This window comes from Schistocerca americana, chromosome 6 (genome assembly GCF_021461395.2).
Source record: "Schistocerca americana isolate TAMUIC-IGC-003095 chromosome 6, iqSchAmer2.1, whole genome shotgun sequence".
Classification (NCBI taxonomy): Eukaryota; Metazoa; Arthropoda; class Insecta; order Orthoptera; family Acrididae; genus Schistocerca; species Schistocerca americana.
The window spans coordinates 151,844,628-151,988,806 of record NC_060124.1 but is presented as its reverse complement, the minus strand read 5'-3'; the positions used below and the strand labels follow the sequence as shown (position 1 = coordinate 151,988,806).

The 144,179-nt window shown below is 43.1% G+C and overlaps 1 protein-coding gene across 4 annotated transcripts; it reads left to right on the top strand.

The window, feature by feature from the left end:
* Positions 1-87,343: 87,343 nt before the first annotated feature.
* On the top strand, positions 87,344-140,625 carry LOC124619378 (dynein regulatory complex subunit 6-like). 4 transcript variants are annotated; one of them, XM_047145708.1, is made up of 3 exons: positions 87,344-87,412; positions 138,430-138,605; positions 138,764-140,625. In XM_047145708.1, the coding sequence occupies exon 3, from the start codon at positions 138,785-138,787 to the stop codon at positions 140,093-140,095; it is 1,311 nt and encodes a 436-aa protein (XP_047001664.1). In that variant the 5' UTR covers positions 87,344-87,412; positions 138,430-138,605; positions 138,764-138,784; the 3' UTR covers positions 140,096-140,625. The 4 variants fall into 4 exon arrangements, with proteins under 4 accessions (XP_047001664.1, XP_047001662.1, XP_047001665.1 ...); XM_047145706.1 differs by lacking the exon at positions 87,344-87,412 and adding an exon at positions 87,425-87,630; XM_047145709.1 differs by lacking the exon at positions 87,344-87,412 and adding an exon at positions 87,669-87,823.
* Positions 140,626-144,179: the final 3,554 nt, after the last annotated feature.

The window sequence follows — 144,179 nt, the reverse complement described above, 5'->3', positions numbered from 1 at the left end:
AAGGTTCGCCGATGACATTGTAATTCTGTCAGAGACAGCAAAGGAATTGGAAGAGCAGTTGAACGGAATGGACAGTGTCTTGAAAGGAGGATGTAAGATGAACATCAACAAAAGCAAAACGAGGATAATGGAATGTAGTCGAATTAAGTCGGGTGATGCTGAGGGAATTAGATTACGAAATGAGACTCTTAAAGTAGTAAAGGAGCTTTGCTATTTGGGGAGCAAAATAACTGATGATGGTTGAAGTAGGAGTGAATCAGGAAGTCGTTTCTGAAAGTATTTGTAGCCGGCCTTAGTGGCCGAGCGGTTCTAGGCGCTACAGTCTGGAACCGCGCGACCGTTACGGTCGTAGGTTCGAATCCTGTCTCGGGCATGGGTGTGTGTGATGTCCTTAGGTTAGTTAGGTTTAAGTAGTTCTAAGTTCTAGGGGGCTGATGACCATAGAAGTTAAGTCCCATAGTGCTCAGAGCCATTTGAAAGTATTTGTATGGGCGCTACGACATTTATGTGAAAATCGTGACTGTCCTGGCAAAACCAAGACATCCTGTCAGCTTACATAAGCAGTGATGTACCATTAGTTTTCACATTATACACGGTGTCCCAGAACGAATGGTCAGTATTCAGGGACATCACAGGAACGACAATTTTTCTATATTCGTCACCGTTTTGGAATTGCATATGTAACACCAAAACGGGGAATTTCTCTTTCCTTTGAATGCCAGTCTCAATTAACGCTTTGCTCACGTTACTCATTTCATTCTCTTCATCTAATTCCTTCAATAATTACATTAATACGTGTCATTGTCCTTAGTTTGGCATGGTCCTTTTGGAGCAATGCTCAAAATATCTCCCTCTCGCCCAAATATAGGCTTCAGCACGCCACCTGATCTCTCGCTGCAAATTACCAGATCCCTGATGACCTATCACCACTGCCGCCTTGTGAATCTTTACAACGAGCTCTTCTTTGCTCGTTATCTACGATCTGCACACCCTCTACTATAAAGAAGTCCTGTGGTGTCAGATCGGGAGACCATTCTGGCGCCCCACCCAACCCACGTAGCTGGAAAATGGTCGTCCAACCACTGTCGTACTCGTAGTCTTGTCTGTGGGGGCGTGTCATCCAGTATTGTCGAAAAAACCCACCTTCTAAGAAAAGCAGGTAATCAGCAGCCCCCATTCTGTCCTCCAGTATAAATGGACCAAACAGTGTACCACCGAAGATACCTGCCCATACGTTAACACTGAATCTCGTTTCGAATAACGCGGAAAGAATTACACGATAATTCTCGGCAGCATAGATGTGCAAGTTGGGTCTGTCCACAACATCATCTCTTGTAAACTCTGACTCGTCAGCTCATAAGACGTGGTTTACGAAATCTGGTTGGTCGTTAATCATCTGTAATAACCACTGATAGTATGCGAGATGATTTCCATGATCTTGTGGCTTTAATTCTTGCACAGGGTTCAGAAGGTGCGGAAGAAGACCGTGCCAATGAAGTACTCGCCAGAGAGATGTGTGAAGGAGTCCAACACATCGCCCAAGACTCCTTGTACTGATAGATGGACGTGCTTGTAAAATATCAAGAATCTCTTCTTCGCGATCTAGAGCATATTCTGGTTTACCAACATAATGCGTAGTGCGTAGCCTTCCTGTATCCCCCATGCGCTGCCGAAGTGCTGGAAATACCCGGCTCCTAGGATGGCGTCGTCGTGGAAACGTCTCTCGGTATTCTCTTTCAGCTGTGACCGCATTACCATTATAGAAACCGTAAACAAAGTGTTGTTCCGGTATTTTTCGTTAGTAAACATTGTGAATGTTCATACACGAACTTCACTTTTGCCACTGATCGTTTCAGCCGGCCGGCTGGAGTGGCCATGCGGTTCTAGGCGCTACAGTCTGGAGCCGAGCGACTGCTACGGTCGCAGGTTCGAATCCTGCCTCGCGCATGGATGTGTGTGATGTCCTTAGGTTAGTTAGGTTTAATTAGTTCTAAGTTCTAGGCGACTGATGACCTCAGAAGTTAAGTCGCATAGTGCTCAGAGCCATTTGAACCATTTTTTTCGTTTCAGCCGTCTCGTTCAAAAGCGCAGGAGACTCAACGAAAAAACACAATATCAGTAACACTGAATGGTGTTCTTAGCTACAGAACCGTACACAAATGACAGCTAAAGAAATTCATACAATGGCTGGCAACGTCTGACGCTCACTATGACGTACAAAAAAGCGGATGATGCTGTTATATACCTTTTCTATTTGGCCAATATCTTTTTTCAGTGTTGAATTGCTGGCATGAAAGATCTATACAGAATCGACTCTTGGTACAGTGATTGGTAGCTGAATATCAGACGAATGTAACGTTCTGCGCATACATTGATTACACGATTTCAGAACAATAACTGGCTGCAGCAGTATCCATTACACATATGGAAGTAAGGGTACGGAGCGATTTAAACTGGAAGGAACGAAGGAAAATAAGGGTTGGAAATCCCATCGACGTCGAGGTCGCTAGAGGCGCAGCACTAGCTCGGAGTGTTTCAAGGATGGAGAAGAAGAAAATCGAGCGTGCCCTTTCAAACGAGCCATTGCGACATTTGCCTGGAGCGATTTGGGTAAATCTGGATGGTGGGACGCGGATTTGAACTGTCGTTCCCACGAATGCGAGTCCATTGGGCTATATACTGCGCGACGTTGCTAGGCTTTGAAAGTGGAACGGCCGTATAAAACTAATCGCAGGTAAGGCGAATGCCAGACTGAGAGTCATTGGAAGAATCCCTAAGAAGTGCAGACCCCTCTCGAAAGAAGTAGCTTACACAAGCCTAGAATGACCAATACTTGAATACTGCTAATCAGTCCGGGATCTGTGTTAAATAGGATTGATAGAGTACGCAGAGGTCCAAAGAAGAGCAGTGCGTTCCGTCACAGGTTCAATAAGTAAGCATCAAAGCGTCACGAAGATGATCATCAGACTCTAGTGGCAGGCTCTACAAGACATGCATTACGTCGTGCTTGATAGGTAAAATCCTGAGAGCGAATTCCTAGAGGAGGGATATTGCTGCCTCCTAGGGACAGGGTGATTCGTTGATGAGGTTAAAACTTTCAGGAGTGGTGGAGAAGTGTAAATGTATTAATTTCATGTAAGGGACCCTGGTCCGGCAATGACAGAGTCGAAAGTTATAGTCGAAAATCGTTTTGATACCTCTGACAGTGGATACATTATACCGGTACCGTTGTTGCAAAGACTGTAGAGAAGGCAGCTTTCAGAGCTGGCAGTATGAACCAAAAGAAGGAAAAAAAGGCCAATGAACAAGGGCTCTAAAGTGCTTACGAGCTACGCGCAATTGTTCATCTTTTGTAGTGTGAAAAACATCTCTTCTACTAAACTAGTGCTCATAGCTCTTAAAATGCGCATTTTAGAGCCCCTGGTTACTACACATTCTTGTCTTGTTTTGGTCCATACTGCCACCTCTGAAAGTTTCCTAACTTGCAGTCTTAGCAATAACAGTACCCAATATCAGAGCTATCAAAATGGATTTCGCTTATAAATTTCGACTCGATGGTTTCCGGATCAGTGTCCCTTATCTCAAATTGACACATTTACCCTTCTCCACATCCCGTAGGTAAAAAGACAAGGGCTAGTAGAAATCCTTGGGTAACAGAAGAGATACTGAATTTAATTGATGAAAGGAGAAAATACAAAAATCCAGTAAGAGAAGCAGGCAAAAAGGAATACAAACGTCTCAAAAATGAAATTGACAGGAAGTGCAAAATGGCTAAGCAGGGATGGCTAGATGGCAAATGTAACGATGTAGAGGTTTATCTCACTAGGGGTAAGATAGATACTGCCTACAGGAAAATTAAAGAGACCTTTGGAGAAAAGAGAACAACTTGCATGAATATCAAGAGCTCAGATGCAAACCCAATTCTAAGCAAAGAAGGGAAAGCAGAAAGGTGGAAGGAGTATATAGAGGGTCTATACAGGGAGTAGACAACATTCCATTAGAACTACTGACAGCCTTGGGAGAGCCAGGCCTAACAAAACTCTACCATCTGGTGAGCAAGATGTATGAGACAGGCGAAATTCCCTCAGACTTCAAGAAGAATATAGTAATTCCAATCCCAAAGAAAGCGGGTGTTGACAGATGTGAAAATTACCGAAATATCAGTTTAATATGTCACAACTGCAAAATACTAAGGCGAATTCTTTATAGACGAATGGAAAAACTGATAGGAGCCGACCTCGGGGAAGATCAGTTTGGGTTCCGTAGAAATATGGGAACACGTGAGGCAATACTAACCCTACGACTTATCTCAGAAGAAAGATTAAGGAAAGGCAAACCTACGCTTCTAGCATTTGTAGACTTAGAGAAAACTTTTGACAATGTTGACTGGAATACTCTCTTTCAAATTCTGAAGGTGGCAGGGGTAAAATACAGGGAGCGAAAGGCTATTTACAATTTGTACAGAAACCAGATGGCAGTTATAAGAGTCGAGGGACATGAAAGGGAAGCAGTGGTTGGGAAGGGAGTGAGACAGTGTTGTAGCCTCTCCCCGATGCTATTCAATCTGTATATTGAGCAAGCAGTAAAGGAAACAAAAGAAAAGTTCGGAGAAGGTATTAAAATCCATGGAGAAGAAATAAAAACTTTGAGGTTCACCGATGACATTGTAATTCTGTCAGAGACAGCAAAGGACTTGGAAGAGCAGTTGAACGGAATGGACAGTGTCTTGAAAGGAGGGTATAAGATGAACATCAACAAAAGCAAAACGAGGATAATGGAATGTAGTCGAATTAAGTCGGGTGATGATGAGGGAATTAGATTAGGAAATGAGACACTTAAAGTAGTATAGGAGTTTTACTATTTGGGGAGGAAAATACTGATGATGGTCGAAGTAGAGAGGATATAAAATGTAGACTGGCAATGGCAAGGAAAGCGTTTCTGAAGAAGAGAAATTGTTAACATCGAGTATTAATTTAAGTGTCAGGAAGTCGTTTCTGAAAGTATTTTTATGGAGTTTAACCATGTATGGAAGTGAAACGTGGACGATAAATAGTTTAGACAAGAAGAGAATAGAAGCTTTCGAAATGTGGTGCTACAGAAGAATGCTGAAGATTAGATGGTTAGATCACATAACTAATGAGGAGGTATTGAATAGAATTGGGGAGAAGAGGAGTTTGTGGCACAACTTGACTAGAAGAAAGGATCGGTTGGTAGGACATGTTCTGAAGCATCAAGGGATCACCAATTTGGTAGTGGAGGGCAGCGTGGAGGGTAAATATCGTAGAGGGAGACCAAGAGATGAATACACTAAGCAGATTCAGAAGGATGTAGGCTGCAGTAGGTACTGGGAGATGAAGAAGCTTGTACAGGATAGAGTAGCATGGACACCTGCATCAAACCAGCCTCAGGACTGAAGACCACAACAACAACAACAACATTCCCGATAGTCTGTAACATAATCATGGAATCACTCTGTATGCTTCGCGAGAAGACCATCAAGATAAAATCAGAAGGCTCGAGCTGGCACAGGGGCGTACCAGCAGTTGTTCTCGCAGCGGACCGTCCGCGACGGACACAGGAAAGGGAGGAACTGAAAATGGGGCGCAAATTGCCCTCCGTTACTTGCCATAAGGTGGTTTCTGCAGTACAGAAGTAGGCGTGGAAACGTTACGCTAGCATTCTGTAAGTACTGACAAGAGATGATTTAAGAGTTCTGCTCAAGAAACACATGGTGGCACAGTATTTTATTCGTCCTCAGCAACTGTAGTCGTATATAATGAAATAGTAAGCAACTAGTTGCATAAATGAAATTTAATTTCCTTACCGGTTTCGGGCACTGAGTGCCCTTCTTTGGAAGATTCTACCTCTCCCATTACTTGCGAGTATCAACGATAGAGCTATATGCATCTTATTGCTGACACTCTCAAATAATCTTCTGAACATTCTGAAGAAAGGCACTAAGTGCCCGAAACGGGTAAAGAAATTAAATTTCTTTTTTGTAACTGGTTGCTTATTATTTCATTACACAGTGTGTTTTCGTAACAAGACATGGAGAATGTTCCACTGAACAATTTGAGGTAGGGAACCTGGGCCGGAGAAGCCAGCTTAAGGGGGGTAGGACGTCAAACGGGCCGACAGGGAGCAGGAGAAGCACCACAGGACATTTTAATTTCCACTGTCTATACTTTTACAAGTAAATTCATAAAACTTTGTCAGCATGACCAGGAAAGATTCAGGATTCACACCCGTAGCAGCGAAAGTTCAAAAACATAACAAAATAATTTTTTTACATGTGAAATTTCATCATTTTTTCACTTACTATTGGCTTCATTTTTTGCTATAGGTACACTTTTCTTCACAAGTAAGAGAGATTCTTTGATGAATTTTGCACAGCATACAAACCATACTTACAGGTGTCTGAAACTCTAGAATCTATTTAATTTATGTAAAAATCAATAAGCTGTTACGTTTTAAACTTTGTGTTTAGGAAAAAATCAAATTTTGTAGTTAATTATCTCAATTTTTACCACAGTTTTTAATAGATTTGGAAAATTATAGAGTTTCATACACCTGTAAGTATGGTTTGTATGCTGTGCAAAATTCATCAAAGAGTCTCTCTTACTTGTGAGGAAAAATGTACCTATAGCAACAAATGCAGTCAACAGTAAGCGAAAAAATTATGAAATTTCACATGTAAAAAAATTTATTTTGTTATGTTTTTTAACTTCCACTGCTATGAGTGTGAATCCCGAATCCTTCCTGGTCATGCTGACAAAGTTTAATGAATTTCTTTGTAAAAGTATAGACAGTGGAAATTAAAATGTCCTCTGGTGCCTCTCCTGCTCCAAGTCGGCTGTTTGACGTCCCACCCCCCCTTAAGGAAATATGGAAGTAAATTTGTCTACCGCTTTGTCTAGTATTACTGTTTTCCAGCTTATTTACAATTAACATGCGAGCAGTTTTATAGGGACTGTGTTGTTAATTTACATGTAAAGTCTTTATTTCCTGCAAGGAAACGGGGAGAACGAGCCTGATTACTAGGAAGTCTTACCTGTACTGGAGGTTCGTGCAAAGAGTTCTACCTGAGTTGGAGAACGTACCCTTGGCTGTTTGTGAGAAGATGTGGATATAGTTTGACGGTGCACCGCCTCCCTTCAGTGTGGATATCCGCAACCATCTCAATAATTCCGAGTCGCTGGATTGGAGGGTGAGGTCCTATTCCATGGGCTGCAAGGTCACCTGCCTTGAATCCCCGAGATTATTTCCTATGGTGGTATCTAAAGTTAATTTGTGTATGAGACCCCAGTGGACACGGAGATGTCAATACAATCTGAAAGGAACATATACTACAATGAAGAGCCGTCCATGGAGATTTGTTCTAACTCAGCACATGCTCAATATGTCCACCATTTCGTTTCCTAGCTTCCTTCAAACGAACACTGAAGTTAGTGATTACCCTACGGCACATGTCTTCCGTAATTTCATTGCAAGCTTGAAGAATAAGTCTTCTGAGCTCCATTAAATCGCGTGGACGTTTCGAGAAAAATTTTTTCCTTTAGGTATCCCCAAAGAAAAAAGTCACATGGATTGAGGTCTGGACTATTGGGGAGCCAATTTTGTCCGTCATTGAAGCGACCTGGAAACCTGAGTGAAATGATCCGCATGTCGAAATGCTCGTGTAAAAACTCCAACACAGTGTTTGCGGTATGTTGCCTTGCTCCATCTTGCATGAACCACTGCGTGTTGAAGGGCAAGGCAGTAGCAAGAAGCTGTGGAATGAAGCTATTGCGAAGCATGCTCAAATAACGTTCGCTGCTCGCAGTTTCTTCAAAGAAAAAGGGTCCAATAAGTCCGCGACCGGAATTTGTTGCCCACGCTGTAATCCTCGGAGCGTAATGTTGTTGTTCATTAAGCACTTGTGGGTTTTCAGTGGCCCAAAAGCGTACATTTTGTTTGTTAACCACACCGTCTAAATGAAAATGCGCCTCGTCTGAAAACCAAACGTTGTTGAGAGTTTCTTCCCTATCCTCCGCCCACTGAGCAAACAGTAGCCTCTGCTGCTTGTGTTCTTCAGTGAGCTTCTGTGCACAGGTCATCTTGTATGGGTACATATGGAGGTCACTCTTAAGAATGCGTTGAACGGAGCGTCTGGATATTCCCAGTTGCACTGCTGCCTTTCTACACGATTTCCCGGGACTTCTCCGTACAGCAACTCGTACCGCTTCAATATTCTCCGGCGAACAAACAGGCTTAGGCCGAGGTTGCTTCGCTTCCAATATCGTTCCTTCCTGTACAATTTTATCGTACAATCTGTGGACGGTCTTCTAGCAAGAGACCCATCGTGTGTTAAACTGTTGTCAAAAACGCCTCTGAGTCACAAGGCTTTTAGTTTCATGAAAAGTAGCACAATTGCCGATCGTTGCTGTGTCGTCAGTCTTCCATTGTCAGCCATTGCTGCTTACTAGTCTCCTAGCGGCAGTATCGTCAATTACACTTCATTTCGTAACTCATTTCTTTTTCCAAGCTCTGCTGGTACTGCTGTAGAGATCCCAGCGGGATATCTAATGTGCGTCGCAAATTGCGAAAGAAACAATTGGTAACACATTTCGTGCGCCACCCTGTAGGTGCCAGAATTGTAGCTGCCCGTGATGTGATTCTAAACACATCAGGGATGCAGAATGAGATTTTCACTCTGCAGCGGAGTGTGCGCTGATATGAAACTTCCTGGCAGATTAAAACTGTGTGCCCGACCGAGTCTCGAACTCGGGACCTTTGCCTTTCGCGGGCAAGTGCTCTACCAACTGAGCTACCGAAGCACGACTCACGCCCGGTACTCACAGCTTTACTTCTGCCAGTACCTCGTCTCCTACCTTCCAAACTTTACAGAAGCTCTCCTGCGAACCTTGCAGAACTAGCACTCTGGAAACATCCCCCAGGCTGTGGCTAAGCCATGTCTCCGCAATATCCTTTCTTTCAGGAGTGCTAGTTCTGCAAGGTTCGCAGGAGAGCTTCTGTAAAGTTTGGAAGGTAGGAGACGAGGCACTGGCAGAAGTAAAGCTGTGAGTAGCGGGCGTGAGTCGTGCTTCGGTAGCTCAGTTGGTAGAGCACTTGCCCGCGAAAGGCAAAGGTCCCGAGTTCGAGTCTCGGTCGGGCACACAGTTTTAATCTGCCAGGAAGTTTCACATCAGGGATGTTTTTCAGGGTGCGTCAGAATCTTGTTCGCCGATTTCATGCTTGCATTGAGGTTGATGGTCGTCAAAATGTGATGACATTTTGTAAAGTATAGTATAAATGGTACATTCATTATGTCAGTGATGGTACTTGCAGTTAACTGTAACTAATGTAAATAAAAAAGTACAGAGTAATGTGATTTTATTCCTATTATCTCTTTAAGCTGGCTTCTCCGACTTCAGGATCTGTACCTCAAATTCTTCAATGGAGCATCCTCAATGTTGTGTTAAATTTCTGCACGCTCTTACGGAAACACCCTGTGTGCCTGGCGTTACGTCTTTAATTGTAAAGTCGGGCCAACCAACCACATTTTTTTACCATTATGTGACTTGAGGAAGCTTAGACTGTGTAATACAACTCTAACTGATGGAGTATACCATACATTCACTTTAAATCGGTTGGTCAGCCGAAATTGAGCAGTATGAGTGCAAAGGGATATTTTGATGTAATCAGTGCGGCAGGATGTTATCACAGAGAAAATAAAAAGCAATCAACGTCAAGCAATGAAGGAAGTTATCAACATACTTACACTTCAGACAACAAAATTACTCGGAAATGACAACATTTCCGTCATCGACTGTAATTATCGTTTATTCTCTACTATTGAACATTTCCGGCTATTACGACATTGTCAAGCGGTAGCTGCAGGCAACAAACTGTAGTTACATGCGACGTTGACAAAAAAATTTACGCATGACTACTTGTCAGAAGTTTCACTGCCATATGCTAGTGACTGGCCAGCTTTAGTTGCATCAGCAGGTGAATTCAAAATGGAAGAAAATGGTACAGCTGACGGGGAAAGGAACAAAAATTCAATGAAAAGTGTTGGACGTGTCGCATAGCAACACAAACAGAAATACTATGTATTGTAAACGTACATTATCTCATCAAAAGTATTAGGACACTTGGATGAGAACATTCATATGATGTGTGTACGCTCTTAGCCTTTATGGTAACTTGAACTCTGCTGGGGACACTCTCAATGAAGTGTCTGAAGGTCTATGGAGAAATGGCAGCACCTACCGGAGAACATACTAATAGAGCACTATGGGGCCTGGAGCGATGTCGATGTTCTAATTCATCCCTGAAGAGTTCCATTGGGTTCAGTTTGGGATTCTGGGAAGGCCAGTCCATTTAGGGACTGTTACTGTCTACAGAGCATTGCCTCACAGATGCTACTTTCTGACAGACTGCTTTGTCGTGTTGATCCAATCATCGTCTCCGAATTGTTCCTCTACCGCAGGCAGTACACAGTGCTGCAACATATGTTCATTTCCTTCCGCATTTAGCGTTTTCTCAAATGCAATAAAGCCAGCCGCTGTGGCCGAGCGGTTCTAGGTTCTTCAGTCCGGAACCGTGAGACTGCTACGGTCGCAGATTCGAATCCTGCCTCGGGCATGGATGTGTATGACGTCCTTAGATTAGTTAGGTTTAAGTAGTTCTAAGTCTAGGGGACTGATGACCTCAGATTTTAAGTCCCATAGTGCTTAGAGCCATCTGAACCAATTAAATCAAATACAATAAGAGGACAACACTTGAACTACGAAAAACACTGCCACATCATAAAAGCATCATCTCTGTAATTCGCTGTTCCACATCTACATCTACGCTGATAGCCTGCAAATCAGACTTGAGTGCCTGGCAGAGGGTTGATTGAATCACCTCGACAATAATTCTCACTTATTCCACTCCTGAACAGCGCACGGAAAAAACGACCACCTATATATTTCCACGTGAGCTCTGATTTCCCTTAGTTTATTACGACGATCGTTTCTTGCTGTGTAGGCCGGCGTCAACAAAATATTTTCACATTCGGAGGAGAAAGTTGATGATTTAAATTAAGTGATAAGATCCCTCCGCAACGAAAAACGCCTTTGTTTTAATGAGGCCCACCCCAAATCCTGTATCATGTCAGTGACCTTCTCTCCCCTGTTTCTCGATAATACAAAACGTGCTGCGTTTCTTTGAAATTTCTCGATGTGTTCCGTTAATACTTTCTGGTAAGGATACCCCATGTGCAGCAGTACTCCAAAAGAGAAAGGACGAGCGTAGTGTAGGCAGTCTCTTTAGAAGATCTGTTACATTTTCTAAGTGTCCTGACAATAAAACGCAGTCTTTGGTTTGCCTTCCCCGCAACATTTTCTATGTGTTCTTGTCGCGAATGATAAAAAACAGGGTTAAAAATCAAGTAAGATGTAGGCTTGAAAATTCTTGCTACCAGCGAGGCGGACGTGACCGGACGTAGCTTATGTGTAATGTCTACTCTGCTAACAAGAGCGGACTATGCCGCATCATGAGGCACGAGAGCCGTTACAAGCCGCAACCCTTGGATACAGCGAACATAGCGGAGTACGGCCTGTTCGTCACGTAGGCATCACGTGCTGCCGTGTGACACACAGGAAATGCTCGAGAGTATTGGAAATTTCTAGAACAAGTGGTGCCGTGTGCACTACCGCCTACAAAAAGGCTAGCCGCCATAGTGTTGTGAGAGTGATGGCAGTGATGGAGCAGATGGTTAGTCGGTCAGATATGGTTTATCTGGAGTTATGATGCTGCGAGATTGTAGTGCAGTGCTGCATAACCACGAGGGAACTTAGGCTCATATCCATGTAGTCAACCTTAGTCTGGTGCACCCGCTTCTGCTATATTGTGATTTAGACTGAGGGAGCTATGAGAAGTTACACTAAGAAGGCAGTTAGTACACTTTGTATATAGAACTGTTTATAAAACGGATGTGCCAGGGGCGCTTCCAGCGTACATATCCTCGTGCAATGATTTATGATTGCATCCAGTGTACCCTGAGACCCCAGCCGAGTTCCGTCTTCTAACTCACCCTACAGCTCTCTTTGCAGCGGAGCAAGTGCACAGAAGGCAGCCCACGACTACGAGACCTCCTACCAAGTAAGTTCTTTGATTTTTTCACCAACTGTGACATAATCGCATATACAAACAGTGATCCAATACTGTAAAATGCTTTTTTATTTCAGTCTCTGATTACAATATGAATTCTTTAGACGATGACCGGTTTCAGTCTGTATTGACCATCCTCAGATCTGTTTTGAAGACGCCATTATGGCCGTATCACTTTAGGTTCAAATGGTTCAAATGGCTCTGAGCACTATGGGACTTAACATCTGAGGTCATCAGAACTACTTAAACCTAACTAACCTAAGGACATCACACACATCCATGCCCGAGGCAGGATTCGAACCTGCGACCGTAGCAGTCGCGCCGTTCCGGACTGAAGTGCCTAGAACCGCTCATCACTTTAGGACATGGTGTAAAAACGATCTGAGGATGGTCACTACAGACTGAAACCGGTCATCGTCTAAAGAATTCATATAGTGATCAGAGACTGAAATAAAAAAGCATTTTAAGTTCTTTGACGCGCATTCTTGCAGTCCCTCTCAGGACTTGTCAATTTAAGTTGTTCGTGATTGTAATTCCTAGGTATGTAGTTGAACTTACGGCCTTTAGATTCGACTGATTTATCGTGTAACCAAAGTTTCACGAATTATTTTTAGCACTCATGTGAATGACCTCATTCTTTCCATTATTTAGGGTTCAATTGCCACTCAGATATCTTTTCTAAATCGTTTTGGAATTTGTTTTGATTTTCAGATGAGTTTACTAAACGATAAACGACAGCGTCATCTGCAAACAACCTAAGACCGCTGCTTTTAGACTGTCTCCTAAATCGTTTATATAGATAAGAAACGGCAGAGGGCCTATAACACTACCTTGGTGAACACCAGAAATCATTTCTGTTTTACTCGCTGGCTTTCCGTCAATTACTACGGACTTTGACCTCTCTGACAAGAAATCACGAATCCAGTCACATAAATGGGACGATACTCCATGTGTGGTACAGTGTGAAAAGCCTTCTTGGATATCTAGAAATACGGAATCAATTTGAAATCCGTTGTTGCCACTACATATGATGGCAGATAACATTCTCGAGACGTAAGCCAAACTCAAACCACTCCATCTGATAGCCACAGAGTGCAGCGCGGTTCATCAATCCAAATCACTCTTTCCAATCATCCTCCGTCCAGTGGCTTCTCTCTTTACAGCACCTCAAGCGTCGCTTGGCACTGACTAAATGTTAGTCTTATGAGGAGCTGCTCGATCACTGGACGCCATTGTTTGTAACCCCATTGCGCTGGCTTAGGTGCTAGTACCAGTTTGGGAGTCACGAGGGATTCCTTCCGCGGACTTCATGTGATTTTTTACAGCCACCCTCCGCTATGCTCGACAGTCCCCGTGTGTTAGTAGATGAGGTCTGCCTGCTCTTGGTTTATCTCTGGTTGTTCCTCCACGTTTCCTCTTCACAACCATATCTCCAACAGACGACTTGGGCACGTTCAGAAGGGTTGAAATGTCCCTGTTGGATCTGTTACTCAGGTGACACCCAGCGACTTGGCCACAGTCGAAGTCAAAGAGCTCTCCTGAACACCCCATTCTGCTGTCAGTGCTTCTCCGTTGATAACACAATACTCCCCACGCCCTTAATTCTGGCGGGTCCTCCTCTCGTGACATGTAGTGGTCAATTCTCCATTACATAGGGGTGTCCGTATACTTTTGATTAAATAGCGTACCTGCTCGAAAGCGAAGTGGGGACTGCACGTGTTAACACTGGTGTAGCGAAATCTGACGTCAGCTAAAGCTGTTATGATTTATTGACATAGAAATAGATTATTCAATAGCATTGCAGACTACAGCCTCGCGGATAGCCGTGCACGTTAACGCGCTGCTTCCGGGACGGGGAGGTGTTCCAGCCCCGGATCGAAACCGCCCGGAACCTGTTACAACTGAATTTTATACCCGAAAGTGACGTAAATTACGAACGATTTTTTCGATGGTAAATATTTTTGAGACTTTTAGCTTTAAAATTGGAGGGAGACTGTAAAATAACTAAACTCGCTGCAACAATGATTGTGAATTTAGTGTTCCAAACTGATGCGGAATATCCTGTTTCATTTTGACGTTTCCATACCTATTTTCAAATGCCTAGCTTACGACTTCAAGCGAAATATTTCTACACATTTCGAGAAACGCAGAATGAGAATTTTACAGCACTCCGTCTTCAGGCCATGAGTGGCCTACCGGGACCATCCGACCGCCGTGTCATCCTCAATGGAGGAGGCGGATAGGAGGGGCTTGGGGTCAGCACACCGCTCTCCCGGTCGTTATGATGGTATTCTTGACCGAAGCCGCTACTATTCGGTCGAGTAGCTCCTCAATTGGCATCACGAGGGTGAGTGCACCCCGAAAAATGGCAACAGCGCATGGCGACCTGGATGGTCACCCATCAAAGTGCCGACCACGCCCGACAACGCTTAACTTCGGTGATCTCACGGGAACCGGTGTATCCACTACGGCAAAGCCGTAGCCAGAATTTTACAGGATTTTAGCATATTGTTCCCATCGAATTTCTACAGGGTAATACGCTTATGATGGCTCCTCACTTTACATATCCTGAAGTAAAACCGTTTGTCTCTGGTTGCATTTGAAACTTCATAATATTTCTAACTGCGTTTCAAAGAAAGTATATTTATGGTAAGTTCGTTATGTAAGCGACAGATGTTAATAGCAGTCGTTGTGTATCCTGATTCATTCGACATTGTTTGCTATTGCTGTGAAAGAACTATGCTTCTGCTTCCCAGGAGGAATGGACAATATTCAGCGATGTAACAGAAACATTCATCAGAAGCAAAAAAAAAAGTCATATGAACATATGCCCTACTCTGAATGGTTTCCGAGATATAACACATTTTTAACGAGTGGAAGTGGTCCCAAAAATGAATCCTGTGGGATTCCCTTTGTGATTTCTCCCCAGTATAGTTGAGTACCCACCAACACCGCCAGACATTACACCATCAGATTTTTGTTTATGTGCTTGGAAAAAGCGTGAGGTGGCCAAACGAAACGTGAATACCCGAGATGAACTGTTTGGTCGCAGTATGGATGCTCCTTCACTCACTATGAGTGGTGCAGAGGTACTCAGCAAGCAACACCAAACGTTGTTCCAAGAGTGGACAAATGCGTTCAAGTCGTCGGTGGGATATTCTAATATTTATTGTGAACTGTACAACAGCTGTGATTATGCTTAAAGGGGAACGTGTTAATGCGCATTTTTCAATAAACTGGTATTTTGTAAAACGCATGTTGTAATTTTTATTAACCATTGTACGTCTGTACATGTGTAAAACCCGACAATGTATGGAATAATACAGAAAAAAATAATAATGTATGAGGGCTCTTCAATAGAGAATGATCATAATTTTTTTATGTTCATAATTTCTCATGCTAAAATTTAATCTTATGATATTCTGTTAGGTTAATGTGCAACAAATACGCCGTATCAGTTTCGTTGTTGGGACTCCTGATTCCCGTCTGTGAGAGGCAGGCAAGATCAGACACGTTCAGTATCGCCTACCACTGCAATGGAGGTAACACGTGAGGAACAATATGCGGCTTTGAAATTCTGCTTCCGTCTCAACAAATCTTCAGCTGAGGCATATACAATGTTACAGGAGGCCTATGGAGAGTCTGTTCTTCCCTACAGCACAGCTCGTAGGTGGTTTAAAATGTTTAAAGAGGGAAGAGAATCAATTACAAAGGAAGGCGGCCCCGGTGCTCCAGTTACAGCTCTTACGGAAGAAAACATCAACACTGCTGCTGTCATTGGGAGAGACGATGGACGAATTACCTTAATATAACTTTCTGAAATATTGAACATTTCATTGTGTGCCAGCCACAAGATGGTGACAGAAAAATTACACGTGTTTGTGCGCGATGGGTTCCAAGGCTGTTGATTTCCGAACAAAAAGGATATTCGTGTGGAGGTCTGCATGCAGTTGAAGCTGATGTTAGAGCAAGATCCAGAGTTTCTTTCAAATGCAATCACTGCTGATGAAACTTGGCTACATAATTTTTATCCTGAGAGCAAACAGCAAAGCTCAGTGTGGATATCTTCTTCATCACTAAAAGCAAAAGTGGTTGCTTCTGCTAGAAAGTTATGGTCATCTCATTCTTTGATATTCATGGAATGGTTTATCAGCATTGCATCTGCACACACATCAGTAACTGGACAATACAGGGATGTCCTGAAAACGTTGCAAGTCCATATCAGGCGCAAAAGACCACATTTCCGTACGATAATGCGCGGCCGCATATTGCCAATGTTGTTGTTGAAAATCTTGCAAAAACGTGAAGTGCATCCCTCATTCTCCCTATAGTCCGGATTTAGCCCCATGTGACTTTTTTCTGTTCCCTAACATGAAGAAACGCCCTCGTGGGAGGCATCATCAGAAGCAGTGGTGAAGGCTGCGGAGGCGATTTTGAAGAACCTCTAAAACAATGGTTTCCAGCAGGTATTTGAAGACTGGCAGAAACGCTGGGACAAGTGTATCGCATTCAGGAGACTACTTTGAGAAGGATCATTAAAATTATGGGGATGAGTAAAGGTATGTTGTCAAAGAAAATTATGATCATTCTTTATTGAACAGCCCTCGAACGTTAAATGTGTACCATCTCGAAAACCATTCGGAATAGGGCATGTGTCCACATACAGTATTTTGCTTCGAATGATCATTCTTTTTATATCCCTGAATATTGACCATTTCCTCCTGGAACACCCTGTATTTTTATCTCATTACAACATATCATTTGTTATCCTTCTTACATGGGCCAGCAATTTTGTTTTTAATTTTGCGTCATCTTTACTTCAGACTGAATTTCGTCTCTTGTTTACCTAAATATGCTGCCTAAAGCGAAATAAGGAGTTTTACTTTTTAACAATCTGTCGTGTGTTTAAGAAACTATACTGAGCCTCATCGCAACTGTTACAACCAGCATTGTGTGGAAGTCAGGGATCTCTCTGTGTCGGAATGATCTATGTTTACACTATCTGATAAAAAGTAACCAGAAACAACAATGTAATGCGGAATTGGTCATTAGAGGTGACGAAAGATGCACCTGGAAGCGGGAAACATTGTGTAGTCGCTAGGGAAGAAGGAACAGCAGGATGGGTCGGTCACGTGACTTCAGTGACTTCCGAATGTCGACTGATCATTGGATGTCGCCTGCGTAGCAGATCCATCAGGGACATTAGAAACCTTCTCAAGCTGCCCGAACAGACTGAAGGGCAAACGGGAAGGAAGAACCACAACTAAACCAAGACCTGGAAAACTACATGAACTACCGAGACAGGGATCGTCCAGCATACTGGAGGTTGGCTGCAAAAAATTGCATTTCATCAGCAGAAGGAACTACTCACGAGTTCCAAAGTTTTGCCAGGGGTTCAGCTATCACAGCACTAACTGTGGGTAGGGAAACTGAAACTAATGGAGTACTATGATCGAGCAGCTCTTCATAAGACTAATATTTCGGCAGTCAGCGCTAAACGAGACTTGAGCTGGTGGAAATTGGATCCACCGGACAGTGGATGATGGAAGCGAGTGATTTGGAATGATGAATCGCGGTATACTCTGTGGCTATCAGATGGCATGGTTTGGGTTTGGCTCGTGTCTAGAGAATGTTACGTGCCATCATGTGTAATGCCAACAGTAAAGTGCGAAAGAGGTGGTGTCACGGTACGGAGGTGTTTTTCGGGGTTAATGTGTGGTCCCCTTACTGGGCTTGAGAAAACGCTAAATGCGGTGGGTTACGAGCACATTTTACAGCATTGTATACTGTGTCCAGTAGAGAAACAGCTCCGAGACCATGATTCTATCAGCGTAAAAATGCACCCTGTCATAAAGCAACATCTGTGAGGCAATGCTTTGTGGACATTAACATTCCTGAAATGGACTGTCTTGCCTAGAGTCCAAATGTGAACCCAATAGAACACCTCTGGTATGATTTAAAACATCATCTTCGCTCCAGACTGCAGCGTCCAACATCAATACCTTCTCTGGTTTCGGCTCTTGAGGATGAATGGGCTGCCATTCCACAACAGACACTCAGAGATATCACTGAAAGTGTCCGCAAGAGAGTGCAAGCCATCATAAAGGCGAAGGGTGGACTCAGCCCATATTAATGTCTACTGATAGGTGTCCGGATACCTTTGATCTGATAGTGTATCATTTGTAATTGCGCCGAAAAGACTGTACTGTAACTATTCAACAGCTGAACAGGAGGTGCAACTGTAACCATTTATGTTAGGATAAATGTGATTGTGTTGCATGATGAGTAACCTCTCGAATGAAAAGTTCTGCATTCGATAAGGAACCGTCGTGTATGAGACTAACCACACTACTAACTTGACGGTAACACCATACGGAGGTAACACCCACACTCAGATACGTTACTATTCTTTCACTGTGTTTTCTCATAACGTACGACTAGCTTGCACGTACCAAATGCTTTACCAGTTTTCTCTCTGAGAAGATTGTATCTCAAATACTATTTTGTTTTTTGAATATTTGCGACTTCAGAGGTACCAGCTTTTTATTACTACTAGTTTACTGCAGTGCTCAGTTCTAGCAATCTGTTTGAAGTGTGAGGGTCTCCCCTGGCCAGTTGCACTTTGACGTGCTAGACGCAACATATTCGAGTGCAAATAAATGGGTACAGAAGTTATTGCCGACCGTGGTGGCCTCGCGGTTCTGGGCGCTGCAGTCCGGAACCGCGCGACTGCTTCGGTCGCAGGTTCGAATCCTGCCTCGGGCATGGATGTGTGTGGTGTCCTTAGGTTAGTTAGGTTTAAGTAGTTCTAAGTTCTAGGGGACTGATGACCTCAGATGTTAAGTCCTATAGTGCTCAGAGCCATTTGAACCATTTGAACAGAAGTTATTTCTGTTTCAGACTGGAATGTGTACCGCAGAGACAGGCTGGACAGTGAAGGGGGAGGCGTGTTTATAGCGATAAGAAGTGCAATAGTATCGAAGGAAACTGACGGAGATCCGAAATGTGAAATAATTTGGGTGAAGGTCACGGTTAAAGCAGGCTCAGACATGGTAACTGGATGTCTCTATAGATCCCCTGGCTCAGCAGCTGTTGTGGCTGAGTACCTGAAGGATAATTTAGAAAATATTTCGAGTAGATTTCCCCACCATGTTATAGTTCTGGGTGGCGATTTTAATTTGCCGGATATAGACTGGGAGACTCAAACGTTCATAACGGGTGGCAGGAACAAAGAATCCAGTGAAATTTTTTAAAGTGCTTTATCTGAAAACTACCTTGAGCAGTTAAACAGAGAACCGACTCATGGCGATAACATGTTAGACCTTCTGGTGACAAACAGACCCGAACTATTTGAAACAGTTAACGCAGAACAGGGAATCAGCGATCATAAAGCGGTTACTGCATCGATGATTTCAGCCGTAAATAGAAATATTAAAAAAGGTAGGAAGATTTTTCTGTTTAGCAAAAGTGACAAAAAGCAGATTACAGAGTACCTGACGGCTTAACACAAAAGTTTTGTCTCAAGTACAGATAGTGTTGAGGATCAGTGGACATTGTTCAAAACCATCGTACAATATGTGTTAGATGAGTGTGCGCCAAGCAAGATCGTAAGAGATGGAAAAGAGCCACCGTGGTACAACAACCGAGTTAGAAAACTGCTGCTGAAGCAAAGGGAACTTCACAGCAAACATAAACATAGCCAAAGCCTTGCAGACAAACAAAAACTACGCGAAGCGAAATGTAGTGTGAGGAGGGCTATGCGAGAGGCGTTCAATGAATTCGAAAGTAAAGTTCTATGTACTGACTTGGCAGAAAATCCTAAGAAATTTTGGTCTTATGTCAAAGCGGTAGGTGGAACAAAACAAAATGTCCAGACACTCTGTGACCAAAATGGTACTGAAACAGAGGATGACAGACTAAAGGCCGAAATACTAAATGTCTTTTTCCAAAGCTGTTTCACAGAGGAAGACTGCACTGTAGTTCCTTCTCTAGATTGTCGTACAGATGACAAAATGGTAGATATCGAAATAGACGACAGAGGGATAGAGATACAATTAAAATCGCTCAAAAGAGGAAAGGCCGCTGGACCTGATGGGATACCAGTTTGATTTTACACAGAGTACGCGAAGGAACTTGCCCTCCTTCTTGCAGCGGTGTACCGCAGGTCTCTAGAAGAGCGTAGCGTTCCAAAGGATTGGAAAAGGGCACAGGTCATCCCCGTTTTCAAGAAGGGACGTCGAACAGATGTGCAGAACTATAGACCTATATCTCTAACGACGATCAGTTGTAGAATTTTGGAACACGTGTTATGTTCGAATATAATGACTTTTCTGGAGACTAGAAATCTGCTCTGTAGGAATCAGCATGGGTTTCGAAAAAGACGATCGTGTGAAACCCAGCTCGCGTTATTCGTCCACGAGACTCAGAGGGCCATAGACACGGGTTCACGGGTAGATGCCGTGTTTCTTGACTTCCGCAAGGCGTTTGATACAGTTCCCCACAGTCGTTTAATGAAGAAAGTAAGAGCATATGGACTATCAGACCAATTGTGTGATTGGATTGAAGAGTTCCTAGATAACAGAACGCAGCATGTCATTCTCAATGGAGAGAAGTCTTCCGAAGTAAGAGTGATTTCAGGTGTGCCAGAGGGGAGTGTCATAGGACCGTTGCTATTCACAATATACATAAATGACCTTGTGGATGACATCGGAAGTTCACTGAGGCTTTTTGCAGATGATGCTGTGGTGTATCGAGAGGTTGTAACAATGGAAAATTGTGCTGAAATGCAGGAGGATCTGCAGCGAATTGACGCATGGTGCAGGGATTGGCAATTCAATCTCAATGTAGACAAGTGTAATGTGCTGCGAATACATAGAAAGAAAGATCCCTTATCATTTAGCTACAAAATACCAGGTCAGCAACTGGAAGCAGTTAATTCCATAAATTATCTGGGAGTACTCACTAGGAGTGATTTAAAATGGAATGATCATATAAAGCTGATCGTCGGTAAAGCAGATGCCAGACTGAGATTCATTGGAATAATCCTAAGGAAATGCAATCCGAAAACAAAGGAAGTAGGTTACAGTATGCTTGTTCGCCCACTGCTTGAATACTGCTCAGCAGTGTGGGATCCGTACCAGATAGGGTTGATAGAAGAGATAGAGAAGATCCAACGGAGAGCAGCGCGCTTCGTTACAGGATCATTTAGTAATGGCGAAAGCGTTACGGAGATGATAGATAAACTCCAGTGGAAGACTCTGCAGGAGAGACGCTCAGTAGCTCGGTACGGGCTTTTGTTAAAGTTTCGAGACCATACCTTCATCGAAGAGTCAAGCAGTATATTGCTCCCTCCTACGTATACATCGCGAAGAGACTATGAGCATAAAATCAGAGAGATTAGAGCCCACACAGAACCATACCGACAATCCTTCTTTCCACGAACAATACGAGACTGGAATAGAAGGGAGAACCGATAGAGGTACTCAAGGTACCCTCCGCCACACACCGTCAGGTGGCTTGCGGAGTATGGATGTAGATGTAGATGTAAATGTAGATGTACTGTCCTAGAATTTAAATGTCCTCTTTTTCTTTCTATTTAAGCACATCGTCCTGTGTTGACTTGTTTAGAAGTTGAAACCAGTTACTGTATTATTTGTGTCACTTTTGACTGAAAAATAGAATAAAAGATGTAAAGGATGTCGTTTTCCACTATGGCCGTAGAACCTTTTGTTCTACTATTGCAGTTTCGGCCGTTGTTAAGTTTTATACCGAACGTAAAGGGCAATTGTTTACAACGTACCACAGTGCTGTAGAGGATGTCGAGACATACAGTGCCATACAGAACACTTGTAGTCCATCACGTCGTGAAACTGGCTCACACTGGCGTCCAAAAAAACCACCTAAGCCTCAGCGCATTGGTGGCGCGCGAGATTTTCAGTATTCTCTTGCTCTCTGCTAGCCAACCATTGGTCCAAGAGAAAAAAAAGATGTTTTTTGCAGTAAATTTAATCCAGTTTGGTTTTGTGCTGGGATACGTTTTCGCCAGAGGCTGTGGTTTTGAGTTATTCAAGAAAAACTTACAAAAGTAACATTCAAACGCACCCTCATGTCCACATCCACACTCCACTGGTCAGGATTTATAGCATGTTATTCACAGCACTCCCTGCTACTAGTGTACAAAAATTTGCGATTGCACGAATTATTTCCCATATTAGACCTTTCTTGGTAATTTTCTCCGCTTTTATTACACCACTGGCTTAGCTGTGTACTTACAATTTGTAAAACTGACGTTGCGTAAATTGACCGTTACAATTTTGTGAATTTTAACAGTGTAAAATTGACAATTACATTGTTTCGTTTGTAGGGTCTTATTACCACTAAATAACTGTGCTTGCAGGGTTTAGTTGAGATCGAAGTGTAAGCATAATTAGTTTACGCATCACGTTCACAAAAGTCTTTTTTTCAATAGCCTTACGGGATAGCTTAAATTAATAATGTTAACGTAATAGCTGACTAAGCCAATGGCATAATAGCCCGGTCAATAATGGTCAAGTATGGGAAACAATTCGTGTACCGGTAGTCGCAATTTTTTGTGCAGTGGTAGGAGGGAATTCCATTGAGAAAGCACAAAAAATTCTAATCGGTGGGGGGAGTGGTCCATTTGAAAGTCACTCTGGTAAGTAATTCTTAAATAACTCGAAAACTGCGACTTTTAGACAAAACGTAGACCCTATCCCAACACAAAGTTAAACTACATTGAATCTCCTACGGAATAGTCTTAACAATTTTTTCTGAAGGGCCAAACAGTTTGCGCGCAGAGAGAAAGAGAATGCTGAAAAATCTCGCGCACCTAAAATGCGCTGTATCTTAGGCGACTTTTGAACGTCAATTTATGGTAGTTTCCTGACCTGATGGACCACAATGTCCCATATCAAACTGTTCGTTCATCTTGACTTCCCCTACGCCACTGCGGTGCGTTGTGAACAGTTATCGTTTACACCGTGTGCCAAAACCGGTTTCTGGGCTTATAACCCATCATCAGTGACATCTGACAGAGAGAAACAAAGAACTGCATGTGCACCGATTTCTACAAAATGGTAACTGTACATGTATAACAATAATATCAGTCTACTTACGTTATGCACTCTATACCAATGACATTCTTGTCAGTTAATAACCTGAAATACGTCCTGTAACATAGTACACAGTTTCGCCTGGTTAACCTTTCAGGGTATAATGTTCCTAACGTTTCGTCCAGAACTGCGAAAGACATCTTTAGAGTCGTTGCTCGTCTGTTGAGTCTTGCCGATTGCCAAATGGTTCAGATGGCTCTAAGCACTATGGGACTTAACGTCTGAGGTCATCAGTCCCCTAGAACTTAGAATTACTTAAATCTAACTAAGCTAAGGACATCACATGCATCCATGCCCGAGGCAGGATTCGAACCTGCGACTGTAGCGGTCGCGCAGTTACAGACTGAAACGCCTAGAACCGCTCGGTCACCCCGGCCGGCGCTGATTGTCAGCTCACGGTGTAAAGATGTCTTTTAATAAATATGTGATGGCTGCTGAGCACCAAGTATTCAAGATTCTTAAATTAGTCTGTGTGACGTTATTTTATTGTTATTATTATTATTATTATTATTATTATTATTATGAGAACTGGGAGTACTGAACCATCAGTTTAACAAGCCATGGTTGCAAGTAACTGGCACGAATTATTTGTAAAAGAATGGAAAAACTGGCAGAGGACGACCTTGGAGAACTTCAGTTTCGGCTGCGCCGAAATGCGAGGAACCACTTGTGAGCCAATGCTGACTCTACGACTTATCTCAGAAAATAGTTAATGAAAAGCAAACGTACGTTTACAGTTAGTAGACTGAGGGGAAGCTTTTGAGAAAGTTGATTGTAAAACATTGTACGAAACTCTGAAGGTAGCAGAAATAAAATACAGTGAACGAAGGATTACCTACAACTTATGCGGAAATCAGACTGCAGTTATAACATCTACATCCACTTCTACATCTACATCCATACTCCACAAGCCACCTGACGGTGTGTGGCGGAAGGTACCCTGAGTACCTCTATCGGTTCTCCCTTCTATTCCAGTCTCGTATTGTTTGTGGAAAGAAGGATTGTCAGTATGCCTCTGTGTGGGCTCTAATATCTCTGATTTTATCCTCATGGTCTCTTCGCGATATATACGTAGGAGGGAGCAATATACTGCTTGACTCCTCGATGAAGGTATGGTCTCGAAACTTTAACAAAAGCCCGTACCGAGCTACTGAGCGTCTCTCCTGCAGAGTCTTCCACTGGAGTTTATCTATCATCTCCGTAACGCTTTCGCCATTACTAAATGATCCTGTAACGAAGCGCGCTGCTCTCCGTTGGATCTTCTCTATCTCTTCTATCAACCCTATCTGGTACGGATCCCACACTGCTGAGCAGTATTCAAGCAGTGGGCGAACAAGCGTACTGTAACCTACTTCCTTTGTTTTCGGATTGCATTTCCTTAGGATTATTCCAATGAATCTCAGTCTGGCATCTGCTTTACCGACGATCAGCTTTATATGATCATTCCATTTTAAATCACTCCTAATGCGTACTCCCAGATAATTTATGGAATTAACTGCTTCCAGTTACTGACCTGGTATTTTGTAGCTAAATGATAAGGGATCTTTCTTTCTATGTATTCGCAGCACATTACACTTGTCTACATTGAGATTGAATTGCCAATCCCTGCACCATGCGTCAATTCGCTGCAGATCCTCCTGCATTTCAGCACAATTTTCCATTGTTACAACCTCTCGACATACCACAGCGTCATCCGCAAAAAGCCTCAGTGAACTTCCGATGTTATCCACAAGGTCATTTATGTATATTGTGAATAGCAACGGTCCTACGACACTCCCCTGCGGAACACCTGAAATCACTCTTACTTCGGAAGACTTCTCTCCATTGAGAATGACATGCTGCGTTCTGTTATCTAGGAACTCTTCAATCCAATCACACAATTGGTCTGATAGTCCATATGCTCTTACTTTGTTCATTAAACGACTGTGGGGAACTGTATCGAACGCCTTGCAGAAGGAAAGAAACACGGCATCTACCTGTGAACCCGTGTCTATGGCCCTCTGAGTCTCGTGGACGAATAACGCGAGCTGGGTTTCACACGATCGTCTTTTTCGAAACCCATGCTGATTCCTACAGAGTAGATTTCTAGTTTCCAGAAAAGTCATTATACTCGAACATAATACGTGTTCCAAAATTCTGCAACTGACAGACGTTAGAGGTATAGATCTATAGTTTGCACATCTGTTCGACGTCCATTCTTGAAAACGGGAATGACCTGTGCCCTTTTCCAATCCTTTGGAACGCTACGCTCTTCTAGAGACCTACGGTACACCGCTGCAAGAAGGGGGGCAAGCTCCTTCGGGTATTCTGTGTAAAATCGTACTGGTATCCCATCAGGTCCAGCGGCCTTTCCCCTTTTGAGCGATTTTAATTGTATCTCTATCCCTCTGTCGTCTATTTCGATATCTACCATTTTGTCATCTGTACGACAATCTAGAGAAGGAACTACAGTGCAGTCTTCCTCTGTGAAACAGCTTTGGAAAAAGACATTTAGTATTTCGGCCTTCAGTCTGTCATCCTGTTTCAGTACCATTTTGGTCACAGAGTGTCTGGACATTTTGTTTGGTCCACCTACCGCTTTGACATAAGACCAAAATTTCTTAGGATTTTCTGCCAAGTCAGTACATAGAACTTTACTTTCGAATTCATTGAACGCCTCTCGCATAGCCCTCCTCACACTACATTTCGCTTCGCGTAATCTTTGTTTGTCTGCAAGGCTTTGGCTATGTTTATGTTTGCTGTGAAGTTCCCTTTGCTTCCGCAGCAGTTTTCTAACTCGGTTGTTGTACCACGGTGGCTCTTTTCCATCTCTTACGATCTTGTTTGGCACATACTCATCTAACACATATTGTACGATGGTTTTGAACTTTGTCCACTGATCCTCAACACCCTCTGTACTTGAGACAAAACTTTTGTGTTGAGCCATCAGGTACTCTGAAATTTGCTTTTTGTCACTTTCGCTAAACAGAAAAATCTTCCTACCTTTTTTAATATTTCTATTTACGGCTGAAATCATCGATGCAGTAACCGCGTTATGATCGCTGGTTCCCTGTTCTGCGATAACTGTTTCAAATAGTTCAGGTCTGTTTGTCACCAGAAGGTCTAATATGTTATCGCCATGAGTCAGTTCTCTGTTTAACTGCTCAAGGTAGTTTTCAGACAAAGCACTTAAAAATATTTCACTGGATTCTTTGTTCCTGCCACACGTTATGAACGTTTGAGTCTCCCAGTCTATATCCGGCAAATTAAAATCTCCACCCAGAACTGTAACATCGTGTGGAAATCTACTCGAAAGGGTCGAAGAACACGACAGGGAAGCAGTGGTTGAAAAGGTTTGTAGCCTGCCTCCGAAGTTTGTAAATCTCTACACTGAGCAAGCTGCGAAAGAAACCAAGGAGAAATTTGGAAAGAGAATTAAAGTTCAGCTTTGGAGTTTGGTGGTGTAATTCTGTCACACACGGATGGATGGCGTCTTGCAAATAGGTAATAAAAGAGACACCAACAACAGTAAAACAAGGGGAATGGGATGCAGTCGATGCCTAGAGAATGTTAGGAAATGAGACACAATTTGTGGTAGATGAGTTTTGCAATTCTTGAAGCAAAATAACATAATGGTAGGTCTTCCACTTGGACGTAAAATGCAGACTGGCAATTGAAAGAAAAGCATACCTGAAGGAGAGATATTTGTCAGTATCGAATATAAATCTTAGGGCGTGTTTTTGTGAAGGTTTTTGACTGTTTGACTGGTGTGTAGCCTTGTACGGGAGTGAAACGTCGATGGTAATCAGTTCAGACAAGAAGCTTTTGAAATGCGATTCTATACAGGAGTACTGAAGATTGTTGTTGTTGTTGTGATCTTCAGTCCTGAGACTGGTTTGATGCAGCTCTCCGTGCTACTCTATCCTGTGCAAGCTTCTTCATATCCCAGTACCTACAGCAGCCTACATCCTTCTGAATCTGCTTAGCGTATTCATCTCTTTGTCTCCCTCTACGATTGTTACTCTCCACGCTTCCCTCCAGTACTAAATTGGTGATCCCTTGATGCCTCAGAACATGTCCTAACAACCGATCCCTTCTTCTAGTCAAGTTGTGCCACAAACTCCTCTTCTCCCCAATTCTATGCAATACCTCCTCATTAGTTATGTGATCTACCCATCTAATCTTCATCATCCTTCTGTAGCACCACATTTCGAAAGCTTCTATTCTCTACTTGTCTAAACTATTTATCGCCCATGTTTAACTTCCATACATGGCTAAACTCCGTACAAATACTTTCAGAAACGACTTCCTGACACTTAAATCAATACTCGATGTTAACAAATTTCTCTTCTTCAGAAACGCTTTTCTTGCCATTGCCAGTCTACATTTTATATCCCCTTTACTTCGACCATCATCAGATGAAGATTATATGGGTAGAATGAATGACTGATGAAGACGTAAAGAATCGAATTGGGGAGGGGTGGCGGGGGGGGGGGGGTTGTGTGGTAAAACCTGACTAAAAGAAGGAATCGGTTGATAGAACACATCCTGTGGCATTAAAGAATCATCGGTTTGGTAGTAAAATTAGTGATTAAGGGTTGGGGAGGTAAAAAATGTTGAAGGTGACCAAGGCTCGAGTGCATTAAGCAGATTCAAATGGATGTAAGTTGCAGCAGTTAAACAGAGATGAAGAGACCTGAACGTGATGAACTAGCGTTGAACCAGTTTCCGGAGTGAAAAGCACAACGTCAAAAAAACACTGACAGTCGCATCATCTGCCTCTGCGTATCCCTGTCTTACAAGGCGATGGTGAAACTTCCTGGCAGATTAAAACTGTGTGCCCGACCGAGACTCGAACTCGTGACCTTTGCCTTTCGCGGGCAAGTTGGTAGAGCACTTGCCCGCGAAAGGCAAAGGTCCCGAGTTCGAGTCTTGGTCGGGCACACAGTTTTAATCTGCCAGGAAGTTTCATATCAGCGCACACTCCGCTGCAGAGTGAAAATCTCATTCTGGAAGGTGATGATGTCTCTGCATAAAAGCGGATGCGTTGCCTCCGCGCCGTTTACCCCATGCGAGTGCTATGGTTGTTCAACTACTGATGTAAGTTCTTCAAAGAATACCAGTTGTTCTTGCATTTGTGTGTGCTTGCAGGCGGACACTCACCTCCCGGAAGCGCAGGCGCCACGACGGTTCGATGAGTCGGAGCTACTAGAAGGCAGCGACCTTGAGGCGCCTCGGAGCAGCTGGTGGGTCACTGGCAACGCAGGGTCCGCCGACGCGTCGTGACGCTGACTGCGAGCTGGCGCAGACTGACCCACCTCCAGCCGTGGCCTACCTGCTGAGCGGCGGCAGTGTGTTGGGGGCAACAGCTGGGGGGCGTGGCCGAGCGCCGTCTCTTGTTACGTCACGGGCCGTCCCGGAATGCACCTCTGGAAGTGGGAGAAAGTCGTAGACGCCGCTGCCGGATCTCGGTGATACTCGTCATGCAACAGTCTCGGCGAGCGGAAGTTCAAGGCTAAGCGTTGCTACTTATTTTCCAGACTCTGAACTGTTCCCAGAACGAATCTTTCACGCTGCAGGGGAGTGAAGAAACAAAGAAATGTTGATTGCTGGTGATTTTAATACAGAATTTCTAATGCAGTCTTCCAGTAAACATTCACTGCAATTAGTAATGTTGTCTTTCAATCTAACTCACACTGTAAACTTTCCTACTAGGATCACTAAATCCTCAAGGACAGCCACTGATAACACATTTATAGACAAATCAAAGGAACAAAATCATATCATAAAACCTTTAATAAATGGAATATCAGATCATGACATGCAGCTCCTTGTTTTAGATGTAAATTCTAAGCAGATTATCAAGACTGCTAAATCTGAGTACAGGAGAGTAGTCAATCAACCAAAAATTGAGTGTTTTAGAAAACTGCTCAAAGATATGAACTGGAAAGATGTTTATAGTGCTCATGACACGAATGAAAAATATAACACATTAATGAACAATGTCAGTACCATGTTTGAAAACTGTTTTCCTCTAAAAGTTACTCCAATTAAACAGAAGTCTATAATAAAACCATGGATTACACAAGGAATAAAGATTTCCTGTAAGACAAAAAGGAAAATGTATCTGTCGACCAAGAATAGCTCCAATGCTGATGATTTAGCTAAATACAAAGAATACTGTAAAATACTTAAAAAAGTAATTCAGACATCTAAACAAATGCACTACGAGAAGAAGATAGCAATATCAGAGAACAAAATAAGAACAATATAGGATATAGCGAAAGAGGAGACTGGTAGAACCAGAAAGGAACAGGAGCAAATAGCACTAAGGGTAGATGACACATTAGTAACCGATGGGCATAGTGTGGCAAATCTATTTAACAAGTACTTAATATCCGTTACTGATAGAATGGGATTGCGAGGTTCAGTAAATAATGCCCTTGAATATCTAAAAATAGCCTTTACAAATAGCTTCAGGTACATGAATATGTCACTCACTTCACCAAAAGAAATAACTTCCATAATAAAATCTTTAAAAACAAAGAATTCTAGTGGTTATGATGAAATATCAACAAAGTTAATTAAGGCAGGTTCTTGTGAGTTTAGTACAATTCTAAGTTACTTGTGTAACCAGTCAATTATAACTGGGACATTTCCTGACTGGCTAAAATATACAGATGTTAAGCCTCTATTCAAGAAAGGGGATAAAGAGATACCATCAAACTACAGACCGATTTCAATTTTGCCAGCATTCTCAAAAAATTTAGAAAAAGTAATGTGCAGGCAGCTTCTCAACCATCTGACCACAAATAACATATTATCAAGAACACCGTTTGGATTTCTGAAGGGTTCTGATATCGAGAAGGCTATTTACAACTACAGTGAAAATGTACTTAGTTCATTAAATAACAGATTACAAGCAGCAGGTATTTTCTGTGATTTGTCAAAGGCATTTGATTGCGTGAACCACAACATCCTTTTAAATAAATTAGAATTCTATGGTGTCAGGAGCAGTGCTGCAAAATGGTTCAAGTCATACCTCGCCAACAGGAAACAAAGGGTGTCAATGCAAGGGACTAGTGAATTAAGTCATCAGTCATCATCAGAATGGGAAGAAATTACATATGGTGTCCCACAAGGATCCATCTTAGGGCCATTGCTTTTTCTTGTGTACATTAATGATCTGTCATCAGTTACACTGCCAGAAGCAGAGTTCGTTTTGTTTGCAGATGTCAAAAGTATTGCAATAAATAGTATGTCGAGTGTAGTTCTAGAAATATCTGCTAATGATATTTTCATGGATATTAATAAATGGTTTAAAGCCAACTCACTGACATTAAACTTTGAAAAGACTCACTATATGCAATTCAGAACCTGTAAGAGGTTGCCACCCAATATATGCATAAAGTATGAAGAAGAGCAGATAGAAGAGATTGACAGTCTTAAATTCCTGGGATTACAACTTGATAATAAATTCAGTTGGGAGGAGCACACCACAGAACTGCAGAAACGCCTTAACAAATGTATATTTGCAATTCGGGTGTTAGCAGACATAGGAGACATAAAAATGAAAAATCTTGCATACTTTGCCGACTTTCATTCCATAATGTCATATGGTATAATATTTTGGGGTAACTCTTCAAATCAAACAAAAGTTTTCAGAGTCCAAAGGCGTGTAATAATTATTATTTGTGGAGTAAATTCACGGACGTCCTGTAGAAACCTCTTCAAAGAACTGGGTATACTAACTACTGCCTCTCAATATATTTACTCTTTAATGAAATTTGTCCTAAATAATATATCTCTCTTTCCAACAAACAGCTCAGTTCGTATATACAATACCAGGAACAAAAATGATCTGCACAAGGACTTAAAAACACTTACTATAGTTCAAAAAGGGGCCCACTACTCAGGAACACTCATCTTCAATAATTTGCCAGCAAACATAAAAAAATTTAGTTACAAATATAGATCAGTTTAAAAGGAGCCTGAAAGACTTACTAGTGGCCAACTCCTTCTACTCCATTGACGAATTTTTTAATAGAAACAAATGATGTATTGTATGTATTCATACTATTAGTATTGTTATTTCAGCTTTAAAAAAAATTGACATGTTCCACGTCCACGAGGATCTCCTCAGCACGAATCTATGGAGCGAAAAACTAATCTAATCTAATCTAATCTGTACGCTCTTCTGAAACTTCCTCGTAGATTAAGGCTAAGTTCAGATGTAACGTGAGTTGACGTACGCTAACGCGCGATAGAAGAAAACGGTCTATTGACACACAGTCAACACAGGTTTAGAAAACATCGTGCTTGTGAAACACAACTAGCTCTTTACTCGCATGAAATACTGAGTGCTGCTGACAAGGCATTTCCGATTGATTCCGTATATCTGGATTTCCGGAAGGCTTTTGACACTGTATCACACAAGCGGCTTGTAGTGAGATTGCATATTTATGGAATATCGTCTCAGTTATGTCACTGGATTCGCGATTTCCTGTCAGACATGTCACCGTAGTAACTGACGGAAAGTCATCGAGTAAAACAGAAGTGATTTCTGGCGTTCCCCAAGATAGGGTTATAGGCCCTTTGCTGTTCCTTATCTATATAAACGATTTGGGAGACAACCTGAGCAGCCGTCTGAGGTTGTTTGCAGATGACGCTGTCGTTTCTCGACTAATAAAGTCATCAGAAGATGAAAACAAATTGCAGAACGATTTAGAAAGGATATCTGTATGGTGCGAAAATTGGTAATTGACCTTAAATAACGAAAAGTGTGACGTCATCCTCATGAGTGCCAAAAGGAATCCGTTAAACTTTGGTTACACGATAAATCAGTCAAATCTAAAGGCCGTAAATTCAACTAAATACCTAGGAATAACAATTACGAACATCTTAAATTGGAAGGAACACATAGAAAATGTTGTGGGGAAGGTTAACCAAAGACTGCGTTTTATTGGCAGGACACTTAGGAAATTTGACAGCTCTACCAAGGAGACCGCCTACACTACCCTTGTCCGTTCTCTTTTAGAACACTGCTGCGCGGTGTGGGATTCTTTCGAGATAGGATTGATGGAGTACGTCGAAAAAAGTTCAAAGAAGGGTAGCACATTTTATATTATCGCGAAATAGGGGAGAGAGTGTCACTGAAATGATACAGGATTTGGGGGTGGACATAATTAAAACAAAGGCGTTCGTTGCGGCGGAATCTTCTCACGAAATTCCAGTCACCAACTTTCTCTTCTGAATGCGAAAATATTTTGTTGATACCGATCTACATAGGGAGAAACGATCACCATGATAAAATAAAGGAAGTCAGAGCTCGTACGGAAAGATACAGGTGTTCGTTCTTTCCTCGGGCTATGCCAGATGGAATAATAGAGAATTGTGAAGGAGGTTCGATGAATTCTCTGCTAAGCACTTAAACGTGATTTGCAGAGTATCCATGTAGATGTAGATGTAGATGTAGAACTTCAAGAGAGTCTAGATGACGGGTGGTAGAGCGCGTTAGTCGCTGCAGTTTCTCGCAGTCTGTTCCGACTTCAGAAATTTTGCAAGCGGTTGTTCAGTAGCGGAAATTGAATATACCTGGTATAATTCGCCAAGTGTGCAAACTTATCTGGACGGAATTAAAAGAGATGGTTATCATATGCCTTGTAGTACTGCAGGTGATTCTGAAACATTTCTGTTTGCTGATGATATTTGCTAGGTAGTAAAGGGTGTTCTGTGCAAATAGTGCAGTTCAAGATATAAGTTCATGGGTTGTAGAAAATAAGTTAACGCTAAATCACAATAACAAACAGTTGTTCAGTTTCAAAAAAATTGTTCAAATGGCTCTGAGCACTATGGCACTCAACTGCTGAGGTCATTAGTCCCCTAGAACTTAGAACTAGTTAAACCTAACTAACCTAATGACATCACAAACATCCATGCCCGAGGCAGGATTCGAACCTGCGACCGTAGCGGTCTTGCGGTTCCAGACTGCAGCGCCTTTAACCGCACGGCCACATCGGCCGGCTTCAGTTTCAAACATAGTTCAACATAACCTGACGTTTTACTTACACAGAATGGGCATATGATTAGTGAGGCCGAACAGTTCAAATTCCTAGGTGTTCAGATAGTAAACTGTCGTGGAAAGCCCATGTCCAAGATCTTGTTCTAAGAGTTAATGCTGCCTTTTTCACTATTAGAACAGTACCGATATCAGAAGTAAGTGATAGTTCGACACGAAAAGTAGTCTACTCTGCTTATTTTCATTCGCTTATCACGTATCGTATTACATTTTGGTGTAACTCTTCCCATTCTCAAAGGGTCGTTTTGACCCAAAGCAGGCGGTTCGGGCAACAAGTTTGCGAACCTTTTGTCGAACCCTATTCACTAGTCCGGCTATTCTGACATTGTCGTTTCTTGCTAATAATAGCAGCTCAGTTCCAAGAATAAGCAGCTTTCACTCAGTTAATACCAGGCAGAAATCCAATGTGTATTTGGAAATAACATCCTTGGCTCCTGTGCAGAAAGGCGTGCAGCATTCTGCTGCATCCGTTTTCAGTGCGCTACCACAAGAATTCAAAAATCTTACCGGTAACCTACGCGCTTTCAAATCTCAACTCAAAACTTTCCACATGCATCACTCATGTTCTGTCGATGATTTCTTTGAAAAATTTTGCTAATTCCTGTGTTACATTGTTGATTGCATTTATACGTATAAACTTATAGCCTGTCGTGTTTTTAGGATTCATAAACATTTTTATTTTATCTATTTCTGTTTTACTTTCATGTAGTGACAATTTCCATGACCACGAGATTTGTTCCTCAGCTTTATCCAAAGAAACTAGTGTTTTGCCCAAAGACAGGTTTTCACTTGGTAACTCTCCATACTCTCCTGTCTTTTGCCCGCATCTCGTGGTCGTGCGGTAGCGTTCTCGCTTCCCACGCCCGGGTTCCCGGGTTCGATTCCCGGCGGGGTCAGGGATTTTCTCTGCCTCGTGATGGCTGGGTGTTGTGTGCTGTCCTTAGGTTAGTTAGGTTTAAGTAGTTCTAAGTTCTAGGGGACTGATGACCATAGATGTTAAGTCCCATAGTGCTCAGAGCCATTTGAACCAAGCCATTTTCTCCTGTCTTTTGCCATCCTCTTCAGGTCCGCATAATTTCCACTTTGCTTTATGTCGTCTATCATCTTGTATCTCCTCCTCCCTCTCAATCTCCTCCAACGAACTAGAACCTTTCAAAGCGTCTGTTAGCAGGCACTCCGCTCTCATCGAATGTCCCATCCAGTTCTTCTCCATTTCTTAATGATAAAGAACAACATCCTTCAGCGACAAATCGTGATTTTATTAAAATACGCGATGCATTTCGAGCCCTGGTGATTCATCTTCAGGTGCTTTGACAGTCTACATCATCAGCTTTACACGTCGTTTAATTCTGGGCTGGGCAAGATCGCATTGTTACATTACAAAATGCCACATTATGAAATATAAGTCCATAAAACTATGTTTCTAGTACTAGGTGTATGTTTGTGGAGAATGTTTAAGTACAAATATGCGTTTTCTATCAAACAGGACATTTGCAGAAACATTTTGACACAGCACATTTTCGAACACAATTCAAACAAGTCAAAGAATTTCGACAGTGAAGATGCTGCATTTTTACAATACAAAAAATGTTTCTGCGATTGTGCTGTTTAATATTAAATGTGTATTTGTACATAAACATTCTTCAGAACCATACACCTACTACTAGAAACAGTAAGTTACTTGTGGCGTTTTGTAATATAATAGTGTGATCTTACCAGGCCCAGAATGAAACGAAATGTAAAGTTGATGTAGACTGTGAAAGCTCCTGAATATGAGCCCCCTGGGCTCGAAATGCATCGTGCATTTTAATAAAACCATGATCTACGGCTGCAGGCGGTTGTTCTTTATTCTTACGAAAGTAATACAGTCAAGGAAGAAACACTGCAAACAACGGATAAAATTAAGTATTCTTCCTTTCTTTTAAAACCTGCAGCAGTCTTCATCTCTCACCAATAATTTCCAAAATTCTTTCGTTACTTACTCATTCCATCCAGCTTATCTTCTCCATTCTCCTCCACATCCACATCTCAAATGCTTCTAGCCTTTGCTCAACCTCTCGTTTCAGTGTCCATGTTTTTGCCCAAAAGAGTGCCACACTCAAGACAAAACACTTGACTACTCTTTTCCACAGATCTTTATCTACTTTGCCACATAGTAATCTCCTCTCTCCACTGTATGCCTCATTCGCTATAGCAGTGCTAGTTTTTAACTCCTGACATCATCTGAAGTCTTCAGTAATCGTTCTCCCAGGACACTGAAATGCTCTTAACATGGCTATTAAGAATTTGTCCTATCCTGGTATGTGCCATTCCCCTTTCTTTGCCAATCACAGTACTCTTTCTTTTGGCTTTATTGATTCTCATCCCATATTCTACACAGGCATGATTCAGAACTTTTAGGGTTTTATTTACAGTTCGTTCACTTTCTGCCACTGACGCTATGCCGTCAGCAAATCGTATACATTTTATCCTCTTTCCACCGATACACACTCCTCTTTTTCCATCTAAGCCTTTCGCAATAATCTCTTCCAGGTACAAGTTGAACAATAAAGGGAAGAGGCAACAGCCTTGTCTAATGCCCCTTCCAGTGCTGCTTTCTTCAGACATTTCTTTCCAATCCCTATTCTGTTGTAAAGATACATCTAGCACCAATCGTTTCTTCTTCCAGTCTACTCCTTTCCTCTTCAAAATATCCATCAGCTTGCTCCATTGTACTCTGTCGAAAGCTTTCCCCAAATCAATAAAAGCAGAATAAATTTCTCTGCCTTTCTCAGTATATCTTACCCCTATGATTCGTAACAGGCCAATAGCATCTCTTGTTCCTTTTCCTCTTTTAAGTCCGAACTCTTCCTCCCCAATCCGTCTATCCAACTTGCCATATAGACTTCTATTCAGCACTCTCAGCAATACTTCAACAGCATGGGAAATTAGGCTGATAGTCCTATCCTCTTCAGGTTTTTTTGGTATTTCTGTTTTTCCCATTCCTTAACTCTTCAACACTTCCGCTGGCAAGTTATCGATTCCTCATGCCTTCCGATACTTCATCTCCTTCAACGGCTTTTCTACTTCTGCTTCGAAGATGCTGTACCTCTTTCCATCTTCTGGCACGCATTTCTCCTCTTCAAGCTTGATTTCACTTGGTATTTGATCCATCTTATGCAGACATTCTATACATCGTTGCCATCAGCTCAGGATCTCCTGTGGTTCTTCAGGCACTGTAGCGTTCACTCGTTCTATTTTTATGTTAGTCTTCCTTCTTTTACTTTCAAGAGCTATCTCCCTAGGTAATCTGTACATCATTTCATGCTTTCCCCTCTCTCCATTTTCTCTTTTTCTTCGCGTTTCCCTTTCATCCATTTTTCTCTTGCTCCTTCAGTTTCTCTTCGTAACTCATTATTCAGTTTCTTGTAGCTCTTTTTGTCTTATTTATTTTCCAAATTTTTTCCACTTTCTCCGTTCTTCCATCTTTTTCAACATGGTCTCCGTTATCCACTATTTTCTGATACTTTTGTACACTTACACCAAATGAGGAAAAATGGATTGAAATATCTCAAGGATTTGATCTGTACGTAATGTTTCCTCATCATTGCATCGGACCTCGCAATGGTAAGCATGTAAAAATACAGAATCCAGAACATTCTTCTCATACTTCACTTACAAACACTTTTTTCTCCAGTGGTGTTGGCGCTATGCGATTTATTATCGCTTTAGCTGGTTACACATTCCCTCATATGGTAAAGACAACGATCCAGGAATTTTCAGAGAGTCCGTTCTACATGAAAAACTCACTGAAAAAAATCTTAGGACAAACCGAAACAAAAATATTCCTTATATACTTATCGGTGATGAAGTATTTGGGCTGATGGAAAATTTAATGAGACTCTAAGGTGTAAAGTAGCTGACTTATGAGTGTAAACGAACTATTATCGGTACGCATGCGACAGCATGCGCTGCCTAATATCTTCCAAAACGCCGTGCATAAAAACGGGATTCTTTCGGGGCTCCTATTTCGTGTTCTGTTGGTTACAGTAAGGTAGGACCAAGTGCTTTGGATAGCCCTCGAGCTAGGAACCATTTGTATACCCAACAGAAGGATCGTCTTAGCGCCACCAACCTACTGTATGGGCTCAAAGAACGATTATTACGCCGGCCGGTGTGGCCGTGCGGTTCTAAGCGCGTCAGTTTGGAACCGCGTGACCGCTACGGTCGCAGGTTCGAATCCTGCCTCGGGCATGGATGTGTGTGATGTCCTTAGGTTAGTTAGGTTTAAGTAGTTCTAAGTTCTAGGGGACTGATGACCTCAGCAGTTAAGTCACATAGTGCTCAGAGCCATTTGAACCATTTTTTGAACGATTATTACGCATTTCTCACGTTTAGGCAAATCGGTTAGTTCTTTTTGAATCTGGTGTTGTCTACGGTGTGCCTTAGGGGGCTTATGGACACACCATTAATTGATGTGCGGTTCCTCAGAAAACCGCAAAAAACGTGTTTTTTCACAATTTTTTCATATCGAAACCGAGCCGCGGATTCCAAGACGGCTGTGCACAGCAATAGCGGAAACTTTACGATATATTCCTAAGATCCAGATCTCGAACGACAATGAAAGTTGTCTTACTGTCTTAGTCTGTTTCCGAGCTGCGGAGGTTCAAAGTTACCCTATTTCTCCACGTAAAATACGCACTTAAAATCAGGTACGAGGCGAAAGCTAAATAATAAATAACCCCATAAAATCGCTGAAATGTTAACGGTACATTCTCTAGGCATTTGTCTAGAAATGCCGTCTTCCCGTTCTCAAAAAACACGGTTCTTTGGCGACCAAAACCGAGTCGTGGATTCCAAGATGGCTATGCACAGCAAATGACTGAAGTTTTTATTATGTATTTCTAAGATCTCGATCTCGAACAACCTTGAAATTTTTCTTGGTGTCTTTATCCGTTTCCGGGATGCAGTGGTTCAAAGTTACCCTAGCTGTACTCATAACATTCTCAGGTAAAATCCGGTGTGAGGCGAAAACGTAGTTTATAAAGTGACGTAGCCCGGAGAAATATGCTGTAAAGCGTCTCCGTTGTGGTCAAAAGGGTTCTGGGAACCCCATGTTGTAGTACTGAAGCATATGCAAGATTTTTGTACACATACTCTAGAAGTTTACTGATTCATAAAGTTCTTTCCATGTAAATGACATGCCGTGCTGTGTCAGGGAAAAGAAGGGAAAAAGAGGGAAAAAATTGTCCTATCGAAGACCAAAACAGGCTAATATGCTCCTGCTCAAAAGATTCTGACTGAAAACGGAAGTAATAACTGCCTCGTTCTACTTTCCTCAACACCTTTAAAAATTTTCACAGCAATTTAGCATCTGAACATACTGGCGATTTTTTATGCTGAGAGAGAAGGATACAGAGGCAATGGGAGGAGACGGAAAAGTAATAAATATTGGAAGACAGTAGACAGTGATTGTGATACAGAAAGAGCGAAAGAGACAATGGCAGTGTCAGAGAAAGAGGTAAACATAATGGCAGTGAAACATAGTTGACACTGACAGAAAAGTGCTAGGAAAGGTGTCAAGGACACAATGTCAGTGGAAGGCGAATAAAGAGGTGAAAGAGGAAGTCGATGAGAGCCAGTGATGATGAGAAACAGAATCTATGACAATGACAAGGAGGAAGAGAGAGATAGTGAGTGTGAGCAGAAACCGCAACAGTGGGAAGGAATGAATGAGGTAGCAGCAGTCAAGAGAGAGAGCAAGAGGGAGGCAGTGGCAGTGAGAGCAGTCAGTAGTGGAAGGACAGAACGAAGGAGACTGTGACTGTGAGACAGGAGACAGTGACGGTTAGAGAGACACAACGAGGCAATGACAGTGAGTTGGGCTGAATAGTAAGCGAGAATGGGCAAGTGGGAGTGGATGGGCATGAGGGACTTAACAGGGATGGAGTACAGGTGTGAGTGAGTTAGAGTTGAGGGAGCTTGTGGGAGTTAGAGGTTCAAAAATGGTTCAAATGGCTCTGAGTACTATGGGACTTAACATCTTAGGTCATCAGTCCCCTAGAACTTAGAACTACGTAAACCTAACTAACCTAAGGACATCACACACATCCATGCCCGAGGCAGGATTCGAACCTGCGACCGTAGTAGTCCCGCGGTTTCGGACTGCAGCGCCTAGAAGCGCACGGCCACCGCGGCCAGCGGAGTTAGAGGTGAGGTGCACGTTAAAAAGAGCGCGAATGTGTTCGCATGCCAAAATATTTGGGAGAATTTTTAAAGGTGCTGAGACGGGCAGCTGGTAACCCACATTTCAGTCGGATCTATTAAACAGAAGCATATTCGCCCATTTTGTGCTCCGCTGGTTTGACTATCTGCTAACTACAGCACGTAGGTATGTTGAGTGTACTTTTGATGCAGCGTGTAATATGTAGAGAATACTACGAGTACATCGCCCGTCGCCCCATCGTCCCCGACCACATTCTAAAAGCTATTACAGTGTTTCATAGCGATGCTGGAATGAGAGACGGGTGTAAACACGAAGACATATTAGAACCAAATCTCACAAGTACAAATGCTGTTCACAATGGATGGCCTACTTCATCACTGGATAACGTTCGGGCTAAATTTACCAAGTATTTTGTTAATGAAGGTACATCTGAATATGCAGACCGTATGATGGGAACGAAAGTGCACTTATTAACGATAAAATTTTTGAAACTTCCTGGCAGATTAAAACTGTGTGCCGGGCCGAGACTCGAACTCGGGAAATGTGCCTTTCGCGGGCAACCAACTTTTTTTTTTAAATCTCATTTTGTTCGTTAGAGTTCGTTGTAATCGTTCGTGGCGGACGTACCTTGACGCCCGCTGAAGTTCGTTATTGATCCATTCACTCAGTTTTTTTATTACAGAGGGCAGCTAACCCGCTGACCAAACACGCTGAGTTACCGTGCCGGCTCTATCTATTGCACCAACTGCATCGCACGCCAACTGAGCTACCCAAGCACGACTCACGCCCCGTCCTCACAGCTTTACTTCTGCCAAGTACCTCGTATCCTAACTTCCAAACTTTACAGATGCTCTCCTGCGAACCTTGCAAAACTAGCACTCCTGAAAGAAAGGATATTGCGGAGACATGGCTTAGCCACAGCCTGGGGATGTCTCCAGAATGAGATTTTCACTCTGTAGCGGAGTGTGCGCTGATATGAAACTTCCTGGCAGATTAAAACTGTGTGCCGGGCACACTGTAAAGTTTGGAAGGTAGGAGACGAGGTACTGGCAGAAGTAAAGCTGTGAGGACGGGGCGTGAGTCATGCTTGGGTAGCTCAGTTGGTTCCCGGTCGGGGCATACATTTTACCGGCACGGTAGCTCAGCGTTTTCGGTCAGGGGGTAATGTGCCCTCTGTAATAAAAAAACTGAGTCAACATATCAACAACGAACTTATATGGATGTCTTACGACGTCCGCCCCGAGCAGATGCAACGAACTAAAGCGAACAAAATGAAAAAAAAAAGTTGGTAGAGCACTTGCCCGCGAAAGGCAAAGGTCCCGAGTTCGAGTCTCGGCCCGGCACACAGTTTTAATCTGCCAGGAAGTTTCATATTAGCGTACACTCCGCTGCAGAGTGAAAGTCTCATTCTGGATAAAATTTTTCTTACCTGTATTTTTTTCTTGAGTCATTTCCCTCACAGAAGATCAAAATCAATTCTTCCGAAGCTCGCCGTCTCATAATTTTATTTTCGTACGATTCCGACACTATATTTCAAGTTTGTGGCCCTTTATTTTTTTTTATTTTCCTTTTTTTTTCTTCGTCAATTAGTAGCTCGATGCCGATATTCTTGACTTCTGTTTCACTCAGTTTTCGCAACGCCCAATAAACACAAGTTACAGAAACACACAGAATACGTCCGGTCACGACTGAAACGAGCTGTCAACTGAGCCGATCACGGGAGCATTTTTCTAACCACGCGTCAATGAGGGTTTGTCTGCGTCTAGATATTCTTTCTGTGAACGCTGTGCAAACGCGAGCTCATGTGACTGATCGTAAGTTGAATGTTAACGCATAACCACGCGATTCGGAAACACAGGTCACATTTCCTCATGTAAGGATGGTCTAAAAGTGTGTGCCAGACCGGTATTAGAACCCGGAACCTTTCCAATCGCGGGCAATACCCTTAAGGTTCAGGTAAACGATCAAAAATTTTGTCAAACTTAGCTATGATTCCAAAAATATTTGATTTTGTACGGTGCTGTTTGAATGTTTGTCAAGCATGGATCGCGTCTGATGTTTTTGCGAGAAATTTCGAGTGGCGAAAAGTATGACAAGATGGCTCACTCTGTGTCGGTGTTCTGCAGCGTTTGTATAGTGAAAAATTGTTTTATTACATTTTATCCGACTATATGATGAGTTTCTATAATTATGGAAACTACGATCAATGAAAAAAAAATAACGCTGACAGTTACCAAAATGGTAGAGGTTTCACATCTTTCCAGCCATATATTACGCAGGAAGAGATTATGAACAAAATTAGTATTTTATGCATAACATATAAGCCCGAGTGCAATGAAATAAAAGAAATCGAAGTTCTCCTTCTAGCAGAAAGTTGATGTAATCCATTAACAGGTTTTCATGCGTATATTTCTCTCTCATTTTAAACAATTCGCTGGCCAAATGTCTTGTTTTCCTCTTCTTGTTCTTCGTTAAACACAGTGCAGGAGTCAATCTTCGAAGTGCTGTATCTGCATTTTTACCCATTTCCACTAGCGCCAAAATACATCACATACGAAAAGCGTCTGCTTCAAAAGTAAGATTAAATTGACAAGCTTCCTCGGTACGTGTATGGCTTGTTTGACCCATTCGTAGCGAATTTGACAGACAAGTTCGCTCTTCTACGAGAGCCTTAACAAGTTTTTAAAAGTTTCATTGTCCATTCGAAGAAAGTTGATGTAATCATCGGGTTCTGAGGGTAATATCTCCATTACGAGATTTTCATGGGTAAATCTATCACTTTAAGCTATCCCCTAGACCAGTGTCGTGCTTTCTTCGCCTTCTGTAAACACAGTCAATGCCAGGCCTGCTTTGTCTGCATTTGTGGCCGTTCCCACTGCTGTCAAAATACTCACGAACACGAAGAGCAGACAAAGTGAGGTTAAACTGACAAACTTTGTTTGTACTTGTGCAGAATCGGTTGACAAATCCGCAGATAGAAAACGGCGGGTTTGACAAACAACTTTGTTCGTTCACAGGGGCCCTTACCGACTGACCAACCGAGGCACGATTCGACAAAAAATTACTGGGAGGTTTTAACTGTGCAAACGGGTCGCAAGTAGGCGCTAACAGCACTGCCCGCGAAAGGCAACGTCTCGTGTTCTAGTCCCGGTACGGAACAGTTATAATCTACCAGGAAGCTCTGCATCGACATCTAAACTCCGCAAGCCACCTTGCAGTGCATGGTAGGGTGAATGGTACTTCGCGTAACAGTGTCACTCCACCCTTTGCCTGTTCCAGTCGCAAATGGTACGCGGGAAGAAAGATTGCTGGTAAGCCCCCGTGCGGGCTCGAATGTTTCTAATTTTATCTGTATTGTCTTTTCGCGAGATATACGTAGGTGGAAGTTAATATTTTTGTTGACACTTCTTAAACATATACTCTCAGAACTGTAACAGTAAACCACACCGCCGGCCGCCGTGGCAGAGCGGTTCTAGGCGCTTCAGTCTGGAACCGCGATGCTGCTGCGGTCGCAGGTTCGAATCCTGCCTCGGGCATGGATGTGTGTGATGTCCTTAGGTTAGTTAGGTTTAAGTAGTTCTACGTCTAGGAGATTGATGACCTCAGATGTCAAGTCCCATAGTGCTCAGAGCCATTTTTTTTATTTATTTTTTTTTTTTTTTGAGTTAACCACACCGTGATGCAGAACGCCTCCTCTGCAGCGTCTGCCACCGGAGTTGGTTGATCATAACCGTGATGCTTTCGTCTTCACTAAATGAACAAACGTGCTACTCTTCTTTGGATCTTCTCCGTTTCCTCTACCAATCATATCAGTTACGAATCCCATACTGAGTTCCACTTAACTGTTTATTTACAGGCTGTGTGATCTAGTTTGTGGAAAGAGCACTGCTGAAGGTATCAAGCCTGGAGACAGGAATACAGTAGGGCAGAAGAATCAAAACTCTGTCTTATGCGGACGATGCAGTTTTAATAATACAGATTGAGCAAGATCTGGTTCAGATGCCAGAAGTGTTAATGAGGGAGGCAATGAGAGTAGGCCTAGAGATGAATGTGGATAAGCTCAAATACCTCGTTGTGAGCAGAGAGAACGATGACAGACCTTTAGATGTAAATGGTAAAATCGTTGAAAGGGTAAAAAGGGTTCAAATATCTTGGGACAGTACTCAGTGAAAGGAATGAGTTAGACCAGGAAATAATGGCAAGAATCCAAGCAGGAAACAGGTTTGCACTCGGAAAGCTGCTGAAGTCCCAGCTTCTAGGTAGATCACAAGGATTTGGATCTACAGGACAGTAATACAACCTGTCGTCCTGTATGGAACAGAGACCTGGACTATGACATATAAGATAGAAAGAATACTCCTGACATTTTAGAACGCTGTTCTGAGACAGATTTTCGGGCCAATGGAGGATGGAGACGACTGGAGAATAATGAAAAACGCGCGAATTACAGGAGATGTACAAGTCGCTGGACATAGTGGCTGTGATTAGGGAGAGGAGGCAGAGGCGGTACGGTCACATAATACGGCGAGAAGGCCAGATCACAAGGCAGCTGGTGGAAGAAGACAGCAGAGGCAACAGGCCGAGGGGAAGAAAACGGCTGAGATGAACTGACGGGATCCGAGACGATATGTGTAAGACGGGACTAGCTGGAGAAGACTACATGGACGTAGGAAGATGGAAGAGGCTGATTGGCGGGGTCAGAAACCGACTACGGTTTGTGTTTCAAATCTAGTAGCAAGTGACCTAGTTTCTTCTTTAAAAAGGCAAGGAAAGTTGTCCTGGGCTTCAAGGATACAATTGCTGCCACCGTTTGAATTATCAAGGCACCATTCAAGAGACAGTTACTGGCTGATCTGAGTCTGTGTGGACGGCTTGTGAGTTTTATCTGGATAGTTCGTGTGGTGTCACCGCCAGACACCACACTTGCTAGGTGGTAGCCTTTAAATCGGTCGCGGTCCGCTAGTATACGTCGGACCCGCGTGTCGCCACTATCAGTGATTGCAGACCGAGCGGCGCCACACGGCAGGTCTAGTCTAGACTCCCTAGCACTCGCCCCAGTTGTACAGCCGACTTTGCTAGCGATGGTTCACTGACTACTTACGCTCTCATTTGCAGAGACGACATTTTAGCATAGCCTTTAGCTACGTCATTTGCTACGACCTAGCAAGGCGCCTGAAGAGATAATATTGTGAATCATGTACCGTCAAGAGCGACGTTCATCATTAATGGATTAAAGTTAGCCGGCCGGTGTGGCCGAGCGGTTCTGGGCGCTTGAGTCTGGAACCGCATGACCGCTACGGTCGCAGGTCCGAATCCTGCCTCGAGCATGGATGTATGTGATGTCCTTAGGTTAGTTAGGTTTAAGTAATTCTAAGTTCTAGGGGACTGATGGCCATAGATGTTGAGTCCCATAGTGCTCAGAGCCATTTTTGATTAAAGTTAAGTATCAAACTAATTACATCCGCTTTCTGAATGCTAATTCCTTGTCATGTTCCAGACCTCACGTCAGTATAGTTCTTCCCTCCTCACGCCAGCCTGCGTGAACTAAAACGCGCGCATTTCGGCCTCCTCTAGTAACACGGTGTTGGCTCTTCTGCCAATTACAACAGTTCGCAATAACATTGACCGTATAAGGCAAGGTCCTCGATTTTGATCCCAGTCCCACGCGAAGCTGTAATGCGCCAGGAAGTTTCACCGTCATTTTGTATACAGCGTATGTAACCTTGTTTCTATAAAGGCTATGAAGATGTGTGACTGATTCGTGGTTTCCTGCTAGAGAGGTCACAGTTCGTAATAACTGACGGAAAGTCATCAAGTAAAACAGAACTAATATTTGGCGTTCCCCAAGGAAGTGCTACAGGCCCTCTGTTGTTCCCGCCTACATAACGATTTAGGAGATAATCTGAGTAGCCCTCTTAGATTGTTTGCAGATGATGCTGTCATTTACCGTCATGTAATGCCATCAGATGATCAAAATGGATTACTAAATAATTTAGACTAGACATCTGTATCGTGCAAAAAGCGGCAATTGACTCTAAATCAAGAAAAGTGTGAAGTCATCCACATGACCACTAAAACGAGTCCCCTAGATTTCAGTGGAACGATAAATCACACGAGTCTAAAGGCGGTTAACTCAACTAAATAATTAGCGATTACAGTTACCAATAACATAAATTGGAACGATCACATAGATAATGTTGTGGGGAGAGCAAACCAAAGATTGCTATTTGTTGGCATAACACTTAGAAAATGTAACAGGACTACCTATGAGTACATTACACTTGTTCGTCCTCTTCTGGAATACAGCAGTGCGGTGTGGGGTCCGCATTAGACAGAATCGACGAATGACATCAAGAAATTTTTTATGATCGTGAAAAGGGGAGAGTGTCATAGATATGATACACGAATTGGGACGACTGTCATTCAAACAAAGGCATTTTTCTTTGCGGAAGGACTTTCTTATGAAAGTTCAGTCACCATCTTTCCCCTCAGAGTGCGAAAATATTTTGTTGGCGACCACCTACATAGTAAGACATGATCGTCGTAATAAAATAAGAGGAATCAAAGCACTCACAGAAAAATTTAATTGTTTGTTTTTCCCATGCCCTGTTCGAGAGTGGAACGGTTCGATGGTTCGATGAACCCTCTGCCCGGCACTTAATTGGGAATTGCAGAGTAGATGTTGATGTAGAAGCCCCCCACCCCTCCCCAAGAACAATGGACTATCGATCTCGCCAAAGTGGGGTGGTATCCGTGTCTCTACGATACGGGTAGCCATACCAACGGAGGGGCATGTGCCTGAACAGAGGCTGCTAATCTTCAGTTGTTTCATGAACATGGGTCTTAATAACTGACTGATCTGTCCTTGTAAGTTAGCCAGCATGGCCTTGCAATGTTAGTACTGCGAATGGCTGAAAGCAAGAGGAAATTACAACAGTTAGATTTACCGAGGACATACAGCTCTACTGTATGGCTTAACAATAATGGTACCTTCATGGGTAAAGTATTCTGTAGGGTAATAGATCCCCCTTTCAGATCTCCGAGCAGGTACTAACCAGGAGGATATTGTCATCGGGAGAAACAACGCCGGCGTCCTACGGGAACGCTAGATCTCTTAATCATGTATGTGTAAAAAAGGAAACAGTGAGGATGAAGTTACATATACTGGGTATTGATGATGTATGGGGCAGGAAGAAGAGGACTTACAAAATCAAGTAGGGGTAATGCAGGATCAGGCCTAATAATGAATAAGAAAATAATAATGCGAGTAAGCTTGCTATGAACAGCACAGTGAACGCACTATCATACCCAAGGTACACGCGAAGTCAACACCCACCACAAAACAGGGTGTACATAAAGTTCGGGAACACTTTCAATTATTTGTTGCATAAGAACTAAACGTTGTACAGATGTCATACATATTGCATTTTGAAGAGAAACTCTGAAAGATTTTTTTTACGAACATTCGATGCGCGAACTTTGAGAGTCCCGGCAGACGTCAATACGGTAATCGAATTCTTGCCATACCCGTCCCAGCATGGCATCGTCGACTGTGGCAGTCGCTTCCCGTATTCTCTCGCGGAGCTCTGCTACATTACGTGGTAGAGGCGGTACATACACCAGATCTTTAATGTGTCCCCACAGAGAGAAGTCAAGCACAGTGAGATCTGGTGATCGGGGAGGCCATTTCATGAAACAGCTGTCGCCACGGCCGAGCCATCGATGTGGCAGCTCCGTGTATGCTACTACCGCTGCCTATCGCAAATTACCAAACTACGCTGTGGCGGTATACGTGAAAAAAAAAAACTTTCAGGGATTCTCTTCAAAATGACATATGTATGATATCTGAACAATGTTTGGATCCTGTGCAGTAAATGATTGAAAGTGTTCCCTGTACTACAAGATTAAAGACTTACTAGCTCCGCAGATGCTGAGGAGATTGAAAGATAACAGAAATTATTCAGACATTTAGCGGAGACGAAAATTTCATTTTGATAGATGACTGGAATTCGGTAGTAGGAAAGGGAAGAGAAGGAAAAATAACAGAAGAGCATCTCTTTGGAGAAAAAGAATGAAGCGGGAAGCTGCCTGGTAGAATTTTGTGGCTGTATGTGTATCAAGATCTCAGATGGCAAGCCAGTACTAAACAAAGAAGGGAAAGCTGAAAGGTATGTGTAGAAGAGCTGTGCAAGGGAAATGAGCTTGAGAACAATATATAAAATATACAGGGTGTTACAAAAAGGTACGGCCAAACTTTCAGGAAACATTCCTCACACACAAAGAAAGAAAATATGTTACGTGGACATGTGTCCGGAAACGCTTACTTTCCATGTTAGAGCTCATTTTATTACTTTTCTTCAAATCACATTAATCATGGAATGGAAACATACAGCAACAGAACGTACCATCGTGACTTCAAACACTTTGTTACAGGAAATGTTCAAAATGTCCTCCGTTAGCGAGGATACATGCATCCACCCTCCGTCGCGTGGAATCCCTGATGCGCTGTTGCAGCCCTGGAGAATGGCGTATTGTATCACAGCCGTCCACAATACGAGCACGAAGAGTCTCTACATTTGGTACCGGTGTTACGTAGACAAGAGCTTTCAAATGCCCCCATAAATGAAAGTCGAGAGGGTTGAGGTCAGGAGAGCGTGGAGGCCATGGAATTGGTCCGCCTCTACCAATCCATCGGTCACCGAATCTGTTGTTGAGAAGCGTACGAACACTTCGACTGAAATGTGCAGGAGCTCCATCGTGCATGAACCACATGTTGTGTCGTACTTGTAAAGGCACATGTTCTAGCAGCATGAGCGTAGGTGGAAGAACATGGGATCCAATCAAGACATCACCAACAATGCCTGCCCAAACGTTCACAGAAAATCTGTGTTGATGACGTGATTGCACAATTGCGTGCGGATTCTCGTCAGCCCATACATGTTGATTGTGAAAATTTACAATTTGATCACGTTGGAATGATGCCTCATCCGTAAAGAGAACAGTTGCACTGAAATGAGGGTTGACACATTGTTGGATGAACCATTCGCAGAAGTGTACCCGTGGAGGTCAATCAGCTGCTGATAGTGCCTGCACACGCAGTACATGGTACGGAAACAACTGGTTCTCCCGTAGCACTCTCCATACAGTGACGTGGTCAACGTTACCTTGTACAGTAGCATCTTCTCTGATGCTGACATTAGGGTTATCGTCAACTGCACGAAGAATTGCCTCGTCCATTGCAGGTGTCCTCGTCGTTCTAGGTCTTCCCCAGTCGCGAGTCATAGGCTGGAATGTTCCGTGCTCCCTAAGACGCCGATCAATTGCTTCGAACGTCTTCCTGTCGGGACACCTTCGTTCTGGAAATCTGTCTCGATACAAACGTACCGCGCCACGGCTATTGCTCCGTGCTAATCCATACATCAAACGGACATCTGCCAACTCCGCATTTGTAAACATTGCACTGACTGCAAAACCACGTTCGTGATGAACACTAACCTGTTGATGCTACGTACTGATGTGCTTGATGTTAGTACTGTAGAGCAATGAGTCGCATGTCAACACAAGCACCGAAGTCAACATTACCTTCCTTCAATTGGGCCAACTGGTGGTGAATCGAGGAAGTACAATACATACTGACGAAACTAAAATGAGCTCTAACATGGAAATTAAGCGTTTCCGGACACATGTCCACATAACATCTTTTCTTTATTTGTGTGTGAGGGATGTTTCCTGAAAGTTTGGCCGTACCTTTTTGTAACACCCTGTAGATATGGAAGATGAAGTAAGTGAAGATTACGCGTAGATAATACTGAGAGAAGAATTTCAAAATGGTTCAAATGACTCTGAGCACTATGGGACTTAACATCTGAGGTCAGCAGTCCCCTAGAACTTAGAACTACTTAAACCTAACTAACCTAAGGACATCACACACATCCATGCCCGAAGCAGGATTCGAACCTGCGACCGTAGCGATCGCGCGGTTCCAGACTGCAGTGCCTAGAACCGCTCGGCCACACTGGCCGGCGAATTTCACAGAGCACTGAAATAGCTACAACGAAACAAGGCCCCTAGAGTATACACCATTCCCTCAGAATTGTTGAGATCCTCGGGAAAGTCAGCCATCACAAAAGCATTCCACCTGGTGTGTGAGGTATATCAGACTGGCGAACTACCCTCAGTCTTAATGGAGAATGTAATAATTCCAGTTCCAAAGATGGCAGTTGCTGGGAGATACGAATATTACAGAACTAGCAGTTTAATACGGAATATGTGATAATTTCCAACTTAGTGACACGGCTTATTTACAGTAGAATGAAAAAATTGGTAGAAGCCGTCTTGGGGGGAAGACAAATTTGGGTTCCTTGGAAATGTAGTCTGTTGCGCATAGTTTGTGTACTTACGGTAACCCCTGCGACTTCTCGAATCTCGTGGCGCAGAGTGGTCACTTTCTCCATAGGGTGTCTCCTCGCTGGTATTGGTACATACCGGCCCTGAGTTGCTGTAGTTCTGTGTGTGCGGCCTTCGCGATGTCGATCCGCCGTTGAATGCATTTCCTGGAAATTTTTCCACAGTCTAGAGGCAACACTTTGATTAACGCGAACAATAGTCGCAACGTAAACTTGTCTCATGTTTGGCCTATCAATGTGATGAGACTGAAACCGTCTGCCATGGAGAGACTGTTGAGGCATTGTGCTGCACTACAAGGCACACGGGTATCTGTGCATTCACAAGAACTCAGCTCTGGTGTACTGCGTTTGTTTACAAGCCGCGAATCCAAGGCCTTTGATGAGGCGGAGTGGCAACGACGTACGAGCTCGCATTATGTACTCAACCACCTTCTTACATAAATCCAAAAGGAACGTCCATAGTGAATAATGGTGGGTAATTTGGAAATATGTTTAACTCTTTGTGATGAGTTTAATATGCACAAGAACCAAGAAGGAATGGGCAGGTAAAAAGATCGAGAATCAAGTGGTTTGGCTAAAAAGGATGTAAGCAGGGATGCTGTCATTCGCCCTTACTGTTCAATCAATTATCGAAGAAGCAATGAAGGAAATAATAGAAAGTTTGAGACGTGGGATTCAAATTTAACGTGAAAGGATACCAATGATACGATTCACTGATGGCATTCTGTCCGCACTGAAAGCGAAGAGTAATAACAGGACTGTAGAATAGAATGAGTAGTCTAATGAATACAGAAGTGGACTGGAAGTAAACCAAAACAAGATGAAAGTAATGAAGAGCAGCAGAAATGAGATTAGCGACGAACTAAACATCAAAATTGGTGATCACAAAGAAGACGAAGTAAAGGAATTCTGTTAACTTGGGAACAAAGTAACAGATCATGGACCAACCAAGGAGGACATAAAGAAAAAGACTAGCAAAGGAGGAGAGAGCATTCTTGGCAAAAAGATGCCTAATGCTACTGTGCAGTGAATTCTTGTGGGGATGCTCATTTGGGTTGAAGGCGTGGCATCCGATGCCTCTGCTCCAGTCTCTCAATCGAGCACTTGATTCCTGTATTGTTAGTCGGTATGTGCATCACTTGTTAGCTTCCAACACTCCATATACGATCCGTATAACTTTAGAAGTACTACGAACCACCTCTTCACCCCTGAATCGTCAGAACGCTTTGAAGCACTCTCAGCGGGCACGAATGCATGTTTTTCCTCCCATACCACAAGACTTCAGTCACACTGAGCACATCCGTGATGTCACCGTGCGACGTCTTTCCTCGTTGGATCCAGCTTCGTTAGTGCGTAAGTTTTGGTCATTGAGCGGAATAGCTCCTCAACGCTTTATGTGTCGTCGCCACAAACACCGCCAAGATCGAACTGAAATGTGGTGTTACGTGCTATTATGCAGAAGTCTTACGGTTGATTTCCACTGGACGTCACTGAATGGTAAGGATCCTAAAAAACAATGCGTTTCAAATGACAGCATTTACACAGACGGAACGTCAAGAATTCTCTGGGAGTAAGTTTTGGTGTAGGTATTGGAGAGGGCAGTCGTCTGCTAACGTCATAAGTTAAGCTAATCTCGACGCTTCCACTCTTGTTACAGTAGTAGACGTCGTGTATTAAGATCTTCTTAATCTTCATTTTGTTTGCTTTTTTTCGTGATATGTTGCGGCGTTTGCATAAGGTCTTGAATATTGTTCCTGTGAGATTTTTTCCATAAAAGAGGCAAAAAATTTAAAAGTGAAAGATGATTTTGATTTTACAATACTTGGATAAAGAAGAAACCTAAACTAAACTCCGTCCGAACAGGCCTTCAAGGCCCATGGGTACCGACGGACCATCGTCTCATCCTCAGCCCTCAGGCGTCACTCGATGCGGATATGGAGGAGCATGTGGTCAGCGCACCACTCTCCCGGCCGATGTCAGTTATCGTGACAGAAGAAGAAGAAACTTACACTGTCCGTAAATACGAACAAAAATGATGAACATTAATTTTTTAGAAGGAAAAAGATGGCGCTGTTAAGGTTTATTGATTTTATTTAGTGTTGAGAAAGAATATAAAATATACAAACTAACAAAAGTTTTACATCAGCCCGATATGCACATATGCACAGTTACCATGAGCGCGACCTATGTGTAGAATGGCGCGATCGAATGGCTTGCAGCATTTCAACAGAACGTAAAGCACCATTAGGGACGCATTAGAGATATCTGTGGAACAGTAGACTGAACACCCATCATGCCACGAAGGACAATCGCGACCAACGATCGGGTCCGAGCCGCCGTTGTGACCGAGCGGTTCTAGGCGCTTCAGTCCGGAACCGCGCTGCTGCTACGGTCGCAGGTTCGAATTCCGCCTCGGGCATGGATGTGTGTGATGTCCTTAGGTTAGTTGGGTTTAAGTAGTTCCAAGTCTAGGGGACTGATGACCTCTGATGTTAAGTCCCATAGTGCTTAGAGCCATTTCTGATCGGGTCCGCATCATCGTGTTACGCACAGAAAGCTTTTTAGCCATGGAACTGGCTCGCAGTATGTGCCGTAGTCAAAGTGATGTGGTGTGGACATGGAATCTGTTCCAACTGACAAGTAGTGTTGAGGACTTAACCGCATAGGCCGCACACACTCGACAGGTGCACGGGGTGATCGATATTTACGACTTTTCAACCAAAGGAACCAAGGACTGTGTGATCCAGAACTTAATTCGGCGTTCGAAGAGGCTACAGGACGTCATGAATATCTGCTAGAAGATTTCATGATGTGAATATCTATTCCCGACGACCACGGCGAACACTAGGTCGTACATCACCACACGATGGATTCCCTTACAGACGGGTAAGGAATCACACAGAATGAACACCACAGGACCGGCGCCGGATGTTGTTCACTATCGAAACTCGGTTCTCTTTGTACCCTGATAGTGGCAGACAATGTGTTTACCCGCCAGGGTAGCTGAGAGCGATAACGCGCTGCTTCCTGGACTCGGGTAGGCGCGCCGGCCCCGGATCGAATCCGCCCGGCGGATTAACGACGAGGGCCGGTGTGTCGGCTAGCCTGGCTGTGGTTTTTAGGCTGTTTTCCACATCCCGCTGGGTGAATACCGGGCTAGTACCCACGTTCTGCCTCAGTTACAAGCGTCGCAGACATTTGAAACACGCCTGCGCTATTTCACGATTTACACTAGGTGCAGACAGTTGGGGTACACTGATTCCATCCTGGGAGGTATGGGGTGGCGGCAGGAAGGGCATCCGGCCATCCTTAAAACTAACATTGCCAAATCCGTTGTAACCACACTGACCCTGCGATCGCTGCGGGACTATGGCTAAGCGAAATAAAGTTGCAGACAATGTGTTTGGAGACAACCCAGTAACATCGAATGTCTCCAACACTGTGTCCCACATGAGCAACACGGTGGTGGTGAAGTGAGGTGCTGGAACCACCGTGCACCTCTGGTGGTTCAGGACGGCAATCTCACTGTTCTACGGCACAGGGACGAAATTCTACGGCCTATAGTGGGACCTCATCGCCAAAAATTTTGTGACAATTTCATTTTGATAGATGACAACTCGCTAGCTCACCGTGCTGTTCTCGTGAACACGTTCCTTCAGCATGCTAGAATCACGAGAATGGAGTGGCCTGCGTACTCCCTAGACATGAATCCAACCGAATTTGTGTGGCATCGATTCATGTGAGATGTGAGCTGTTTTTGGACGCTGTGACCGATTTACGCAGAATAGCTACTGAAAAGTCGGACAATTTGGACCAGGGCTGGTTTGTTGTTTTCGTCGATTGTTTGCCACGACGGATTCAAGCATGCATCCGAGTGACGGGATGGTGCTCAAGAGGTGCTCAAGAGGGCTGCGAAAAGCCCTCTATGGGAAACAGGCAATTTCGTCGATACACAGACGCTCGTTTCTTTAATTTGGTGATTTGGACACATTGCAGACGAATATACATGCATGCCTCAGAGTCAGTTTTTGTTTTTTGTGCCATGAATTTCGAAATGAATGGGCTATTAAAACTTTTGTTGATCTCTGTACAATAGATAATAGGGCGCCATGTATTGTCTTCTAATTATTGTTTGATACATTTTGTATGTATATATTTTGCCTAGCAAAATAATGTTGATGTTTGGCCTGTTTGGGCGACACTTTTCCTATTCTTTCGCCTCTCCTTAGTGTGGAAAATTTGCCATCCAATCTTTGTCAAAAACAACCGTCACTAATTTTGCTTTGACCATTAATAACTTCTGTTGTAGTTGTTAGTTCCTTTATAGTGATTTCTTCTATCACGGATGGCAACTCGTGAACTCAGTTTCATCCTTCAGTACTAGGCTAAATGAAGTGACGTGCCATCTAGCGTGAACTCACCTCCATTTTGTGGTGACATCTCCATCAATTCCGTGCCATACTTCTAACGTCCAGTGTGAATCACCTTTTATTCTATTGGTGGATGCGCAATTTTCCTGGCACATTTCGAAGAGCTATGTATAGTTCTACAGTATTGACATATTACTGGATTTCAGCTCCGCCTGTTATGTATATAATTCTTTTTATACAAACCCAAACATGTTTCAGCACCTTCCGTCGTCGTCAATGAGCACTTCTGTAGAACGCAAACATGTTTTACGGAACAATTATTCTAAACTAATTAGCCCTAAGAACAGTTTTTGGCTGTTGTTGTTATTGCCTTAACTTTTTCTACATTGTTGCGCAATATAGGCCCCTCAGTACGTTATTGACAGCTTGTCACCTGCAATTAAATTATGTTACTGTGAGTTTGGTTGGCGAATCAATAAACCACTTATCTGTAAACCTAATATTGTTGTGCGAAAAAAATGTCGCGACTACACTTTGCTATTATTTACGGTTGGTTTCGAAGTATTCGTTCTCCTTTGTATTTTCATCTGTTGTTGAAATATATATTGGAACACAATGATTCTGTGTGATTCTTTTACGGGTGTGCTATTTGGCTTCTCGCGAGTCCCGAAATAGTTCAAAACGCAAACAGATACAACACTTAGCTTTCACCTTTTGTTATAGAGTATGAAACAATATAACTGAGAAGCTGTGTTTAGCACTTGACTGATTCTGAGATTTCGGCGAAAAATATATCTCCCACGATCAAATTTTAAAACTCTGTCAGCTACCCGGTAATTTTTCGATGAGGCTGCAAACTTTCAGGGACGATGAAGGAGGGTGAATGTACGAGTATCAATTTGAGGTATGGGACCCTGGCGCAGATACTACTGACTCGAAAGTTATGAGCGAAAATCGTTCTGGTACCTCTGACACCTCTTCTGCGAGCTCTTAGCCCTCCATATTTTGGGAGGAGTTAGCCTGGACCACAACAAGAAAAGAAATGTCCAGTAAACATGGGGTCTAAAATGCGTACTTTAAGAGCTATAAGCACTTGTTCCTCTATGCTACTACGACACACATATCTTACATTGAACAAGAGTCCATAGCTCTTAAGGTATGCATTTTAGAGCCCATGTTTACTGGACTTTTTTTTCTTGTTGTGGCGCATGCTAACTCCTTCCAAAATACGAAACACTAAGAGTTCTCTGAAGAGATGTCAGATTTATCAGAACGATTTTCGCTCATAACTTTCGTCTCGGTCGTTTATGGACAGGGTCCCTTACATCAAATTGACACAATTACCATTCTTCATCATCCTTGAAAGTTTGCAATACCGAAGTATCACCCTGCGTATTAGTAAGCGACTGTCTCGGGGGCTGCCTATCCACCGGCCTCCAGGGGCAACAAAATGATGATTTTCAATATTTCATATACATAGTGACAATTTAAAAATTTAAAATGTTGACGTAACTTACTCACGAAGAGATATAATCTTACGTGAAAGTTTCAACACAGTAAGACAACTATTACAGTTATAAACTGTGCTTATGTTTTGCGGCTCCATAACTCACGGCGCGCAGATACTCTTTACTACACTTTTTCTAGCTGACACCCCCCACAAAATGATGAAAGGGAAAAAAGTTTACCGCTTACTATATTTTCACTGCTTATGCAGTGAAACTGCCGCATCAGGCATGACGTTTTAATTTATTTTTTTCTTTATTAATAAATGCATTCGCGACACATTATATCCATACATACTGCTGAATGTACCTGCAAAATGATATCATTGGACGACTGGATATACTCATCCAGTGTTCGATAATTAAAGCACTTGGTGATTTCCAACTAATTTTAAACATATTTTCAAGCCTGCTCTAAAACTATTCGCTTACATGGTTAAATTCGACTGTTTAACACATTAAGTCTTTTGTAAAGTAATCAGAAATTTTAAGCTGTTTTGTACGTGGGAGTTCGATCCTTTAAAGAATCGGGTGCTTAGTGGTTTGTACTAGTTCGTACTTTAGTGAGGTGAAAGGTCTCTGTTGGATTCCTTTCATGTTAATTTCTTAAAACTGTTGTCATTTACGGCATACATTCCACTTCTAAATTTACTGTGGTGTTTCTGACTGTCTGGGACGAGACTGAGCAGTGGAACGTGTTACTTTTACACATAAACAAGAACGATCTGTCGCACTGCTATACTTTAAAACACAGTTTATATGTAATTCATGTCACACAGTGTCATATGGAACCTACATCCGCTTTCTTTTATATACTGTATATGATAAGATACTGTCATCCCCCTTCCCTTCTGTGTGAAAGGGTGAATGAGCAAATGTGTTTCTAGTTGCATGCTTGATGGTAACAGACAAGCCTGTCTGCTAGAGAACAGTAGGACCAACGTCGGAACAGGTAGCTACGCTTTCTAAAAGCAAAGAGGTTTCTATTCTCAGTATGGTCCTGTCTTCCTTTGTCATGTTGGTATAGGAGGCTGCCTCTCTGGTCACTTCCGTTTGTATCTGTGAAGCACCCTCGGTAGGGGCCCACGGTGAGCGTCTGAAGTGGAAAGAACTCCAGCTAAGCGCGTCTCTGCTAAGTCCGTAGGACAATGGATTTCTTAAGTTCAGCCTAACTGAAAATTTAATCACCTTTATTTCAGGTTTAGATCTAGAATATCTTATGTTATCTTAAATTGCAACGCAGTGTAATTCGAGTGTGAAGTTAAGAATATCTTGCAGTAGTTGCTTTGTCACTAATTTGTGAGTAAAGTGGAACCACGAGTTGATGATCCTAACTCTAACTAAGATCATCAATCTTAAATGCTAATGTGCGTGAGATTATAATGTCTCCTCTTGACAATATTTTTCAATATAGCAGCCTTTCTTTATGTTCAACCCACGTGGGGTGTACCTTGTGAGACCAGTACCACGTGCTTATACAATTGTTTGACCCATCAGGTTAATAGTAAGACGATAGTAACCAGTTGGAGGTTTTTCTTTTGTAAATTGCGTTTCGATGTAATTTATTTTAATTATCAAAATTATTGTGGAGTTACACTCTTTGTGTAAACCAAGTTGACCACGTGAAGCAGTTGGTGTAATCATCAAAGTAGTCCTCAGCTATTCTTTTCGGGAAGATTTCACAGAGAGTTAGTATGAGTTTAGTATACCAGTGTGTGGTAATTTCATGACGGACAGGATTGCGCTACGAACGTAACTTCTTTGGGTGAAATTTGAATCGGTTGGTTATGGTTAATTTCCTCTTGCATATGTCTCAACGTTCCTCGTGTGTTATTTTATGAATGCAGTGTTGTATGTAGTCTCCCAATCTTCGCACCATATTTGATGTGTTCCGTAAGATTACAAACTCACATTTTCACAACCCCAAATAAGGCACCAGTTTAGTTATGAATCAAGTTTATATATATATATATCACCGGTTGTCATAAGATGACTATTAAAAGATTATAATTAATGTTAGTCTGGTTGGGAATTTGGTAAGCTAGACTGGATACCTGGTGAAACAGTTGCTCAGTAATGCAAGGTTAACTTCCCCAGACAGCTCACAGCTTTTAACCCGCTTTTATAGTCTTGAATAACAGCACCGCTTTCAGAACAACTTAATGCATCAACATTACAAAGGGGCAACCGACTTTCCATGATGATTAAGATTTCACGCAGACACACTGTGCTCCGGCATAGGGCTTATTATACCAGAAGAGCGCCACTGAAGATGGACCTAGTTCATCGAAACAAAACGGAAAATAAGTTGTAACACTGACAGGTAATACGCTTACTCTGAAATGTTACCTTTTCAGACAGCTTAGTTTGATAGTAAGAACTCTTTCTTTTCTCTCTCTCTCTCTCTCTCTCAGTTTGGTTCAGTGCCACAACTTGCAGCCTCCCGTTGGCAGCAAAGAACTAGAAACAGGTCACACTTTTGTCCGGCTGTGGCCCTGACATTGGCATTCACGCCGACCCTCGTGGAGGGGGTCTTTCCTTAAGGTGAACGCGGCCGACGGAATGGTATCGAACGCGTGATCGGTGCCATCGGTCATTGGCATGCAACGAGCGGCGACTACTCCCTCTTCCGTTCAGTTGCCACCCGCTTGTGTGTGTGTGTGTGTGTGTGTGTGTGTGTGTGTGTGTGTGTGTGTGCTTTTCATATCCGGCAATGCATTCCGTGTCACATTGTGCCTCTCTAAGTAACTAATACGTGTCCCAAATCTGAAGAGGAAGAAAGTTCTACCACTTCCATCTAGGTACTTGTGTGCTATGAACGAACTTTACTAAACTTTCTTTTATTTGCAGAATATTCCATCGATACTTGAAGGAATACACATATATTAAAAACTGAAATACACAGATTGATGATCTGTAATAATATTTTATAATTTGTTGTGAACCGCCTCTCGGCATTCTAACCCTGTGTCAGACCACTTAAAGATGAAGAGACAGTCCACACAATAAGGCGAGTGGCTTCTAGCTGTACAAAGACTGTTATTTCCAAAGATATGTAAGCACATCTAAATAAAAGTACAAAATAAGTATGCTTAAATATGACAAGGGTACAAGAGTATGTTGTTGTTGTTGTGGTCTTCAGTCCTGAGACTGGTTTGATGCAACTCTCCATGCTACTCTATCCTGTGCAAGCTTCATCTGCCAGTACCTACTGCAGCCTACATCCTTCCGAATCTGTTTAGTGTATTCACCTCTTGGTCTCCCTCTACGATTTTTACCCTCCACCCTGCCCTCCAATACTAAATTGGTGATCCCTCGATGTCTCAGAACATGTCCTACCAACCGATCCCTTCTTCTAGTCAAGTTGTGCCACAAACTCCTCTTCTCCCCAATTTTATTCAATACCTCCTCATTAGATATGTGATCAACCCATCTAATCTTCAGCATTTTTCTGTAGCACCACATTTCGAAAGCTTCTATTCTCATCTTGTCTAAACTATTTATCGTTCACGTTTCACTTCCATACATGGCTACACTCCATACAAATACTTTCAGAAACGACTTCCTGGCATTTAAATCTATACTCGATGTTAACAAATTTTTCTTCTTCAGAAACGCTTTTCTTGCCATTGCCAGTCTACATTTTATATCCTCTCTACTTCGACCATCACCAGTTATTTTGCTCCACAAATAGTAAAACTCGTTTACTACTTTAAGTGTCGGATTTCCTAATCTAATTCCCTCAGCATCACCCGACTTAATTCGACTACATTCCATTATCCTCATTTTGCTTTTGTTGATGTTCATCTTACACCCTCCTTTCAAGACACTGTCCATTCCGTTCAACTGCTCTTCCAAGTCCTTTGCTGTCTCTGACAGAATTACAATGTCATCGGCGAACCTCAAAGTTTTTATTTCTTCTCCATGGATTTTAATACCTACTCCAAATTTTTCTTTTGTTTCCTTTACTGCTTGCTCAATATACAGATTGAATAGCATCGGGGAGAGGCTACAACCCTGTCTCACTCCCTTCCCAACCACTGCTTCCCTTTCATGTCCCTCGACTCATATAACTGCCATCTGCTTTCTGTACAAATTGTAAATAGCCTTTCGTTCCCTGAATTTTACCCCCGCCACCTTCAGAATTTGAAAGAGAGTATTCCAATCAACATTGTCAAAAGCTTTCTCTAAGTCTACAAATGCTAGAAACGTAGGTTTGCCTTTCCTTAATCTATTTTCTAAGATAAGTCGTAGGGCCAGTATTGCCTCACGTGTTTCAACGTTTCTACGGAATCCAAACTGATCTTCCCCGAGGTTGGCTTCTATCAGTTTTTCCATTCGTCTGTAAAGAATTCGCGTTAGTATTTTGCAGCTGTGACTTATTAAACTGATAGTTCGGTAATTTTCACATCTTTCAACACCTGCTTTCTTTGGGATTGGAATTATTATATTCTTCTTGAAGTCTGAGGGTATTTCGCCTGTCTCATACATCTTCCTCGCCAGATGGTAGAGTTTTGTCACGACTGCCTCTCCCATGGGTGTCAGTAGTTCTAATAGAATGTTGTCTACTCCGGGGGCCTTGTTTCGACTCAGGTCTTTCAGTGCTCTGTCAAACTCTTCGCGGAGTATCAAATCTCCCATTTGATCTTCATCTACATCCGCTTCCCTTTCCATAATATTGTCCTCAAGTACATCGCCCTTGTATAGACCCTCTATATACTCCTTCCACCTTTCTGCTTTCCCTTCTTTGCTTAGAACTGGGTTTCCATCAAAGCTCTTGATATTCATGCAAGTGGTTCTCCTTTCTCCAAAAGTCTCTTTAATTTTCCTGTAGGCAGTTTCTATCTTACCCGTAGTCAGACAAGCCTCTACATCCTTACATTTGTCCTCTAGCCATCGCTGCTTAGCCATTTTGCATTTCCTGTCGACATCATTCTTGAGACGTTTGTATTCCTTTTTGCCTGCTTCATTTACTGCATTTTTGTATTTTCTCCTTTCATCAATTAAATTCAGTATCTCTTCTGCTACCCAAGGATTTTTACCAGCCCTCGTCTTTTTACCTATTTGATCCTATGCTGCCTTCACTATTCCATCCCTCAAAGCTATCCATTCTTCTTCTACTGTATTTCTTTCCCCCATTCCTGTCAATTGTTCCCTGAAACTCTGTACAGTCTCTGGTTTAGTCAGTTTATTCAGGTCCCATTTCCTTAAATTCCCACCTTTTTACAGTTTCTTCACCAATAGATTGTGGTCAGAGTCCACATCTGCCCCTGGAAATGTCTTACAATTTGAAACCTGGTTCCTAAATCTCTGTCCTACCATTATGTAATCAATCTGATACCTTTTAGTATCTCCAGGGTTCTTCCATGTATTCAACCTTCTTTCATTTTTCTTAAACCAAGTGTTAGCTATGATTAAGTTATGCTCTGCGCAAAATTCTACAAGGCGGCTTCCTCTTTCATTTCTTAGCCCCAATCCACATTCACTTACTATGTTTCCTTCTTTCCCTTTTCCTACTCTTGAATTCCAGTCACCCACGACTATTAAATTTTCGTCTTCCTTCACTACCAGAATAATTTCTTTTATCTCATCATACATTTCATCAATTTCTTCGTCATCTGCAGAGCTAATTGGGATATAAACTTGTACTACTGTAGTAGGAGTGGGTTTCGTGTCTATCTTGGCCACACAAGTGTATACATTACGAATATTTAAGGACCCCTGACTGTTTATTCAACGTAAATACGTAAAACTGCAACCAGCCACTTTTTTGAAGTAGGTATTTATTCCATCAACCCGTTTTGGAACCTTTACAGGCTCATCTTCACATGGTGTACAGGAGGTTACATACCTACACCGAAGAGCCAAAGAAAGTGATACACTTGCCTAATAACGTGTAGGGCCCCCGCGAGCACGCAGAAGTGGCGCAACACGACGTAGCATGGAGTCAGCTAATGTCTGAAGTAGTGCTGGAGGGAGCTGACAACATGAATCCTGCAGGGCTGCACATAAATCATTAAGATTACGAGGGTAACAACACGTTTGGTGTCCAGCGGAAGTGTTTAAACTCAGAAGAGTGTGTCTGGAGCCACTCTGTACCAATTCTGGACGTGTGGGATGTCGCATTATCATGCTGCAGCTGCCTAAGTCCGTCGGAATGCACAATGGACATGAATGGATGCAGTGATCAGACAGGACGCTTACGTGCGCGTCACATGTCAGGGTCGTACCTAAACGTATCAGGGGTCCCATATCACTCCAATAGCACACCATTACAAAGCATCCATTAACTTGAGCAGTCCACTGCTGACATGCAGAGTCCAAGGTTCGTGAGGCTGTCTCCATACCCGTACACGTCCATCCGCTCGATACAATTTGAAACGAGACTCGTCTGACCAGGCAACATGTTTCCAGTCATCAACAGTCCAATGTCGGTGTTGACGGGCCCAGGCTCTGTGTCCTGCAGTCATCAAGGGTACACGAGTGGGCGTTCGGCTCCGAAAGCCCATATTGATGATGTTTGGTTCAGTGGTTCGCACGCTGACACTTGTTGATGGCCCAGCTTTGAAATCTGCAGCAGTTTGCGGAAGGATTCTACTTCTGTCACGTTCAACGATTCCGATTCTCTTCAGTCGTCGTTGGTCCCGTTCTTGCAAGTTCTTTTTCTGGGCGTAGCGATGTCGGAGATTTGATGTTTTGCAGGATTTCTGATATTTCAGGTGCACTCATGGGATGGTCGTACGGGAAAATCCCCACTTGATCGCTACCTCGGAGATGCTGAGTCCCTTCGCTCAATGCGCCGAGTATAACACCACATTCACACTCACTTAAATCTTGATAACCAGCAGCAGTAGCCTATCAAACAATTGCGCCAGACACTTGTTGTCTGATATAGGCGTCGCCGACAGCAGCGTCTTATTCTGCCTGTTTACATTTCCCTGTATTTGAATACGCATGCCTATACCAGTTTCTTTGGTGCTGCAGTATACATGAAACCGTAATGCTGGGTGCTAGCTTTGTGACAAGAAGATGGAACATCAGCAGGCAGCATTATACTTTAAAATAGCTGTGTAACCTCCCGTAAACCAGCTGAAGCTGAGCCTGAAAAGATTCGAAAACTGGCTCATGGAATAAAATACCTACTTCAAAAAAAAGACTGGTTGCAGTTTTATATATTTACCTTCAAAACAAGAAACATTATGTAAAGATATACTCTGCTCTGCAAAACTTAAGGGCGAGATAAAATAAAGTAACTAACAATGCGGTAGAAATGAATCAAAGGGCGGGACACTTTGTCAGAGTTCTCCCTGTTGTGCACAGAATGCTGGACGCCATATGGCTTGACTATAGTGGCGAACGGGATGGCACCGCTTGTAAGTAGGCTGTTTAGGTTTTTTTATTGGTAACGCCACGTAGCGCTCTGTATGAAAATCACTGGTTGTGCTGTGTGCAGTCTGTGGCTGGTTTGCATTGTTGTTTGCTATTGTAGTGTTAGGCAGCTGGATGTGAACAGCGCGTAGCGTTGCGCAGTTGGAGGTGAGCCGCCAGCAGTGGTGGACGTGGGGAGAGAGATGGCGGAGTTTTGAGAGCGGATGATCTGGACGTGTGTCCATCAGAGACAGTAAATTTGTAAGGCTGGATGTCATGAACTGATATATATATATATGACTTTTGAACACTATTAAGGTGAATACATTGTTTGTTCTTTATCAAAATCTTTCATTTGCTAACTATGCCTATCAGTAGTTAGTGACTTCAGTAGTTAGAATCTTTTATTTAGCTGGCAGTATTGGCGCTCGCTGTATTGCAGTAGTTCGAGAAATGAAGATTTTTGTGAGGTAAGTGATTCATGAAAGGTATAGGTTATTGTTAGTCAGGGCCATTCTTTTGTAGGGATTATTGAAAGTCAGATTGCGTTGCGCTAAAAGTACTGTGTGTCAGTTTAAGCACAGTCATGTATAATTTTTCTAAGGGGACGTTTCACGCTGAACGAGGCAGCGGAAGGAACTGGAAAAGACAGTGTGTGTGTGTCAACCGGCTTACAGTTACGATGCACTGTGTTGGTGATCTTCATTACAACATGACCCAGAGACAACTTTTGCACGACTTCACACGGGGAAGAACCATCGGGAAACTGGAAGAAGGTCGAAGTGTGACAAGTGTAGCCCACCAGCTTGGTATTGCTCACAGCATTGTTTCACATGCATAGAGAACGTTCCGAACCATCACCCGAAGGAGAGGAGATGATCAACCGCAGTGAACTGCAACAGCAGATGGCAGCTACAGTGTGCAACAGGCAAGAAGGAATCAACGTCAAACAGCGGGTACAGTTGCAACCACATTTAACAGGACTGCAACGCACGCAATCCTACGCTCCATAATGACACGGCGACTGCATAGGATTGTGGTCTCCTTGCCCGGCAGCCAGCTCGTTGCGTTCCGTTGACACCGCATCTTTAGGGATGGTGCCAAGAGTTCAAAGGGAGTCTACATTCTGTATCGCAGAAGTACCCGGATCATGCTATATTAGTCGGAGGCGACTTCAACCTACCTAGTATAGACTGGGATGTCTATGGATTCATTACAGGTGGTACAGACAAGCCGTCGTGTGAATTACTTTTGAACACATTATCCGAAAACTGTCTTGAGCAGCTAAATCGACAGCCAACGCGTAATGGAAATATTTTAGATCTGGTTGCCAAGAACATATCAGACCTCATCGACGGTGTCAGTGTTGAGACAGGGACTAGTGATCATGATGTTGTCATTACGACTATGGTTACGAAAGTTAAAATGTCGATCAAGAAGGCTAGGAGAGTATTCTTACTAGAAAGAGCAGATAAGCAGTTGTTAGCATCCCACTTAGTAAATGAATCGACTTCATTTACTTCCGGTACGATGCACGTGGAAGAATTATGGGCAAATTTTAAACACATTGTAAATCACGAATTGGACAAGTATGTGTCGAAAAATTGGGTTACGGACGGAAAAGACCCACCGTGGTTTAACAGCGCAATTCGGAGAATGCTCAGGAAGCAAAGACAGTTGCACTCGCGGTACAAGAAAGATCGGGAGAATGAGGACAGGCAAAAATTAGTAGAGATTCGTGCTGCTGCAAAAAGAGCGATGCGCGAAGCATTCAACCACTACCACCGTAACACCTTAGCAAAAGATCTTGCTGAAAACCCAAGGAAATTCTGGTCTTACGTAAAATCGGTAAGCGGGTCGAAGGCTTCCGTCCAGTCACTCACTGATCAGTCTGGCCTGGCAACGGAAGACAGCAAAACGAAAGCTGAAATTTTACATTTAGCATTTGAGAAATCTTTCACGCAGGAGGATCGTACAAACATACCGCCGTTTGACTCTCGTACAGATTCCCGTATGGAGGATACAGTGATAGACATCCCTGGGGTTGTGAAGCAGATGAATGGGTTGAATATAAATAAATCGCCAGGTCCTGATGGGATTCCAATTCGGTTTTACGTAGAGTACTCTACTGCATTGGCTCCTTACTTAGCTTGCATTACCGCGAATCTCTTGCCCAACGTAAAGTCCCGAGCGGCTGGAAAAAAGCGCAAGTGACGCCGGTAAATAAGAACGGTAGAAGGACGGATCCTCAAAATTACAGACCAATATCCTTAACATCGGTTTGTTGCAGGATTCTCGGACATATTCTCAGTTCGAATATAATGAATTTCCTTGAGACAGAGAAGTTGCTGTCCATGCATCAGCACGGCTTTAGGAAGCATCGCTCCTGCGAAACGCAACTCGTCCTTTTTTCACATGGTATCTTGCTAACCATGGATGAAGGGTATCAGACGGATGCCATATTCCTTGACTTCTGGAAAGCGTTTGACTAGGTGCCCCACTGCAGACTCCTAACTAATGTACGAGCATATGGGGTTGGTTCCCAAATATGTGAGTGGCTCGAAGACTTCTTAAGTAATAGAACCCAGTACGTTGTCCTCGATGGTGAGTATTCATCTGAGGTGAGGGTATCATCTTGAGTGCCCCAGGGAAGTGTGGTAGTTCCGCTGTTGTTTTCTATCTACATAAATGATCTTTTGGATAGGGTGGATAGCAATGTGCGACTGTTTGCTGATGATGCTGTGGTGTACGGGAAGGTGTCGTCGTTGACTGACTGTAGGAGGATACAAGATGACTTGGACAGAATTTGTGATTGGTGTAAAGAATGGCAGCTAACTCTAAATATAGATAAATGTAAATTAATGCAGATGAATAGGAAAAAGAATCTCGTAATGTTTGAATACTCCATTAGTAGTGTAGCGCTTGACACAGTCACGTCGATTAAATATTCGGGCGTAACTTTGCAGAGCGATATGAAGTGGGACAAGCATGTAATGGCAGTTGTGGGGAAGGCAGATAGTCGTCTTCGGTTCATTGGTAGAATTTTGGGAAGATGTGGTTCATCTGTAAAGGAGACCGCTTATAAAACACTAATACGACCTATTCTTGAGTACTGCTCGAGCGTTTGGGATCCCTATCAGGTCGGATTGAGGGAGGACATAGAAGCAATTCAGAGGCGGGCTGCTAGATTTGTTACTGGTAGGTTTGATGATCACGCGAGTGTTACGGAAGTGCTTCAGGAACTCGGGTGGGAGTCTCTAGAGGAAAGGAGGCGTTCTTTTCGTGAATCGCTACTGAGGAAATTTAGAGAACCAGCACTTGAGGCTGACTGCAGTACAATTTTACTGCCGCCAACTTACATTTCGCGGAAAGACCACAAAGACAAGATAAGAGAGATTAGGGCTCGTACAGAGGCATATAGGCATTCATTTTTCCCTCGTTCTGTTTGGGAGTGGAACAGGGAGAGAAGATGCTAGTTGTGGTACGAGGTACCCTCCGCCACGCACCGTATGGTGGATTGCGGAGTATGTATGTAGATGTAGATGTAGATGTAGAAGAGGACAGTGACAGTACCAGCGAGGAATTGTGTGGCGTGCTCTTTTCAGACGAGAGGAAATTCAGTCTGAGTAGTGAGTCTGCACTTACCCTTACATGGTGAGAGATGGGAACAGGTGGTGCACCCAGGAACGTTATTGAATATAATCCGTTTGGTGTTCCGAGTGTTATGGTGCGGTGGTGAGACAAAATGTTAATGTTGCACGGGCATACTGACCGAATCTTTAATCCTGTACGCTTAATGGACAACGTTATTGTGACACTGTAATGCTTCCTAGTGTGCGTTTATCGGGGTAGGATTCGACCCTGACTTCATTTTTATGGATGACAATGCACGTTCGCATCGAACTGCGCAGGCTGAGGAGCTGTTGGAACGAGATTACATTCGATGAATGGACTGCCCTGCATGTTTCCCCCGGCTTAAATCCCATCTAGCACTTGTTGGATGCGTTGGGGAGACATGGCGCTGCACGAAAGACCATTCAGAAGCTCTCAACCGCGGTGGTGGAAGAACAGAACGCCCTGCCACGTGATTTACTTACCAACCTTGCGGGCAGCATGTACGGACCGTTGTAGAGCATGCACGGCCGTCCTTGGTGGTCACACATCCTATTAAAAACCATGGTCAGCCTTCTGTAGTATTCAGGGGACCATCATGAATCGCGGTGGCTTCATTGTATAATTATTGTCTTTGATATGTATCTTTCTTTCAGTTACCTTAAGTACTAAACTGCAGCAGTTATTTCTATAAATAGTCCAAGTTCCATCAAGCTTTGTTACTTGGCAGTGACACATTATTAGAAAGTTTCATTCGTCCGTAAGTTTCGCACACGAGTTTATTATGTAATGCTAATATTTTAGACTCTAAAGATGTGAGATTTTTTGTGTCATCAGTCTTTTGACTGATTTGATGCGGCCCGCCACTAATTTCTTTCCTGTGCCAACATCTTCATTTCAGAGTAGCATTTGCAAATAAGTCCTCAATTATCTGCGGCATGTATTCCAATCTCTGTCTTCCTCTACAGTTTTTGCGTTCTAAAGCTCCCTCAAATACCATGGAAGTCAGTCCCTGATGTCTTAACAGATGTCCTATCATTCTGTCCCTGCTCCTTCTCCGTGGCCGGCCGGAGTGGCCGAGCGGTTCTAGGCGCTACAGTTTGGAACCGCGAGACCGCTAGGGTCGCAGGTTCGAATCCTGCTTCGGGCATGGATGTATGTGATGTCCGTAGGTTAGTTAGGTTTATGTAGTTCTACGTTCTAGGGGACTGATGACCCCAGAAGTTAGGTCCCATAGTGCTCAGAGCCATTTGAACCATTTTGAACCTTGTCAGTGTTTTTCAAATATTACTTTTCTCTCCAGTTCTGCTCAGAACCTCTTCATTGCTTACTTTATCAGTCCACCTAATTTTCAGCATTCGCCTGTAGCATCACATCTCAAATGCTTCGATTCTCTTCTGTTCCGGTTTTCCCACAGTCCATGTTTCACTACCATAGAATGCTGTGCTCCAAACATATATTCTCAAAAATTTCTTCCTTAAGGCCTATGTTTGATACTAGCAGACGTCTCTTGGGCAACAATGCTCTTTTTTCCAGTGCTCGTCTGTTTTTGAGATCCTTCTTGCACCGTCTGCCATTAATTCTTTTGCTGCCTAGGCAGTAGAATTCCCTAACTCCATTTACTTCGTGACCATCAATCCTCGTGTTAAGTTTCTCGCTGTTCTCATTTCTGCCACTTCTCATTACTTCCATATTTGTTCGATTTACTCTCAATCCATATTCTGTGCTCATTAGACTGTCCATTCCATTCAACAGATCACGCAATTCTTCCTCACTTTCACTCAGGATAGCAATGCCATCAGCATATCGTATCATTGATACCCTTTCGCCTTGAATTTCAATTTCACTCCTGAACCTTTCTTTTATTTCCATTATTGCTTCTTCGATGTACAGATTGAACAGTAGGGGCGAAAGACTACATCTCTGTCTTACACTCTTATTAATCCGAGCATTTCGTCCTTGGTCGTCCAATCTTATTATCTCTTCTTGGTTCTTGTACATATTGTATATTACCCGTCTCTCCCTATAGCTTACCCGTATTTTTCTCAGAATTTCGAACATCTTGCACCATTTTACATTGTCGAACGCTTTTTCTAGATTGAAAAATCCTATGAACGTGTTTTGATTTTTCTTTAGTCTTGCTAAGATATGAGTATAAATGCGTAAAGAACAACGTTTGACTGATCTAATCATGCTAAACTACACAACATATACATAAATTAGTTAAAACCTCTAAACTATACACCGTGAGCCAAAACATTATGACCACTGCCTACCGCGACGCTGGGAGCCGCTTGGTGGCGTTACAGACACGCGACTCGGTAACAAAAAGTGTGTAAGCGGAGCAGACACGGATCGGGGATCAACCTAGCGAAGATATGGGCAGAAAATGGGGAAATCCATTGAGATAAGCGAATTTAACAAAGGGCAGGTTATTATTCGGCACAGACTGTGAACGAGTATCTCGAAAACGGCGAAGCCTATCGCGTGTTCACATGCTGCTGTTGTGAGCATCTACGGAAAAAGGTAGAAGGACAGTGAAACTACAATTAGGCGCTAAATGGCTGGATGTTCACGATTGTTCACAGAACATGGGGTTTGATGGCTTGTCTGCTCTGTGAAGCAGGATATATTACCATCTGGTCTGATCTGTGGCATCTCTGCCGAAAGAGCACAATGCTGGTGCATGCGGAGGTGTTGCGGAGCACAGCGTTCATTGTACATTGTTGAAGATGGCGCTCCAGAGCACAGCAGCCCTACGTGTTCACTTTGTAGAGGACAAGGCGTTATTTTTAGGAAATATGGTGCCAAATTGTGATTTAGTGTGTTTCAGTGCGCGATGCGTCAGCCTCACGGCAGACGGCGGATGAAGGCTGGCCGGCGCGTTATGCAGGTGACACAGTTTTGCAACGAGCGTCGGTATGTGTGTACGTGCGCGGCAGCCATCAACAGCCAGAACGCAGCATTAGCAGAATCAAGCAGGCGCGAGCCGCGTGTGGCGCGGTTGCGTTAGCCAACTCATCGAGAACATTCTAATAAACACGGCGCCGTGTAACCGGCGGATTCAGCAGCGGTCTGTACTATTTAAGGGCATCAGAGGTGGGCGTCGGCATCGGTTCGACCGATTGGGCGTTCGGTCCTTGTTACGTTGTCGTCATCAGCGACGCTGTTCCCGAGGACCGGCCGGCTGAGGGCGTTGCCCGCTGCTGCACTGGCGACTCCCGGCGTCATCACGAGCCGCAGCGTCAGCAGGAGGCGAGCTAGGCTGGGCCTCGTGCTGCTAACCTCCTACCGCCTGCGCAGCCGCTGACCGAGCACAGCATCACGTTCCCCGGGCTGCGCACATCAGCACATCTCCACCACAACACGAACGGTGGGGCTGAGCTACCGGAAAATGTATTGGAAGAACCAACAATAAAGAGGAAGATTGCTAAAAACAGCCACCTTCTTCTACCCAGCCACGCCGTACAACCCCGACCACGTCACCCGCTCCGGTCATCCTATTACAACTTGTTGACCCAACAGCATTGTCAATTACGACTGCGGCGAGCATGGGACCATCGGGATTCGACCGTCTGTCGATGGAAACGTTTCGGCTCTTCGGGTCAATCACATTTTTGCTACACTGAGCCGATGTTTGTCTCTACAAATGCTGTCATCGAGGTGAATGGCGGCTCCAAACATGCAGCGTGCCACGAACGCAGGCTGGTGAGAACAGTATTATGCTAAGGGAGACATTCTCCTTCACTTGCATGCAATCTGTGATAGCACTCAAAGACACGCTGACAGCTGCGAACTACTTGCATCCCTTCATACTTGATGTCTTCCCTGACGACAATGTCATCTTTCAGCAGTATAATTGTCCGTTTCTTGGAGTCAGAACTGTGCTACAGTGATTTGAGGAGCATTATAGCGAACTCATGTTGATGTCTCAGCGACCACAATCGCCTGATATAAATCCTATGGAACGCATATGGGTCGCTATCGGACGCCGTCACGGCGTACTCAAATCAGTATCCCGTTATTTATGGGAATTGCATGGTCTATGAATAAACGTCTAATTCCACATACCTCCACAAACCTATCAACAAACTGTCGGATCCCTGATATGCAAAATCAATTAAATATTCGTTTCAAAGACTGACAAACAAGCAGATATTCATAATGTTTTGGTTCATCATTCTAGACAAACTGGTATTGAAGTATAAATGAAAAAGTATACGTTATATTATATTGTCTTAACAGACATGAAAGTATATATGAAGTGTAAAGCAGTACCCAGATGAGTACTGGCACAGTTGACTAAGGTATACGGTACAGAAACATAGATGGGTGTATGAGATGAGCTGTAAAAGAAGGGAGAGTGCGGGAGGGGGGCGGGGTGAAGACAGGAGACAACCCAATCGCGATCTGTGCCAATACTCACCTGGGGTACTGATTTTCAAAATTCCTGGTATTCATACTGAACAGAGCTTGAACGGGAAATCACGTTTTATTTGTAGATCTCAAACGATTGAACTCAGCAGCCTTTACTCTACATGTAACTGTTGATCTTAGTCAGGGAAGTTTTTGAAAATTAGCTTACTTTGCTTAATATATTCATTGATATCACAGAGTAATATTCTGGGGTAATTGCGCATATAGATAGAAAATATTTATTGAGTAGAAACATACTGTAAGAGTCACATGTGGTGTCCATCCTAGATCCAGGCAGGCAGCTGTCTGAAATATTAGACGTACTGAACATGGCCTCAAAATACATTTAACCTCATATGAATTTTCTTATAAATATTCAGGAGCAACATTGAAATGATAGTAATATTCATAAACATAATATTAGGAACAAAAATAACCTTCGCTGTCACAACTTAACGTTAGTCTTGTCCAGATAGGATCAGAGCATGCAGCCATACAAAACATTTGGCTACCTTCCTAGTGAATTAAATGTTTTAAAAACAAATTGAAATCATTTATACAGCAGGCCATTACATTTGCAACATGATGAAAACGTCTAAATCGCTTGAATGTACTACATACTGGCACAGGAGATGAAGAAAAATATGGAAATACAGCGACAAATCGATGCTAGAACGCAAATACAGATGCTAGCTAAGCCTGCAGGTTGCGCTGTATAATCGTGAGTGCATTATATCGCAGCTAAGTGGCTTCGACGTGGGAAAATTGTTCATACTCATATGGTGGGTGCTCCCGTAGCCGATATGGCCGAAGTGTTTCGTGTTTCAAGAGGTACGTATCGATTTACACCGCAGACAGGGAAAGTGGAGAAATCCTCCACTAAGTCACAACAAGGACGGAAGTGTGTGTCGAGTTCATCGTGACAGACGTTTATTGAAGAGAATTATGACGGAGAATAAAAGGACGGCAGCTGCAAAACTCACTGCAGAACCCTTTCAGCACCAAAACAACACAAAAAGAGCTCCGTAAGCATTTAATTCCAGGGCGAATTGCTCATTACTGATGCAAGTGCCTCTAACTGGAAAACGTGGTGCCGAAGCCATAAAACACTGGACTATGGAGCAATGGAAGAAAGTCATTTGATCGGATGAGTCTTGAAACTTCCTAGCAAATTAAAACTGTGTGCCGGACCGAGACTCGAACTCGGGACCTTTGCCTTTTGCAGTCAGTGCTCTACCAACTGAGCTACCCTAGCACAACTCACGCCCCGTCCTCGCAGCTTTACTTCTGCCAGTACCTCGTCTCCAACCTTCCAAACTATACAGAAGCTCTCCTGAGAACCTTGCAGAACTAGCACTCCTGAAAGAAAGGATATTGCGGAGACATGGCTTAGCCACAGCCTGAGGGTTATTTCCAGAATGATATTTTCACTCTGCAGCGGAGTGTGCGCTGATATGTAGCTTCCTGGCAGATTAAAACTGTGTGCCGGACCGAGACACGAACTCGGCACGTTTGCCTATCGCTGGCAAGTGCTCTACCAACTGAGCTACCCAAGCACGACTCACGCCCCGTCCTCACAACTTTACTTCTGTCAGTACCTCGTCTCCTACCTTCCAAACTTTACAGGAGCTCTCCTGCGAACCCTGCAGAACTAGCACTCCTGAAAGAAAGGATATTGGTAGAGCAGTTGCCCGCGAAAGGCAAAGGTCCCGAGTTCGAGTCTCGGTCCAGCACACAGTTTTAATCTGCCAGGAAGTTTCATATCAGCGCACACTCCGCTGCAAAGTGAAAATATCATTCTGGAAACAACCCCCAGGCTGTGGCTAAGCCATGTCTCCGCAATATCCTTTCTTTCAGGAGAGCTAGTTCTGCAAGGTTCGCAAGAGAGCTCCTGTAAAGCTTGGAAGGTAGGAGACGAGGTACTGCCAGAAGTAAAGCTCTGAGGACGGAGCGTGAGTCGTGCTTGCGTAGCTCAGTTGGCAGAGCTCTTGCCTGCGAAAGGCAAAGGTCCCGAGTTTGAGTCTCGGTCCGGCACACAGTTTTAATCTGATAGGAAGTTTCATATCAGCGCACACTCCGCTGCAGAGTGAAAATATCATTCGGCTGAGTCTTGTTTCACACATTTCCAACTTTTAGTGTACTAAAAGTCTCAAGAGTTCGTTGATGCTTTGGACAGCCTTAACTTGTTATCCCACGTAACCCATGGCTACTTCGCAAGGTCGCATTACTTTCGAGGATATGCGACCATTATTACTGATGAGGTACATTCCATGGTACAGTGTTTGTTCCCTGATGGTGATGTTGTGTTTCAAGAAGACAAGTCCCCTGTTCACACAGCTCGCATCGTCCAGGGCTGGTTTCACGAGCATCAGGATGAACGGCGCATCTCGCCTGGCCATCACAGTCATCAGATCTCAATATCATTGAACCTTCGACGTCTACCTTGGAAGGAATGGTGTGTGATCGCTATTCACTGCCAGCATCGTAACCAGAACTTGCCATTATTTTGCAGAAGGAATGGTATAAGATTCTCTTGAAAACCATTCAGGTCCTGTATTTATCCATTCCGAGGCGACTGAAAGTTGTTCTGAATGCCAGCGGTTTTCCTACACCGCATTAAGCGTGGTAAAGCGTTGTGTTCTTGGTGTTTCCATGTATTTTGTCCATCCCCTGTACACGCGTATCATTAGTATTTCAGCTCAGCCACCCAACGTAGATACGAGTAATGCCTTTTAAAATCTGTGATACACTGAAGCGCCAAAGAAACTGGCGTAGGCATGCATATTCGAATACACAGATTAGTAAACAGGCTGAATACGGCGCTGCGGTCGGCAACGCCTATATAAGACAAGAAGTGTCTGGCGCAGTTGTTAGATCGGTCACTACTGCTACAGTGGTAGGTTATCAAGATTTAAGTGAGACTTACACGGTGTTATATTCGGCACACGAGCGATGGGACACCAGCATCTTCGAGGTAGCAATGAAGTGCCCATTTTCCCGTACGACCATTTCACTAGTGTATCGTGAACATCAGGAATCCGGTAAAAAATCAAATCTCCGACATCGCTAAGGCCGGAAAAAGAACCTGCAAGAACGGGACCAACGACGGCTGAAGAGAATCGTTCAACGTGACAGAAGTGCAACCCTCCACAAATTGCTGCGGATTTCAATGCTGGGCCATCAACAAGTATCAGCGTGCGAACCATTCAACAAAACATCATAGATATGGGTTTCGGAGCCAAAGGCCCACTCGTTTACCCGTGATGACTGAACGACATAAAGTTTTACGCCACGCCTGGGTCCGTCAATACCGACATTGGACTGTTGATAACTGGAAACAAGTTGCCTCATCAAACGAGTCTCGTTTCAAATTGTATCGAGCGCATCGACGTGTACGGGTATGGAGACAACCTCCTGTATCCATGGACCCTGCATGTCAGCAGGGGACTTTTCAAGCTGATGGAGCCTCTGCAATGGTGTAGAGCGTGTGCAGTTGGAGTAATTTGGTAACCCTGACACCTCCAGATACGACTGTGACATGTGAGGTACGTAAGAATCCTGGGGTCTACTGAAGAACGGGATACAACCCGTCGGCTTTGACCAGTGACGTCAGAATTTGCCAGAGATCATTTATTACACAGATGTAACAGCTGAGAGGAGTGTTCAGAAACAAATGAATACACGAGAGAAAAAGTATGGTAGACATATATCAAGGCGAGTAATCTTTCGACCTTAATGTTAAGGATGTCGCTTGTGTCCTAGTACTTCTGTGGAAAATAAAGGGAAAAAAAGGGATAGAAGTAGTGGTAGCAGAATACCTCACGTCACATATATATGAGCTGTATCCCGAACTTCAGTCGAGCTGTATAGGTTAACTGCAATACGGGATACAAATTTAACATATGTCTTGGATGCCAATAGCATCGACTGAAAGTTATAGTCTTACTAGTGACGACAAGGAAACCAACAGCAGTAAAATGTGTATCCCATTCCTTAGTTGAGCTATACAGGTGAACTGAAGAATAGAAAAGTAGTACTAGGGAATGGGAAATATCGACATTTATAACATACGTATTCTGTACTTCAATTGACCTATGTATGTCAATAAACTGAGTAATAGGATACTAGTGCTACGGAAGACGAAAAATAGCGCCATACATAACATTTGTATACTGCTCTTCAGTTGACCTATGTAGGCAAATCACATCAATGTTACACCTATCACTCTTTTCGTCTAGGTAATACCAGTATCCTGTACTTCGGTCGCGCAGCTTGAGGCTGTTGCCAATTGGGCACCACTGTGGGGAGCCGGACTTGGGCATCACGGGGATGTCAACCTCGTCCCGTCTGTCCCCAGATCGGTCTGCCACTGTGGTTGCCCCGGTTGCTGCCCACAGTGGGGCTGAGCCCTCGCCTGTGGTTGATTGGGAGGTCATTCCAAGGCGTGGCAGGCAGCGAAAGACGTCCCCAGAGGCTGATCAGAAAGCTTCCCCGGTGCGTCTGACAAACAGGTTTCAGGCACTGTCTCTGGCTGAGCCAGATACAGCTGCCTGCGCTGTTTCAGAGGATGATTCTCAGCCTTCAAGGTCCGGGCAATCACGGAGGGTGGGCTTATTGGTAATTGGGAGCTCCAATGTTAGGCGTGTAATGGGGCCCCTTAGGGATATGGCGGCTAAGGAGGGGAAGAAATCCAGTGTGCACTCCGTGTGCATTCCGGGTGGAGTCATTCCTGATGTGGAAAGGGTCCTTCCGGATGCTATGAAGAGCACAGGGTGCAGCCAGCTGCAGATGGTGGCACACGTCGGCACTAATGACGTGTGTCGCTTTGGATCTGAGGAAATTCTCTCTGGATTCCAGCGGCTATCTGATTTGGTGAAGGCTGCCGGTCTTGCTTACGAGATGAAGGCAGAGCTCACCATCTGCAGCATCGTTGACAGAACGGACTGCGGACCTTCGGTGCAGAGCCTGGTGGAGGGTCTGAATCAGAGGCTCAGACGGTTTTGCGACCGTGTTGGCTGCAGATTCCTTGACTTGCGCCATAGGGTGGTGGGGTTTCGGGTTCCGCTGAATAGGTCAGGAGTTCACTACACTCAGCTGGCGGCTACACGGGTAGCGGAAGCTGTGTGGCGTGGACTGGGCGGTTTTTTAGGTTAGAAGGCCTCGGGAAAGTACGGGGTGGCCTGCAATCTCAAAGGGTGCATGGCAAATACAGGACGTCCTTGGATCAAGGAACAGTCGGAATTGTAGTTGTAAATTGTTGTAGTTGTGCTGGGAAAGTCTCTGAGGTTCAAGCGTTAATAGAAAGCACAGAAGCGGAAATCGTTATAGGTACGGAAAGCTGGCTAAAGCCTGAAATAAGTTCTGCAGAAATTTTTACGAAGTCTCAGACGGTGTTCAGGAAAGATAGATTAGGCAGAATTGGCGGTGGAGTGTTTGTGTCTGTCAGTAGTGGTTTATCTTGTAGTGAAGTCGAAGTAGATACTCCGTGCGAATTGGTATGGGTGGAGGTTATACTTAACAGCCGAACTAAGTTAATAATTGGCTCCTTCTACCGACCCCCAGACTTCGGTGATATAGTTGCTGAACAGTTCAGAGAAAATTTGAGTCTCCTAACAAATAAATACCCCACTCATACGGTTATAGTTGGTGGGGACTTCAACCTTCCCTCGATATGTTGGTAAAAATACTGGTTCAAAACCGGTGGTAGGCAGAAAACATCTTCCGAAATTGTCCTAAATGTATTCTCCGAAAATTATTTCGAGCAGTTAGTCCACGAACCCACGCGAATTATAAATGGTTGCGAAAACACACTTGACCTCTTAGCCACAAACAATCCAGAGCTAATAGAGAGCATCATGACTGATACAGGGATTAGTGATCACAAGGTCGTTGTAGCTAGGCTCAATACCGTTTCTTCCAAATCCACCAGAAACAAACGCAAAATAATTTTATTTAAAAAAGCGGATAAAGTGTCACTAGAAGCCTTCCTAAGAGACAATTTCCATTCCTTCCGAACTGACTATGCAAATGTAGACGAGATGTGGCTCAAATTCAAAGATATAGTAGCAACAGCAATTGAGAGATTCATAAAATTAAATGTCTTACCTTACAATTAATTGTGGACATTTTTCAGCAGGAAATCTCTTCAATTTCACAGTGAACTTTATGAAAAAAAGGGGACTAGTGCAGCAGGGGATACAACCCGTCGGCTTTGAACAATGACGTCACAAGTCGCCAGAGAGCATGTATTACAGAGATGAAAGAGCTGAGGAGAATGTTGAGAAACAAAGGAATGCGAGAGAGATAAACATTGATTTTGTCAAAAGCATAAGTGTTTTTTGACTTTTTAAAAAAAAAAAAATCTCACGAGATAGAATAAACTGATCCTACTTTATTAAGCAATATCTTGTCAAAAGCCGAGAAGCGATTGTTCTTTATGTTCTAGCTTCCTTCAGTACATAATAAGTGTTTTTTGACTCTAAAAAAAAATCTTACGAGATAGAATAAACTGATCCTACTTTATTAAACAGCTCCCTTCAGTACCTAATTAGTGTTTTTTGGCTTTTCAAAAAAAAAAATCTCACGAGATAGAATAAACTGATCCTACTTTATTAAGCAATAGTGTTTTTTTGACTTTTTTTTAAAAAATCTCACGAGATGGAATAAACTGATCCTACTTTATTAAGCAATATCTTGTCAAAAGCCGAGAAGCGATTCTTCTTAGTGTTCTAGCTCCCTTCAGTACGTAATACGAGTTTTTTGGCTTTTTAAAAAAAAAATTTCACGAGGTAGAATAAACTGATCCTACTTTATTAAGCAGCTCCCTTCAGTACCTAATAAGTGTTTTTTGGCTGTTTTAAAAAAAAAAATCTCACGAGATAGAATAAACTGATCCTACTTTATTAAGCAATATCTTGAAACAAATAATTAGGTTAATTAAGTCACACGTTTAATGATGCACCCAATATCAAGCGATCGCTTTTAGATTTACATTCAATTATTTTATTCAATTATTTTAATGATAGTGCTTATTAGAACACAGAACTGCTTTATTATCTATGCCTCGAAGTGAAGACATTACGATCTATGACTAAGGAATGACGTCATTGTTCAAAGCCGACGGGTTGTATCCCCTGCTGCACTAGACCCCAATTAATTGTGGACATTTTTCAGCAGGAAATCTCTTCAATTTCACAGTGAACTTTATGAATTTAAAGTAAAAAATCTGTTTATAATGAAGATGAGTAGTATGTAAATAAGAAACAAATACAAAGACGACTGTAACCGAGGACCACAGACTTCGGGTCTAGTGAAGCAGGGGATACAACCCGTCGGCTCTGAACAATGACGTCATTCCTTAGTCATAGATAGTAATGTCTTCACTTCGAGGCATAGATAATAAAGCAGTTCTGTGTTCTAATAAGCGCTATCATTAAAATAATTGAATGTGAATCTAAAAGCGATCGTTTATCTATATTTCACTATTTTACCATATTTCACTTTCTTATTCCACCAATATGCTTCAATAGCTGATAAGTGTTTTTGCCTTATTAAAAAAAAAAAATCTCACGAGATAGAATAAACTGATCCTAAGATACAGATGCATCAGTAGCTGATAAGTGTTTTTTGGCTTTTTTTTTTTTTTAAAAAAATCTCACGAGATAGAATAAACTGATCAGCTACCGAAGGGAGCTACAACACTAAGAAGAATCGCTTCTCGGCTTTTGACAAGATCAATGTTTATCTCTCTCGCATTCCTTTGTTTCTCAACATTCTCCTCAGCTCTTTCATCTTTGTAATACATGCTCTCTGGCGACTTGAGACGTCATTGTTCAAAGCCGACGGGTTGTATCCCCTGCTACACTAGACCCCAGACTTCAGTGCAGAGCAAGACGATAGAATATTTCAAAACAACCACCACTGGAGTTTAGACAGCTCTCATTGGTCAATTCCAGCTTCGTTTGACCCCTAGCGCCTCTAGTGGTCTGGAATGGAACTACGTAGCTTGTTGCCTCTTCACCCATATAGTTTTCACCCCTGTGGCATCTACTACAGTCTAACAAAACAGTCACGACACTTCGCCTCGATTTTGTTACCTACTGCGCCAGCTGCGCGCCAAGCGGCCAGTAAATAAAACTGTTGATTTCGGCGCGATCGTGAAAGCGAAAGCGAAAGGGAATAGTAATTGTTTATTTTGGTTTGTACAATGGTTTTTACTAACGGAAACGTCTATAGTGCAATAACGTGAAGCAACACCAAGAAGAAGACACCACATCTATCTTTTTTTTAGGTTTCCTAAGGGCCCTCAGAGCTATATGCTGTAGGAACCGCCTGATGACACACTTTGGCGTTTATTCTATGAAGAATATTATTTACGATGTGTTTATTCTTTGGTTTTGTTCTAGCGCTATGCCATCTCTTTTTATATATCTTGGCTTTTATATTGTTCCTGTGTTCAACGACATGCAAAAATAAAGTAATATTCTCGAACACATTACTCTCTCTCAAAAATAATTATTAATTAGCCTCAGTCTAGAACAGGTACATAAACAACTCGAAGCACTGAAGTTAGCATCGGAGATGCCTATTACTCCAACGTCAAACACGCGTGCGGCAGTACAAACCAACAGCCTGACGGAAAACATGCAGCACGTAAAAATTCGAACAACGCAGTTCCTGTCTGACAAACTGCAGCTATGGTTTGCAATGATTGAACTCACGTTTGCCCAAAGCAAGATACATGATGAGCACACGAAGTTCGCAATAAAGGTGACTGAGCTGGATGCTAGAGTAGCAACTGCAGCATAAGATGTAATACTCCGACCTCCATCAGAATGACCATAAGCGGTGTTGAAAAACTTATTACTCACCAGGTTGCGTGAACTGTTAAATCAACGCATATGGCAGGTGCTTAAAGAAGAAGCTGTAGACGACAGGACACCGTCGGAATTTTGGAAGCATTTGCGCAGTATCGTCAATGCAGATGAATTGTCATATGCGACACTCCTAGATCAATTATCAAGCACGGTAGAAGCTGCACTAAGTAACTCATGGAAAAGACAACATGCAGAACCTCTCGGAGATAGCAGACAAAGTCCACGACCATAGGCAATCCACGAATGGCTTGCATGACAATCTTTAACGGGGAAGAAGCGTCAGAAGTGATAGCAGCAATACAGAAGACTCAGTATACGGGCGTCAACAAACAAATACAAGAACTAACACGACAGATGACATTATTGCAGCAACAGGTCTCACAATTGTTACTGAATGAAAACAGCAAGGCCAACGGCGAAATTAAAAAATGACAGGTATGTTGGTACCACCAACGCTTTGCGGATAGAGCAACAAAGTGTTAGCAGCCATGTGCGTGAGCGGCGGTGAGCAGTAGGAGCAGCGGGCCGTGGTAGCACAGAAGAGCGCCTGTAACAACGACATGAGACAGACGCAAACTACGAACGAGTAAGTAACATCACTAATTTTCTTACTACCTTCAAATGGCTTTATGTAAGAGATGCGAAGTCGAACCTTTGCTACCTAATAGACTCGGGATCCGGTGTGAGTGTGCCCCCCTCTACTGGCTATTAAGGAACGGATAGCACTCCACTGATGCAATTAACCGCAGCAAATACGTTTGTTGCTCATGGCACACCTAAAATCGAAGTCGCTTTAGGTTTCAAACAAAGCAGTCAGTGGATCTTCATTCTGGCAGAGGTGTCAGAGGCGATATTGGGTGCAGACTTTCTTTGTGACACATTACCATAGATCTTGCTAATGCACAGATTAAACGAAATCAAGAGACAGTAGATGGCATCACAGAACGTGACACTTATCGCGCTGGCAAGCATAACTGTGACGCAGTGTCATATGCCGTAAATGATAACACGGTCGCAGAAAAATCTGCAGTAACTCACAAAACTGTTCACTACATTTAAACCACGCCCGGTCAGCCAATACATCAACAACCACGCAGGTTAGCACCCTTTCGGTTCATGGCACCAAAAGCAGAATTCGAGGCATTACTGGCATCAGGCGTCGTACGTAGATCAGAAAAAAGATGGACCGTGGAGACCATGTGGTGATTACAGGAAGTTAAACGCACGTACTATACCAGATCGTTACCCAGTGCCTAATATTCACGATTTCACAAATCAATTAGCTGGGGCAACGATCTTTAGCATTATCGGTTGTAAAAAAGCTTATCGCCAGATACCGGTCGCAGAAAACGACATACCGAAAACAGCAGTTACAACACCTTTCGGCTTATTGGAATATGTCCGATTGCCTTTCGGGTTAAAGAACGCAGCTCAAACGTGGCAACGATTTATTGATGAATTATTGTGTGGGTTGAAAGGAAGCTTCGAGTATCTTGATGACATATTAATCTCATCAACGATGGGAGAAGCACACGAGAAGCAACTGTCTGCAGTGTTCGCTTGCATAAACCAGTACGGAATAATAGTCAACAAAGCAAAATGCAAACTGCGATAATGGCAAGTGACGTTTCTAGGATATGAAGTTCCGGCGGAGGGCATACGCCAGCGAGAGGACAAGATAGCAGTAATCGACAACATGAACCGCCCCAACACTTACCATCAACTCAGAAAATTTTTGGGCGTGGTAAATTTCTATAGACAATATTTGCCGCGAACTGCACTATAGTTCAATTCTTTTATCTTGGCGGTTCGCGCATGCCCGCCCAGATGCGGGAGATTGCTGTGTTGCCAGTTGCACGTGCCAAGCAAACTTACATTTAGTGGGGAGCGCGCAGTTTGAAGTAAAGCCACCAGGGCCGCATTAACCCTTTCGCTGCTACAGAAGACGTGCTCCCCACATTTCGCGCTGTGCGAGATTTTGTCATCACTGCACTGCTCGCCTGTGTAGACACATGGGGTTCTGACTCCTTTGGCACACTTAACATTCGATTTCACAAAAACTATTTGGCCCAAAAATTTGATTTTTACGTATCTTCTTGACTGATACCTTCCCCCATAAATGACTTAATTTTCTTTCGATGATCAACGCAGTTATTGTGCAGCATTAAATGTAGTAAACCACAGCACGAAATTTTGAAGAGTTTGCAGAGGTATAAGTCCATAGCGTATACTTTCTGTATGGTTGATTTCAGTTTCTACTAGAAATTTCAAAAAAGTACATTCAAACGAGTAAAATTCATGAAGTAAGACACTCCGATATTGCTTTTAAATAAAGAAAATATTACTCACTGCACAAGATTTGATCTCAGAACCTTTCGCTTAGCACCCAAACACTTTAACCATTGCTTGTTTGGTTTGATTAATTAATAGAATATGAAGCAATTGGTATAAAGAATGCTTTTTCCAAACTTTCTATAAAAGAAATTCTGCTATCAAGACATTGCTTTCGTTCAGTTACTTTATTTATGACTGAACGTTTCTAAAACTGAAGACACTCGTCCGTGATCTGTACAGCAGTCGAGCTCTGGCAACGTCGTTTGCTGTTCATTGGCTGACTGTGTTTTGTGACGTCAGATGCGCACAACGAACCTAAACTCGGCCGCCATCATAAATGACGCGCACTTTAGTACAAGCGCCCTTGACAGACGCTCTCGCAGGTAAAAATGCAAATGGCAAACGACATTACAATGGAATGTGGACATGGAGAGAGCATTTCAACACATGAAGGCCGCCTTACGAAAAGTAGTACTCATTACTCAACCTGTACCAAAAGTACGTCTGTCAATAATAGTCGACACCAGCCGAGATGCGTTAGGAGCTGTACTGCACCAGAAAGTAAATGACAAATGGCAGCCTTTGGGTTTTTTCTCACGAAAACTTACAGACCCATGAAGGAAGTGGAGCACATATGACAGAGAACTATTAGCGATATATGAAGCTATCTGGTACTTTCTCTCGTATGTAGAGGCAAGAGGATTTACTCTAAACACCGACCATAAACCAACAACCTATGCATTCTGTAAGTCGCAGGATAACTTTTCTCCATGTCAATTTCGCCCTTTAGAATACATCAGTCAGTTTACAACAGATATCAAGCATATCAAGAGAGACGAAAACACAGTCGCAGATTTCCTGTTGCAGGTCTCGGGTATTTCACAAACCACAGACTATGATAAATTAGCCACAGCACAAGCTAATGATGCACAACTCCAACAGTACTTACAGGACATAACAACCAGACTTCAGTTAAAATTAATCCAGCTGGCAGGCGCGAATGTGAAGATATGGTGCGACATAGCTACAAACAAACCCAGGCCTTTCATCCAAAGGCAACTACGGAAAGAGGTCTTCGACAGCACACACGGACTCAGTCATCCGGGTAGCAGAGCAACTATCAAAATACTCACAGAACGTTTTGTCTGGTCGAGTATAAGGAAGGATTGCCGCGGTTGGGTAATGACATGCATGCTGTGCCAAAGGAACAAGATTGGATGGCATGTACATAAAGCAGTTGGAGATTTTTCTCCAGTAACAAAGCGGTTCTTCCACTTTCATTTGGATATTGTGGGCCCTATACAAGATGAGCAGAAGCTTCTCCACTACCGGACATTTCAGCAGAGACAGTAGCTCGAGTATTTTTGGCTTCTTGAAACTCCTGTTTTGGATGTCCACAACCGACCAAGGAAGACAATTTGAATCCACTTTATTCCAACAATTATCCAAGCTCTGTGGATTCCACCATCACCGCACCGTCATTCAGTGAGCTATGGCATGGTTGAGCGGTGGCACGGTACATTAAAGACAGCATTGATGTGCCATAAGGACAGCTGGACTACAGCGTTGCCAGTGGTGCTGCTAGGTCTCCAAACTGCCTGCAAATCAGACCTAGGTGCATCCATGGCTGAACTGGTTTATGGAGAGAACCTCAGGCTGCTGGCAGAATTTTTCGTTGAACCGACGGAAGCGACAGTGGGCAACATGCCTTACAGCTTACAACAAGTCCACAGCCACATGTCACAGCTATGACCGACACCTAGTTCTGGACATGGCACCAACACGCCATTTGTTCATGAGCAGCTTAGCGATTGCCCTCATGTGTGGCTGAGGACAGACGCTGTACGAACACCTCTTCAGCCGCCATGTACTGGGCTGTATAAACAACTCACGAGAGATGAACATACGCTGCAAATAAATGATGATGGCAAGCGATAAACAGTTTCCAATGAGAGAGTTAAACTGGTGCACATGTGGCCACCAGCTGACGAAGAAAATCAAGATACCAGTAAAGAATCGCCGCCTACACAATATGACGAAGAGGTGGTGAATATCAGACGAGATGATCTTATGAAAAAAGTCCCTGTTTACCTTTATAATATCGTTAAGTTTTGTTCGCTACTTAGAACCGAACAAGTTGACAATAATAAAATGTTGTGAATCCACTACCCACACTGTCCGACATCTCAAATAAGCCACCTCAAGTGATGATGAAAAGGAAACTGTCACAAAGGTTCGACAATCCGTCTAAAGCTGTAATACAGTCCTATGGCACAGAAGCAGGCAGTTCAACTCTCCATATATCAGTGCCAGATTCATCTGAATCGTCAACACAGACCTGTTTGACGATGATGTGGTTAGATTAAGTGCAGTTATTTGTGTCTTGCCAAAGCGTGTGAAGTGTTGGAGTGCGCAGAACACTAGACTTCATGCAAAACTATTACGGAACATGGAAAGTGCCTGTCATTTTAATTACAGACAGCAACAGAAACTGTATCAGAAGGATCAAGTGAGGAAGGACAAACAAATTTTGAAAATTATAGGATTTTAAGATGGGAAGAGGAACAAAAATAAGCTGTTTGCTCTAAATCTATTATATTACACCACTTGGGCATACAAAGTTTGCCAGACTGTTTAATGCTTTCATCAGTACGTACATTACAGAGGTATGTGGGAGCTATACAAATAAAATATGGGATAAGTAGCAATATTTCCACCTTTTAAAGCATAAGGTATAGCATTTCTCAGATACTAATAAACAAGTGAATACTGCATTGGATGAAATGTCTCTAATGGCAAATTTAACATACGACAGCACTTACGACGGCGTCATTAGTTTTGGGGACTTGGGGTTTATACCCACAGCACATTTCTCCCACTATTTGGCAGTTGCTTGTCCCACTTAGAATTACAAATTATTTCAGCAAGAGTGCTGAGCAACCGAGCTGACATCTTTTCTTCATCCAGTCACGAATCGAAACACTTTTCTAATTTTTTTCTTATGCAGCAATTCTGCGCAACAGGCTTTAACTCCATCACAACTCATGCGACGTGCAGCTGCCAAAACTTTCGTTTCAGACACGACTCAGGAACCCACAAAACGACGAAACTGAAGCGTTTACTGATTTCGTCATGTCGACATTCAAATATGAAACCATTTGCGTGCAACTCATTCCACGCAACGAGTGGCGCAACCCAATTTCGTCGTGTAAACTAGGCTTAACACCGACAGCCGCAACACTTCACACATAAGACACAATGACTAAACCGCAGTATGCCTATGGAACAAATGGGGCAGTGCCTTTTGCACGTAGAGATACATGTTCGTGCTTCTTACGTGTGAATCTGTGTGTTTATATTCATTTGATATCAAAGTGGTAAGCTGCAGTTGTAATGCCGCAAGTGTTTTTTCACGAATGTGTTGTTTGCCACTGGATTCACGATTTTTATCCCAACTCGCGCTTATTTTAGAATAATTTTTATAAACATCTATGTCTTCAGATATTAGACAATCTCTCGCGGCAAAAAAATAATTCAAATTTCGTAAATCACGTACGAAAGGGACGCAAAACAAACATTATGCTTACGACGAATCTAATGTTCTCCTTTCTCGCCCATTTCAGCGCTAGTGTCGCTCCAGCTGTCAAACGGTAACAACTTTTACAGCAGCGAGTGTCGCGACTGTCATGTTAAGCCCAGTTTACACGACGATATTGGGTTGCGCCACTCGTTGCATGGAATGAGTTGGACACAAATGGTTTCATATTAGACTGTCGACACGGCGAAATCTTACACACTTCAGTTTCGTCGTTTTGTGGGTTCCTGAGTCGTGTCTGAAATGAAAGTTTTGGCAGCTGCACGTCGCACGAGTTGTGATGGAATTAAAGCCTGCTGCACGGAATTTCTGCATAAGAAAAAAATAAGAAACGTGTTTCGATTCGTGACTGGATGAAGAAAAGACAGCTCGGTTGCTCAGCACTCTTGTTGAAATAATTTGTAATGGAAGACCCAAGAAGTTCTTTTACTTATCTTAGAATGTCACCAGAACTGTTCACGCTTCTTCTAAATAGAGTTAATTTTGCGATAAGGAATAAAGATACTGTAATGCATGAAGCACTTCTCCAGAACTGAAATTACATAGCACATTGCGTGCATTACAATCGAGAACACTCGGCATAGTATAAGATGCGGATTTAGTTGGTGATGACACTTTTTCATAAACATTAATAATTATTAACATTAACAGTAATAATTACTAACATTATCGGCAATGATTATTCGAACAGGCCGCATTAAGAAGAGAATGGTTTGCAGACTACTCTCTTGAAGATAAATCTGTAGAGTGGCAATATTTCGAAAGTCAAACATATGTGAATGGAGAGCACTGCTGCGACGTTTTAAATAGGCGAATATTGAATAAAGAATGCAGATTCTTGATTTGTGTAGCCTTCTCTCCTGTCAACAAGATCCCTTAAAAAAAAAAGTCGGCCAACTCGAACGATGAGAGCATTTCTTGTAGACGACAGCATTTCCACAGCTAGAATTACATTTGCTTGTATTTTTCTTAATTCAGTTGTATATGTGCTTCTAATTCAATAAATTTTGCCCTGCAGCTCAGATATTGTCAAACTTTCTGTGTTCTGATTGCACGTGAAGGTCTCAGGGGCAGCAAAATATTGCTTATTTTTGTAATCAGCATCACTGAAATCCCACAAGCACCAATGCAAAGTATAGATATCCAAAAAGCGAACATTATTCCCCGTTCTTCACTGCACATTTCAGTTTGTCTACACTATACGAACTCACATAACCTCAAAACTCATACAACTACTGTCGCCACAGTTGGAACACGCCTGAAGTGTTTAGTTTCACCGACGAGTAGCGCAACAGTGCGGCACGCATGCGCAGTGGCCGATAGCACAGTTACCTGTAAGTGTCGTCGTGTAAACTAGGCTTGGTATCTACTGTGCATCTCTGACGGGAATTTAAAGTATGTCTGAGAGCTTATGACGTATATCTTTAGCGCTTTGACGTTTGCAGGAAATGTCAGTCGAATGTTTTGGTTATATGCCAGCCGTAGATTTTGAAAAGAAGGGAAGGATGTTGTTTTGTTAATAGCGCCCACTAGTGAACGCCCAAGGGTGTTCAGTTAATTAGATTTTGGGCTCTGAGATGCCTCAAGAGGTCGCAATCTCCTAAGCACGGGTGGTAAGAAACACAATTGTCCAAAGCCGACGGGTTTCTTAATACTGTCCGTGATCTGGATAAAACATGTTTGATCGTTAGAGATTGTATGACTTAAAAATTGAAATACAGCCGCAAAGAGATTAGTTTTCACATGTTTGGATCCACCAGAAATTTGGATTCTTTTTAAAAGTTTATTAGTAAATGTGCATATTGTGTAAGTACTGCTTTTGTATATTAACCTTGGAAAGAATCGCAATTAGTTAAGGTTGATTCTTGGTGTATTCGTTTGGGTATCGAAATAAAAGAAGCCTTCGTTGGTAGTTACGTAGTTAGGGATAGGCTACCGTTTCAAGTAACGCCTCAGTTGAAATGAAGGTAATATTGAGAAAAACGTTGTTAGAAAACTGCACGTTCAGTAACTTGTATACTTAAGGAAACCACGTGTAGTGGAATATGCTATAATTGCATAAATTTGTATTATTAGACAAGAGAAAGAATTAAATATATAAGAAAATAGATAAGCCACATGGTATTTAGGTTGATTGGCGCAAAAAATTGTCCATTAAGCTTCGGCATGTAAACGTAAGAAGTCAAATCGTTTTGACTGATGTTTAGGCATGTAAAAGTAGCCGATTGCCAGGTTCATACGTGGAATTGAGTCGTCATAGCTGTGTGTCGAAAACTAATGTAGTCTGAGCTCGTGCATTTCATGACCTTATGTTGATGTAACCGCAGCAGTCGAAGTGTTGAAGAGTCCATGCTTTCCTTTACTTGTAAGAAACAGCTAACTCATTTTAGTAACCACAATAGAAGGAAGCATTAAAAATGTTTTGAGATTAGGTGTTTTTGATTAGCAACAGTGACCATCTATATTTGAAAAATTTGCGTAAAAATACACACTTGAATCGTGGACATGTAGTTGTATGTTTCAAGTTTAGCTTTTTCTGTTTTGTAAGTATAGATTTTTTTCTGATAAGAAACTGATATTGTTGACACTGGTGTGTAGAAGTGTGTTGTGCAAGGTGACATATTTCTTCAGGAAATCATAATGTAAGGTTTTCCTATCTACAGCTTGTGAAATCCCCAACTGTGTGAAATGCTTTCTTAAGCCAGATTTGTAAGATATTTGAATGTTGTTTATGAAATAAATCGGGCAGCAAGTTCAAGATATGCTGAAAGTGTACTAGTTTGTCTACACGTTTCACACAGCTTCACTTCTGTGGAGACTAGACAAAAGTGTGCAGATAACTCAAGGCATTCAGGAATACACTGACAAGACAGAAGTAAAAGTGCAAGACAAAGTTAGTGGTCGTCAGAGGATTAAAAAGGCCAAATCAGTGCTGCTTGAGAGTAGTCATGGGGAAGGGGGAATGTTTGAATTAGTAGAGAAGTCCATAGTTAAGGAATACCAGGTATCTAACAATTTTATGCCAAGTGCAGGGCTCAGTGATGTCACGACTCTTTAAGCGATATTAAAAGTCCTGGATGAAGTGTTATGTAGAACATTTAAATGCAGAGCTATAAGAGTCATTCAACCGTATGGAGGGGTGACGTAAGGGTGAGAGTGATGCATCGCCCCTCCTGTGATTGGACCACAAATGGTACGGTCTGCAGCAGAGTCTCTGGTTATTTGCATGACCAGTTTTCTTGAAGCATTCAGTGTAACCAGAACAGTATCCGCACAGTCCCCATGATTTCCAAAATTTTCACTAGGTAAATGTTTCCAATAGATACAGTAGTCGAATAACATACTTGCAGTAAAAGAAAAAGAGAAACAAAAAATGGCAGAATGTTTAATACAAAGTTTAATGTACGTAATACATAACTGAACTTTTCCGCCAAAATATAAGGTTGTTAGATTGTTATATGTTTTAGCGTTAATCAGCCAAGGACCATATCATAAGTATATAGGAATTTTTATGTTAATACAGTGGAAATCACTTGCTCAAAATATACAACACACAAAATACAAACATGCTGTGCAAGGATAGGACAGGTAGCCCCCCAAGGCCTTCATTAAGGATTCATCTCTGTCTTTGTGATTTAGCGAAAACCCCATAAAATCCAATTCTTGATGACCAGACAGAACAACTCCATCCTTCCAAATACGAAGTCAGTCTCTTAACAGCTGCAGTGCCTCATTCGGTAGGCCTGTGGTTTCGTTCAAGGTCGCACACAGTGACATCTGCCGGTGACTCCTGGACCGTAAAGATTGCGCTGTGCCCCTTGCACTAACTCCAGTCTATTTAAAAAGCTGACTCCACACCTGCGCTCATTCAACTATGCTCCTCAGACCATCTGAAGTGCTGAGTTGGTATCCCCCATTATGAGTGTGATGTTGAACCCAAGAGAATGGCAAGACGTTAGTATTGTGGACTTGACACAGGATTTCCTCATGAAAGCCGTAAATCAGGATTGTGTTTTGAAATGTCACAGGGTGGTGGTATCCCCTTTCATTATTACCCTCTACTCTCAGCCTTCTTAGTCTTTGTGTGGTATGCATTACTTATGATGAATGTTGTAGCTACTCTTTTTGAATTGATATATTTTAGTAATCTTTATTTCCTATGGAAATTTATTTTTCAGTTTCATTTACTGATAAAAATGCTGTTTTGAGTTTTTTGTTTGTTTGTTTTTCCTGTGGTAATTGTAAGTGCAAACTCACTCTTGTTCCATGAAAATGTATAGAATTGTTATTGTTCCATGAAAATGTATAGAATTGTTAGTGAAATACCTGGTAATGTCCTTGACATGCACTACAGATTGGTAGATGTACTCATTTTGTGCAGTAAGAATGCCCAGTTTTTTAAATAGCTCTTTACAATGAGCCCAACTACAACTTATAATTATTATTCTTGTGAACCTTTTCTGCAGTTTAAAATTTGTCCATATTTTGTCCCTTTGATCCACAGAAAAGAAACACACAACTATGAATTGAGTGTATTTAAGCATGGTATGTCACCACACAAGACATTGGCTGTTACAAACTGATATTGAAAACCTAAGATCATAACACGCTGCCGAAATTCTTTTTGGCAGTAGTACTGTGTGTTCATCCCACATCGCTTGCTATTCAATCTCCATTCCTAAAAACTTTGTGTTTGTTTCACAAGCTACAGATTTATCATCTGTGCTTAATGTTACAGAATTGTTGTCCCCCTTTATGCTGATGTGTATAAGATTCATTTTCTTTATGTTCAATGTTAATGTAGTATACCATGCCAAATTCTCTACAGCCTTGAAGGTTTCATGTGTTTCCTCAAATAGGAGCTCTGGTGTTTTATCAATGACTGCGGATGTTGCTGTCATCAACAAGGAGATCATGCCTTATACTGTCTGGAAAATCATTGATATACAGAGTGAGTCACATAAGATGTAACACCCCTTTTATTTCATGAACGGTTTTAGTTACCGAAGCGAGTTTTTTGGCAAATGATAGCACACTAAGGGACACGTACTCTGGTATGGTGTGTAATAAAGAATTTTAACTCTTGTGTATAGGTTGAATACTGGAGCAAGTATGATTTTTTTAAATGGAATGTTATGGTTTTTTCAGCATCCCAAAGTAAAGGCAAGTACATTGATCTCATTCTTGTTAATTTTGAGGCGTAAGCTCTTCTCAAAAGAATGTGATAAATATTCTAAAATTGAAAAACAGGTCGCCCGAGATCAACTATTGCATTGTAAACCACCAGATGACATTGTTGTATAAAGTCTTTTGACTTGTTAATTGCATTCACTTTAGAACTAGCAGGAACTGTGTTGTCTATCAGTTGGCAATTTTTACTTCAACATTTCTTGAATGCAGAAATATACACCAATGAGGAGAAATTAGACAAGCTACTTTTGTATGGTGAATGTCAAACAAATGCTGTTGAAATGGTACTGGAAAATTGCATGATGCGACCATAGTTGCTTCCACAAAATTCAGTTATGAATGCAGATAGGAAATAGTTTTCCTAAGCCCCATTTGATGTGTCAGAAACAAGTATTTGCTGTAGTTCCATATACAAAAATCGTAGCTGACCCCATATCTGTCATACAGGAAATGAGGCTTTATCTTCATAGCACAGGCCTGTCTTGCTGCATTAGCCGTAACAATGGAGCCTGATGAGAGCTGTGCTTAGTGTTGTTTACACGGCGTAACTGACTGGCTGCATTGCTTTCCAGTTTCAGTTCATTTCTCAGACTCTTTTGCAGAAGGTTTCAATGTCAATACTACCAAGTGCTGTATCACTGTAATTGTCTTACCAAGAGCTGTTGAATGCAGTTATGAAAAGTATAAGATAAAAAATATATATATATTTTCAGCATCTCGGTTCATATCAGAGCTCAGAACATTATCCATACAAAATGTTGTAGGCCCCTATCAGCGTACTATCAATTGCAGAAAACCTCATTTTGATATCTGGAACTGTCCAGGAAATAAAAAGGGACTTATATCTTATGTGACTGACCCTCTATATTAAGAACAGAATTGGCTCCAATACTCTAGTCTGAAGAACACCTATGTTTATGTGTTTCTTGTCTGACAATTGTATCACTAAAAATTTATCAGCAGCAGATGTGTGAACTCCACCTTTTGCACCAGTTTTTCAGATAAGGCTGGAACCAATCATTCACTGTTCCTTGTATAACTCTTGCTCATTAAAAAATTCTTCTGAAAGCTAGCGGAATTTTTATTCTCTTTGTGTACTTCTTGATGACTCAATGCTTAATGTGTCTGCTATTCAGTGAGTGGCCTCCTTTAGTCCTGAATTATTTAGAGAGACCACAAACATTTTTAGGCCACTGAAAAGTAATAACCTCTTTGGTGGTGATTGTATGTTGGCCAAAATACTAAACCTTGTTCTGACTTGATAGTGCCCTACCTTGAGTTACAATTGTAATCAGTATCTCCTGAGAGATTGAAGTATCTGATGTCAGGTGGTGGAGTATGCATTAACTGTCTAAGTAAGTTAATTGCATCTGCTTTTTGACAGAAATCTTTTGTCTCCATGCTTGCATCTACTGTAAGGAAGAATTCATTGAATTTAGTAGTAAATGATTTTAATTTCACATTAGCTATACCTTTGGTGCTGTCATCTGGTAGTTTGGTATCATTTGCCTTGCCAAGTTTACTCATTTATGCATCTTAATGCTCCTAATTGTCCTTTGCTTATTCTTGCAATTTTTAATGTTTTGTGTTAGATTATGGTTTTTGTCTTCTTGGTGACATACTGAAAAATTCTGCGGTACTGCTTACAGCGCATTTTTGTCTCCATTAGAGCTATTCCTTCATATTACATAAAGCTCTCCCTCTTTCTAGCACAAGATATTCTGATCTCAGATGTTGGTTGCTCGTTTTCTCAACTTCCACTGTAAATGTCTGTGACTTTGTGTGAAAGAAACTGGGCTCATAATGTTACAAGAATAATTTCAGGAAAAAATTATATTTCTCATTTCTTTTGTGTTCTTGGTAAACTATTCTGTTTTTCATCCTGTAAATTCTCTGTGAAAAGTGTAACAGTCAGCATTTACATTTCAGAAAAATTTTACTTCTTTCTTAAATGTGATGACAGGGATGTATTAGTACTGCTTACTTCTAAAGTAAAGCAGTACCATCATAAAGACTTTAGGATTATGTTCTAAATTATGACAATGTATGTTAGGAGATAATGTACTGTAAAGTATCTCTGTTATCCAGAATGAGGTTTCCACTTTGCAGCAGTGTGTGCACTGATGTGAAACTTCCTGGCAGATTTAAACTGTGTGCCAGACTGAGACTTGAACTCGGGACCTTTGCCTTTCGCGGGGTAAGTGTTCTACCGTCTGAGCTACCCAAGCATGACTCATGCCCCATCGCCACAGCTCCGTTATCATTGGAAGGGTTCTGTGATCACCATGTTGTCATACTGAAGCACATGCAAAAATTTTTTGCACCTGAAATCTGGTCAAAATTTTACTGACAAAGCATTTCTTTTCCTATCACTGGCATGCCCTCTTACAGCAGGGACAAGAGGGGAACCACTGGGGAATATGATCCTATTGGATCATAAAAAAAACCATGAAAATGTTCACATTTATTTCAAGACTCTGACTGAAAAGTGGATTGAACCTTCCTGGCAGATTAAAACTGTGTGCCGGACCGAGACTCGAACTCGGGACCTTTGCCTTTCTCGGGCAAGCGCTTGCCCACGAAAGGCAAAGGTCCCGAGTTCAAGTCTCAGTCCAGCGCACAGTTTTAATCTTCCAGGAAGGTTCATATCAGCACACACTCCGCTGCAGAGTGAAAATCTCATTCTGAAAAGTGGATTACCAGCTACCTTATTATACCTACCTCAGCATCTTTAGAAATTTTACCAAAAATTTTGACTTGTGAACATGTTAACACATTTTTATGTTGAGAAAGGAGGAGACAGTGGGTAAGGGGGGGGGGGGAGTAGTAAGTACTGGAAGATAATATACAGTGGCTGTGGGAGAGGAATAAAGAGAAGTAGAAAGTGGATGTGGTTGAAAGCCAGTGCTAATGAGACAGGCTATGAAAATGACAACCAGGAAGTGAGATGTAGTGACCACGAAGGGACAGCAGAAGTGGGAATGAATGAATTAGATATTAGCAGTAAGAGAGAACATAGGGAGGCAGTGACAGTGAAAGGCGGGTGTAGTGGTAGGATAGAACAGGGTGACTGTGGCTTTGAAACAGGAGCCAGTAACAATTAGATAATTAGATAATGACAATTAGATGAGCAGAATGAGTGAGAATGGGCATGTGGAAATGGAAGGGTGTCAGCAATGTGACTGAGTTACATTTAGGGGTGAGTTTCATGTTTGAGTGCGAATATGTTCACATGCCAAAGTTTTTGGGGAAAACTTTTAAAGGTGCTGAAGGAGGTGGAATGAGACAACTTGTACCCCACTTTTCAGTCAGTCTTTTAAACAGCAGCATAATTTCCTTTTTTGTGCTCTAATAGGAGAATTTTTCCACTGGTAAAAATCATATGTATAAATTGTCCATGATGTAGTTATATTTTATAATGGCCAATTTGTATCTTTTCTTTATCTGAAAGTAGTCTGCTTTGTTAAACTCTCCTTTGATCTGCTGTAAGATCACTAAAATTTCTAAGCTACAGAGGATGAATTGAAACCAGTTGTGTGTACTTCCACAACCATTTACGTTTCACTTGTGTCCATTAAATAGTTGAAGACAATATTTATTAAATATGCCAAAAGTATATTTATAAATCTGTCACTCTTTATTAATATAGACACAGATGGACTGGGATTTGGACTACTTGTTGATTTGAAAGCATTAACATTTGACTCGTTTCTAATGGAGTTTTTCACATTTCTGTGTGAAATTTTTTTGTCTGTAGTTTTAACCATATTCCGTCATGGTCTGATATTGATTTCTCTACATTAATTATATACTTCTAGATATGTAAACTGTCTTGTTGTTTACTGTTTGCATATAATATACAGTGTGCCCTGAGAATGTTGGACAAATGTGTGTTTTGTTGTTTCAGGTCTAATATTTGTAACTATATTTCCAAAAATTAAAATCCTGTGGTGGCTGCAGTTTTACAAATGAGAAATAACATACTTTGGTGTACTTGAAAACTGCTCTGTATTATTTCTGGGGTTACTGCATACAGATATTGAATTGTTTAAAGCTTGGCAGTATTATAGAAACTGACTCATTAGTTTCAATAGAGAAATTAAAATGTTATTAATTTAATGATTGGTAAGATGTAAAAGAAAGAATTGTTTGAAAAGACCGTCCAATGGAGGAAGAGGTCAAGCATTCCAGAATTTAAGTTAGCATCTCACTTAGCAGAAATTGAGGGAGGAGGTATTGCTACGTTAGTCAGGAAGTGTTATACATTTAAGAACATAGACATTAATGAATTTTGCATAGAGCAGCATATGACGACATGTACTGAAGTAGAATTTTATAACAAATCCTTTTTAATAGTACGTGGGTACTGAGCAGCAGGAAGACCTTTTAATCTGTTCATCAATCATTTAAAAACTATATTGGCCTCTGTAGCAACTATTTGGCAGAAATTGTGGTTGCTGGAAATTTTCTTAAAAAACTGTTCCAGTAAAATATTATTTACATTGGTAACATCATCATTCAACTAAATTCCTTCCATAAACTTTCCAACTAAGGTAGCTGACTGCTCAGCACACCTTTTATAATATCTTTATATAAAGGTCCGATGAACGCCAATAATCATTGGCCGCTGACTGAGACAGTTTTCCCCCTGCAGGTCTGGGGGTTACAATAGGGCCGAGGTATTCCTGCCTGTCATAAGAGGTGACTAAAAGGAGTTTCACATGTTTCAGCCTTTATGTGATGGTCCCCTGTAGGGTTTCATCTCCATTTTTCACAATTTTCCTGAAGAACGAGCCAATTTGGGAAGGGCGCCTTACATAGTGCATAGTGTCCATGTGCTGAGACCTCTAGCATCCTTCATAGACATGGATCCGCACCTCCGCTCATTCTCCAGCTGTTGGGTGAGGTCACCCTCCTCGGTGCGTTTTCCTCCATCCTCTGTGCAGCATCACTTTCTGCGCTGTCGACTATAATGGACTTCTTACAGGGTATATACGATCCGGAACAACCGGGATATCCGGGAAAAACCTGAGAATTTTTTCATCCAGGAGAAAACAGGGAAAAACACCGGAATTTTTTAGAATTCCGGGAATTTTTCATTGTTTTAGTTTTCAGTTAAATTTTTGTAACTTTGACTGGTAAGAACCAATACTCTAATAAAGGATATTACTTTATCTCACTACTCCAGAATGAGATTTTCACTCTGCAGTGGAGTGTGCGCTGATATGAAACTTCCTGGCAGATTAAAACTGTGTGCCCGACCGAGGCTCGAACTCGGGACCTTTGCCTTTCGCGGGCAAGTGCTCTACCATCTGAGCTACTGAAGCACGACTCACGCCCAGTCTCACAGCTTTACTTCTGCCAGTATCTCGTCTCCTACCTTCCAAACTTTACAGAAGCTCTCCCTGCGAACCTTGCAGAACTAGCACTCCTGAAAGAAAGGATATTGCGGTGACATGGCTTAGCCACAGCCTGGGGGATGTTTCCAGTTTTAATCTGCCAGGAAGTTTCATATCAGCGCACACTCCGCTGCAGAGTGAAAATCTCATTCAGGAAACATCCCCCGGGCTGTGGCTAAGCCATGTCTCCACAATATCCTTTCTTTCAGGAGTGCTAGTTCTGCAAGGTTCGCAGGAGAGCTTCTGTAAAGTTTGGAAGGTAGGAGACGAGATACTGGCAGAATTAAAGCTGTGAGACCGGGCGTGAGTTGTGCTTCGGTAGCTCAGATGGTAGAGCACTTGACCGCGAAAGGCAAAGATCCCGAGTTCGAGTCTCGGTCGGGCACACAGTTTTAATCTGCCAGGAAGTTTCATTGGGAATGATTCCTACTGGTAGGCTAACCCTGAATAGCCTGCATAGGACTCTTATAAGCTTTCCTCCTACCTGTTGCAGGAGAGCTGGAAAAATTCCATCTGGGCCAGGTGACTTGAATGGTTGGAATGTTCCCGTCACCCACTGGATTTTGTTGAAGTTCACACACTCCTTGTCCGATTCCCTGTCCCCTCTTCAAGTGCCTGAGAACCATTGTCTCTCTGGGGTCACATACTGGTCTGTATTGTCCGGCAGAGCGTATTGAGGAAAGTGACTTTTGAGGAGCAATTCCAGCATCTCATGTGGTGTCTTTGTATATTCCCCATCCTCCTTTCTTAACGTACCTCCTGGATTGGTTGGTACTCTAGTGAGAATCTTGTGAAGTCTGGCTTGTGCAGCTGTGCCCTCCGCTTCCTCACAGAATGCCTTCCAGGATCCCTCCTTTGCTTGTCTTATTGCAAGATTGTAATTGACAAGGGCCTCACGATATTTAGCCACTGTCCTTTTCGTCTCACAATATTAAACAGTCTCCATACCTGTTTTCTTTGCATTTCTAGTTTGTTATTCCACCAAGGAACACTCCCATTTGTGCACTTCCTGGTGATTGAGCAGTTGCCCTGATATGAGGTCACTATGGTCACTTCCTCAAATTCTACTGGCTTCCTTATCGAGGTTTTAATTTCCGAGAAGCCTAAGTCAAGGTTCCTCCTGTATTTCTCCCAGTCTGTTTTCCTGGGATTCCTATTGGTCGTGGTCTGTCTGATTCCCATTTCAACCTTGAATTTAATGTACATGTGGTCTGATGAGAATGGCTCCAATACCTCATGCCATTGTTTGACATAGCTATTCATCGTGATGGAACCAAATTACTTCTTCCATTCTGCTGTTCCTGAATGTAGGTTCATTGCCCCTATTCCGAACCTCTAAGTTGTTAGCTAAAAGAAATTCAAGAAGGTACTCACCTTTACTGTTGGTGTCCTTGCTGCCCCACACTAGATTGTGGGCATTCACGTTGCATCCCACCAGCAGTTGATCACCTTGCTGATGGAAAGTCTCTACCAATTTCCTCACCTCCAAGGGAGGAGGAGAGTTGTCTTTGTAAGGAAGGTATGCTGAGGCCAAAATGATTTCCCTCATGATATCTTTCTCACATTGCTGCATTTTAATGGTCACTAAGGCCCTAGAGCAGAAATCCATCATTGGCATGAAAGAAATGCCATTTCTTACATAGATGCATGTTATGGAGTTTCTTAAATTCCTAGCACAGATCAGCTTACTTCCAGTGCCTCCAAGGCCCGATACACCCTCTTTGTATAAATAGGGCTCTTGTATCAGGGCCACGTCCACTTCCTGTCTCCCCAGTCAGTGGCTCAGGGCAGCAGAGGTCCCTTTAATGTGCTGCAGATTAATCTGCAGCACCTCCAGGCTCCGTTTTACTGCCATCTTTGAGGTCTTTGAGAACCCTGACAGTGACCTGCGAGAACCCTAAAAACAGTTTTACATCTACATCTACATGATTACTGTGCAATTCACATTTAAGTGCGTGGCAAAGGGTTCATCGAACCACAATCATACTATCTCTCTACCATTCCACTCCCGAACAGTGCTCGGGAAAAACGAACACCTAATCCTTTCTGTTCGAGCTCTGATTTCTCTTATTTTATTTTGATGATCATTCCTACCTATGTAGGTTGGGCTCAACAAAATATTTTCGCATTCGGAAGAGAAAGTTGGTGACTGAAATTTCGTAAATAGATCTCGCCGCTACGAAAAACGTCTTTGCTTTAATGGCTTCCATCCCAACTCGCGTATCATATCTGCCACACTCTCTCCCCTATTCCATGATAATACAAAATGAGCTGCCCTTTTTTGCACCCTTTTGATGTCCTCCGTCAATCCCACCTGGTAAGGATCCCACACCGCGCAGCAATATTCTAACAGAGGACGAACGAGTGTAGTGTAAGCTGTCTCTTTAGTGGACTTGTTGCATCTTCTAAGTGTCCTGCCAATGAAAGGCAACCTTTGGCTCACCTTCCCCACAATATTATCTATGTGGTCTTTCCAACTGAAGTTGTTCGTAATTTTAACACCCAGGTACTTAGTTGAATTGACAGCCTTGAGAATTGTACTATTTATCGAGTAATCGAATTCAAACGGATTTCTTTTGGAACTCATATGGATCACCTCACACTTTTCGTTATTTAGCGTCAACTGCCACCTGCCACACCATACAGCAATCTTTTCTAAATCGCTTTGCAACTGATACTGGTCTTCGGATGACCTTACTAGACGGTAAATTGCAGCATCATCTGCGAACAACCTAAGAGAGCTGCTCAGATTGTCACCCAGGTCATTTATATAGATCAGGAACAGCAGAGGTCCCAGGACGCTTCCCTGGGAATATCACTTCAGTTTTACTCGATGATTTGCCGTCTATTACTACGAACTGCGACCTTCCTGACAGGAAATCACGAATCCAGTCGCACAACTGAGACGATACCCCATAGGCCCGCAGCTTGATTAGAAGTCGCTTGTGAAGAACAGTGTCAAAAGCTTTCCGGAAATCTAGAAATACGGAATCAACTTGAGATCCCCTGTTGATAGTGGCCATTACTTCGTGCGAATAAAGATTGGTTGGTTGGTTGTTTTGGGGAAGGAGACCAGACAGCGAGGTCATTGGTCTCATTGGATTAGGGAAGGACGGGGAAGGAAGTCGGCCGTGCCCTTTGAAAGGAACCATCCCCGCATTTGCCTGGAGCGATTTAGGGAAATCACGGAAAACGTAAATCAGGATGGCCGGACGCAGGATTGAACCGTCGTCCTCCCGAATGCGAGTCCAGTGTCTAACCACTGCGCCACCTTGCTCGGTGCGAATAAAGAGCTAGCTGCGTTGCACAAGAACAATGTTTTCTGAAACCATGCTGATTAAGTATCAATAGTTTCAGGTCCTGCTCCCTCATCACCTTCAGGGACTTCTCACCAACCTCTACCACCAGGGTTTGTCTTCCGGAGCAACCTTCTGGTTAACCACTCTCCAGTCTTCTGTCAAGACTTTTGGGTTCTGGGCCCCTATTTTCCCCGAACAGAGGCTTGGCAGAGACTTCCTTAAGGATCTTAGGTACACATAATGATATCTTTGCGGTCTTAAGAAGCTCCGCTGCCATCTTGACCAGCAGCTTCACATCTCCCCATGGGGATATCATGGGCACCTTGTCCTTGAGCCACTCTACTGTGTGCACCCCCTCACAGACAAAAATGAGTGCACCACGATCTAGATAGACCCTCCTGAAGTTGGGACCTGGGCCAGTGTCCCCCCCCCCCCCCCCAATCTTTTCAAAGAGGGCCATCTGAACTAGTTCCTCCTGCTGTGAGGTGATGGCCACCAGTGGATAACCTTCCTGGATAACTGCCATCCTAAAAACTGAGACTACAGTACTACAGGTCTGTTACCCTATTTCTTGCCTCGGTTTTTTTCTGGACTCACTTATCCAGGGAGGAGGGAGTCTTTGATTCGTTCCTTGACCGCTTACTACCTGTCTTTGACATTGTGGGGGTCTGCGTGTCCCCTTCAACCTGAGACAGTTTTCTCTTGGGATTCTTAGGTTCTAGTCCTTTTACTTCCCTCCACTTGTTTTTTGGAAGCCATTCTTTCCCTTCCTTTTTCCTTTGGGCCCCAGACAGGCCTTTGATCTTAATCTGGTCTAGCTTCTCGGTTACACTTCCCACTACTAGCTCAGGTCTAGACCCTGATTCAGTAGTGGAAACGCTTTCCATCAGTTCTGTGCATGCGGAGTTGAGTCGCATATGAGTAGTACCTTCTCCTGCTTCTGGCTGCAGAAGTGTGGCAATTAGCTGTATAAGCAATAGCAGTAGGCAGCCAGATGCGGTCTGGAAAATTTTTACCGGTGTGCCGAAGTGGGCAGATTCACGTATGTGCAACAGGCCCAGAGCTAGGGGGCGGGGGCAAGCTGGGGTATCTGCCCCAGGTGGCAATTTAAGTGGGGGGGGGGGGGGGGGGAGGGCACCAGATTCATAGTATTGAGGAAAAGACCTTGTTTCACAAAGCGCCTAGCATCCAGCACACATTGGTCTATCAATTATTAATACGATTTTGAAACGCATCCCTGTTGATTTTTGAACAAATTCTAAGTTGATTTCTGAACGAATAGAAAGTTGATTTTTGAATGCGTGCATAGTGTATGTGATGTCTCTGCCAGGGGAACCCCCATCACATCTAGAAATAAACTTTCCTTCAGACAAAAGGGGCTGTGGCTATACGAGCTGTGCTAAATAAGCCGAGCGGGTGAATGACAATCGCTGTTTATGTGTATCAGTGTCGTTACAATTACTAGCGAAATCCATAGATTTAAACTACCAGATTGGAAATAAACAACGAACAGGAATAACAGGTAACAAAGATTGCATATTATCTTCTTCATGTATCCAAGAAAATGAAATTTTGACAGAAGATTTTTGGCCAGACCGCTACAGTACTAAGGGCCAGTTACACAGTCTCTGGCTAGCAATGGCTAAAATTCTATTCTGGGAGTAGTGCGGAAAATGCTTTGTATGAACACGTAATAACACCTAACTGGAGAATAAACTCGGAATAACTAAACCGGTAATTGTGGCAGGGTTAGTGAAGTTAACCAGAGAATAAGTAATGACACTGGCAGGAATAGTTACAGAATTAGTGATGACAGTATTGTTTGTTAGAATGAAGAAGGGGAAGAAACGGGGACTCTCACAAATTATGGAAGAATGACAATTCCAAATTTATATAAAAATTTCGTACTGCTACTTTTCAATCTCGTGCTTTAGAAGCTAGAGAGTATGAATGAAATGTGAAGCTATTTCCTAACATAAAACTTTTATCCTGTATTTGGCCTAATAGGTGTTTGATATTGGTACTTCGCGAATTATATTCTGCTGTGTTATAAAAATAACCATTTGTGCCAAAACAGTCAAGTTTATTTGGTGTGTGTAACAATTGCTGCAATATTATTCAGGCCTATTTCGTTTTATCTAGCAGACAGTGACAAAATACATGTAATCATCAGATTGAGAAACCACACCAGTCTTGGGGACTGTTTGTATTAACAGCTTTTCTAGTATTAGACAACAACATTTTGTTTTTTCATGTAGCGAATCGTTGACGAACTTTGATGAGGTAATAGGTCCTTTCCCAGAAAGGAAAGAACGCCATATAAAGCTGTGGCAAGTTTAGAGAGGGGGAAAAAAAATGCTAGGACTTAAGGATTGAAGAAATGTGTACTGTCTTGCTTGTCTGTAGTCTTTACTGGTTTTATGTATCCAATATTTAATTTTACGTCACACAAAACAGCACGTTTTTATCTAATAGGCAGTAAAAACTGCAAATTTTTCTGAAGAGTTCTTGTTCTGCTGGTTACATATAATCCCTTCCAGTGTTAATTGCGAGGTGTAATTTTGTAAAGGTAGGGGCAGGATGTCAAACCAGCCAACTGGGAGCAGGAGAGGCACCACAGGACATTTTAATTTCCACTGTCCTGATTATAGGTTGATAGCACCCTTTACGAAATATTACACATTTTAATTCCACAGTGCGATATACAGAGACATGCGATGGAAGAATGCTGTGTGAAGAGGCGTGGCACTGCACTTTGGCACACTTACAACCAAATAACATGTCTTATGTTCCCTCAAACATATGTTTTATGTATCGGATTCTTCAGAAAGATGCAAAAGGAAGATATTTTTGAAAAGTCGGTTTTTTTTTGGCATCGGACCTCAAATACTCGAGAGAGGGGGAGCTCTGGTTTGGAAATATCGTAGATCTGGACCTGATGCACAGAGTGGTCAGAGTTGTAGTGGGGAGGTGGTAGTCTCCATGTGACCCATGTTTATGTTAAGTGATTTTGCTGTTCCCTCTTCATTAAATACTCTCACGTCAAATGAAAACAAAATGGATTTCTGTAACTGGGAGGTATCAAGTGAATTAAAATACATTCACATAATTACGGAAGGCTACAGTATGTTATTCGTTTCAGATTTTGTTTTATTTCCACCTTTCTGACAGTCGAGCATTAATCGGCTTGCAGAACAATGAAGTTATTTTTGACAGTTTGTTAAAGAAATTTGGCTTTAATTAACCTTTACTGTTGAGGCAGTTAATTTATTTTAAAAGAAGTGTTTAATTCCGCACTGTTGGCTAGTTTCAACTGTTTGCTGCATTTTGATTGCATGTTTTCATCCTCTAGCACGTATGGCATTATGCCATAATAAAGAAACAAACATGAGATAATACAGTAATGGTACTCCAAGAAAATTTGCATCCGAATCTGGACTTACGAATGTGCACTTTAAGCCAAATTATGCATTTTAGTATGGTTCTCAAAATTACCATGCTCTTTGAGTATCCTCTGATGTCTTGTTTCTTTTAAGACCTAATGCAAGATCTTTTAATGTTTTACATGTACAAACATATGGGCTTCTTGTGTCATCGTAGCTGTGCAAGTGCAGTGATGCCTGTTATCTGGCGCTCTCTGGCAACTGCTGAAATGAACCTATTTCTAATAGGTTGCAGAAAAATATGGTTGTTTGAAAAGTGTTACTTTCAAACTAAATTTGCTTTTACACAAGATGAACTCTGTGTTAGAATGTACGATGAATTTCTTGAACCGCAGAGCATTTGACTCTCATTCAAAAGTCAGCTCTTTGAGGATGACCATTTAGAATAATTTCGAGCCAAAATGATCAGACATTTATGTCATCGTTAAAAATTTTACTGGCACATTTATTTGATGTACCTTAAAGTGTAACACGTGCAAAAAAAGATGAACATTATGTGTGAAAGCTTAGCTTCTCTTGCATCTTAGAGACCAATATTATATGTGAAAGCTTTTCTTTTCTTGTAGCAACACTGTGTATATTAATTTAAACCATTACCATTTTCCTATTTGTATGATCACGCTACTTAACAGTGATGTTGCTATTGGCTGACTACATCACACGTCCTATGATCGAAATATCAACTGTCATCAGCTGGCAGGGTCACTTGACATGAGCTACGTCTGGCTTACAAAAGCGCAACGCCATCTTGATATCAGTGCTTCAGAAAGTAACATGCAGTGTTTGGTGGAATTCGAATTTATACTTTCGTACCACGAAAATATGCAGTGTACATGTTGCTACATGTAAGACATCATTCCAAAACGTGTTTGTTTTTCTCCTGAGTTTCATTTTCTAAAGTGCCGGGCAATTCTACGTCGGTGTATAAAACCACAACCATTGAAAGAATTGATAAGTTTTACAGTTATGAGGAAAAGTATAGTGTCACTTAACACAGAAAAAATGTATTTTCATATGGGAGAAAGTGTATTTTTAACTGGGAAAAATCTGGGAATTTTTTTTCCCTCATCCACGTATACACACTGTCTTAGCTTGTTTGCACCTGATATCCAGCCCTGTTGGTTGTAGCCCCCTGACCGCACAGGGATCACTCTGCTGATGCCTGCACTATTAACTTCCCAAGTATGCCAAGGAGTAGGTGGCTGTCACCCTGGGGCATCGGGACTCTTGGCAGTGGCCATCGTGCCAGGTGGCCTCTGCTGCGGCTGGATGGCACCCGTGGGGAGGGCCCCTGGTCGGGGTGGGTGGAACATAATGGCGGATGACACGCGATGAAGCGTAGTCAATCATCTCCTGCTGCTGGTGAAACACCAGCAGTCGCTAAGTGTTCACAAGCTCAATTCAACGCACAGAAATATGACCCAAATCGTTCCCCTCCTGGACGCACCATGTGAGGAACATCAGGCTAAGGATGGCAGTGGATCTTGTTCGCCCTGGTACCTTGTATGTTCGAGAGCTGATGGGGAATCTTTCACGACGAAGTCTCATTTTCTTGTTGAGCATTTAGAGGACAAGTTTGGGGAGGTGGAGGGCTTGTCCAAAATGGGATCTGCGTCAATCTTGATCAAAACAGCATCCTCTGCCCAATCGCGGACTTTACTCACTTGTAACAAGGTGGGGGTTGTTTCTGTCACCAACATGCCACATAAGAGCTTACATATGGTCCAAGGAATTATCTTCCAGAGGGACCTTCTTTTGCAGTGCAACGATGAGCTACGCACCCATTTAGAGTGGCAAGGTGCTCATTTTGTGCAGCGTGTCCATCTGGGTCCGAGGGATAATCAGATTGTCACCGGTGCCTTTATCTTGGCCTTCAAGGGTGACACCTTACCCGAGAAGGTCAAGGTGATGGACCAATGCTGTGATTTCAAGCTGTATATCCCTCTCCCGATGCGGTGCTTTAAGTGCTGGAACTTCGGCCATATGTCTTCCCGCTGTACTATGTCGAGATTGTGCACATCCATCACATCCCAATAATCCATGTGCCCTGCCTCCCATCTGTGTCAACTGTGGAGAGCATCATTCACCTTGCTCACCAGACTGCAGGATTTTACAGAAAGAGAGGAAAATCATGGAATAGAAGACCCTGGACTGACCGACCTACAATGAGGCTAAGAGGAAGTTTGAGTGCCTACATCCTGTGGCTACGACCTCCTTATACACCACCGCTATGAGAACAGTTGTAGTCCCATCAGTTCTGCGAATTCTAATCGGCTCTGAGCCAGAAGGCTAAACCTGCTCCCTCGATGGTGAGGGGCACTTCCCCCCCCCCCCTGTTGCTCCCACATCACCTACCTAGGGAGCACTGCCCCCCAACCATCAGGGACACCAGTCCCCGCTTCTCAGCCAGTGAAGTGTAAGTCTTCTTCGTTTCCTTTCACTAGAAAGGGGTCCCTTGGGTCACTCCCTTCCCAGGTTTCTGTTAATGGGAAAGATGACACCTGCCAGTGGCTGAAGTGCCAAAAGCAGCTGGTCGTAGGGCTTCACGATCATCTTAAGTCCCAGAGACTGAATCAGTGAAACCCTCGCAGCCAGAGAAACCCAAGGAGCGGCGAGAGAAGTCAAAAAAGAAGGTCCCTAAGACCAAGGAAATTGCAGTGGCACCCACACCACCACTACCAACAAGCTCTGCGTCTGTGGATGAGATGGAGATTCTGGTGTCCACTGAGGACCTAGATCCCACGGACCCACAGACACAATAGATATAGACTGCTCTGGCAATAAGTCGGTGACAGCAGGTGACTCTGAGGTGTGAACTACCTCACTGAATGTTCCATGCCTTCCCAGTCTCACGATGACATCGTCCTCCAGTGGAATTGTGGCAGTTTTTTCCACTGCCTGGCTGAGCTATGGCAACTGTTAAGCTTCACACCTGCCTTCTGGGTTGCTCTCCAGGGAACCTGGTTCCCGGCATTGCGGACCGCTCTCCTCGTGGCTATAGGGGATACTACAGGAACCATAGCGACTATAATCGAGTGTCAGGTGGAGTTTGCGTTTATGTCCTAAACTCAGTCTGTAGTGAAACTGTGACCCTTCAAACCCCTCTTGAAGCTGTGGCTGTCAGAATAAGGATGTCACAGGAAATAACTGTCTGCAATGTATATCTTCCTCCATATGGTGCAGTACCCATGAATGTATTAGCTGCACTGATTGATACTCCCTAAACCTTTCGTACTTTGGGGAGATTTTAACACCCATATCCCCTTCCGGGGTGGCACCGTGCTTACTGGCCAAGGCAGATATGTCGAAACTTACCTGTCTCAGTTCGACCTCTGCCTCTTAAATACTGGGGCTGCCACACATTTCAGTGTGGCTCGTGGTAGTTACTCAGCCATTGATTTATCCATTTGTAGCCCAGGACTTCTCCCATATATCAACTGGGGAGCAAATGACGACCCGTGTGGCAGTGACCACTTCCCCATCTTCCTGTCACTGCCCCAGCATCAGGCACATGGACACCTGCCCAGATGGGCTTTGAACAAGGCAGATGGGAACTTTCACCTCTGCTGTCACCGCTGAATCTCCCCCACATGGTAACATCGATGTGATGATTGAGCAGGTGACTAGCACAATAGTTTCTGCGGCAGAAACCGCGATCCCTCACTCTTTAGGCTGCCCGAGGCGTAAGGCAGTCCGTTGGTGGTCGCCGGAAGTCGCTGAAGCAATTAAGGAGCATTGGTGAGCTATACAGCGGCAAAATTGGCACCCTTACGTGGAGCACCTCATAGCATAGCCTTTAAATTGCTCCGTGCTCGTGTTCGCTATCTGATCAAACAATGGAAGGAGGAGTGTTGGGAGAGATACGTCTCCACCATTGGGTGCCACATGTCACCTTCCCAAGTCTGGGCGAAGATTAAACGTCTTTTTGGGTACCAGGCCCCAACAGCTGTCCCGGTGTTACCATAAATGTCAAGTTATGTACCGACGCAAACATGATTGCTGAGCACTTTGCTCCAGCCTCTGGGTCAGAGAATTACCCCCCAGCATTTCACGCACTCAAACGGTGGCTGGAAGGGAACATCCTCTCATTCACTACACGCTTCAGTGAATCCTATAACGACCCATTTACAGAGTGGGAGCTCTTCAGTGCCCTTGCACATTGCCCCAACACAGCTCCTGGGCCTGATTGCATCCACAGCCAGATGATTAAACATCTCTCATCCGACTACAAGCGACATCTTCTCGTCATCTTCAACCAGATCTGGTGCGATGATGTCTTTCCGTCGGAATGGCGGGAGAGCACCATCATTCTGGTGCTCAAACCTGTTAAAAACCCATTTGATGTGGATAGCTATCGGGCCATCAGCCCCACCAACATTCTGTGTAAGCTGCTGGAATGTATGGTATGTCAGCAGTTGGGTTGGGTCGGGTCCTGGAGTCACATTGCTTGCTGGCTCCATGTTAGGGCAGCTTCTGCCAGGGTTGCTCTACCACTGATAATCTTGTGTCCATCGAGTCTGCCATCCGAACAGCCTTTTCCATATGACAACACCTGATCGCTGCCTTTTGACTTACGTAAAGCATACGACACGACTTGGCAACGTCATATCCTTGCCAGTCCGGGGACCACTCCCGATTTTTATCCAAAACTTCCTGTCGCTCTGTACTTTCTGTGTCCAAGTTGGTGACTCCCATAGTTCCATCCATATCCAGGAGAAAGGAGTCCCTCAGGGCTCTGTATTGAATGTGTCTATTTTTAGTGGCCATTAACGGTCTAGCAGCAGCTGTCGGGCCCTCTGTCTCACTTTCTCTGTATGCAGACGACTTCTGCATTTTGTACTGCTGCTCCAGTACTGTTGTTGCTGAGCGGTGCCTCGTACTGTTGTTGCTGAGTGGTGCCTCCAGGGAGCCATCCACAAGGCGCAGTCATGGGCTCTGGCCCACGGCTTCCAGTTTTCAGCCGCAAAGTCGTGTGTCATGCACTTCTGTCGGCGTCATACCGTTCATCCGGAACCCACACTTTACCTTAATGATGATCCACTCACTGTAGTGGAGACATATCAATTCCTAGGACTGGTTTTCGACGCTTGATTAACTTCGCTCCCTTGGAGAGAGATGTCTTGACTGTGGGTGCTATACTTCACCTTCCCAAGTCTGGACGAAGGTCAGACATCTTTTTGGGTACCAGACACAACAGGTGTCGCTGGCACCAACATCAGTGGTGTGTTATCTACGGACGCAAACACGATTTCTGAGCACTTCGCTGAGCACTATGCTCGAGCCTCTGCGCCAGAGAACTATCCTCCTAGCCTTTCGCACCCTCAAATGGTAGATGGAAATCAGTCTCAAGTTCGCTGCACGGCACAGTGAATCCTATAATGCCAGATTTACATAGTGGCAGCTCCTCAGTGCCCTTGCACATTGCCCTGACACGGCTCCTGGGCCAGATCGGATCCTCAGTCAGATGATTAAACATCTCTCATCTGACTACAAGCAACATCTCATCATCTTCAACCAGATCTGGTGCAATGGCACCTTTCCATCACAATGGTGGGAGAGCACCATCATTCTGGTGCTTAAACCCAGTAAAAAAACCGCTTGATGTGGATAGCTATCGGCCCATCACCCTCACCAACGTTCTTTGTAAGCTGGTGGAATGTATGGTGTGTCGGCAGTTGGGTTGGGTCCTGGAGTCAACGTGGCCTACTGGCTCCATGTAAGGGCAGCTTCCACCAGAGTCGCTCTACCACTAATAATCTTGTGTCCCTTGAGTCTGTCATCCGAACTGCCTTTTCCCGATGCCAACACATGGTTGCCATCTTTTTTTATTCACGAAAAGCGTATGACACCACCTGGTGACATCATATTCTTGCCACATTTTACGAATGGGGTATCCGAGGCCCGCTTCCAGTTTTTATCCAAAATTTCCTGTCGCTTCGTACTTTCCGTGTCCAAGTTGGTGCCTCCCATAGTTCCCCCCCCCCATACTCAAGAGAATGGGATCCTGGAGGGCTCCGTATTGAGTCTGTGTCTATTTTTAGTGGCCATAAATGGTCTAGCAGCAGCTGTAGGGCCGTCCATTTCACCTTCTCTGTATGCAGATGACTTATGCATTTCGTACTGCTCCACCAGTACTGGTGTTGTTGCGCAGCGCCTACAGGGAGCCATGTACAGGGCGCAGTCATTGGCTCTAGCCCATTGCTTCCAGTTTTTGGCTGCAAAGTTGTGTGTCATGCACTTCTGTTGGCGTCATACCGTTCATCTGGGACCAGAACTTTACCTTAATGATGATCCACTCACTGTAGTGGAGACATATCGATTCTTAAGACTGGTTTTTGTCGCCCGAATGACTTTGCTTCCTCACCTGCATCAACTTAAGTGGAAGTGCTGGCAGCACCTCAATGCCCTCTGCTGCGTGAACACCACTAACTGGGGTGCAGATCGCTCTACGCTGCTGCAGCTCTACAGAGCCCTTGTTCAATCCTGCCTTGATTATGGGAGTTTGGTTTATGGTTTGGCGGCACCCTCAGCATTGCTTTTACTCGACCCAGTGCACCAATGTGGCGTTCGTCTAGTGATGGGAGCTTTTAGGATGGATGAGTCTGGTGACCAACGTCCTGGTGGATGCCGGAGTCCCTCCATTGCGAATTAGGTGTGCACAATTGCTCTCCAGCTATGTTGCACACATTTGTAGTTCTCCTGCGCATCCGAATTACTCCCTCCTTTTCCCGCCCGTGGCGGTTCATCTCCTGCATCAGCACCCCAGGTCAGGGCTTACAGTTTCAGTTCATTTGCGATCTCTCCTCCCCAAACTGGAGTCATGCATTTACCACCTATACTTCAGGTTCATTCACGAACACCTGCATGGTGTACACTTAGGCCGTGGCTTCGCCTGGATCTTTCACCTGGATCTTTCACATGGCCCTAAGGACTCAGTTAACCCTGAGACTCTCCGCTGTCACTTCCTCTCGATTCTCGACATGTACTGGGGCCATGAAGTGGTTTACACTGATGGCTCAACAGCTGATGGTCACGTTGGCTTTGCCTATGTTCATAGAGGACACACAGAACAGCACTCCGTGCCAGATGGCTGCAGTGTTTTCACTGCAGAGCTGGCAGCCATATCTCGTGCTCTTGAGCACATGCGCTTATTCCCAGGCAAGTCAATTCTCCTGTGTACTGACTCCTTGAGCAGCCTACAAGCTATCAACCTGTGCTACCCTCGTCATCCTTTGGTAGCGACCATCCAGGAGTCCATCTATGCCCTGGAATGGTCCAGTCGTTCAGTGGTGTTTGTCTGGACCCCAGGTCATGTCTGAATCCCAAGCAATGAAGTTGCCGATAGGCTGGCCAAACAGGCTATGCAGAAACCACTTATGGAGATTGGCTTTTGTGAAACTGACCTGTATTCAGTATTACGCTGCAAGGTTTTGCGGCTTCGGGAGACGAAATGGCATAACCTCAGTACGCGCAACAAGCTGTGTGCCATTCTACATCTACATCCATACTCCGCAAGCCACCTGACGGTGTGTGGTGGAGGGTACCTTGAGTACCTCTGTCCGTTCTCCCTTCTATTCCCGTCTCGTATTGTTCGTGGAAAGAAATATTGCCAGTATGCCTCTGTGCGGGCTCTAATCAGTCTGATTTTATCCTCGTGGTCTCCTTCAAGATATACGTAGGAGGTAGCAATATACTGCTTGACTCCTCAGTGAAGGTATGTCTTCGAAACTTCAACAAAAGCCTGTACCGAGCTACTGAGCATCTCTCTTGCAAGGTCCTCCACTGGAGTTTATCTATCATCTCTGTAACACTTTCACAATGATCCTGTGTGGAAGACCTCCATGCAGGCCTTTCGCAGGGACTCTGTCGTTCTGTCGGCTCCGCATTGGCCACGCTTGGATGACACGCGGCTACCTCCTGTGCCATGATGACCCTCCTCAATGTCGGTGCAGCGCCCGGCTGACAGTGGCCCGTATCTTGGTGAGCTGTCCTTCTGTGGCTGCCCTGCGAAGGACTATTCAGTTACCGGACTTCTTGTCATTAATTTTAGCTGACAACGCCTCACTGGCTAATTTAATTTTACGTTTTATATGTGATGGTGGGTTTTATCATTCTGTAATAGTTTTCGTGCATGCCATTTGTCCCTCTGTGTCCTCCACCGTAGTGCTTTTAGGGTGGAGGTTTTAATGTGTTGCAGAGTGGCTGGCTTCTTTTTATTCTCATGGTCAGCCAGCCATGGTAATCTGCTCTCTTGTTTTGCTCTCTTCTTCACGTTTCTTGCATCTCTCTGTAGTTTACTTCTCCGATTTTGTGCATTTTAGTGTTTGTTGCCCTTCTCGTCATTCTTGTGGTTTTCTCCTTTCTTCCAGATGTGTTTCGTATGTCTTGATTATTTTACTCCCATCCTTGTGGAATTATTTTAATCGGGACAAGGGACTGATGATGTAGCAGTTTGGTGCCCCCCCCCCCCCCCCTTCTTTTAAACCAACCAACCAGCCAACCTATGACACACAGTTCGCCATTTAAATGGTAATATTGATCAGGATACAGAATCTACTAACTCTGAGTTCGGGGGTATAATTAGTAAGCAAGAAATTATTCCAGGTAACTCAATGGCATGAACTGGAATGATGTATACAGTGCTCATGACATACATGAAAAATACAACACATGTATGAAGAACATCCTCACCTCATTTGGAAGCAGTTTTATCCAGAAAGCAATCCAGATTAGACGAAAGGCTACAAAAAAAATGGGTTACTCAAGGAATAAAGGTATTCTGTAAGACGAAAAGAAAAATATTTGTCATTCAGGTACAGCACTGATGTTGATATTACAGTTCACTACAGGTAACAAAATAGACAGCATGGGATATAGTAAGGTGTCAATATATTCTAGACCCAAATTTGAGACAAATTGCAGGTTATGATAGCACAAAAAAATCTTAATTAAATATGTTAAATACAAAATATCATTGTAATTTGTTACCAAGGCCAGGCCAACTGCATTTATCAATGCTGTGAATTCTTCAACTTGTGTGTATTCTTAAACAGCATGTGGAAAAAAAAATCAATATAGGTTTCATTGTAGTTCACCCCAGTCACTAATATTGCTTTCATATTTTGCACAGCTGTGTGTGTTGTCAGTGGTCCATGCATTATTCATGTGGGGAAAATACCCTTTCAGTAGCAGCATAGATGGTCCACTAACTTGAGTAAATTTGAAAATTGCACATGATTCTGGCCGAAATGGGAAATAACTGGCAAAATGTTGTTCACAGTGCATTCACTGATTTTTTTTCATGGGCACAAACTTTTTGATAAAGACATACTAATCGTAAGTTTCACTTTCTGTATACTGAACCCATGACACAGTTCTCAAAAGGTATTTGTTCAATCTTTGAAACTTTCTTCCATCCTTTTTTTTTTTTTTTAAGTAGGATACCCCAGTTTCATAGGAATATAGTGCAGCACCATGCAACCTTTTTACCTCTGCTAGAAGCAGACCCTCCTCTGTTTAAAGCTTTTCAACAATTATTCTAACACGAGGGAAGAAATTGGTCTTGAAGTTTGGACTCCAAGGTAGTTTTTGACTTACTAGTACAATTAGTCACTTCAGATAGTGACTGTTTGTCCTCCAACTTTTTTCAGTGATTCGTGAAATGATGTTTGCCTGTGAACCATACTTCAGAAAAGTTGTGAAAGAGGTTTTAAAGGAACACTAGGCATTCCTTTTTGGATTGAAAGTATGATTTTAGTGGTTTAAACATTTCAGTGACTCGTTCAACAGCAGACAACTGTTCTAGCCTCCTTGTTTCAACATAACCCAAAATCCAGAAAGTTGCAAAAGCCCTTTAGAGTTTCAGCTATCAGTGTATAATTTGAAGTATAGAAATATTTTGGAAACTACTATTTCTACATCTACATCAAAATCTGTAGCTGTTCAAACAGTATTATGCAATATATGAGCAGCACACCCAACTCCTGTCAGTCCATGGCAGAGGTCCGCTTCCCCTTAGGGGATCCACAACTCTTTTGTGGATACGTGCTTAGCGAGCACGGGGCCCTGAGCTAATGTGGCCTTCCTTCCTTTCCGGGCTGCATACCTTCCCTTTCCGCATCCTTCCCCATCCCCCGTCTTCGCCCCCCCCCCCCCCCCCCCCTCACCTCTGGCTCTTTCCTTCCCTTTCTCCCCCTCTGGGAGTATGGTTTGTGCCTACGTCCGGAGACGGACGCTTGTAAATGTACCGCATTCTTCGCCTTCCTTGCTTGTATGTCTTCTTCCTTCCTTTGTCCTTCTCTTTTCCTTACCTCTTCTCTTTACCCTTTTCTCCGCTGCGGCGTTTGAGACCCCCCTCTTCTTTCTTTTCCCTTTCTCTTTCTTCCTCCCTGTGCGTGTCTGAAGGCCGACCCACGCACTTCCATGCGTAGCCGGTGACGGGGTAACGCGTAATTCCCCGCCCCGGGTCGACAGGTAGGACACGTACGTACCCCCTGGTAACGGCCAGGCCCAGGGAGGGGTGATTACCCGAGCTGATACCTTCCGAAAGTGCCGATTGGTCCCTCCGTCCGTTTGTCGGGAGGTGTGACCTGAGGAGTGAACAATCACCTAAGGCGGGAGTGCCCTCAGAGAGGGCCCCCACAAGGGAGGAGCGCGCCATCGGAGACGCCGGTAATCATGGGGGATTCTTCCGCAATGGTTTCCTCACCTTCCACTATGTCTGCTCACAAACGTAAGTTCACTGAGTCTCAGCCACAGTCAGTTCTTCCATCGTTGCCACAGTTCCTTGTTGTTTCTCGGTCTGACGAAGGTCACGACTTCTCCACGGTCAACCCTTTCATTATTCAGAAAGGTGTCGACGCAATTGCAGGTCCTGTAAAGTCTTGTTCCAGATTACGGAATGGCACCCTGTTGTTAGAAACAGTCAGTGCCCTCCAGGCACAAAAATTGCTGCGTACCTCACTACTACACACCTTCCCTGTCCGGGTGGAACCGCACCGTACTTTAAATTCCTCGCGTGGAGTCGTTTACACACGCTCCCTCGATGGCTTGTCTGACGAAGAAATTCAGCACTACCTGTCTGACCAGGGCGTAACGGCTGTTCGTAGGGTTATGAAGAGGGTTGACACAAACATCATTCCAACCCGCACTGTCTTCTTGACATTTGACAAAGTTCAACTCCCATCAAAAATCAAAGCAGGCTATGAGATAATTTCCGTTCGCCCTTACGTCCCAAACCCTACGCGTTGCTATCGGTGTCAGCGGTTCAATCACACCAGCCAGTCCTGTTCCAATCCGGCCAAATGTGTTATGTGTGGCAAGGATGCCCATGAGGGTGCTTGTCCACCTCCATCCCCTCGCTGCATCAACTGTATGGGTGACCACGCTGCTTCCTCTCGAGATTGTCCCGTTTTTAAGGACGAAAAGCTCATCCAGGAAATCAGAGTAAAGGAAAAGGTGTCGACCTTTGCTGCTCGAAAATTATTCGCCAGTCGACAGCCCACCGTGCCTCAGAAAGGAAAATACAGCACTATCCTTGCTTCTCCTCGGCCAACAAAGGAGGCGGCCACGCAGACTTGCGACCTCACTTTTAGTGCCACGGTCGTCAGATCGGCCAGCGCAAAGATCGCCCGTTCAACCTCCCCCCTTTCGCCTGCCCACTCTACGGCTCACCCTTCGTCGGGTTCTGCTAAATCTCGAGCCCACAAGTCAGACACGAAGTCTTCGAAAACAGAGCATACTCTTGAAGAGTTTTTACGTACCGCAACTTAACAACCATCGGTTCCTCCTTCATCTAAACATCATACTTCCAAGAAGGCTACAAAGAAACCCAGTTCCTCTCCTTCTCCGCCAAGGCGTGTCCCATCTACAGCACCACCTGGCGGAAATCGCCCTCGGCTGTCCTCTGTGTCGCCGAGGCGCACTGCTGGTGGCCGGTCAACCGGCCGATCGCTGGTGGCAGGAGCTGCTCCTGACCAACCTATGGATCAGAATCTTCTGCCTTCGGCTGAATGCCATTCCATGCTGTCGGTCGCAAGCTCTGAGCAGTCGTTGAGTTGACAGCGACCTTGGTCACAGTCCTCAATTTTCTGTTCACCCTATGTCCATTATCCACTGGAATATCCGCGGCATTCGAGCCAATCGGGATGAATTGTCGATCCTCTTACGATCCTACTCGCCGGTCATCTTCTGTCTTCAGGAAACAAAGCTGCGTCCCCATGACCGCTTTGTTCTCCCTCATTTTCAGTCCGTCCGATATGACCTCCCCTCTGTTGAAGGCACCCCAGCACATGGAGGACTCATGATTCTTCTCCATGAAACTCTCCATTATCACCCAATCCCCTTAAACACTTCCTTCCAAGCTGTCGCCGTCCGTCTTTCTCTTTCTGGATACACGTTCTCTCTTTGTACTGTATACATTCCATCGTCCACACCAATGGCACGAGCTGATCTCCTTCATCTTCTTCGTCAGCTTCCACCCCCCTATTTGCTGGTTGGGGACTTCAATGCCCACCACCCGCTTTGGGGATCTCCACATCCTTGTCCACGTGGCTCCCTATTGCTAGACGTCTTCCACCAAGCGGATCTAGTTTGCCTCAACACTGGGGTCCCCACATTTTTGTCTGCCTCCACGACACATTTATCTCATTTGGACCTTGCGGTCGGTACTGTTCCGCTAGCTCGGCGTTTCGAATGGTTCGCCCTTAATGATACACACTCGAGTGACCACTTTCCATGTGTCCTTAGACTGCAGCCTCAACTGCCATATATGCGCCCGCGACGCTGGAAGTTTGCCCAAGCCGATTGGATGCTTTTTTCGTCTCTAGCGACATTCGATGACCGTCACTTTCCCAGCGTCGACGATGAGGTCACACATATTACCGCTGTTATTCTTACAGCTGCGGAACGTTCAATACCACGAACCTCCAAATTGCCCCGGCGCCCCCCAGTTCCTTGGTGGAACGAGGCATGCCGTGACGCAATACGTGAGCGGCGATGTGCTCTTCGCATTTTCCGTCACCATCCTACTTTGGCCAACTGTATCCACTATAAGCAGCTCCGTGCGCGATGCCGTCGCGTCATCCGCGATAGCAAGAAGGCAAGCTGGAAATTCTTTATTAGCTCATTTAACACCTTCACTCCCTCCTCGGAAGTTTGGAGTCGGCTTCGACGGTTCTCAGGCGCGCCTAGTTTCTCCCCAGTCTCTGGGCTCACTGTCGCGCATGATACCTTAGTGGACCCCGTCGCAATTTCTAACTCATTGGGTCAGCACTTTGCTGAGATTTCGAGCTCTTCCAATTACCCGCCAGCATTTCTCCCGAAGAAACGTGCAGCGGAAGTGCGACATCTTGCTTTCTCCTCTCAAAATCACGAAAGCTACAATACTGTTTTCTCCATGCGGGGACTCCAACATGCCCTCTCTTCTTCTCGCTCCTCCGCCCCAGGACCGGATGGTATCCATGTCCAAATGTTGCTGCATTTATCCATCCATAGTCTGCGTTTCCTCCTTCGCCTTTATATTCGAATTTGGACCGACAGTACTTTTCCCAGACAATGGCGGGAAGCTATCGTCGTTCCCGTTCCGAAACCTGGAAAGGACAAACATCTCCCCTCTAGCTATCGCCCCATTTCTCTCACGAGTAGTGTCTGTAAGGTTTTAGAGCGTATGGTGAATTACCGTTTAGCTTGGTGGCTGGAATCCCGCAGTCTTTTAACACCTGCCCAATGCGGATTCCGAAAGCATCGTTCTGCAGTTGACCATCTTGTTGCTCTCTCCACTTATATCATGAACAATTTTCTCCGGAAACGCCAAACGGTAGCAATATTTTTTGATCTGGAGAGAGCATACGATACCTGTTGGAGGACAGGCATCCTCCGCACACTGTTCTCTTGGGGCTTTCGAGGCTGGCTGCCCCTTTTTCTTCGCGAATTTATGGCAGAGCGCACATTTAGGGTGCGGGTGAACACTACTCTCTCCCGTACTTTCTCCCAAGAAAACGGGGTACCCCAGGGCTCTGTGCTAAGTGTTGTACTTTTTGCCATCGCCATAAATCCAATTATGGATTGTCTCCTTCCTGATGTCTCGGGCTCCCTCTTTGTGGACGATTTTGCGATCTACTACAGCTCTCAACGGACAAGCCTTATTGAACGACGTCTTCAAGGATGTCTCGATCGCCTCCACTCGTGGAGCATCGAAACCGGCTTCCGTTTCTCACCCAGTAAGACCGTTTGTGTTAATTTTTGGCGACGTAAGGAGTTTCTTTCGCCCTCCTTACATCTAGGTCCTGTCAACCTTCCGTTTTCTGACGTTGCTAAATTCTTGGGTCTTACGTTTGACAGAAAACTGTGCTGGTCCTCCCACGTTTCCTATCTTTCGGCTCGCTGTCTGCGTTCCCTTAACACCCTCCGTGTCCTGAATGGTACCTCCTGGGGAGCGGACCGAGTGGTCCTTCTCTGCCTCTATCGCGCCTTAGTGCGCTCGAAATTGGACTATGGAAGCATAGTCTACTCCTCTGCTCGGCCGTCTATTCTTCGGCGTCTCGACTCTATCCACCACCGTGGATTACGTTTAGTGTCTGGAGCTTTTTACACCAGCCTTGTGGAAAGCCTTTATGCTGAGACTGCTGAACCTCCGCTGTCCAATCGGCGGGCAGTCCTTCTGAGTCGTTATGCTAGCCATCTGTCTTCCATGCCTGCTAATCCAGCCCATGACCTTTTTTTCGACGCCTCCTTTGATGTAGGGTATGCAGGCCGCTCCTCCTCCCTACTACCCCCGGGAGTCCGCTTCCGTCAACTGCTCCAGTCTCTTTCCTTCCGCTTTCCTAAAACCTTCTTGACAACTTGGGGTACAGCACCGCCTTGGCTCCGTCCCCGGATCTACTTGCTCCGTGACCTATGTCAGTTTCCCAAGGATGGTACCCCTACACTTGTTTACCGTCGGGCATTTGCTGCTCTATGTGCACAAATGACTGACGCCACATTTATTTACACCGACGGCTCGAAAACATCGTTAGTTGTAGGGAGTGCCTATATTGTTGGCGACACCCCAAATCACTTTCGGCTTCCCGACCAGTGTTCGGTTTATACTGCGGAGCTTTACGCTGTTCTCCAGGCTGTCCACTACATCCGCCGCCATCAGCGGATACAGTACGTAATGTGCTCAGATTCTCTCAGCTCTCTCCTCAGTCTCCAAGCTCTTTACCCTGTGCACCCTCTGGTCCACCGGATTCAGGACTGTCTGCGCTTGCTCCACCTGGGGGGCGTCTCGGTGGCGTTATCTGTGGGAATGAGGCGGCCGATATAGCGGCCAAGGCTGCAGTCTCTCTTCTTCGGCCAGCTATTCAGTCGCTTCCCTTCACCGATCTACGGTGCGGTTTATGTCGCCAAGTTGCTCATTTATGGCATGCGCATTGGTCAACACTTCCACATAATAAATTGCGGGAAGTGAAAGCCCTTCCTTGCGCTTGGACCTCTTCCTCCCGAACGCGTCGTCGGGAGGAGATAATTTTAGCTAGACTCCGGATAGGGCACTGTCTTTTTAGCCATCGACATCTTTTAAGCGGCGATCCTCCCCCACTCTGTCCCCACTGCTCTCAGCTGTGGACGGTCAGACACCTTTTAATTGAATGCCCCTATTTTAATCCGTTACGCTCCCGTCTACAGCTATCGCCTGATCTATCGTCGATTTTAGCAGATGACGCACTCAGCCGACCGCGTTCTCCAGTTTATTAGTGACAGTGAAATGACTTCAGTCATTTGAAGCTTTTTTTGGGAACAACCAACCCCTTTCTGTAGTGGATTTTTAAGCATTCCTTCTGCTTTTAGTTTCTCAAATTTTATGACTTTGTTCCCATTGCTTCTGGTTTTAAATTTCAGTTTTTTCCTGTTTCCTAAGTCACGGGCTGGGCGCTAATGACCATAGAAGTTTTGCGCCCCAAAAAAAAAAAAAAGAGGTCCGCTTATAATTTGCAAAATCATTGTCCTGACCTTTCCTTTTAGCACTTCCAAATCTGCAGTTAGTATTATCAACGCACAGTCCAACAACTTTTTCTTCCAAACAATTTCTCTGAGGCATCTGTTAAATAGTCTGTACAGTAGTAGGTGCATCCACAGGCAATGATTTTAATTGGTAATATTCCTATTTTTACACCAGTTTTGTAACTGAAATGGCTAACAAGGAGAGGAAACATCATAATCTTTGTGTTCGTGTCTATGTCAAAAGTGAAATAAATGTCAAATTTTTCAAATCACATCACAGCATACACTGTGATCAAAAGTATCTGGACACCCCTAGAAACACATATCAGGTGCCTTGTGCTGCCACCTACTGCCACGTACTCCATATAAGTGACTTCAGTAGCCCTTAGACATTGTGAGAGAGCAGAATGGGGCACTCTTTGGAACTCACGGACTTCGAATGTGGTCAGGTGATTGCGTGTCACTTGGGTCATACATCTGTATGTAAGATTTCTTCACTCCTAAACATCCCTAGGTCTACTGTTTCCAGTGTGTTAGTGACTAAGTGGAAACTTGAAGGGACACATACAGCAAAAAAGCATAAAGGCCGACCTTGTCTGTTGACTGACAGACTGCCAACAGTTGAAGAGGGTCGTAATGTGTAATAGGCAGACATCTATCCAGACCATCACACAGGAATTCCAAACTATATAAGGATCCATTGCAAGCACTGTGACATTTAGGTGGGAGGTGAGAAAACTTGGATTCATGCTCGAACGGCTGCTCATAAGCCACACATCACACCGGTAAATGCCAAACGACGCCTTGCTTGATATAAGGAGCGTAAACATTGGACGACTGAACAGTGGAAAAATGTTGTGTGGAGTGACAAGTCATGGTACACAATGTGGCGATCCCATGGCAGGGTGTGGGTATGGCAAATACCCGGGGAACATCATCTGCCGGTGTGTGTAGTGCCAACAGTGAAATTTGGAGTCGGTGGTGTTATGGTGTGGTCGTATTTTTCATGAATGGGATCTTTTATACATCATCTTGCTTCCCACTGTTGAAGAGCAATTTGGGGAAGGTGACTGCATCTTTCAGCATGATCGAGCACTGTGCATAATGCATGACCTGTGGCAGAGTGGTTACACGACAGTAACATCCCTGACCTGCACAGGGGACTGACCTGAATCCTATAGAACACCTTTGGGATGTTTTGGTATGCCGGCTTCGTGCCAAGCCTAACCAACCAACATTGATACCTCTCCTCAATGTAGCACTCCATGAAGAATGAGCTGTCATTCCCCAAGGAACCTTCCAGCACCTGATTGAACCTATGCCTGTGGGAGTGGAAGCTGTCATCTAGGCTAAGGGTGGGCCAACACCATATTGAATTCCAGCATTACCAATGAAGGGTGCCACAAACTTGTAAGTCATTTTCAGCCAGGTGTCCGGATACTTTTGTTCACATAGAGTATCTGAAGCATCAAGAGTTAACACATTCAGGATTTTGTACATGCACACACAGATTTATAACCACAAAGTTTCTCAGATTTAAAGACTGACTTTAATGTTGTACTAATGCTGCTACAGAGACTTCTCTCTTGTGTTTTTCACAGTATAAATGAAGTTCTATATCTCAAAGTGTACTGTAACTTAATGAGGAACTAGGAAGACACATGTCTCATCTCAGTTGAGTCCAAAGACCTAATCTGATGAATCGAAATTCTTTTTGCCGTTGTTCATTGAAGGGGCACTTGCACTTCTGTGAGCCCATTCGTGCTGGGAAGTATGATTACTGATGAATAAAAACTACTAAATTTAACTAATACAATATACACTGAGGTGACAAGTTGTGAGACAGCAATATGCTCATATACAGATGGCAGTAGCATCACGTTCACGAGATATAAAAGGGCACTGCATTGGCAGAACTGTCATTTGTACTCAAGAGATTCATGCGAAAAGGGTTCCGACGTGATTATGGCTGCACAATGGGAATTAAGACTTCGAATGTGGAATGGTAGATGGAGTTAGACACATGGGACATTCAATATCAGAAACTGTTAGGAAATTAAATATTCATAGTTCCACAGTGCCAAGAATTTACTGAGAATACCAAATTTTAGGCATCAACTCTCACCACGGGCAACCCATGGCTGACAGCCTTCCCTTAATGACTCAGAGCAATGGCATTTAGATAGTTGTCAGTGCTAACACACAAGTGACACTGCATGACATAACTGCAGAGATCAATATGGGAAGTACGATGAACATATCTTTTAGGACAGAGGGGCAAAATTTGGTGTTAATGAGCTATAGCGGCAAACAACCAACATGAGTGCCTTTGCAAACCGCCTGATATTGCCTACACTGTCTCTCCAAGGCTTGTGACAATATCAGTTGGACCCCAGATGACTGGAAAAAGTGGCCTGATGAGATTTCAGTTGATAAGAGCTAATAGGGTTACAATGTGGCACAGACCTCACAGGCCATGGATCAAAGTTGTCAACAAGACACTGTGCAAGCTGGTGGTTGCTGTGTTTACATGGAATGGACTGGGTCCTCTGGTCTAACTGAACTGGTCATTGACTGGAAATGGCCATGTTTGGCTACTTGGGGGCCATTTGCAACCATTCATGGACTTCATATTCCCAAAGAATAATGCGCCATGGCAGTGGGCCACAATTGTTCGCAATTGGATTAAAGTACATTCTGGGCAGTTCAAGCGAATGATTTAGCCATCCCGATTGCCCAAAATGAATCCCAATGAACATTTATTGGACATAAAAAGAGAACAGTTCATGCACAAAATCCTGCACTGTCAATACTTTACTATGACTTATGGACAGCTCTAGGGGCAACATCAACATGGCTCAGTATATCTGTGGGGGACTTGCAACAACCTGAGAGTCCTTTCCTCATAGGGTCAATCCATAGCAAGTGACCCAAGAAAAAAATAATTTGTTGCTTGACCATCTCAGAAAAATTTTAAATTTGCTGGGTGAATTCCCCAATGTTTAGTAGTCACAAAAATAAATTTAAAAAAATTTATTGTATTTATGGTTCTTGGGCGAGACGTCGGATGTCATAGTGAAAACTCCACAATATTTCATCCCACAATATTTCATCTGCACAACTGGCCGACATCTTCAGGTGCAATGAACACACTGCTAAGGCATGTCTAGAGCCCCCTATTTATGCCAGTCTTAGGCAGGAAGTGCGCATGGCGTGGAGGCGCCAAATTCGATGGCCAATAGCGACAATATCAACCGATAGCTCGAAGCTTCATCTTGCAGGTGGCGCTGCTGTCCTTCAAACTATTGGTTGATATCGTCACTATTGGCCATCGAATTTGGCGCCTCCATGCATGCGCACTTCCTGCCTAAGACTGGTATAAATAGGGGGCTCTAGTCATGCCTTAGCAGTGAAGATGTCGGCCAGTTGTGCTGATGAAATATTGTGGAGTTTTCACTATGACATCCGACATCTCACCCGAGAACCATATATACAACATGTCTGTCAAGAAAGCCTCAATCAACACAAAAAATTTATTGTTTATTATGTTGAAATGACGGCTATATTTGTTCCAGGCTGCATGCGTTTTTTCGTATTTGCGAGTATCTGCATTTTTACAATTATTCAGTAGTGGATTGTCCTAAACCTTTCAGATAAAATGCACTTAGTTCATCACACTCTGGGCTACAAATTAACATCATTATCACTTAGCTGAATGTATTCTTTAATATATTTTTAATAGTTCAAAGTTATCAGCCACAAATTAAGAAAACTCAATTTTTGAACAGTAGTTTTCTAAAGAAAGATTAATTTCTCAGCTTTAATATTTTTTCTGCTATTACACTATATACTTTTTGTAGAGTATTAATGGTCAGCAGCTTACACTTTAAAAAATACTCTTTTAAAAGTGGATTTTTAAATTTTTTTTTTCCATTTTGTGGCCTGCAATATCTTGCTGGGGACCAGATAAAAATTTGAAAATTTCACAGTTAATACACCTTTATGATATCAAACTTCAGTATATAAATTTCAACTTTGAGATTCATTTCGAAGTTATGGAAAAAACATTGCAAACACAAGTCAAAAATACGTTTAACATCTGCGATATCTAGGTTCATGGAATAAAGTATATCGGTTACAGTATATAATTTAATCATATCTATGATTACTTACTTTTTATTGAAAATAAGCCTACTAATTACACTGTATTGATTTGTTGTTATTTGTTTTTAGTACATCGCTCATTGAACGTTTGAGAAATTTGTTCACTCAGTTTGGGTGTTAGATTATAAGTTCGCCCAGTCACAGTTGTAAATTCCATTGGAGACAGCTTCCTTAGTACATTTTTAAGTGGCATCCAAACTTGATCCTTCTCGATTTTTTTAAAAAAAATGATGTCCTTGGCCCTGGAGGGTGATAAAATATAACTTGTACATCTTGGTTTTGACAGTCTGTATTATCAACTTCGCCAATCCACCACTGTTCATTGTAAACACGAGCCACTATGTCTTTATTTTGAAGAACCAGTTGTACAAGTTTTTCACACTGATGAAGTTCACTATCAGGCGAAGTTGATGTGATCTTAAACTTCAGTAAGTTGTGTGAATGGGGTACAAAACAATGAAAAGATAGTGCCTTTAATCTTCTGACAAGTGTTGTACCTTTCCTTCAAGACCCTGTCATAAACTTCTTGAATTTCCTCACATTGTACAAAAACGTAGGTGATTCCTTTGATATGTTTTTTACAGAATTCAAACATTTCTTGAGGTGTTATAATATGATTGTCATCGGTCCGCTGCAGACTTGCTTTTGTGACTGCTCACTTTGTTGTACCCTCGACACCATCACAAGCATTCTTCCCATGGCATGAAGCGAAAAAGTGCCATTCTACATCAAACCCAAAATCTTATTTATGAAAGAAGATGTTAATAAATTTTTTGTTTTTATATTGACTTGCTGCCCCATTCGAAAAGTAAATCAATTTTTTCTATGGAATGGTAGTGCTGTTTAGTGTAGTTTGTTAATTTTAGTTGAAAAATGTGCACTGCTGCAGTGTTGTGTTCAAGGTGGTCACTTGTGACACAAAAGCTGTGGCTCATTAGTTTTTCATCTTTATGTGTGAACAGTGGCCTGTTTGTTTACCCAGTGGTGCCCTTGTACGTCATCCTGACCAACAAAGGAATAGTTTTCCAAAAATTCAGCAAGAACTAAGCATTCATTGGCTGCCAAGATTTGCTTTTTGTCTCTCAAAAATTTACTTTGAGCTTTTGCACTAAAATGATGCATTTTCAGAGTTGCAAGGTTAGCCACCAACACTTCAAAAAACTCTTCTCGTGATTTTATGTCTGTCACCATTTCAGTTCTGTCTTGTCACCCATTGTTTGTATTTTATATCGTCTTCTTCAGATTCTTCAAACATATCAAGTAGGCTTGTTTGCCTGGACAATCTCCACATTTTCCTTTGATCATACAATTGTAACTGTCAATATTGCATACCATAACTTCCAAAAGGTCTTTATAGTCAACTCTAAGATTGGCCCCATCTATCGTCAACTTTACATTCTGATGATACACAAACACAAACATTATGGGTGCCAGATGCCCCTGCAACAATACACCATCTTGGTCTCAACACGCCAAACTTTGATCTTCCAATTTTAATGTTAGGATTTTCTTTTTTAAATTCAGTGAATAGTTCATTTAAATTACACAATATTAACCTTTTTTGTCTTTGAATCTTAGAACCATTTTCTTTCACAGAAACAGTCTTTTTTGCCAGACATCAAGCGGCTGTTATTGTCATCATCATAATACTTAATAACTTTATTGATTGTGTTTTTATCTACCAAATTAGATGGACTTTTCTTTTGTAATGATGGTAAAATTCCCTGTTCTTTTACTAATTGCCTTGTTAACTTAACAAGACGTTCTGACACATTAAATTCACCACTAACTTTTGCTCGACTCCAAGAATTCAGCAGTAAACTGATAATTTTATCCTCTTTGTTTGAAGTACTGCATTTAGTTTTAGTTTTTCTATCAAATCATCATATTCAGTTGGTGAAGTTATAGAGCTTCCATCTGTTTTAGTACAAATTGTATTTTGAAATGAAACTTCCAAATTCTTATTGACTGTTGCTGCCATTTCTCAATTTTTGTATTCAAGGCACTTGGTCTATAATCTTAACTTAGTTTTCTAATTTTACTAACAGGCAATATACCCAGGATTTCAAAAATTGTATCTACTTTTTTAATGATAAGTCACAAAATTCCGTAACTGAAGTTTCACTAACCTTTCTCTTGTGAATTACAAATGTCTGACACAATGTTTGACACAATGATTTTCCTGGTATGAGATTGATAAAAGGGAATTTATTTTTAGAATGATCAAATGTTATTTCTCACAGACCTTTTGTTATAGGTTTCTTATGTTTCTCAAAAGGTTCCATGCTAGACTGACCAAAAAGATGATGATGAAATTTTTTTAAGTATTTCATTTCATGGTACTTGCATGTTGATTTGACCTCTGGGCCAACTTGTAAGTAAAACAACACTTCTTCTCCTTCACTGTAATCTTCAATTAAAGTAATGTCTTTAGGATACACTCCATACACACTTTTATGACAACCTTCATTAATAATAACACCAACGGACACCATTTTTCAACTGCACACTTCAAGAACTTCTAGCTAAATAAGTGTGCGTAGACAGTTGTTGGTGTAAGGGGGAAGACAACAATCAGACTTGTATAGGCTTGCAGATGCATTTGTTAGCCTGCTGAAACAATTATCACAGCATTTTTTTGATAAATAATCATTAGCTAGTGTAATGTGATGTGTTACATTATGCAATTGGTATACTTTATTTGATTAGCCTACCAGATATCGCAGATGTTAAAAAACGTATTTTGACTCGTGTTTGTAATCTTTTTTCCATCACTTCCAATTGAATCTGAAAGTTGAAATTTTTACTGAAGTTTGATATCATAAAGGTCTATTGACTGTGAAATTTTACGATTTTTATCTTGTCCCCCAACAAGGATATTGCAGACCGCAAAATGGAAAAATTTTAAAAAATCCATTTTTAAAAATAGTGTATTTTCTTAAGTGTAAGCTGCTCACCATTGATAATCTATAAAAAGTAACTATACTATACAGTGTAATAACAGAAAAAATATTAAAGCTGAGAAAGTAATCTTTCTTTGGAAAACTACTGTTCAAAAATTGAGTTGTTTTAATTTGTGGCTGATAACTGTGAACTATTAAAAATATATTAAAGAATACATTCGGCTAAGTGATGATGACGTTAATTTGTAGATCAGAGTGTGATGAAATAAATGAATTTTATCTGAAAGGCTTAGGACAATCCACTACTGAATAATTGTAAAAAATGTAGATGCTTGCAAATACAAAAAAACGTATGCAGCCTGGAACAAATATAGCTGCCATTTCAAAATAATAAACAATGAATATTTTTTAAATATTTTTGTGACTACTAAACATTGGGGAATTCACCCACCAAATATAAAATTTTTCTGAGATGGTCAAGCAACCAGCGCTGGACTACTTGGTATGGATTGACTCCATAGAGATGCTGCACTTCGGAGCTACGCTGGACAAAAGGAGATTCAACACGATACTAGTAGGTATCCCATGACTTTCGTTACCTTGCATTATATTCTCTTTCACTGTTTACAAGTCTGCCATTGCTGGGTAACTTTTTGATTCCATGAATTTAGAAATCACATTGTTTTGAGGTGGAGAACTCATCAAATGATGATCTTAGTGCATTGTCATCCAGAGAGGAAGTTCCTCGAAATGTGTTAGGCAGAGTGGAAAAGGTGAAAATCCGATGGTGCATGATCACGTGAATAAGTTGGTTACAAAATAGCTTCTCAAGCCAACTTAGTATCGTATCTTTTGTCAGCCTACCAGAATGCAGGAGGGCGTTATCCTAGAGTCTTCCTGGTTGTTGTTCTTGGATTGCATCTCCAAGGCATCTAAGTTCTTGATAATAATTGTAAGCAGTGATGGCTACACCTCGGGGAAGCAATTTGTAGTACGCCAAAGTGTCACTGTTCCACCGGCATGTGTAGATGAAATGGTTTGTTTACTGAGGTGTCATGCATAGTTGCTGGCTGGGTGCAGCTGAGGTATGTGCGTCACTTCCCTACTCCCTCATTCCTACTGCTTCTCCTCCTCCTTACCCCTCCCCTCAGCTTGCAGTCAGTGCTGCCACCACTTCTTGCCACTAGCCTAGCAGCTGGCAACAAGAGGCAGGGAGGTGTGAGGAGTGGTTTGTTTGGATCTGATTCTGATTCTCAGAGACCGTAGACACAACAGCCGGATACAGTGGTCGTGTGTACCTCAGTAAGGTTTGAGTGATTTTGTGTGTTTGCGTGCGGGTGTGCATGTGCACTCTCGTTTCTTCACAAAAGCTGTGGCTGAAAATTAAGTTGTGAGAGTGTGATTGCATTTTCTATGTGCTTGTCTATGGCTCTGCAATCATCTTTACAGTGAGTTGCTACCTATCCTCATTATTATTGATACTCAGAGTATTTGAACAAGTTATCTGTTGCATGGACTGATCACCATGGACTCATTACATCAACATGGTGTATGTGACTCGTGAATAGCTGGTCACATGAATGGATTTCTGCAATGGGCCAAAACCGGAGGTCGTTTCTGCGGTTATCTGTAATGGATCAGGCCTGCCGATCTGAAGCCATTCAGTTCCCACTAATGTGCAGGACCTGCCCTTTGGATGTAGTCTTACCGATCTGCCTGCAGGCCAGGTCTGTTTGCGTATTGTGTAATGCATCGGATTTTCATGATATATCCATGGACCCAGGAGTACAGGTCCTCAGCAGGCCAGAGGCCATGGGTGATGGATTTCAGGAACTTAGACTGTCTCACAGCAAGTACACTGTACAGTGTAGTGTTTTATTTGTTGTAGTACATTTTAGCACTTCAGAAGTAGATTATATGTAGGAAAGTATGGACTGTAAGAAGAAAACTGTCAGTCACTGGTGGTCTACACTATTGTTGGCGGTCACCTGCAGTGTTGGTTTACATAATTCTTCCCCATGTTATAGAATTCTTTCAAGAGGCCTACTTGTTTCTCAGGTTATTTCTGAAATCAGTGAAGGTATTTTAAATTTGTCCTGCGACTCCAAGGAAATGCGTTCTCACCAAATGTGCTTCGTTTTATTGAAATAAAATAATATCGCTGGTCTTAATGAAACACGTATACCGTATCACTTGCTTTCTCCATCTAAAAACAATTCATTACAAAAGTTGTTGATGTTAGTACTTAAGATTTTTGCTTACATCAGGTAATGCCATCTGCTTGCAAGTTTTTACAGATATTTCCTCGTTTGTACTATTGCATCTTGTACCATAGCTGCAAAGACAGATTGTCAACTTACGTCTTAACTTACCCTTGAGATCTCAAAATTTGTCAGGGAAAAATGCTAAAGCTTGTCTGGAAATCAGGGAATTTCACTTTGGGAAACTTATGGCAATGGGACATGAAATGGAAGCAGTGGTTGGGAAGGGAGTAAGACAGGGTTGTAGCCTCTCCCCAATGTTGTTCAATCTGTATATTGAGCAAGCAGTAAAGGAAACAAAAGAAAAATTCGGAGTAGGTATTAAAATTCATGGAGAAGAAATAAAAACTTTGAGGTTCGCCGATGACATTGTAATTCTGTCAGAGACAGCAAAGGACTTGGAAGAGCAGTTGAATGGAATGGGCAGTGTCTTGAAAGGAGGATATAAGATGAACATCAACAAAAGCAAAACAAGGATAATGGAATGTAGTCTAATTAAGTCGGGTGATGCTGAGGGAATTAGATTAGGAAATGAGGCACTTAAATTAGTAAAGGAGTTTTGCTATTTGGGGAGCAAAATAACTGATGATGGTCGAAGTAGAGAGGATATAAAATGTAGGCTGGCAATGGCAAGGAAAGCGTTTCTGAAGAAGAGAAATTTGTTAACATCGAGTATAGATTTAAGTGTCAGGAAGTCATTTCTGAAAGTATTCGTATGGAGTGTAGCCATGTATGGAAGTGAAACATGGACGATAAATAGTTTGGACAAGAAGAGAATAGAAGCTTTCGAAATGTGGTGCTACAGAAGAATGCTGAAGATTAGATGGGTAGATCACATAACTAATGAGGAAGTATTGAATAGGATTGGGGAGAAGAGAAGTTTGTGGCACACCTAGACCAGAAGAAGGGATCGGTTGGTAGGACATGTTCTGAGGCATCAATTGATCACCAATTTAGTATTGGAGGGCAGCATGGAGGGTAAAAATCGTAGAGGGAGACCAAGAGATGAATACACTAAGCAGATTCAGAAGGTTGTAGGTTGCAGTAGGTACTGGGAGATGAAAAAGCTTGCACAGGATAGAGTAGCATGGAGAGCTGCATCAAACCAGTCTCAGGACTGAAGACCACAACAACAACAACAACAACAACAACAACAACATGGCAACCCTGTTAAGGAATTAAAAATTCTTGGCCATCTGTTGTACTCAGAGGCCCGGCTGAAATTTGGCTCTCTCTACCTGGTATCTCTAATGTCTACCATTGCTGCTGTTTCCTCCTCCTCCTCCTCTTCCTCCTTCCTCCTCAACTCCAGCCTGTCCCCCTTCCCTTTCCTCCTCCCTGATCATTCCTGTTACCTCCCCTTATGGAACCACTCTTTCTCCTCTGCTGGAGAAGAAACCCTCTTCTGACACCTGCTGGGGATGGGGCTTCCTCTAGAACCCCTTCCTCCCTCCCTTCCCCCCAGGCACCTCAAGAGCCCTGTTACTTTGTCAGATGCAGGACCTGCATTCTGTGGCCCTCAAGGCACTTGTTCTTTTTTGGATTCTGATATTGCTGTGATTTTCTCTCTTCCCAACCTCAGCTCCTCTTGCCCTCAGGAGGAGGAGGAGGAGGAGGAGGAGGAGGAGGAGGTGGTGGTGGTGGTGGTGGTGGTGTAAGTCTCAGTACTAGGCCTCCCACCTCCCCCCCCCCTCCCCCCACCTCCCAACTTCCCAGGGGGTGTTGGCTCCTCCCTCTCAATCAGAGTCTGATATTACATTCATGGCTGTCACTCCATCCTTACCGGTGACTGACACTGACTTGGCACAATGAAAGGTTTTGGCTTCTGACTTGTCTGACGACCATCCAGCCTCTTGAACTACTCCCCTCCAGTGGAACTGTAGTGGCTACTATTGCCACCTTCCAGAACTGCAGTCTCTTCTTTCTTTGTACTCTGTCTCTTGTGTTGTATTTGCAGGAATCTCATTTTGTGGATACTGATTTGACGACTCTTCGTGGTTTCCAAGCCTTCAGCCAGAACCAGGCCAGCCCTTCACAAACCTCCAGAGGTGTTTGTAATTTGGTCTGCACAGACACAGTTAGTGCCTGGGTTCTGCTTCATACTATGATGGAAGTGGTGGCCGTTCAGACCTATTTGGATTCTGCAATAACTATATGCAATCTTTATCTCTGCCCCCCACCCTCCTTCCACCGCCCCCAGACCTGCCTCCTATGTATGCTTCCTGCTCTTCTTGGCCTCCTTTGATAGCCTCTGCCCCCCTTCCTTCTCCTTGGATATTTTAACTCCCATAACCCTCCAAGGAGTGGAACTGTGACCACTGACCGGGGCAGGGCTTGCTCTGTCTCCTCAATGCTAGAGCCCACATTCAGTGGGCAATTCTTGATTGTGCAAAGCTATCACTTTCTAGTCATCTTGTCTTTTCTTTAGCATCACTTGCCTGGATGCCCTCCAAAGTCAGCCTTTAATAATGCAGACTAGGATGCCGTTTCCTCAGCTGCCACCCTCCACCACACAGCAGCATTGATGAGTCCATACAGAGTTTAACTGAAGTGATCCTTTTGGCACCTGCTTCGGAGATTCCTTCTTTCTTGGGTTCTACTCAGTGAATAGTTTCCTTTGGTGGACCCTCGTAATTTCTGCGGTTATTAAAGACCGCCGTCTTACCCTCGATTGCTACCATCTCTCGACCATCTCCTGATCTTCAGATGGCATCGTGCTTGGGCCTGTTATCTTCTTAAATGCTAGAAACGAGTTTTTTGGAAACAATATGTTGCTGTCGTAGGCCACATTCTTCCTCTTTGCAGGATTGGGCAAAGGTGAGAGGCATTTTTGGCTATACTGGTGTCCCTGGAATTTCCCTAAGTGGTGTTATCCTCACCAGCTCATACTCTATCACTTAGCATTTTGCTGGGGATTTCATCCAAGCCTCAGTGTTGGTCCACTATCTGTCCAGTTCCATCTTCTCAAACACAGTCTGGAACAACTACCTTTCATTCTCTGCTGCGTGGAGCCTTTTAATGCCCCATGTAGTGAGTGGGAATTCACCAGCATCCTTGCTCTCTGCTCAGACACAGATCCTGTACTGGACTGGATGCAAGATCAAATGCTTCAACAGTTATTGGTGGTGAGCCAACATCGTATGTTTGCCCTTCTTAAATGTCTCTGGAGTGAGGGGAATTCCCTTCTCAGTGGTGAGAAGATGTCATTGTTCCGGTTTTGAAATCAGGTAAGCTGTCTCTTCAGATGGACGGCTATCATTCATCAGTTTAACCAGTGTCCTCTGCAAGTTACTTGAATGCATGGTTTTATGTACTGAAGATAGTCAGCCCTTTGCTATGGTAAATCCATTTATTATTCAGAAAGGTATTCAATCCTTGAATCTGGGGGCCTTCTGTTTTTGACCCAGGGTGGTCTTCACTGAGGCAACTCTTTTGCAATTATTTAGTCCACTTGAAGTCAATCCAGACAGCTTTTACCCGACATCAACAACCTTGTTGCAGTCTTCTTTGCTCTGTGTAAAGCTTATGAGACAATGTGGCACCACCACATCCTTACCACCCCCCAGGGGGCTTGCCGCTCTTTGGCAGGTCCGTACTTGGCTACCATGGGGCTGCAGCCCTTGCAGTATCTTTTACCTTTTGTGCTGTGTGTCTATCCTCGTGCTATTCTTTTTCCCCTTCTTTGGGAAACATGTCTGGGATGTTTTTCGGAATGTTCTGCATATTCAATAGCCTGACACCAGCACACACTCCGCTGGTTTTTCGTTCTTTTTTTTCTTTCTTCCCGTCTGCTGTCCTTTCTCTGCTTCGGCGTTTGAGGTTCTTTTTTTCCTTATTCCTTTCTGTGCGCTCCTGAAGACCAGTCTACACAACTGGCGCATAACAGGTGACTGGGTAACGCGTAATTCCCAGCCCTGGGTCAACAGGTAGGGTTCACATGTACCCCTTGTTACAGGCCAAGTCCAGGGAGGGGTGATTGCCTGTTACCTTCTCAAATTGCCAGTTGGTCCCCCTGTTAGGTGTTCAGAAGGTGAGACCTGAGAGATGTGAACAATTACCTAAGGCGGGTGAGTCCCCTTCTGAGTGGGACCCCCAGTTGGAAGGAGCGCGCCATCGGAGATGCTGGCAATCGTGAGGATTTTCTCGTGATGAGCCAAACATCATCATCTCAGTCTGCGTGGACTAAATGTAAATGGAATGAGGATAACAATTCAAAGACCCTCCAGCTGCACCATGGTTCCTCATGGTTTTATGTACTGAAGATAGTCAGCCCTTTGCTATGGTAAATCCATTTATTATTCAGAAAGGTATTGATGCACTTTGCTTTTGGAGCCAACTTCTGATTCTCAAGGACAACTGCTTGCAGCTTTGCTCTTCCACGGCTATCCGTTTGTGTCGAGGCTTATTGAACGCTGAATTCTTCACGTGGTGTAATTTACACTAGGCTGCTCGATCGTTTGACTGAGGCAGAAATCCCAGCCAAATGTGTAACCTGTGGTAGGGGCAATTGTCCGCCTCCTTCTCCCCACTGCATCAATTGCAGTGGCGACCATGCAGCCTCCAGCCAAAATTGTCCTGTGTATCTTGATGAGCAGGCCATCCAGGAGATCCGGATGAATGGAAAACTGCCTTACCCTGTCACTCACAGGGCACGGCCGACTTCCTTCCCCATCCTTCCCTAATCCGATGAGACCGATGACCACGCTGTCTGGTCTCCTTCCCCAAACCAACCAACCTGTCACTCACAAGCTGTTGGCTTGTCGGAAACTCTGCATCTTGCCATCTGGCACTTACAGTACCGTTCTTGCTACATCTTGCTACATGAAGGACATGGCCAAGCAGACATGCCATCTCAAATTCAGCACCACAGTTGCAAAATTGCCCAGTGTCATGGTAGCATCCCTGTCTCCTCCTCCTCCAGCTGTACAACAGCCCACCAGATTTTTGCCTCACGTGGCAAAATCACCTGCGACACAACCGGCAGGCAGGAAAGGACAGAAGGAATACTCTAGTGGAGACTTTTTATGTCCCTCCAGCCAACAAACATCTGAATAGTCATCTGCTAATCGCAAAGGCTCCAAGAAATCAAACATGTCAAGCGGTCTTCTCCTTCACTGACGCGAAGATCCTGTTTAATGGTGTCACCGTGTGAGACCCTCACCCGGCTGACCCCTGTGTCACCGATGAGCACCACCAACCATTTTTCTGCTCTGGACTCCACAGACCAACCATGGGAGATCTCATGGAGCAGGATCCTTCAGCCTCCTGCACCTTGTAGCAGAGTCTTCAAAGGCTGGCACTCGGCAGCCGCCGATGTGACACCCCTTCATTTTTCCCTCCTTTCCTTTCCTCATCATGACTCTCCTCTAATGGAATATCTGTCGCCTTAGATCCAACAAGGAGGAATTATGGCTGCTCTTGGAATTGCAGTGTCCACTTGTTCTCTGCCTCCAGGAATCTAAACTGCGTCCTCACAACCGCTTTGACCTCTCACATTTCTTTCTAATTCACTTTGACCTTCTCCCAAGGATGGCACTCCATCTCATCGGGCAGTCATGTTGCTCATCCAGGATGACGTTTTCCCTGAACACCTCGATGCAAGCTGTTGCAGTCCACATTTTCCTTCCTCACTTCACCTTTTCCTTTTGTACCATTCATGTTCCTCTGTCATTTGATGTCACCAGGGTGGACTTTCTCCAGCATGTTAGGCGACTCCCTCATCCCTTCTTGCTGCTCGATGACTTTAATGCACCTGTCAGAGAGGTGCCCTCTTTGCTGACCTTGTCAATCAACTCAACCTCATGTGCCTTAACAATGGAGCACCCACTTTCAGACTCCAAACACATCTATTCCTTCTTGGATCTCCCATTCTGCACTGCCCATTTTGCCCTTCATCTTGAGTGGTCCATTCTCCATGACACATACTCAAGCAACATTTCCTGCGTGCTGTCTGTTTGCTGACTCCTACCCCACCTACGTGGACTCCCAAATGGTGGCTTACTAAGGCCAACTAGAGGCGACCTTCGATGAACATTGTTTCCCCAGTTGTGATGACCAGGTAGAATATCTTACCAATGTTATCATTACCGCTGCAGAATTATCCGTTCCTCGCACTTCATCTTTACCGTGGTGTGTTCCAGTTCCTTGGTGGACTGAGGCATGTTGTGATGTAGTTCACATGCAGAAATGCTCTCCGCATTTTTAACAGTCATCCTACAAAGGCAAACTGTATTCATTATAAACAGTTCCGTGCACAGTATTGTTGTGTTCTTCAGGATAGCAAAACAGCTAGCTGGATTTCCTCTACTAGGTCTGTTAACAGTTCCACTCCTCCTCCTGTTATGTGGGCCAAGATCCATTCCCAGTTTTCTGGCCGGACTGTTGCAGATTATGTCACAGTAGACTCTATCCAACACTTCAGGCCACTATTTTGCAGAGATTTCGAACTCTCACACCCTATCAACTTGCTTTCCTCCATGGGAAACGAGTGGAGGTGGCTCGGCTGATACCCCTATCTTCTCAGAATCGTGAGTGCTACAATGCCACTTTTACTATGAGGAAGTTTGATTATGCTCTGAATTCACACATGCTGGAGGACTGGTGTCCTCTGTGCTCTCTAAACATGGGTCTTCCAAAGCCACCTGACCCGTTTCCTTCAGCAATTTTTAATAGACAAGAGTTTTCAAAATATATGTTGGTTCTGCCTTGTTGAACACCTTTATCCAGGAAAACGGTGTGCCTCAGGATTACGTCCTTAGCGTTGTGCTCTTTGCTATCGCCATTAACCCAATTATGGCCTATTCCCCGCCAGGCATCTCTGGCTCCTGTTTTGTCGATGATTTTGTGGTCTATTACAGTTCTCCAAGGACTTTTCTCCTTGAGTGGCATCTTCCACATTGTCTGGATTGTTTTTACTAGTGGAGCATTGAATGGGTTTCACTTTTCCCCTGACAAAATGGTTTGTATGAATTTCTGGCAGTGCAATGGATTTCTTCCACTGTCTTTACGTCTTGAACCTGTTGCTCTTCCATTCATTGAAACTACAACATTTGTTGGGTCGTGCTTGATAGGAAAGTTTCTTGATCCTCCCATGTCTTACCTGGCCACCTGCTGAATGGTCCCTCAATGTCCTGCATGTCCTCAGCAGTACTTCCTGGGGAATGGATCAGACCCTCTCCTCCGTTTGTACTGGTCCCTTGCCCATTCGAAACTAGATTATGGGTGTTTTGATAATGGCCTGCACATTCTTCCCTCTTACACAGTCTCAATACCATCCACCACCATAGCATGTGTTTGGGCACTGGCGCTTTTCACACTATCCCGGTTGAGTCTGTAAGCAGAAGCTGCCCTACTACCACTGTCATACCAATGTGATGGTCTCCTCAGTGAATACGCATGCTGTTTATTTGCCATGCCTGGCAACCCATCCTATGTATCCTTCTTTGATGACTCCTTTGATCCTAACGAGCGATCTGGCGCAGTGGTTAACACACTGGACTCGCATTCGGGAGGACGACGGTTCAATCCCGTCTCTGGCCATCCTAATTTAGGTTTTCCGTGATTTCCCTAAATCGCTTCAGGCAAATGCCGGGATGGTTCCTTTGAAAGGGCACGGCCGATTTCCTTCCCCATCCTTCTCTCACCCGAGCTTGCGCTCCATCTCTAATGACCTCGTCGATGGGATGTTAAACACTAATCTCCTCCTCCTCCTTTGATCCTGTTACCTCCTGGAGTTCGCTTACAGCTGTTGCTCCAGCAGCTTAACTTCATACTATGTGCCACTTTCCCAATGGGTGTGAACCCATTGTCACCTTGGCTTTGTTTGGTTGCTTGTGTTCACCTTGGCCTTCATTCACTTCCAGAGTGGAGATTTATCACTTCTTAGGACTGGTCTTAATTTTTCAGTTGATGTGGATTCCCCATTTCCTCCAGCTTAAGCAAAAGTGCTGGCTGCACCTTACACTTCGCTACGTGAGTAACACCAGCTAGGGTTCAGATCGCACTACCCTTCTGCAGCTTTACAAAGTCCTGACACAATCCCACTTAGCTGATGGGTGTCTAGCATACGGTTTGGCATCGCCCTGAGTATTGCAGATACTGGATCTGATACACCACTGTGGGGTTCAAATTGTGACAGGAGCCTTCCGAACTAGCCCTATGAGCAGCTTGCTCATGGAGGCTGGGGTCCCTCCATTGCAGATCAGGTGACAACAGCAGCTTGTCAATTGTGCTATACAAATTCATAGCTGCCCTAAGCATCCGAACTACTGACTCTTCTTTCCAAACACGGTAATCCATCTCCTGCAATGGCAGTGCCGATCAAGAGTTTCAATCACAATCCACATCTGGTGTATCCTGTCTGAACTTCAGTTGTTTCCTCTTTCACTTCTCCTGTGGATCCAGTCCCATACACCTCTGTCGTGCATCCCTCGACCACAGCTTCTTCTTGACCTATCACAAGGTCTGAAAGACCCAGTCCATCCCAAGACCCTCCACTGCCAATTTTTCTCTATCCTTGGAGCATCCCACGGTTCAGAAGTTATCTACACTGATGGCTCGATGGTTGCTGGTCATGTAGGCTTTGCTTGTACTCGTACGGAAGATACTGCTCTCCTTGCCAGATGGCTGTATATCCATTCTTGCATTGGTGGGTCCTTTCGCATCTGCAGTGACTCCTTGAGCAGTTTGCAAGCTCTCAATGATTGCTACCCTCACCATCCCTTGGTCATTGCTATCCAGAATTTCCTGTATGCCCTTGAACAAAGTGAACGCTCAGGGCCCTTCGTCTGGACCCTGGGCCATGTCGGGATTTCGGGGAATGAATTCACTGGTAGCCTGGCCAAACTGGTTACCAGTAAACTGACTCTTGGGATTGGTATTCTGGAAACAGACCTCCAATCAGTATTAGATTAAGTTTTAGGTACTTGGAATATGGAATGGCTCACTCTGACTTAACAAAACAAAGTGTGGGTGATAAAGGAGACTACGAATTTGTGGAGGTCCTCTGTGCTTCTCTTGCTCTGTCCATGTTGCCAGTCTTTCAAAGGCAGTCTCAGAGTAGAGTACCTGTGGTAAGTGACGGGGGCTGGGAGCTGTATGTCCCTTCATTGCACTCTGCTTTCAGGGGCTCCCGGCTGCTCCCTAGGTGGAGCACCTTGCTTGCCTTGCTTCCTCTGTCTCCCTTTCTTCTTTTTGCCCCCTTTACCTCAGCTTTGCAGACAGTGGTAGACCTTGGGGTTTTCTTCCCCTGGGTTTTGCATGGTAGGCTCCATTGTGATCTACAGTCGCACAGACCTGTCTGTTCGAGGACAAAGGGACCGATGCCCTAATAGTATGGTCTCTTTAAGCATCCCCCCCCCCCCTCCCCCCCCCCCCCTCCCACACACACACAAACACATACACACAGCCAAATTAATTTCACATTGGCAAAAAAAATAATTGTAGACACATTTTGAATTGTTCCAGTGAATAAAATGCCAGGTTGCAAACAAGATATGTAATGCATTGCTTAAATTTATGCCACATTGAATTTGTAATCTAATAATGCATGGGCTTTGGCTCTCATTTCCATTTGAAATTTTGATGTGTTGCTGCAATAGTTCAGTTGGTGTTAAGACGTCTTGCTGTACACTGTGAGCTGCATGTAAAAATATTTTTATGTGGAGCTCATGGTGTACAGCAAGATTTCTTTTAACAAATACTTACAAGCTGTGGAGTACCAACCATACAAGTTAAGTTTGTATTCTTAATAGTGTGTGTCTTTTCTTTTTTTCAGAATCTGAATGGCATATTTCAAACAAGAATTCTCATAAAACATTTTTGAGACATGGGCTAACTGGTGCTGATAAAGTGTATAAATCCATAATCTCATGTCTCTTTGCACGTAAACAAAATACTTCAAGATGGTAACTCTGGAGGGTTGCAAAATATTGGCAGATATTTAAAATAAAGGTTAGTGTGTGTGTGAGTGTGTGTGTGTGTGTGTGTGTGTGTGTGTGTGTGTGTGTGTGTTTTTAGTTACAAAATTTGCAATCAATTACTTTGTTGTATTTGACTGAGAATAAATGAAGGAAGTGTATAAATAAACTGTTCATGTTTTCTTCATACAGGTCCTAACAATTCCATTTATAATGTCAATCAGTTTGGATGATGTGCCAAATGAGATACTACTGGAAATATTTTCACGATGCTCAGTGGAAGATCTGGTGCTGAACATACAGCATGTGAACTCACGCTGGAGGTCTCTGGCTAGACACCCAAATCTCTGGCAGAACCTTGCATTTTTTCCTGAAAGGAGTACATCTGTTAAAAAAATTGTAACAGTTCTAAGAGCCGCCCCATACTTGCATTCAGTTATTTTAGTAGCTAATGTTGAACATTCTGTCATTGAAACACTGTGTGAATGTTGCCCGAAAATAAAAAGCCTTCAGTTTTATGATACAAGACCAGTAACAGTGGTTATGCTGAAAATGTTGTTGGCTTCTCTGCCGAATATTGAATACCTGACATTAAGAAGCATGGATATTGATTCAGAAGATTTTGGTTACATACTAAGTAAGTTTGATAAAGTTCGGTATTTATCATTGCTGCATACATTCTATACTGGTTCAACTTTAATGCGCCATTTAGCAGATGGCTGTAAGTCATTAGAGTATTTGCGACTGGATGGAATTGAAGTAAGAGATGATAGCATACTGTATTTTATTGCAAAAAAGGGGAGTCAGTTGAAAGGACTTGTGCTAGATGGTTATGGGTTTGGATTTACTGCTACTTCTCTTACCCCAATCAAAATTTGTCAGAAGCTAATAAAACTAAGGTTTTATGACTGTTCACAGTTGACTGAGGAGTGTTTCCAAAATATTGTGCTCTTACCAGAACTGCAAATTTTACAAATACCAAATGCATCTCATATATCGCCTTCCGCTATAAAATGGACTTTTCGGCGAATACATTATCCAAGAATTGTTGAGATTGACTTGACAAACAGCAGACTTGATGATAGTTGTGCAGAAATTCTGTCTCAGAGTTGTCGTAACCTTCAGAGATTGTGTGTAGCCATGTGCAAAAGTTTGACAGATGAAGGCTTGAAGTTCATCTGTAGGTGTCATAAACTGCAGCAACTTAATGTCAAAGGTTGTAATATTACTGATGAGGGAATGCAGTACTTACCACAGTTGCCAAGACTGAAACATTTGAATATTTCTAGAAATGATATTACAGATGAAGGTATAAATTATGTTCTCAATTGTAAACAACTTGTTATACTGAAACTCAATAACTGTTCTGTGAGTTACACAAGTATTTTAAATTTATCTTCACATCTTAATGAGCTCATGTATCTGAGCATTTTGAATAATGCTCATGAAATGGATTTTGGTTCACTAGAAAAAATTCAAAGTCAGAAGAACTCTAAGTTGAAAATACACATGTCATACAGTTAATTGTGAAATAATATGAGTTAATTAATGTGACTGCTTGTGAATTTTTCATTACCAGTTCATTTACCTCAAATGTGATTGAGAAGTTTGTATCAAGATTTGTAATTGGAAAGCACTCAGAAAGAAAAGCTTTAGCAGCTTCACTGTGATAACTAAATATTTACAATGCCATGTTCATGTGATTGAAAACTGCCCCAGTTTTTTTATTGTTATTGTGAAAAGGAAGCAGAGGAGGCTGCTTACATAATGTACAAACTGCTTGGAGGACAATAATATGAGTGTCAAAAAGTAAGATTGATTTCTTCATATGAAATCTGAGACTTTTTGTAGCAGGCATAATTTTGTCAACTGAGTACGAAATTATTTGTGAATGTTACCATAAAGGAAGACAACAAATGTGCGTTCTTGACAGCCTACCAAACATGCACTTCTCTTTTACAAATATGAGTTGTAAAATCATCTAGTGAAGTTGTTTGTATTTCTTGTTGAGCATAGTGGTGAACAAATAAAATATTCATAATATGTATCAGAAAGACGAAACAAATCACTAATGAAAGTATATATTTATACCATCAAAGAAATGTTCAAGTTAATTTTTTCCCCTTACCTCTGATTTTGTATTGGTGCATTATTTCTGTAGATTGTTTGCATCATTTTTAAACTACTGGCTTTAACAAAAGTAACTAAGATAAAAAAGCAGAACATCAATGAAATATTCAAAAACACATGGTTGTTAAGTACAAATTCTTGTACTTCAGAAATACGCATTTAGTTGGTGAGACTGTTGAATAGGAATTATCCATAAAAGATGAAGGTTGAAAAATAGTATCTATTCTGTGTGTGTGTGTGTGTGTGTGTGTGTGTGTGTGTGTACCTACCTTTTCTTGATGATCCTAATTTCTTCAATCTCAGGAATGTTCAAGCAGGCAATTCTTTTTGGCAGGCTTTTTCATAATACAGGGTGTACATAAAGTCCGGGAATACTTTCAATTATTTATTTCTCAAGAACTAAACATTGTACAGATGTCATACAAACTGCATTTTGAAGACAAACTCTGAAGTTTTTTCACATACAAATATTCAATATGCGAACCATGAGTGAGTGACCCGGCAGGTGTCAATACAGTAATCGAATTCTTGCCATACCCTTCCCAGCATGACCTCGTCGACTGTGGCAATCGTTTCCCATATTCTCTCCCAGAGCTCTGCTACATCATGTGGTAGAGGCGGTACATACACCAGATTTTTAATGTGTCCCCACAGAAAAAAGTCATATGGAGTGAGATCTGGTGATTGGGGAGGCTATTTCATGAAACAGCTGTCCCCTTCTGTAGCACGATCGATCCATCGATGTGGCACTTCTGTGTTCAGGTATCCACAAACTTCACGACGAAAATGGAGTGGACCCACATCCTACTGAAAGATGGAGAGTCGACTGCATTTGAGGCATCAGCCATTGCTGCAATGTCTCTCGTATGAGCTCCACATGCACGTCACTCACACTGAGACATCCACTTCCCTTTGCCGGGCACAAGCAACCTGTCATAACGAATTTGTTGTGCCAGTAGTAAATGGCCTTCCTTGTTGGTGGCTTCTTACCACACTTGGTTCTAAACATCTGTTGAACAGCTGTAGTACACTTGTTTTTGTCGAACTCCCAACACAGAAAGCTCGCTCCGCACCTGAACTCGCCATGTGTGCAACTAGTGCTGACTACCGGCAAATTACACAGTGGCAGTATACATGAAAAACAACTTTCAGGGTTTCTGTTCAAAATGATTCATATATGATATCTGTATAATGTTTGGTTCTTGTGTAATAAATAATTGAAAGTGTTCCCAGACTTTATGTACACCCTGTATTTTATCCACAACAATATTTGATATAGGTTTCTGGGATACTAAATTGTAGTCATTTGTAAGAAAAAGGATGTTCTGTTGTCTCTTACATTAACAAACAAAATAAGTACAATGTTTACATATTCCAACTATAAAGTGTTAGCTTTTTACTTTGCACACTAACAAATAACAAAATCTTTAACCAGACTTGTACAGACAAAAACAAAAAAAACTATAAAAAAAGTAAAATGTATAGTTACTCCTACCATCTAACTCCATTGGCCCATGGTCATACGATCCATAAAAATTGCAATACATATTTGTTTACATACAACTGTGTACATTCCTTTGTAGTGTTTACACATATCATTTTATACATAAAGTTGCGACAGGCAACCCTATAGTTGAAGACAATCAAAGATAGGAATATGAACACAGATGTGTTTGCTCTAGAACACTATATTCGCTTGTATGAAGGGTACACTTTACTTAGGACAAGGGGAGTGGTGCAGACGCATGATCAATAACCTCCATTGTAACTGATTCAGATTGTAGCTATTGGACCATTATGTAATCATTAGACAAGGTCATCCTCTGAGCACAGGAAGTGTTCACAAATCGACAGGCATTGAAACATGATAGGCAGCAGTGTCACATAATAATACATGTCATAGCTGTGGCACCATCTGCTGAAACATGTGTATTGTGGGAAATTTCACCTAGATTTTTCCGATGGGAGAGAAAAGTGATTTGGAAAAAATAAGTGCCAAGACAAGTCATCCAAAATGAAGCGGTTGAAGTTCTACTTTAATCTGTGTCAGATTTGACAGTAGGTTTTGAATGAAAAGTTGTAAATTGATGCTTTCTTTTATAAAGGTAACATTTGGATAACGCAGTGTTGAAATGGAAGCTGTAAATATAGCAAGACTCTAGAGCAGTGTGTGTGGATTTTGGTGATGTAATGATCTAAAAACAAAAAGGTGAATTTTATAACAAACAATGAACAATGGAAAAAACTGGGATGGAATGTAACAATATAATGTAAACAATAGTTCCTACTCACGATATAGCAGAGGTGCTGAGTTGCAGAAAGGCACAACGAAAAGACAGTCGGAATGTTGGCCTTTGGCCAACAAGGCCTCTCTCTCTCTCTCTCTCTCTCTCTATCACACACACACACACACGTACACACGTTCAGCATAGGCTTGACACTGAGATTCAACTGTTCAATTTGCGCTTCTAGATCATCTGACATCGCGGCGCCAACTGCTTGTGGTGCGAACGACTCTGCAGTGACCTTGGTGTAGTAAACGAAGCACTTCAGGGTGGGGAGCCACAAGGCAGAGAACACAAAGTGTTCAGAAGTTCAAAACAGTTCCACACTGCCGCCTAATGAAGAAGACAGCTGTACATAGTATCAGATCAGCTTTGTGATAGGATTGAAGAGTTCCTGCCAATAGGACACAGTACCTCTTTCATATGGGAGAGAAATCTTTAGATGTAAAATTAATTTCAGGCACACTCCAAGGGAGCACTATAGGACTTCTACTGTTCACAGTATAGGAGGATACTAGAGTTTAACGTCCCGTCGACAACGAGGTCATTAGAGACGGAGCGCAAGCTCGGGAGAGGGAAGGATGGAGAAGGAAATCGGCCGTGCCCTTTCAAAGGAAACATCCCGGCATTTGCCTGAAGCGATTTAGGGAAATCACGGAAAACCTAAATCAGGATGGCCGGAGACGGGATTGAACCGTCGTCCTCCCGAATGCGAGTCCAGTGTGCTAACCACTGCGCCACCTCACAGTATATGTAAACGACATAGTGGATAACGTCGGAATCTACATAAGGCTGTTGGTGGATGGTGTTATACTGGAGAATAGTTGCCCAACATGCAGAAAGATATCCAGAGGGTGGATGTTTGGTGCGAGGATTGGCAGTTGACCCCAAACATAAACAATTGTAATGTATTCCACATAAGTAGGTAAAAAAATCCATTATTATGAGTACACAATTGCTGAACAAGCACTGAAAGCAGTCACATTCATTAAATATCTTGGAGTACATGTACAGAGTGATTTAAAGTGAAAGAAACACACAAGACTAATTTTACACCTACAGCTATATTCTGCAAACCACTGTGAAGTTCATGGCAAAGGGTATGTTCCATTGCACCATTTATTAGGGTTTCTCCCCTTCCCTTCACACATGGGAAGAATGATTTTTTAAATGTCTCTGTGCCAGCTGTAATT

Bases quoted from the DNA above. Each gene is read 5' to 3' on its own strand.
- LOC124619378 (XM_047145708.1), top strand. From the start codon at position 138,785: ATGTCAATCAGTTTGGATGATGTGCCAAATGAGATACTACTGGAAATA.